The following is a 124,099-nucleotide window of genomic DNA, read 5'->3' as shown; positions in this document are numbered from 1 at the left end:
GAGGATTGCTCAGGGGAGAGTAAACGGTAGAACATTTTGTTAATTAATGGATGAGTCTGGTGGAGATTTTGATTGCTCGTGGAGGGGCCAAAATTGCTGGGATTGTGGGATATGTCTGGTGATGGTCACGTGGTTCAAGATGGAGATGGAGTGGGGTATAGTGGGGGACAGATGGCTGGATGCTGAAAGTATGTGGGAAGGGAGCCGATAACAGTCAGGAATCCAGTGGCTGGCGGAGTCTGAGCACTAAAGATATCATAAAGGTGGAATGAAGCATTTATATATTAACTTCTCAGGTCAGAAGGAAACTTTTCTGCTCCGTCTGTCCAACAAGCAAAGCAGCAAAAACACATCTCTTGTGTTCACTTCATAGATGCCAGATTTCCCAGTGAAGGCAGTCATTAGAATATATAAATAATTTACACACAAATTAGCCGCCCTTTCCTCCACCCACCAAACGTGGGCAGGTTTGACACCAGATTTACTTCATGCTGCACCAGCTTGGGCAACTGAGAATGGCTCAAGACTACTTAGATTATCACTTATTCAGGGCAATTGCATTTCCTCAATTATATATTCTAGCATTTGTCCTGCAGGATCAAAGTTAGCCTGCTCTCTCCATTTCTCTTTCACGTTGGTGTCCAGTCTGCTGTGGATGAAACATCATCGATTTGTGGTGCTGCCACTGACACCCGTCAAATCCAGTTCTTTACTATATTGTAAGAGCACTCATTTTCTGTGAGTAGCCTGGTCTGTTATGGACAGGAAAGGAATGGAGGGTTATGGGCTGAGTGCAGGTCGGTGGGACTAGGTGAGAGTAAGAGTTCAGCACGGACTAGAAGGGCCGAGATGGCCTGTTTCCGTGCTGTAATTGTTATATGTTATATGTTATTGATTCACACACACATGATGGCTGACGGTCAGATTGAACACAGATTATCGGGTACTGCAGCAGTAGCAGAATGGCTTCATCGTTCTTGGAGGTATTCAGTCTGCAAAACAGCACACAAAGAGAGAAGCAGGCTAATGTTCCTAATTGCACAAGTATTAAGCAATTAAAATTTGCTTTAAATACCTTGGTTGCAAAAGCAGTTTCTGTTGTAAATATTTGTCTTTGATCTCAGATGTTAACATCCAGCAAGATGTTAACAGCATGACCTTGTGTCTAAGGCTTGGTGAATAACGACATAGTCAACAATTTATCATAAGTACACAAGGATCTAGACAGAATCTGTCCTTGATAGTATCATATCCCTTAAAGATTATACACATTAGCAGGCAGGCTCTCACACCCTCAGGGATCTCCATGTCTCTGCCAGCCAAACTGCTTTCACATCATTTTTATTCCACCATTAGGGTTTTTTCAAAGGATTTATTTTATGATCTTCCATGTTTTAAAGCTTTACTTTCTCCTTCAGCAATCAATTTTATCCTTAAATTTATTGTTCCAATAATGTGTATTTAATTGTTGAAAACAACTTCAACTTAGTTTGATTAAATTACCGGTTGTGGGACTGTAGACAACATTATTACCCTTCAGGAACTGTTATTACCCTTCAACCATCAGGCTGCTGAATTAGCATGGATAACTTGACTCACCTCAACACTGATCTGATTCTACGGCCTATGAACTCACTTTCAAAGACTCTACAACACTTGTTCTCGATGTTATGCATTACTTATTTTTTATCATTATTTAGTTTTTCTTTTTGTGTACTCGCACAATTTATCATCCTTTGCACATTTTTGTGCGTAGTTTTTCACTGATTCTATCGTGTTTCTTTGTATCTATGGTGAAAGGCCACAAGAAATGAATCCAAGTAGTATATGGTGACATATATGCACTTTTGACAATAAACTCACTTTGAGCTTTGAACTTTGCGTCATGGTTGCAGAAGAGCAGATGACAGTCAGGTGTCCAGTAGATTACTTTGCTCACGTATTGAATGGAAACAAGCAAAAATCTGACTTTTCTTTTTTGAGAAATAAAAATATCCAATAAAAGTAAAGAACTATAAACTAAATGATAAAAGCAGAATGAGCTTCCATGTTCTCTTTAGCAATAGTTGAAAAATATAAAGACATAGAATTTTTGCAAGTTTAACGTACACACTAATGTTAGGGTAAACTATCTATTAGATTGTGGAAGAGATTTACCTCTGGATACATCTCACCATCAGCGGCCAAACAATTTGCACCATATTACCCAAGAATGATAGATGCCTCATGGTGAATTCATGTTAAATGACTAAATATCAAAAAATAGATAAACAGAAAATCATAAGGTGGAAGGGTATTGGTGAATACTTTACAATGGCAGCAGAAGAAGTGATCTGATCCATCAACGTCAGAATCAGAATCAGAATCAGGTTTAGCATCATTGGCATATGCTGTGAAATTTCTTTTTTGTGGCAGTACGCTGCAATAAAGATTACAGTAAGAAGTATATATTAAAAAACTGAATTAAGTAGTGCAAAGCAAAAGGAAAATAAAATGCTGAGGTAGTGTACATGGGTCGATTGTCCATTCGGAGTTCTGATGGTGGAGGGGAAGAAGCTGTTCCTGAAGCGTTGAATGTTTATTTTACCTCCTCCTTGACGGTAACCATGAAAAGAGGTTATTCCCTGGGTAACGAGGGTTTTTAATGGTGGATGCCACCTTTTTTTGCATTATCGCCTTTTGAAGGTGTCTTCGATGCTGGGGAGGCTAGTGCCCATGATAGAGCTGACTGAGTTTACAACTTACTGCAGCTTTTACTGCTCCTGAACAGTGGCTCTCCTTCATACCAGCCATGCAAACTCCCCATCAATCAAGCCACTTCCTCGTTCCTCCCTTAATTATTTGCCTGCAAGTGGATGGAAGAACTCAATATTTGTACTCTTCCATTTTTCCAAAAACCCCAATGCGACTTCAAGGTGTTTCTTCCTCTATCAGAAGTCAGCTTTATAGCTCAAAATTAACAAGTTTAAATGAAACATCAGATTAACAGAATAAAATGGTAGCCTACAGCAGCCACGAAAGGATAGATTATTGTTTGGTACAACTTGGGGACTTGCTGTGATGCAGAACAGCACACCATGTGGAAACAATTATATAATCACATAAATAGCTAGAAGTTCAAGATCACTTAATCAGTTAAATAAATATTAATAGACTTGACAAAACTGTCCAAATCTAAAATGTAAATCTTTCTCTTTCTTAAATGTTGATTTTATAGTGTAAGCAGATTCACTGTGTAAATAAATCTATTTACATAAATACTAATGCAGATTTGCACTTTTTCTACACCATTTCTTTAATCAAATAGCTCAATAAGTCGTCTGTGATTGTAAGAAAATTCTTCCACATAAAATATGCAATAGAACATAAGGAAATGCAGAAAGAGTCTTCCATCCGTCCATCCCTGTGACCCTACACAGTTCTATTGGAAATAAGTGCCACAGGGCCACAGGAAAACAGAGATAATCCGTACCTGAAAGATAATTAATTCCTTACTGCAGCCCCAAGAGTGTTAAGTTGTTTTGTTGCCCTTACTTGTTGAGTAAGCTGCTATTTCAATTTCCCTAAACCTCATCAGCCGGCAATTTATTTGTACAATTGTGTATATTTGCATATTTAATGTATATTTATATATTCATGGGAAGTGTTTACAGTTAAATTAGAGAGTGAACCTGCTCTTGCTAACCTTCTAGGTCCTTAGATTCTCTCTAAGAACAGGGAGATGAAGCTGATGTCTTACTGCTTTTAGATATTAAGGTCCACGCACTTCCTGGATTAAATGTGTTGACACGTCCCCTTTCCACCCAATTAAGAAGGATCTCCCATTTTGATCATCTTTATCTCACTCGGTTTGTAGGACCCTACTCTGTTTGAATTGACTAGCATAACTATATCAATTGCAACAGCAGTCACACAGCTTTTATATAGTTCATGAATGGAATGACTCAGAGACAATGTGGTTTGTACTTTCAGATGGTAAAGAGCAGTGGTGTGCACACTGGCAAGTGGTTTATGCACAAAATTGGGTACAACGTTCTGTACAAAAGCAGATAGCTTGGCCCAGCAGAATTCTGCTGGGTTTATTGTCCATATGAGTCCCACCCCACTGCCCTTCTCCTAAGAGTGACTTCCCATATCCTGTTTTTTCACTTGTAAGTTTACCATTCTTTCCCTTAAGTACATTCATTATAATCATCTCAATTATTCCTTCTGGTTCTCAGCAGCGCATTCCAGTCATTCTCTGTTTAAAGAATTTCCTCCTGAAATCTCAACCAGATGATTAGATAAGATAATCGTTTTTTTTAAAGAAATGGATGAGTTGAGGAGGCCATACATAAATTATCCAAGGGCAGATACAAATTGGTTATAATGTTGCCCTTCTGGTAAGCAGAGGTGGTGTGGAAAAAGTTGCCACTCTGGGCAGACAGAGCTGATTCACCATATGCCTTTAAACAGAACTTTGTTATTGGTCTGCTGTATTATTTCCATCTTATTTCTACATCTCTAGTTATTTAATCTAGAATTTCACACTCTCTATCCAGGGAAACTCTTTAAACAAATTACATAAACCACTATTATTTCCTTACGCTTTTTTGCACATTCCTGGGAAAATTGTAGAAGCAGACAGTTTCTCACATGCAATTTTGATACATTCTGGGAGCATAACATCATTTTCTAGAAAGTTGGATAAGCAACAGTGTTCACTTTTTGTAAATAAAATATTACAAAATTACAGTACGTAACAAAGGAGATAGAGTCTTTGGACAGCTGCCAAATAATCCCTCCCTTTCGCAATGGGTGTGAGCTACCGAGTAGTGTTATTCCTCTGTCATTGGCTTTCAGTCTACTTTTAAACTCAAGTGGTATATCTCAGAAAGTTTGTTAGGACAAAGATAAAGTCTGTGATGCCTGCGACCTACTCTACCAACATGCGTTCGAAGTTTCCTATCCTGGCAATATTGCTGGAAGTTGTGATCATTATTCTATATGCAGTTTTTGTTAGATATGATGAAGAAGCTGATTCTAGATTTTCTAATAGCACCAGCGGACTAGACCAATTCCACAATCTATATCCAAGTGAGTATGTCTAAAGTGAACAGAAGATGGTTATGCTTGTTCAGTTATTTATTGTCATGCAAAGCAATTATTTAGCATTTTTTGCTTTTCAATTACATAATGTCTATACTATATCTTTAAAACCTGACGAGACTCTATTCTTTTCTGCAGTGCTTTTTTAAATATAGCTTTTGCATTTGTTCATATTTTGTTTTCCTTTTTAAAATATAAAGTTGCTTTAAAGAAATAAAGATCACTTTCTCTGCAGAAACACTTAGATCCAAAGTCAGTTAATTAGATATTAAATACTTAGCTCATCTGGATAAATTTAGTGACTTGTATGTTTCAAATGTTCGCATTTACATTATATTTATTTACGGGGTACACTTATGAAAAAGAATGGAATATCACGTATTAATGTTGAATTGAAAGTTCTACCAAGATATTCATCATATGGAAGTATAAGGTTTTATAATACTGCCATTGTTTAATGCATTTGTTTACTTAGACTTCCTTACAATTTTGACTAAATTTAATGCATCATTACTTGTAACTACATAAGTTGATAGTTGAGTAATTACGTTCCACTCAAAAAACCTAGTGTAGCTTCATATTACAGAGAATCCGCCACAATAATCTGAATCCTAATTCAATTAATTTGTAAGTCATTTACAATTTGTTTTTATTTTAGGTATGACTGGACTTCAATTTGGAGATGAGCATTAGTATCGCTATATACCAAAACTTTAAAATTAGAACAGTGAATACTTAAAATAGTCAAACAGCTGTCAACATTTAAAAAGATAGGCACATTGGAAATGTTACTTCCTTTTTCCTGTTTGATGGTTTCTTCGTGTATTTCAACCAAGTTTTAGTTTTATTGGAAAGTGTTCGGTTTCAGAATGCTGAACTCAAACATTTCCTCCAAGTAGATGTTTCAGTTCTAATTGAGCAGTTCCAGATCAGTTCAACAAAAAGGGTTAATGCTGTTTGTAGAAACCATGGACATTTTATTCTATTGAATTCAATGGAAGAAAAATTGAGTCTATTCTACAACAAACAGGCAAGTGAAAAGTTAAAAATGATCCTGCTTTCAGTATCTGTGATACACTTGACTTTTGTGTGGAAAGTACCAAATATTCTGGAATGTGTTAGTGTCAATAAGACATTAACATTCTATACAAACAAGTAAAACACTGAAAGTGAAGTAAAAATGATTTATCAATTGTATCTAAAACTTTCAAATTGACACTCAAATCCTCTCTGATTCTTGCAGCTAAAGTTTGCAATAGATCTTTTATATAATACCTCTCATTCTGGAAGACTGTGCCAGAACATCAGATATCAGTTCAATTGCATAGCATAATTTAAATTACCATAAGATATATATTATTTCATGCTTGTGGTGTGGAGCCATGCTCTACTGTTTTTTTTGTATCTTTAAATGTTAAAGTTGAACAAAGGAAGTTTTAGCACAATACATTGGCTATTTTCTTAAGCAGCATAGTGAATATGCTTGGAGCTAACGGGATATGTAGCAAAGCCCTGTTGATCTGACATCCAATTACTCAGGAATCCTGATCCAGCATGTTCATTAGTGTAGAATACTAGCCAGGGGTGTGAAGTGTAAGCACGGGTGCAGAGCACAGCAAGATTAGGGTCATGCAGCCAGTGGCACGGTCCAGTGGGCTAGTGTACATTCTGCTCTCTCTAAACCCACTGGATTCCCTGAAAATATTATAACACTACTATGTGAAACAAATGTGTCTTACAATATTAATAATATCCAGCAGTCTGGGAAATCTGCTAATCTAGCACTACCAGTGTCACGGTGGTGGTGGATTCTGAGTGTTAATCTGTAGATTCACTCATCAAAGTATTTAGATTTTGTTTTCACTACTTTTTCATACTAGCCAGACATATTTTACAAAGAATAATCATTCTAATGACTGGGAAATTAGCAGAAACTCAACATAAGGACTTTGACGTAGAAGTGATTAAAGGGCAGGATATTATGCCAGTACTCAAAATTAACCCACCAGGGTTCCTTTACTACATTGTAAACTAGTGTACATGCAATTCTTTGCAAACTTGTAAATGCTGTTGGTATTAAATTAAAGAGAACTGAACTTTCTTAAACAGATTTTCAGATTGGTAGCTGTTTGCCTGCATTTGGCATTTTCCCAATTTATTGATTGGCTCATAGGGTAGCAGGAACAAGGATTTCCAGATCAAAATACAGTGGCAGGTTCTACCATGAAACAAGAGCTGTAAGGTAAGTCATCACAACTGCCCCCAAACTGGATAAGGAGGACATTATTTGCAGGTTGAGCATATTTACCTGAAGGTAACTAAATTCCAGACAGGGGTTAACTAGTGAACAGTCAAGTTAGGCAGATGAGCTCTAAATGCCACAGAGTACATTGTGTAAAACAATGGGTTAAAATTCAAACCCAAGATGATACCCACCAATCAAATTCCTTCTGTACAAATTGAGCATCTAAATTAGCACATTGTGAAATTATAACCCATGTTTAGTTACCAGATAAGGTTCAGTCTTGGAGAAATATGCAATGGAATCCTTAAATATCACAATCTTTGTTAATATATTGTTAGCGATAATAGAGATAGGAGGATTGCGGAGGACAGGAGGCTCTACAGCGGATAACTACCTTCCATTAAGGACATATATACAGAAAGGTGACAGATAAAGGCCTGAAATATCACGAATGATCCCACTGCCATCAGGAAAAAGGCTATATAGTGTCCACACCAGGGTCACAGGACTCAAAAACAGATGCTTCCCCCAAGCCGTTAGGCTGATCAACACCTCCTCCCATTGACCCATCCCACCATCTCCACCAGCAGTACAGACAAATCAGCCACTAGGCACCCTTTATCCCTCATGTACTGCTATTGTACATTTACACTCCACACCTCATACCTACATTGACACAGTCACTACCCTACTGCGTTTTCATATGCCCTGTTGCTCCCTAGAAGAGCTCCTCATGCCAAGAGGCACTTTGTCACTTTATCATTTCCTGACAGTGTCACCCTATTTCAGATACTCCGGCACCTGGTGTCACTTTATGTACATATAACCAGTCTATGCCTGTTTTATGTATATACGGCCACACTCAGTTACTTGTACATTGTGCTTACAGGATTGTCTTTATATTTATATTTATTGTGTTTTGTTTATTTGTTCTTTACGCTTATTGTGTTTCTATGCTGCATCAGATCCAAAGTAACAACCATTTCATTCTCCTTTACACTCGTGTACTGAAGAACAATAAACAATCGTGAATCTATATTGGTAGAGATAAGGTAGTGTGGTGGTTAGCATAATGTAACCAATTTCCTCCGGGATCAATAAAGTATGACTATGACTACTATAATGCCTTATAGCACCAGTGATCATAAGGTTGAGGGTTCAATTCCGGCTGCTGCCTGTAAGAAGTTTGAAAATCTCCCTGTGGCCATGTGAGTGTCCTTTGGGGGCTCCAGTTTCCTCCCACATTCCAAAATAGACATATAGGTTAGTATGTTTATTTATTTATTTATCAGAATCAGGTTTACTACCACCGGCATGTGACGTAAAATTTGTTAACTCAGCAGCAGCAGTTCAATGCAATACATAATATAGAAAAGAAAAATAAATAAATAATGATAAATAAGTAAGTAAATCAATTACAGTATACATATATTGAATAGATGAAAAAAGTGCAAAAAACACTTTTTTAAAAGCTATTAAAAAACGTGAGGTAATTTATTGAGATACAGCCTGCAATAGGCCCTTCTGCCTCTTCAAGCTGCACTGCCCCTTCAATCCCCCAGTTTAATCCTAGCCTAATCACCGGACAATTTACAATGCCCAAATAACCTGCCAGCGGTAGGTCTTTGGACTGTGGGAGGAAAACCGGAGCACCTGGAGGAAATGCACGTGACCATGGGGACAACGTACAAACTCCGAACAGACAAGGGCGGGAATTGAACCCGGATCTCCTGTACTATAAAACGTTCTGCTAACCATGCCACTCCACCTTGTGGCATGCTATAATACGCTGGAAACATGGCAAAACTTGCAGCCTGCTCCCAACATAATTTTTGACTGTGCTGGTCATTGATGCAAATGGCACAATTCGCTGTATGTTTTGATGTTTCAGTACACATGTAACAAATGAAGATTATCTTAAATCTTTAGATATAACTACAGTAAAAAATAATTGTCATGATATCTGGTAGAGGTAATGGTGAATGACATTTGTAAACTCTGTCACACTTAAAGAAAACTATTATGTTAAAGTGGTATTATTTTAGAAAACAATTCTATTTGCCAAATTTATGTCAAGGCATAACAGATAAATCATATTTTCATAGAAGATGCTGCAAAGATTGTGCCACATTGCCCCCTTGTGGGCTTCTTTGTATAAAGCAGACTCTTTTCATTTTATCCTGGATGTGGCCATTTCTAGTATTGTCAGAATTTGCTGCCCATTCCTACTGAAGCAGTTCTTCAGAAGAGATGATGGGTCAGTTTCTTGTAGAGAGCATGTCATGAAGATGTTATGCTCTCACATCTTCCACCTTGATTCAGTTGTTTAGGATTTTAGCCCAGTACCAAAATGGTTGTGTGCATGTGGGTGTGTGTGGGGGCGTGTATGTGTAAATCAAATTAAGGGGATGGTTTATTCTTATTAACTGATTTTTAGAAAGGTTTGAAAATTTTTTTAAAAATTACAAATGGAAACTGGAAATAATTCAGAAACTCTAGAAACTCTGCCGGTATCTGTGGAAAGAGAAACCGAGTTAACTTGTTAGAGCAGGGACTCTTTCACCAGAATGTTTCCAGCATTTTCAGTTTCTAAGAATGGTTTCCTCAGTTTCAGACAAACTTCACTTCTCCAAACTGAAGCATCTGCAGAGCTGAAGGATTAATTCTCAGAAAAGAGCTTGGTGCCACCTGGAGGCACCTCTGTGACAGTAGGCTGAAAGTTAAGAGTTCGATAGTAGGCAGTTTCCTGGAGCTGAGTCAGTATACTGAAATTTATGTACATAGCTCCTATCCATCATAAAGGCAAGGGAAGTCAGGAAAATTGTGCCCCCCCCCCACACACAAACACACACCTTATTCAATAATGCTTAGGATAATCAAGTAATAGTAAAAACGTGTTCCTTATTCAGGTTTCCAAGATGTGCACGTCATGATCTTTGTGGGATTTGGCTTTCTTATGACTTTTTTGAAGAAATATGGATTCAGCAGTGTGGGATACAACTTGCTCATTGCTGCCTTTGGTCTTCAATGGGGCACACTGATGCAAGGCTGGTTGCACCATATGCATAACAGACAAATCCACGTCAACATTCTCAGGTATGTTTACTCTCTTTATTCATTAGTTGCTAACTGAATGTTTGTAATAAAGTCTAAATAGGTTTTGGTGCTGTCAGAGTCTATCAGAGTACTACAAGAGTGATTGGATAGCCCCACCACATTGCATTAAATGCATTTAAATCAATGGATGAAATATCCTGATCATCTGGGCATCTAAATATGAGAAATCAGTTGCGAAGACAGATCATAAAATCCCCCATATTATATTAGTTTAGTTTTAGTCTCTAATATGGCTCTTTGATGATAACTCTAAAAGCTAAGGGTATTGATATGTAACAGTGAAGTCTCCTACCTCTGTGCCACTAAGCACAAACCTTTGATACATTCAGTATTAAAAACTCTGCCTCTGCCTTGAACATAATCACGAGTTGAACCTTCCCTGACCTCTTGGGAGAAAATTCCAATGCTTAGGATGAAGAAATATCTTCTCATCTTTGTCCCTAACAGCCAGTCCTTTTGAGACTATGACTTTGGTTCTAGACTTCCCTCCCCCCCACCAAAAAATACATCTAATTCCACATCTAACCTGCCAAGCTCCTCTTTAAGAGTTTCATAAATTTCATTCTGATCACTTTCTATTCTTCTGAACTCAAGACCATAAGACCATAAGACGTAGGAATAGAATTAGGCCATTTGGCACATCGAGTCTGTTCCACCACTTAATCATGGCTGATCCTTTTTTTCCCCTCCTCAGCCCCACTCCCTGGCCTTCTTCCCATAAACTTTGATGCTATATCCAATCAAGAACCTATCAAGCTCTGCCTTAAATACATCCAATGACCTGGCATCCACAGCTGCCTGTAGTAATAAATTCCACAAATCCACTACCCTCTGGCTGAAGATATTTCTCTGCATCCCTGTTTTAAATGGATGCCTCTCTATTCTGAAGCTGTACTCTCTCGTCATAGACTCCCCCCCCCCACCCCCCATGGGAAACATCCTTTCCACATCTACAGGCACACATCCATCCTGTTTTTCACTCCTCATTACTCAAACACATGATCTCCAGATTTATTCTGGTGAACATTTGCTATCATTCTTCTTTTGCAAGATTATCATTCCTTAGGTCATGAGACCAGACCTGTCAACAATATTCTAAATGCATTCTCTGTAGTACTCTACATCATCGAAATAAACGGGAATGGACAATGGAATGCCTGAAATATTGGTAGCCCAGAAAAAAAAATCCCTGAATAATGTACCAACCTTTCTCATGGTTTTGCCAAGTGTCTTGGGCCCATTTATTTCCAGTGTCGGAATGATTGACAAATCCATTAACCACATTTAACAGAACAATCGGTGATATAGTAACCATCAGCCATTGTCTCACTGCATCACAAATCAGAAGAACGTTTGGTACACCACTCCCTAAGAAGACTAACAATTTCCTATTCTCAAAGTGTCTGTGGAATTGTAGAAAAGTCAACAAGAATCATTCTCCAATTAACAGATGAGTGCTTGATGATCTTGTTCAATAGGAATACTGGTGGGCAATCGGTCATTTGGGTTGGGAGTTTGGAGGGAGTCAGAATCAGGTTTAATATCGGCAGCGTATGTCATGAAATTTGTTAACTTTATGACAGCAGTACAATGCAATACATGATAAATATAGGAAAAAACTGAATACACTCCTGGAAGATGTCTTGGATACTATGAAGGCCAGTACCCATGATGGAGCTGACTAATTTTACAACTTTCTGCAACTTACTTCACTCTTGTGCAATTTCCCCCTTCCCCATACCAGACACTGATGCAGCTAGTTAGAATGCTCTCCATAGTACATTTGTAGAAGTTTTCGAGGGTATTAGGTGATAAATCATATCTCCTCAAACTCCTAATGAAATATAGCCGCCTCATCTAAGTATTGGGTCCAGGTTAGATCCTCAGGAACTTGAGATTGCCCACTCTCTCCACCTCTGATGCCTCTATGAGGACTGGTTTGTATTCCCTTGTCTTAACCTTCCTGAAATCCACAATCAGCTCTTTGGTCTTGCTAACGTTGTTATGACACAACTCAACTAGCTGGTATATTTCACTCCAGTACGCCCTCTTGTCACCATCTGAGATTCTGCCAGCAATGGTTGTGTCATCAGCAAATGTATAGATGGGGTGGATCTGTTGCATTACATACTGATTGAAGTTGATTCCTAACATTTCCAGTGTTAGGAAGATTTAAGCAGTACACACTACAAAAGTCCACATGGATATATTGAAACCAACTCAGCCGGGGTCCCAGAAAATATCAGGAGCCACGCTGCTGAATCTTGACTCCAGTGAAAATCATAAGTAATCAATATCATGTACTATTTGTTCAAGTTAACTCAGAACAACAAAACTTATAACAAACATTGTTCTTCAGCTTAATCAACGCAGACTTCAGCACAGCAACGGTCCTGATTTCATTTGGAGCAATCTTGGGGAAGACAAATCCGGTCCAGCTTCTGATCATGACTTTGTTGGAGATAACAATATTTGCTGTCAATGAGCACCTGGTTACTGGCATCCTGAAGGTAGGTACACTTCAAGATTTGAGAGACTATGTGCACAATGCAACAGTGTAGAAGGTAACGTAGGGTGAAAGAAAGGAACATCTGGTGTATAGGGAGAGGGTGATCAAGTGATGTAGGTCTAGATTTAAGTTTGGATTCTGGAAAAAGGGAAGGTTTCAGAAGATATATCCAGATCATTTTTAAGGTGAATGTACAAGTTGAGAAAGCTAAAAAGCACATGGGATCTTTGACTTTATGATGGGGTAGAAATGCAAACACATTCTGTATCATTGATCAAGCTATACAGTCGTGGCCGCTTTATTAGGTATAAGAGGTACCTAATAAAGTAGCACTGGGTGTAGAATTAATTGGATTGCTGAGCCACAGTGAATCAAATGGCTTTCTTCTGTGGTGTATCATTCTCTGATTCTATGAAAAGTATTAATTAATGATACTGCACTGTATTAATGTTTTGTGTGCAAATCAAATTCGAATATTCTTAAAAGCCCCTGATAGGATTGTGGAGTTTTTCACATAGTAAAGGTAATTTGGAGATCTGTACACGTTAAGCAATCCAGATAAATATGCAGATATTACTTGGATCTTTCACAGGTCAAAGACGTTGGTGCATCAATGACGATTCATGCGTTTGGCGCATACTTTGGCCTGATGGTTTCTCGAGTTCTGCACAGACCAGCTTTACAAGATCCCCATGAAAATGAAGGATCTCTATATCATTCAGATTTATTTGCAATGATTGGTACGTAAAAGTATATCAATCAGGTCGGCGTAGAATTCAGATTATGGGTTCCGGAGTGTTTAAGGTGCCTTAAAATGTATGATCTTCATCTTACATTGCTCGGTTTCCATGCAGATTTCCCAGAAGTAATAAATTCTGAATTTCACTCAGCTCTTGTCCTTTGTGCCCAATATTTTACCCCACCCCAAACAACTACACATGTCATATACTGTATGGTATATGGTCTTATGTCACATTTGGCCAGTGGTGTGCTGGCATTCACACCAGACTTCGAGGCGCGTGGTCCTGGGTTTGAACCTGGCCAGCTCTTTGCACACTTTCCATCTGTACAAGGTTGATCTTTGAAATAGCAACTCAGCCACATAAAAAACAGACAAACGCTAAAGAAATGGCAAGGGCTGCCATCCAATGATGCTGAGAGGAACTCAACAACAATAAACATGTTGTTATTAGTCAACAAAGCACTTCCAGTGTCTCCTTTTAAGTGTGATCCAGAAATCATGCTAGCTGTAGCTCACAAGCCTGGCACTTACATGTTTGTATTGGATACTTGCCCTTGGTCTAACTTACACCAAAATACATCAGCAGTTCAACATGGTAGTGCCAACATTTCCCCACCAAGCTCGGGCCTGATAAGAGGGGGAAATCCTTCAGCCCAGGGCCAGGCATTTCTTACAAACTCATCTGTAGTCATCTCAAAGCTGCTTTAAGCCAGCAGCAACATCTTTTGCTATGTTGATGCATGCTGGGTAATTTGTAAGCTATGCATATGCAAGCACAACAACCCCATTGTAATCAATTGTAAGAATCTCAAGGATTTTCAGTTTTAATTGCAGTCACAGCCTTGACAGCTAGCGAGACATGGACAGTACTTCCCCCGAGGAGATTTGAAAACCAAGTCTCTACCGATCAATAATGAATTTAAGACCATAAGACATAGGAGTAGAATTAGGCCATTTGGCCTATAGCGTCTGCTCCACCATTTCATCATGGCTTACTATCATCCTTGTCAATCCCTTACTCCTGCCTTCTCCCTGTAACCTTTGACACCTTTACAAATCAAGAATCTATCAACCTCCGCTTTATACCCAATGACTTTGCCTCCACAGCCATCTGTGGCAATGAATTCCGCAGATTCAGCACCCTCTGGCTAAAGAAATTTCTCCCCATCTCTGTTCTAAAAGGGCATCCTTCTATTCTGAAGCTGTGCCCTTTGGTCCAATTCCACTCTATCTATTTTATAGGCATCCGTTAGGCTCTTGAGACCATGGATTTGCACCTTAGAAGGTTTCCAGGGCGCAGGCCTGGGCAAGATTGTATGGAAGACCGGCAGTTGCCCATGTTGCAAGCCCCTCTCCTTGCCACTGATGTTGTCCAAGGGAAGGGCACTAGGGCCGATACAGCTTGGCACCGGTGTTGTCGCAGAGCAATGTGTGGTTAAGTGCCTTGCTCAAGGACACAACACGCTGCCTCAGCTCAGGCTCGAACTGGCGACCTTCAGATCACTAAACCGACGCCTTAACCACTTGGCCATGCGCCAACACTCTATTTAGGTCTGCTAATATTCAATAGGCTTCAATGAGGTCCCCGTCCCCCCCCCCCCGCCACATACAACATCGGTATACATTTTCATTCACAGTGCCGAGACACTCATTATGTAATGCTGAGTTTAAAATGTTGTTTTAAATCTTTAGCATAACTAGAGATTGTTCTGCATATTTTTTTCAGGTACGCTCTTCTTATGGATGTTTTGGCCAAGCTTTAACTCTGCCATTGTAGAATCTCCGGATGGGCAGTACAGGGCTGTCATCAACACCTACTACTCTCTGGCTGCCTGCGTGCTCACAGCCTATGCTCTCTCCATTTTGGTTGATAAGAAAGGAAAGTTGGACATGGTGAGATTTAATACTTCTGTCTTTATTCACTTCATTGTATTTATCGCCTCTAACTGTTGGGTATCACATTCTTCAATCAGGATGTCTTGTGTTGTATGTTCCCTTCCATAACTAATTTATTGACCTTACACATCTAAAGCTTGTTATAGCTTGAAGCTGTAGTGAGGATAAGCTCTCACTACCTATTAGATTATGAAGACACACAGTCCTCTTTTATTGTCATTTAGTAATGCATGCGATAAGAAATGATACAATATTTCCTCCGGTGTGATATCACAAAACACAGGACAGACCAAGGCGGAAAAAACTAACACAATCACATAATTATGACATATAGTTACAACAATGCAACAATACCATAACTTGATGAAGAACAGGCCATGGCACAGTCAAAAGTTCAAAGTCTCTCAAAAGTCCCACATCTCACGCAGACGGGAGAAGGAAGAAAAACTCTCCCTGCCACGCCCGACCAGAGTCCGACTCTGAGTCGTCCAAAAACTTCGAGCCTCTGATCAGCTCGCCGACACCGAAGTTTTTGGACGAAATGCTCACAATGGTGTGCTACTCAAACAGTATCAGTGCTCAATCTTCTAACTTATGGAGTAAATCCACATGAACATAAAGGTTACTAGTGATAATGAATATTTAATAAACTCATTCCATACTTGTAGTTTGAACGTGTTTATAAAGCTTTATTGTAGGGAAGGTGAGAGCCTTCAATTGGTTTTACATTTTGTAACTAGATCTTTGCTGACCTATCAGTGAACTTTATTAAGAGATCAGAGTGAGGTCATCAGAAGATGGTTTGTCCAAGGATATGTGCTCTTGCAGTAAGTGGATTAATTGTGTAGTGGTAGGGCTGATATGGGGTTTATGTTGTCAGGGCGCATTGTGGGTGAGGGGTGGTATAGGGATATAAAAGGACTTGGGCAGCTGGAATTTGGCAAAGATGAGTACAGAGGACAGATAAGTACTTGCCTAAAACAACGTTTTAGAGAGGCGGGCATAAAATCAAGACAGCTTGAGGTAAAGATGATAGAAACATAGAAAACCTACAGCACTATACAGGCCCTTTGGCCCACAAAGTTTTGCCGAACATGTCCCTACCTTAGAAATTACTAGGGTTACCCATAGCCCTCTATTTTTCTAAGCTCCATGTACCTATCCAAAAGTCTCTTAAAAGACCCTAACATATTCACCTCCACCACCATTGCTGGCAGCCCATTCCACGCACTCACCACTCTCTGCATAAAAGACATCTCCTCTGTACCTACTCCCAAGCACATTAAACCTGTGCCCTCTTGTGGCAGCCATTTCAGCCCTGGGAAAAAGCTTCTGACTATCCACATAATCAATGCCTCTCATCATTTTAATCACCTCTAATCCTCTGTCGCTCCACGGAGAAAAGGCCGAGTTCACTCTGCCTATTCTCATAAGGCATGCTCCCCAATCCAGGCAACGTCCTTGTAAATCTCCTCTGCACCCTTTCTATGGTTACGATGAGGCAGGAGAGACTGAGAGTGACCAGAATGGGTAGGAAGGTCTATGTGTGTGTGATTATGGTTGGTGGGGGTTGGTGAGTGAATCAGGCGGGTATGTGGAAGAAAGCGAATCCTGAATCCTTCTGTCTTGATTTCAATCAGAATGTGAAATTACAGTGTTATTTTTCGAATGAAGCTTTGCATTTACATTTTCTTGTGCAGGTTCATATACAGAATGCTACCCTGGCAGGAGGCGTAGCTGCTGGAACCTCTGCTGACATGATGATCTTTCCTTATGGAGGTCTGCTGATTGGATTTATTGCTGGAATAGTCTCGACAGTTGGATTTAAATTTCTAATGGTAGGTTGTTTCTATTGTATTATTGAACTTCTATGTTTGGGAAAATGTTTGTTACCAGTTGTTCAAGTGGGAGATTTCTCCTTGTATAAATTTGAGGCAGGAAAAGAGTGAAACCTCATATTCATAAATACATTATAATTCCATTCCCAACACAACATCTCACTAAAACTACAATTTTTTCATATATTAACATCCAGTGATGTTACATTTGCATTGCTTTAGAAAAATAAATTGTAATTATAACAGCTACTCATAAGATACTTCTAACTTAATTTCAAACCCACAAAATTATAAATTAAAGAAATTAATAGCTATCAATTTTATGATTTGTTCTTGTATTCTCTAACCAATATTGATACAGAATCTGCCAGCTCAATCTAACTACTGCCAACGTGCATCAAGATTGCAGGCATATGTGGTGTGGGAGCTGAATGTTATAAGACCATAAGACAAAGGAGATGAACTAGGCCATTTAAGTCTGGTCCGTCATTCCATAATGGCTCCTCTTAACCCTTTTCTCCTGCCTTCTCCCCATAACCCTTGAATCCATTATTAATCAGGAATCTATCAACCTCCATTTTAAATATACCCAATAACTTGGCCTCCACAGCCATTTATGGCAATGATTTACCATCCTCTGGTGAAAGAAATTCCTCCTCATCTCTGCTTTGAAGGTATATCCTTGTACTCTGAGGCTATATCTTCTGTCCCAAGACTCCCCTACTATAGAAAAGATCCTTTTCAAGTCTACTCTATTTAGTCATTTTGATATTCATTAGATTTCAATGAGATCCCCCCTCATTCTTCTAAACTCCAGTGAGTACAGTCCCAGATCCGTTAACATTCCTCGTACATTAACCCTTTGATTGCTGGGATCATTCTCGTGGACCACCTTTGGACCCTCTCCAATGCCAGCACACCTTTTCTTACATAAGGGGCACAAAACTGCTCACAACACTCAAGTGTGGTTTGAACAATGCCTTATAAAGCCTCAGCTTTAATATTCTAGTCCTCCTAAAATGAATGTTAATATTACAGTTGCCTTCCTCACCACCTACTTAACCTGCAAATTAACTTTTAGGGAATCAGGCACAAGGATTCTCAAGTCCCTTTGTACCTCTGATTTCTGAATATGCTCCCCATTTAGAAAGTAGTCTACCCCTTTTATTGCTTCTACCAAAGTGCATGACCATACACTTCCCTACACTGCATTGCATCTGCCACTTCTTTGCCCATTTGCCTAATTCTCATTCCTCTGAGTGGAATAGGTTACCCCTAAAGGTTCTTCAAATCAAAATATTTTTCTTATTCTAATCATTACCATGAAAATCCTTTCAGCCTTTCCACTTTTATCTCATATCCTTTGACCCACTTCAGTTCTTTTCCTTATCAAAGGGTATGGGGAGAAGGCCAGGGAGTGGGGATGACTGGAAGAATTGGATCAGCCCGTTACTGAATGGCAGAGTAGGCTCAATGGGCTGAATGGACTACTTCTGCTCCTATATCTTATGGTCTCAGGGTCTTGTCTGATTTTATTCTTACTCATTGTACTTGTTTTCCTGTAATTTATTCTTTCTTTCTTGACTACTAAGGTTTACTGATCAAGGACACCTTATCATGTGTGAGGCTGAGTTGTCTTTTTACAGTTATTGTGGGATTCTTGGGTTGCATTTTCTGACTTTAAAAAGCAATTATACATTACCTGAAAGTTGAAGATTACAAGTCACTCACTATAAAATGTCCTAACCAGGTAGTTTCTGTCTTATTGCCTAAATATTAAATTATTTTGGACATTTAGAGTTCTCGGTTGATTTGGAATGTATTTGCTAATATATGTCATGGTTCTTAATAGACCGACTATAGTCTAACCCATACAGATAGAGGTTTATTGAATCAGATCTATACTTGCCTGATTTTGCTTTACACAGACTTTCAAAATTCTTTAAAAAAAACAGTATTCTTTTACCATAAGGACTTGTGGTGGAAACATTATTTATTATCTGTAAATATGTTTTTCCCCACATGTCTGGCAAACCAATAATAAGAGACATTGAATAACTGAAGAAATTCTTAATATTGTCTCTGATTAATAGTAGATAGATAGTTAGATAGATACTGTATTGATCCCAAAGGAAATTACAATGCCACCATAGCATTACAAGTGCACAGATATACAAATATGCAAATATTAAAAGAGAAGTAAGAAAGAATAGAATATAAGTTACCTCAAACAGTCTAAGAGGAGAGGGCATCACTTCACCAGCTATGTATTGATTTATTATAGAGCCTAATGGCCAAGGGTAGGAAATGACCTCATATTGCGTGCTCTTTGGAGCAGCGCTGTTGTCTTAGACTATTACTAAAAGTGTTCCTCTGTTCAGCCAAGGTGGCATGCAGAGGATAAGAAACATTTTCTAGAATTGCCAGGATTTTCCGTAGCATCCTTTGTTCTACAACAGTCTGCAGTGTGTCCGGTTTGATTCCTATATAATTACATTAAAGCTACTGTATTGATATAGTAAGTCTATTAAGCCAGCCTTTCTAATCCCATGCTTTCTTCTGAAAATGTAAATCTGTTCAGTAAAAGGGGGAGAGTTCAATGGTTTGGATAGGATTTCTCATATTGAGAGCAGGAACAGAGGCTCTTAATAATAGATTTATGAAATACTGTACCGATAACGGAGATAAATAATTGGACAGATTGTACACATCTGGCTTGCATCCCATTATCACTTCTGTTGTCTGGAGACATTCAGAAAGAGTTGTAAAAAAATAGAAATCAGCAAAAATATTGAATTTATTTATAAATGTACTAAACTGCAGCATTAATTCATTAAAACGTAAATATTCATTGAAAAACATAAAAAAAAACCTATAACTTGCCTTTAAATTAAGTTCAATGTTTCAAGTGAATGGGGCTGCTCTAGATGCCTTAGTTATACCTGGCATAAATCTGGTGAGGCAGATACAATTTGTATTCAGTTCTTTCCTTCAGCACCTACAGTACAATCTGAACTCAGTGATGAATCCAAGAGAAGAGCAAGAGGTCAGTACTTTCACCCACAGTGCACAGACACGGAAATCCTGAACCCAGAATACGCTTACAATGGTCAGCAGTTCTCCAAGGAACCATTTGTTGACATCCAGCGTGTCCCAGACAAATTTCTTTGTTAATTCCTACTTGCAATCTGGGCATTACCGGCAAAGACAGCATTTATTGCCCATAAGAATATAGTGGTGAATGACAACAGACTCCCCCACCCTCGGTGAAAGTACTCATGCAGCACTGTTAGGGAGTTCGAGGAGTTAGATCGAGTGCCAATGAATATTTCAGAGGATGTGCAACTTTAAGGTGAACTTGGAGGTTGTATTCCTGTGCACCAGTTGCCCTTGCCCTTCTTGGTAGTAAAGGTTTCCAGTTTGGGAGATACTGTTGGAGGATCCTGGAGGAGAAATTGCAGCACATTTTACTGATGGCATAAACTACAGCCTCTGTGAACTATCTTCAGCCACACCTAATAGGATCCAAGATGAGAAATCAAAATACAAGACAGGTTTAACAGAATAAGAAATATTACCAATCTGGGGAAAAAGTCAAAACATTCATTAAGCAAGGCTTTATAAAAAATAAAGACAATCAATAGATTATGGTGGGAAAAATATGTTGGAGAATGAAGGAAGTGGACATCTGAAATGCAGACACTGTAAATCAAAAATAAAAACAGAAAAATGCTGGGGCACTCAAAAAGCCAGGCAATATCTATAGTGAGAGTAAAAGAGTTACATTTTCTGGTTACATTCATATTAAAAAGATGAAATAAGGGAAGGGAGATAATCGCAATCTTTGTTTCCTGTGAGATAATATTGCTAATAGATACACAACCATCATAGAATTCTTCCTATTTTGAACAAACAGTTTCATGGTTTTAGTTAAAAATCAAGCATTCAGCAGAATTATTACTGCGCAGATTCCATTGACTAGCCTACCAACATTTTTAATCTCTTTTTAAGTCTTCATTTGATCACGACTTTTCTCAATTTACAATTAGATATTCTAATATAAATGTGGATGCTTTGTTTTAAGTTATGAAGTCATCAAATCTTGCCGCCATTTAGAACTACTCTCCATTACCTATTTAAATGGAATCAAGACCAGGATCTCTGCACATGCATTATCCCTCACTTACTGAGAGAATAAAAAATATGGAATCTTTCAGTTTGATCTGTTACTGAATCTTGGCACGGAATCTAGAAGCCCATTTTTCAATGACTATTGTTAGTTTGGAAATATAAAGCAAAAAGGAAGATAAATTCTCTTCAATTATTTCAGTTGTTTAATTTATTTTATTGTTAATGTACTTTTAATTACTTTTAGTTAAAAGATACTTAATTTTAAAACTATTAAATTATTAACTTCATTTTGATTGCCTTTGAATGTTAGACAGATCTATTAAGAGATGCTCAAAGCTTTACAATTGGCACAGTAAGGGGCATGGCTCTGCTGAATATCAAAACTTTCAGGAACACTTTAGAGCAATGCTTCCTCAGTGTACCATTTAAAATTCTCTGCTGCCAAGTCAAATGCCAGATTTGGTAAGTACATGTGCGGGGAGACCACAAAACTGCAATAAGATTAAACCCAATATGTTAATAGATTCTCAAATGAAACACATAAGAAAATAAAATTACTTACTGCAATAATTGCTTTCTTTTTTTATCCTAGCCGATTTTAGCATCTAAATTAAAAATACATGATACCTGTGGTGTACATAATCTTCATGGATTACCCGGACTAATTGGAGGTCTGGCTGGTATAATCGGAGCAGCAATGGCCAGCAAGGAGTTATACGGGGAAGGGTGAGTTTTGCCAAAGAAAGCAAGCTCTTATTTATTATTTGCATTAACTCTAGAAATGGAATTGGAATTGGTTTACTATTGTTACATTTACTGAGGTGCATTAAAATGCTTATCCAGCATACCGTTCATAGAGATCAAAGGATTATGTGGTATATCAAGGAAGTACAAGGTAAAACAACAACAGAATGCAGAATAAAGTGCAACAGTTACGAGAAAGTGCTGTGCAGGTAGAAAATAAGGTGCAAGATCATAATGAGGTAGATAGTGAGGTCAAGTGATCATTCTAATGTTGCAGTGAGTCATTCAATAGTGTATAGTTGTTATTGATCTGCCAGTACCTGGTCTTAGGCTTTAGTATTCTCTGCACGATGAGAGGAGAAGAGAGAATATCCACTGTGGGTGCAGTCTTTGATTATGCTGGCCGCTTTACTGATACAGCGAAAAGGACAGACAGAGTATGCGGAGAAAAGACTGGTCTCCATGAAGTGTTGAGCTGTGTCCATAACTCTACAGTTTCTTGTGGTCACGGGCAAAGCAGTTACCTTACCAAGCTGTGATGCATCATATGCCGGATAGAGTGCTTTCTATAGTTCACCGATTGACAGGAGCTCGCTAAATGTCTTCACTCTCTTGAAAAAGAAGAGCTTTCTTGGTCCTGACATCTCCAGGCTATTGGTGATGATATAAACTCCCAGGAATCTGAAGATCACAGGCCTCTCAACCTCAGTACTGCTAATGTTGACAGGAGCATGTGTACACCCCCACCCCACCTCCAGCTACTTTCCTCAGGGCAACTACCAGCTCTTTTGTTTTGCTTGACCGAATGTAACAGTCTGTTGGGGCCAACCAAAGGTGCACTTTATTTTTTAAAATGCGCTTCTTATGATCATAAAACTATACAGGACTTCAAGAGCAATGGGTACTGCAGGTCTACTGCATCAGTGACTGTCTGTTGTTTGAAGCTGCTGGCCGGTGTGTCGAGGGAGCCAAAGGACAAGTCAGAGAAGGAGAAGCCGGTGCTCGGGTTAGAGAAGGAGAAACCAGCAGTCGGGCCCGAGAAGCCGGCATTTGGGTCAGAGAAGGAGAAGTTGGTGCTTGGGTCAGAGAAGGAGAAGCTGGTGCTTGGGTTAGAGAAGGAGAAGCTGGCAGATGGGCCAGATAGGGCTTGGAGGAGCTGACCTGGGTGTAGACGGTGTTGCTGTGCAAAATCAGCGTGCACTGTAACTGTGAGTGACTGTCTTGGATAGTTCTCTTGTGATCACAAGACCCTGCTGGACACTAATAATGCAAGATGCGGCACACCAGTTTCCCTTGTTTGGTGGTGAGACAGGCAACAAGGCAGCAGCGTGGCCTTGGCTGTAGCGAGGACTAGCCCTCAAGCCGCGGGCTTGCCTGCTGCTGCAGTCCGGGTGAGAAGATGCTGGAGGCAGTGTAGCGTGGAGTCCATGCTCGGTTGGGAACTGGGCTCTCCCATTGGTGCTGCCCTCCAGTGTTTGATTGGTGGAATGACAGGCTGGATAGCCGGGATTTGTACTGTAATTTGCATGTTGCTGAGGGACTCGGACTATACATGTGTTTTCCTGAATAACAATGTGTGTATATTTTTCTCTCTTGCTAGTTTCAATGTATGCTATGCACCTTGGCCCCCAAAGGAAATGCTGTCTCATTCGACTGTATCCATGTATGGTTTGAATGAAAATTAAACTTGATTTGATTTTGATTTGCTGACAAGAAGGAAAAGGTTGTTGCAGTGACACAATGTTGCTAAGCTCTTTACTTCTTTCCTGTACGTTAGCTCATTATTATTTGAAATACGGCCCACTACAGTGGCAGCATCTGCAAATTTGCATATGGAGTTAGCGCAGAATCTGGCCTCACAGTCGTGAGTGTACAATTGAGGATGCAGAGCAGGGGGAACAGTGAACAACTTACAAGTAAAAAATTGAAAATGAGATGATAAAACTATAAGAAGGGACAAATGAAATACATTGTTGTTTTGGAGACGGAAACTGAATAATAAATGATGTGCAATGCTAATGGATAAAGTACTCCAGCATTAGCTTAAAGTTAGGAAGTAAACTCTATAATATAGATCATTGTAAAGCAGTAAAACTAGAAGAGGAAACCATATAATAAAACGAACAAAATCTTTCTCAGTTATTCAGCACAGGAAAACTATCAACTAAACACTGAAACTGGTCGTTGTAACCTTTTAATAATGTAATAAGAATAATATAAGAATTCTAACATTTAACATTATCTTTTTAAGATTGGCGTCAACCTTCCCTGATTTTAAAACAAGATCTGCCATGCAACAGGCTGGATACCAAGCTGCTGGGCTGGGCATATCTGTTGCTGTGGCCCTCGTTGGAGGACTTATTACAGGTCAGAAAATAAAACTCGGCCAATATTATTTTGGCAAGCCGTAAAAACGAATTTCAGTACCATAAGCTCATAAGAGTCAGTCTATCAACTTTATTATTTGAAGTTTAGTCATAACTAGAACTTGATTGTGATATCAGCTAAATACTCATTTGATACGCATTCCATAATATTCACATAATATTTAAAACTGGGTTTCCTACTTAAAGTTGAACAAGTTATTGAAGCTAACGTTAAAGATCAAAAAAATCTGCTGATTAAATGGCCAGCTTACAAGTTCATAAACAATGTTGAACATCAACTTGTGACTGAATTGATTACATACTGTGGTAATACATTATAAACATTACATGATTAAAAGTAAATTGATTAATTGTGGGCCAAACTTTTCCTGTAAACTCCAAAGCTTCATCTGTAATTTACTTCATTTGAAAGATTTTTTTCATGCTTTTGATTCTCTTTCTTTTTCAATCTTTTTATTAATTTCATAGAATGAAAACATAACAAAGCAAAAATACAAGTAGTAGGAGATACATTGTTACATTTAAAATGAGTAATTGTAAAACCAAATAGTAAAAATTGACGAAGCTCCCAATCGTGTAGAATAACAATGAATAACACAAAGCAAAAAAAAATGAAGAAGAATCATGAAAAAGAAAAAAAACAAACCCCATCCCAAAAAAAAACTAAACTAAACAGAATTAGTCAACTAAACTAAAGACTTGGGCAATACTAACAACTTGAAAATGGGAAAGAAGAAAACCTTAGTGTCGACGACTCCATTCCTCTCAACCAACAGTACAGAGAAATAAAACAAGTTTGGAAATGGTCAAATTACATCAAATGAAAATGCTGAATGGATGGCCTCCAAGTTTTTTCAAATCTAATGGAAGGGTCATAAACCGCACTTCTAATTTTTTCCAAATTCAAACATACCATAGTTTGTGAAAACCAATGAAATACAGTAGGAGGGTTAATCTCTTTCCAATTCAGCAAAATGGATCTTCTGGCCATTAGAGTGAGAAATGCAATCATCCTGCATGCTGAAGAGGTTAGATAATTTGAATCTATCATTGGTAATCCAAAGATAGCAGAAATTGGATGAGGTTGTAAGTCTATATTCAAATCCATTGAAATAATGTCAAAAATGTCTCTCCAATATTTTTCCAACAAAGGACATGACCAAAAGATGTGAGTTAAAGAAGCTATCTCGGAATGACATCTATCACATATTGGATTAATATAAGAATAATAACGAGATAGTTTATCTTTGGACATGTGAGCCCTGTGCACTACTTTAAACTGTATCAACACATGTTTAGCATATACAGAGGATAAATTCACCAATTGAAGAATTTTTTCCCATTTTTCAATCGGTATAATAATGTTAAGTTCACTTTCCCAGTCAGCTTTAATTTTATTGGAAACATCAGGACATAAATTCATAATTATATTATATATAATTGCTACAACACTTTTCTGAGAGAGATTTAAATCTAAAACTTTCTCCAAAGTGTCCATTGGATATGGGTGTGGAAAATTAGGAGAAACAGTAATTAAAAAGTTTCTAATCTGTAGATATCTAAAAAAGTGAGATCTGGGTAAGTTATATTTATTAGAAAGTTGATCAAAAGACATGAAACAATTATCCAGAAATAAATCACGAAAACGTATTATACCTTTGGTTTTCCAATCAAAGTAAGCTTGATCCATCGTGGAAGGTTGAAAAAGGAAATTAGATATAATAGGACTTGCTAAAATAAATTGATTAAACCCAAAAAATCTTCAAAATTGAAACCATATACATAAAGTATGCTTAACTATTGGATTATTCATTTGTTTATACAATTTGGAAGAAGTAAAAGGAAGCGAAGTTCCTAAAACCGAACCCAAGGAAAACCCTTGTAATGAATTACATTCATGATTTACCCACTGTGGATTTAAAGATACATCCAAATCTCGTAACCAAAATTTTAAATATCGAATATTAATTGCCCAATAATAGAATCTGAAATTCGGGAGTGCTATGCTTTTGATTCTCATGTAAACTTAAAAGCATTCTAAGTGCTTATCTGTTTCAAAAGACAGCAATTTTGGGGGTATGGATTTCCTGACATCAGCAGCTTAATGACCAGAGCATGTGATACAAATGCATCATGTGAGGCCCAGAATCATTATGTTGTTCGAGAAGAATAAATTATGATTAATTTCATGGCTCCATTTTACCAGAATATGTACAGTGGCCTGGATTTGATGGACTGGAGCACCTCACCTGTACCTGTGCTTGCTCATATCCCCTATTTCCCAGGCTTATCTGTTTGCTTCAGGCCACTCTTGTCCTTAGAGTTCCAAACCAGATGAGTGGGAAATCCAGGCAGCATGCTCTGATCATTAAAATCCGGACCACTGTGAATATTGTGGTAAATTGGAACAATTAACATAATGTTCAACTTCAGGTTGCAAGAGTAACATCTGTTAGTTTAGGTTTCTCTTCAGTTTTCAACCTTGTGAATTAATCTGTGCTCTTGAAACAGCTTCATTTTAACAGACAGATTGATAATCAATCACCACATTATTGATTGGAGACGATAAGAGTGTGTTCCTATTGAAGTAGCAACTATCCATAATGAAAATATTCTTGCAGGTTTTCAAAAAGAACATAGATGAATTTAAAAACTTTTATTTCTTTCTTACTATTCACTTAAAATTCAAAAAATCGTGATGACAGAAAGCCAGTACATAACTGTCAAAGTATAACTGTCCAGAACAATGTGCATGGCCATATAAAAGGGTAAGAATGAGGTGATTTTATGACAGGGTTTTCCCTCTCACTACATACCGAGTAAATACTCTAGTGATAAAGCCAACCATTATTTAAAGATCTATGGACCCTAATGAACCGATGTATTCTCTTTTCACAGGTTTCATTCTTCGCATTCCAATTTGGGGACAGCCACCAGATCAAAATTGTTTTGATGATCATATCTATTGGGAGGTATGAACTTATACTATTTTCCCGTAAGTTTTAAAATAGTGGAATATCCTTTTTCATTACGGCCTCAAATTGTCCAACAACTAATACGACGTGTATAGAAAACTCCAAAGATTCATAACTTATGAATAAAAACATCTTCTCATCACAATGAATGCTCAGCATGATTCTATGACCTCTGGTGACTCACTAACCAATGGAAGCAGCCTCGCATTGTCTACCCTCTCAAGCCTTTCTGTATTTTGTTTGTTTCAATGAGGTCATATCACAAGCAAAGGTCTCCTGTATAATCTCTCCTGAGAGGACAAGCTCCTCATCACAAGAATAAATCAAGTAACATACATCAAAGTTGCTGGTGAACGCAGCAGGCCAAGCAGCATCTATAGGAAGAGGCGCAGTCGACGTTTCAGGCCGAGACCCTTCGTCAATTTGCTTTACATTGCCAAAGCAAATAAATTCTTACCTTGTTTCAAAGATCAAAGCTATATGGCTTTTCCAAAGCTCTGTATAATTGCAATAAGTCTCCTGCAGCACAAGGCCAGTGTATCACTTGCTTTTTTAGATGCTTGTTTGTGTGGTAATATTTTGTGTCTAGGGCATAATAACAATTCGATTCCACTGAGAATCAATACTTACTAATTTTCCACCATTTAGAAAATATTCTATTTTATGTTCTTCCCATCAAACTGAACTAATTCACGTTTTTCCGTATTACTCTGCTATTATTAGTCCATCCTTCTGCAAATTCTTTACATCCAGCACAGAGCTTGCTCTCCAGCTAGATTTGATTCGTTTGTACCTGGACATATGACACTTTATCATTTCATCTCAGTCACTAATAGAAATAAATAGCTGAAGCCTCTATTCATCTACAAAACTTTCTGTCCATGGATCCGAAAATGACATATTTATTATTCCTTCTCTGATTCTTGTCCTTTCGTTAATTCTCTGTCCATGCTGATGTACTTCATTATCCCTTATTTTGTGTTATAACCTCTAAAGTGGGGCTCCATCCAAAGAGAGATTACAATGTATCCAATGATTTGCTATCATTGCTCTTCATGTTGACTCCACCAAATCATATTAAAGATTTCAATGTGCCCTGCTACTTTAAACTTTGTACTCCCACTTCATATTACTTTCCCAATAATTAATCATAGGTTAACTGGAATGTAGTGCCCTGATTTCTTGGTATCCTAGTATCATGGAAGTTATGTCAACTACCACAACAGATACTCCAAAGGACAAATGTGATTCAACTTTTTTATTCTTTTTTTTCTTCTGTTTATTCTTAGGTGCCAGGAAGTGAAGATGAGCACAATGAACTGCTTTCATCAGAACATGGAAAACATAAAACTAATGCTGAAGCATGATCAAACACGATTTTGCAGGAACATTGTGAGCAATACTCAATATTGAATTCAACATATTTCATCTGAATTTGTAAATGAATAACACAAAACACAAATAGCTTCAGAATTTTAAATTACAATCTTTTATGCATTTCAGAAAAAGTTTTAATATTTTTATTCAATTAGCAACCTTTTATAAATCTCTTTGGCCTCGTCTTTCTTAAACTGCTGGGGCATCATTTGTTTTGCTTATACATTCAGAATTCTCCTTGTTGGGTTGGAGTTGCAATGATACAAGTCTGTAAATGATTGCAGCTTGAAGCACCACTACGTCTTAAGAATATAATCATCAAATACTATTGAGTTGTTGTAGGCATTGTCTAGCAGCAAGGAGGAAATAAAAATCTCTAAAGTTACGTTGTAAGGGAATACTCTTAGTTTCCAGACTGAATTTATATTGCAATTGATACCATTAACATAGAGCCAATGGTTACTCACCTCATGAATGTTTGAGAAACTAGCTCAACATAAAGTGACGGCCTTACATAATAAATAGTAAGCGCAAAAAATCAATTGTATCTCAAATATTTAAGATTTTTGAGCATATGAATTTCAAATGTTCTCATATTACATATTTCTCATTAGAAATACTAGAATTAATTAGTGAGGAGAAAAGAAATTTCATCAGTGTCCAAAGATCATTCTGTAAGGATAGAAATGGATGTGGTTATATTTGATCACAGTAAAACTATTTGATAAAACTTACTCACTAGATTCACATATAAAGAATGATCTCTTTAACATGGTTTTGAAGACCTGATGGTATCTAAAAACTTCCCTTCATGAATCAGTAATTTCAAAATAAAACTCAAGAAAACTATATTTTAACTATGACAGGGAATCTAAAATATCTATTTGGTGAGAAAAATCAGATCAAATATTTTCCCCATGAGGATTAAGATTCAAGTATGCAGGTTGCAAGAAAATTGTTCACCGTGTGTTAAATTCTTATCTTCCAATTTTCTTTACTTAGTTGTCAGCTGCCAGTTTTCTTTGGCTTGCGCTTTTCATGCCTTTAGTGCATTTGTATTTCCCACTATTAGAGTGTTGAAGTCAAATATGCAGTTTCCTCAAGAGTGGTTATAGCTGAAAGAGCAGGGATGCATAGGGTCACGAAGAGGACAAGGATTTGTGATGTAGTTTAGAATGACGGTAAGTGATAAAGTGTGAAATTGTTAGGTGGTTATGGGATTGTCCAGGTCACAGTTAGGTATATTCTCGCGTGAAAGTAAAAGTGTGGTGTGTGTGTGTGTGTGTGTGTGTGTGTGTCTGTCTGTTAGTTTGTTACGAAGCATGAATGCAAGATGGGGAAGGGGAGACATTGCTAAATTTTAACTGCATGGAGTAGCAAAGGTCATTGTGCATTGTGTTAACAGAAACACTTTTCACAGAACTAAACTTACAAGAGTAAAATATGTTTATATAGCATATTTAACATAGTAAATTTTCCCTTGATAGTTCAAAAGTGTGTAAGTACCAAAAGTTGAAACCAAGCCTGAAGGAAATATCAAATGGTTAGAATTAAATCTTGGTTAAAGAGCTAGAGGAGGTAAACATTAATGACTACCTTCAAAAGGAGCATAAATGTAAAGAGAGACTGGCTTGGGGAAGGCATTCCAGAGTTTAGTACCAGGATGTTCCTTAAACTATCCATCAATAGGAATGTGTTCTCTGAGGACTTAGATCCAGAAATTTACAGAGAAAGGTTGGGGCAAGATTATGAAGGCACATGAATGGATGTATGATAATTGTACATTATAAGACTATCACTAGACATAATCTTTTACTTTTGCAAAAAAAATTATTTCTATTGTAACTGTATTTTGCATTTTTATGCAGTGTCATTTCTTTCATGTAAAACAAAACACTTTCAAATCAACTTTTCTGTCAATATTCAGAGATGAAGATTTAGAAGCTACAAAATACTATTCTTGAAAGTGCAGCATATTGTACAACATTATCTTCATGACTAATAACTAAAATTCAGATATTAAAGCTACAAATGGAGATTTAAATATAGAAAATAATTTTGTGTAAAGTTTTATAAGACTTCTACACTATGAAATCTGTATTTAATATTCTTCCCTATTAAAAAATACAGATTTTAACTGATGCACAAATTAAAAAGATTTTCTTATCAAATTGTTATATAAACTTATAAATGTTTAACATTGAGCCCATGATAAGCCACTTACATTTTAAAAAAGATGTACGTTGAATGTATTCCATAACTTGAGAAAATACTTTAATGTAATCTGTATTTTACTATATGTTTAATAAAAGTTTGCAAAAAAACTAATAATTGTAAGTGTAACAATATGAGTTACTGTATTGTTATGTATTCTCTTTCTCTAGATGAGTTTCTACTTGCTTATTCAAAGTTGAAAGTATATTATGATAGCGTGTGTGTATATACCTTGAGATTCATTTTTGCAGGCATTCACAGTAGAACAAAGTAAATTGAATTAATGAAGAGCTACACACAAACACTGACAAGCAATGTGCAAAAGAAGACAAACCATGTGAATATAAAAAGAAGTAAATAAATAATACTGAGAATGGTCAACTCTTTGGTTTTGCTGATGTTGAATGAGAAGTTGTTGTGATACCATTCGGTAAGATTTTCAGCCTTCCTTCTATATGCTGATTCGTCACCATCTTTGATTTGGCCAACAACAGTGGCATCATCAGCAACTTGCGGTAGCCTTCTGGAGGTTGGATTTGGAAATTCCTGTTGGTCTCTGGATTGCCAGACCTGAAAGCCGCAGGTTCAGCTTTCAGTAGACTATGAAGCCTGAGGAAATTCTTGGAGCTGGAGTCCGTAAGGCAGAACTACGCTGAGTTCAACCCTGATTGGCAACACTTGTAATGCCACCTATGCCAAGTTATATGGGTTTCTGCTGTTCCTTTGGATTCATGCTCCAGCCATGGGGAGCCTGCTGCATGGGCAACAGCTTGCTCTCCATATTGTACTGACCTGGCTTGCGTACTGGTTCGAGTATCGACTCACCTTGCAGAGTCGACAGTACTCAGGAGAGGACACTCCTGCTTCACCTCATGGCGTTGACAGGACACGGGAAGCAGCAGTTATCAGTTATAAGCCACTGTGCTCAATTGACATGGAGCGTGGTGCCAGGGGTTGCTTCCAAAGGTGGGAGAGATTGTTGGATCTTAATGGACAGCTGCAGCCTGCCTTAAGCAAGGTAGCCCCCAGTCAAAAGGTGCTGTCCTGCCATGGCCTGCCTTCCTCAGTGCATAGGGATTAGGAATGTGGGAAACGTAACCAGTGGAAATTCAATGGACCACAGGACACAGTGAGAATCTCAGAGCTGGGGGGGCTTTGGGGTTCTAACATTTAACTGTCATTCATTTTTCTTTGGGGCACTCCTCTGTTTTCGTGGATGGTTGCGAAGAAAAAGAATTTCAGTATGTATATTGCATACATTTCTCTGACATTAATCATATCTTTGAAACCTTTGAATCAAGAGAGTGAAGGGGTGCACAGGAACCAGGGAGTGAAAGAGGGCATGGGAATCACCTCTAGCTGCGTCATTTGCTGGACCATTGGGAATTCCAGATAATCAAAGGTGGAGTTTACCTTTCCCCTTCATCCTATCAGAATCAGAATTAAATTACAATAAGATGTGTGTGTGTGTGTGTGTGTGTGTGTGTGTGTGTGTGTGTTGTGTGTGTGAAAAAGCTGTTCCTAAAATGTGGAGTGTGTGTCTTCAGTCTCCTGTATCTCCTCCCTGATGGAGGTAGTAGTAAGAGTAATAAGAAAAGGACATGTCCTGGGCAGTAAAGTCCTTAATGATGGATACTGTCTTTTTGAGGCATCACCTTTTGAAGATGCCCTTGATGCTGGTGAGGCTAGTGCCCACAATGGAACTAGCTCAGTTTACAACCCTCTGCTGCTTTTTATAATCTTGTGCATCAGAGGGTAACACAACTAGTTAGAATGTTCTCCATAATACATCTGTAGAAATTTGCTAGTCCTCATAACAAATCTTCTCAAACTCCTACTAAAATATTTTCACTGGTGTGCCTTCTTTGTAATTGCATCAATATGTTGGGCCCAATATAGATCTTCAGAAATGTGACTTCCGATCCACATTGACTGTGGTCCTCCAATGAGGAATCCGAGATCCAGATCCAGAGATAGGTACGCAGGCCCAGGTTTTGAAGCTTATTGATTAGTACTAAGGGGGTGATGGTGTTGAATGTTGAACTGACATAAGTATTGCTGTTGTCCAGGTAGTCCAAGGCCGAGTGGGGAGTCAGTGAGATTGCATCCGCTGTAGACCTATTCTGGAATTAGGCAAATTGTACCAGGTCTAAGTCCTTGCATAGGCAAGAAATAACTCAAGCCATGATCAAAATCCCAAAGCACTTCATTACAGACGATGTGAGTGCAACGAGTGATAGTCATAGGGGCAGCTCACCCTGCCTTTGGACCCCATTGATGTCCTTTTGATGCAAATGAGAACCTCTGACTGCAGCAGTGCGATTGAAGGTGTCCTTGAACACGCCAGCTAGTTGGTTGGCACAGATTTTCAGTGCCCTACCAGGTACACCATCAGAGCCTTTTGCAGCAGGGATTCGCACAGGTAGAGTTTTATTCTTCCTTTCAAAGCATGAATAAAGTGCAGTGAGCTCATTGGGGAGCGAAGCATCACAACCATTTAGGATGTTAGGTTTCACCTTGTAGGAAGTCCTCCAAGAGGACCACAGTCTTGTCTAGGTGTGGAGGCTTGTGAGTCTCAATGTCATGGAGAGCTATGCTGGATGGAGGCAATGATTACTGCTTTGGCTCTCAGTCGGGTCACCCATGGCAAACAGTTCAAAGGACTGAGGACAGACCAAGGTCCTCCAGATTTAATGATTCAGTTCAGGGCTAACAACCCTGACTGATAAAACAAAATTGTTGCAGAAACAGCAATGAAGAATTCTTCTATGTCAGAGTGTGATGGTATTCATGAGTCTCCACACAACTGACATGATGAAGGAAGCACTGAACACCAGCAGAAATAGAGGACCTTCATTGCTGCCCTCAAAGCCAGTGGTGTAACGAGCAATAAGTGTCATGAACCCTGCGGTCGGTGCAGCGAGCCATACAGCATTGGGGTCTAAGGTTTTCAGAGCACCGGTTTTTGTTAATTGTTGTCTTAACTAGAGTTATTAATCCCTAGTGTTTACTGTTTAATCTTGTCAAATTTATTTTGACTGGCACAGGTTTTGTGCATACTGTGATTATTTAAAGCAGACCCCTGATTAACACCTACCATGGGGTCCTTGTTTTGAGAATGTTTCATCTTGCGGTGTCATTCAGTCAAGCCACCAATATTCCATTGGTACTCATATGTATAAACTCTTCTCTACATGCCAGTCTGTCGTTCTTCTGCACCTGGGTTCAGTCGCTGCCAGCACACACCATGACAGTGTAGAACCCCGTTATCAATAGATCTAGCAGAGGTTCAACAGCAGCTTGGACATCGATTGGCTGGAGACAAGGGTGTTTTCTCTTCTCAATGCATTTCCCAAGTCTATATTCCGAGTGTACATTCAGAGATACTCCAGTTTACATTCAAAGTTTCATCCTAGGTTCTCTAGGTCAACAAGGCTGTGTCTCCCATGTTATTCAATGTTTCTGGTTATATACAATGTTCCTGAGTTTACCAGTCCAATCTTAAGTGTATCAGGTCTGTCTCGAGTTTACCAGCCCTGTCACGAGAGCATTAGGTCTGTCTTGAGTTTACCAGCCCTGTCACGAGAGCAGTAGTTCTGTCTCAAGTTTACCAGCCCTGTCTCAACAGCATCAGGTCTGGCTTGAGTTTATCAACTTTGCCTTGATTTCCCTGGGACTCCCCAGGCCATTTGGTGCTAGCCTTATGGAGGGTGGAAGTGTCATGAGCCCTGTATGCCTGTGCAGCGAGCCTTAGAGCATGGGGCATGACGTTTCTAAAGCACCGGTACTTGTTAATTGTTGTCTTAACAGTTGTTAAGCCCTCGTGCTTTCTGTTTAATCTGTCAAATTTATTTTGACTGGCACGGGTTTTCTGCATGCTGTGATTATTTAAAGCAGACTCCTGATTAACACTTATCATTAGGTCTTTGTTTTGAGAATGATTTGTCCCATGGTGTTGCTCAGTTGAGCCACCAATGTTCTCTTGATACTCCTAGGTATAAACTCTTGTTTTCTTCTCAACATGGGAGTCTGTCGTTCTCCGCACCTGGGTTCAGTTGTTACCAGAACACACTGGAATAATAAGTATCCCATTGGAAGTAATGGCTGTCATAAATTCTTGAGCATCTGATTCGGTCTTTAACTTTACTCAGAATTTCTTTTTTGCTCCTATGGTAACCTTCCACAGATTGTACCTGGATTTTTTGTAGAATTCTGGATCAGCAATCTTGAATGTCACAGTCTTGAGTGCTCAGCAGATTATGAATCTTCTGATTCATCCATGTCTTCTTGCTTGGATATGTCCAGAATGTTCTCGAAGGCACACGCTCATCCTCGCAGGTCTTGAAGTCAGTGACAACTGTGGCATATTCATTCAGTTCTGACAATGAATCCCCAGTCCACCGAATCAAAGAGTAGTCCTGTGGGGGCTCCTCCCCCCATCTCGAGCTCACTACTGGTGCTGCAATCCCCTGCTGCCTCAGCAATTTAAAACCACCGTAGAGCATTACAGAAAGAGTGCTGGAGGAACTCAATGATCAGAGAGCATTCATGGAGAGAAATGGACAGCGGTGAAGGGTTTTGCAGCCCAGCTAACAGAAATCGTAACTGCTATGTTTTGTAACTCCAAAAATAAAACAAATTGAAAAAAAGAACACAGAGCTGGGAGATGCATCGGCTTGGTTTTGTTTTTATTTTTAGTGAGGTGTACACGCATGATGTGGTAGCTTGAGGACATGTGCTATCCACAAACATTTACATATAACCCATAATGAGTGAGGAATGCTTAATCAAACAATATAATTACAATATTACTGAAATATTAAACATACAACATTAGCAGACCGCTTTAAGATCTCTCTGCAGCAGCCCACTGTCCCTGCAGGCTTCAAGGCAACTGCCATCAAGACAGAACTGATGCTCTTGAGACAGGGCTGGTAAACTCAGAACGCTCTTAAGAAACTGCTGGTAAACGCAGGAACATTGCATATGACTTGGGACCATTGACTGAGTAATAGGCTCTTCCCTCATGCTATGACCCTACCACCACCAAGGTTTCATCACTGGGACGGTGAGCTGTTTGCTGTTTACTGTTTGCTGAACACTTCAAATGCACTTGAATTATATTAACTTATTTCAGGTAATATTTTGTTTATGTGCTGTGCGTGATATATGTATTGTGGGTGTACCATGGTCTGGAGGAATGTTGTTGCATTTGGTGGTATATATGTACAGGTAGATGACACGTGGCCGAGTGGTTAAGGCATTGGACTAGCGACCTGAAGGTTGTGAATTCGAGCCCCAGCCGAGGCGACATGTGTTGTGTCCTTGAGCAAGGCACTTAATCACACATTGCTCTGCGACGACACTGGTGCCAAGCTGTATGGGTCCTAATGCCCTTCCCTTGGACAACACTGGTGTCGTGGAGAGGGGAGACTTGCAGCATGGGCAACTGCTGGTCTTCCATACAAACTTGCCCAGGCCTGTGCCCTGGAGAATGAAGACTTTCCAGGCACAGATCCATGGTCTCGCAAGACTAATGGATGCCTTTATTTAGATGACAGTAAACTTGAACTTGCCAGTTGATGTTTCAGCTCAAGACCCTTCATCGTTCATGGAGTCCTGATGAAAGGTCGACTGTCCATTTCTCTCCATAAATACTGCCTGATCTGCTGAGGTTCTCCAGCATTCTGTGTGTGGCCCAGATTTCCAGCAATTCAGTCTTTCTTGTGTCTTAAAACTAACTTGTTTCTCACTCTTCCAGTTTTGACGGATGAAAAGTTTCCTCCCTCACATGCTGCCTGGTCTGTTGAGTGTTTCTAGCAGTTTATGTTTTAACGACAAAAAGTGCGCGAATCTGAAGGCAACACTGAAGATCAATTTGTCGCGTTTGCAAATAGCTTAAGAATGCTGTACACAGTTTGTCTGCAATAAGCAATGGCTTACTTACAATACTGTAGAGGAGGCAAAGTAAGCAAGCAGTAGTCACTGGTTTCCCCACTCCAATATCAAAGACACCTTGACATTCTAAGAGCCCGCCCACACAGCGATCATTGGCTATTGACAAGACCATTTCGATGACGAGCCAAAGGCAGAAGCTCAGATTGCTCCGTGCCGCTGTCACTAGGGGCCTGGGGCTGCGGGAGACTCGTCCGGCCGCTCTGTGGAGCTGAGGCTCCAGCTTGGTGCCGACGAAATGTTGCGGGCACAGCCACATCTCCTCCGTAACTGTCTGAGGCTGCGGCCCAAGGCCGGGGCACCCACTGCGGAAGTGCTGCGTCGGGGCCGCCATTCCCTGCACCCGGAGTGGGTCGCTTTAGCCGAGAAACAACTGAAGGGGAAGAAAGCCGAAGATCTGATATGGAATACGCCGGAAGGCATCGCCATCAAGCCAGTTTATTCCAAGCGGGACACGGCGGAGCTGCCCGAGGAAGTGCCCGGCGTGTGGCCTTACACCCGGGGTCCATATCCGACCATGTACACCTACAGGCCTTGGACCATCCGGCAGTACGCTGGCTTCAGCACGGTTGAGGAGAGCAACAGGTTTTACCGCAACAACATTAAAGGTCAGCTCGGGCCGGTAGCACTGTCCGCCACAGGCCATGGGTAGAGATACCGCCCGCCCGCCGGTGAACAGCGGGGGAGTCGAGCAAGGCTGGGCATCCGAGGCCATAAGACCTTCCCCTCCTGCCGATCTCTTCCCCGCCCCAGTGCCCAGCTTGGGAGTGGGATTGGTGACATTGCCGGCCGGTACCCACCCAGGAGCCCGGGGGCTGGTGAAACCACCTTCTCCCGACGGTGCCCAGCCCACATCCCGGAGTTGATGAGATCACTCCCTCTTCCACTGGTGCCTTGCCAAGAGCTTTGGCTGATGAGACTACCCCGTCTCCCGCCGGTGCCCAGCTATATTTCCGTGTAGTCTTTTTGTGATCAACAATATCTTCATGGTGGTTAGTGCTGTCAAAACCATAGTCCACAGCCACTTTCAGTAATTGTGCAACATGAACAATTTCTCCCATGCCTGCCCCTTTCCCTTTTCTACTTAAATACAAATAGAATTCAACAATCTGGAGAAAATCCTCATTGCATTTTTGACTTTCCTCGAGTGATTGACATTAAGTGGTCAGAGTGGGGATTTGCTGTATGGTACAATAACTGTCAAAGATCTGCATAAGAGCATATTATTAATATTTCCCCAAATTGAAAATATTGCCTGCACTAATTTTGAAGATGTACACAAGGAGTTTCATCAGAAAAACGTCCTTGCATAGCATCTAGTTTAAAATAATTAAGAATTTTGACCATATGTTCTTAAATTGATCTTAAGTGGCTTTGCCAAATTTCTGTTCCTTTCACCAGCCTTTTAAGATGTAAAAGGCTGTATTTTAACCTTGTTGCAACAGAGCAAATATATTTCATTCATTTTTTTTTCAATTGAGCTGAAGAAATTGAAGAGGTCAAGAAACAAGAAGTGCAATTTATGTGTTTTCTGCCTGCCTGTTTGTTCCTGTCACAGTCAGGGGGGTGGATTGGGGATAAGCTCCAACTATCTATTAAATGCTCCCAATAACATGCGTCTCAAATAGCCCCTGATAATCAAGTCCAACGGCAATGGTGGATTACTGGTGCCTCAAAATCAGTCGCTTCAGACAGATGGGGCTTATCAGCTGTGGTTGGCAGCTCATAGAGGGGAAGGAAAACACTGATCTCAGACATCCACTGCTTTGTGGCTATACAGACTCTTAGGGAAGGCCTCAGGAGTAATCCCCAACGAAAAATCTGGACGAGGAGCCCCTCAGGCAGTCCAATGTTGAGTTCAACGCTGACTGGCAACTTTTGCAATGCCACTGGTGCCAAACTCTGCCGTTCTTTTGGACTTATCGGCTGCGTGGAAAGCAGGAGCCTGCTGCATGGACAAAAGCTTACTCTTTGTATCGTATTGTCTTGGCTTGCATACCAGCTTGGGTATTACCTAGGCAGCTAGGGTGCAATATCCATGATTGACCCCAACCAATGGAGGGCATCATAGCCTGTAATTTTAAAAACTTATATCTATTTTGCCAATGTAAACATTTTTTAGTCAATGTCAATCAACTTTTCTACCTCAAAGAGAGTAGGATAAACTACTCAAACTTCTGTTTGTAAATAAGAAAGCAGGGTTTTAACAAGTCGATTTTTTAAATGATTCTGTTTTTATTCCCCTTTTTCTTTTGATACGTTTTTCTCGTTCTCTAGTCTTTTCCTGCCTTTGCACTTAATTGGACAAATTCATCCTCTTTTATTTCTCCTCTTTCTCTTAGCCTTCATTATTTAGAAGGTAGTTCCCCCTCAGAAAAGTAATTTGACTTAATCGATTTATCCAAGTGTTATCTCCAAGAGCCACTGTGAACCACCTTCAATTCCTTTCTCTCTCAGGTCCTTAGGACAGTCGATTTATCTGTGATAATCACTTCAATTATATCTTTTGGTAGAGAATTTTGCATTCTTACTACTCTCCAGGTCTCCATCTCCTTAGTATCCTATGGCAATTATTTATGATCTACTATTTATGGAATGCACACAAAACACTGGAGGAACTCAGCAGGCCAGGCAGCATCTATGGAAAAGGGTGACCAGTCAAAGGTGTCCTGCTGAAGTGTCTCAGCCTGAAATCTCGACTGTCCTTTAGCATTTTGTGTTGCTTGGATTTCCAGCATCTATAGATTTTCTCTTGTTTCTAATTTTTTTTGGACTTGATTCTGGTTTTTCCTGCATTTTTATCTATCTTTTATGATTCCAAAGCTCCTGTCAGGTCATGGCTGAGTATTTTCTCTCGAAAAGAACTCTTTGAATACTTATGATGCATGTTACCTTATTATAAATGTTCAATATATCTTCAATACATTTTCAAAAAAGAAAGCAGTGATTTTGTCTTTGTTTTTAAATGTGGGTAATTGACTTCCTGCTTTCAGTAATTTATCATATCTATCTCCAGCTCTCTTTCAATCCCAATAAAATCAATTATACTTATGCATTGATATTGTAAATATATTTTGTAATGTAATAATTATTCAAAAATGAATGATTTTTTCTGGCCTAGAAGGGGAATAGTTCAAATTAATTATTTTGTGTTGCTTAAACTGAGTATTTTAAAGCCGAATTTAAATGTTTCTCTCTTTTTAGTCTCGCGTTGTTCCTTTATCCATTCTTCTTTCCTTTTGTAAGAATTGCGACTTTGTTCTTATAAAAGTGGACCAGCATCACTTATCTATATTGAAATTAATTTCTTAGTCATTCAACCATTTGCCAAATGAGTGAATGTCTGCTATTTCTTGCAATCACCTTCTATGATAACCACAGTCTCCAATTAGTTAGGAATCATACAACGTAGAAACAGCCCATTTGTCCCAACTCATCCATGCAGACCATTATCACCCTTCCATATTGACCACATTGCCCAGCAGATTGTAACCATTAATGTAACTGTTAAAGAGCAGTGCTCCTTGTGGAATATTGTTTCTTGCCACTTAGCCATCTGAGTACTTACTTCTAAACTACTTCTGCTTGCTAACCACTATACAACTTGATCCCTAACTCAAATGTTCTGACATGAATCATAAGTCTACTGTGCTATTGCAATTTGAAAATTCATTGTTATGGAAATGTGCTAGTTCGTTAATGTCCTCCTGCTCTTGTTGTGTTTTTATTAGCTCATGGTTCTACGAAGTTATGAACAAATTGTATTTGATTTGATGAGTACAGGAAAATATTCAGTTAATTGCATGTTCTGCGTGGTGCCCCATTGCAGCCAGAACTGGCCTAAAATGTCACCTGTTATATCAGCACAATATTATTTTCATAAATTTTCTTACATGTTAAATAATTGAATGTATGTATGTCTCAATGCAAACAATCCTGTCTGATAATTTTAATTCACTTATTCTCTTAAAGCTGGTCAACAAGGACTTTCTGTGGCTTTTGATCTTCCCACTCACAGGGGATATGATTCAGACAATCCTCGTGTCATTGGAGATGTTGGAATGGCAGGGGTTGCAATAGACAGTGTGGAAGATATGAAGCTGCTATTCGATGAAATTCCTTTGGAAAAGATGTCTGTTTCCATGACAATGAATGGTGCAGTTCTGCCAATCCTGGCTATGTTCATTGTGACGGGCCAAGAGCAAGGTGTTCCTCAAGAAAAGCTAACTGGCACAATCCAGAATGACATATTGAAAGAATTCATGGTCCGGAATACCTTCATTTTTCCACCTGAGCCTTCCATGAGGATTATAGCTGATATATTCCAGTATACTGCTAAAGTTAGTATGTTTTGGTTGGTATGGCATAAATATTCAAATAATGTTACATGAGTTGAAGTTCATAATCCACAGTAATGAACATTTGGGTAGATCACACACAAATTAAAAATTTAAAAAGCTGCAAATGTTAGAAATCTAAAAATAAAGCAGAAAATGCTGGACCAGCAGGTCAGACCTCATCTGTGGAAAGAAAAACAATGTTGATATTTTAGGCTATTCGACTTTAAACTTTAACTCTGTTTTTCCTCCCACAGATGCAAACTGAACTATTATATTTCTAAAATTGTCTGCCTTATTTTGGATAGATCACAACTAATCTATTATCTTAATTTACTGCCTTGATTCCATAGACTTTATTGTCTTAGCTCACAAAATTCGCCATTAAAATTTTCATTTGATTCAACCTCAACATTTTGGGAAATGCACTTCAGATTTTTTGAATTGGTTGTCACATGTTCTGCAATACAGTTTTAAAAGATTTTGTTCTCATGACAAGCAGACAGATGTAGTTTCAGTAAGATGGTACCAAAGGAAAACAATAACAATGTAGTGGAAGCAGGTTATCATGGACTGAACTGCATTCACAACTTGTTGCAGTCTTGGGCAGAGCAGTTGCTGTAATGCAGCTGAAAAGGATGCTTCATGTAGTACAGCTGAAAAATTGGTGAGGTTCAATGGGAATTTCTACTGCCTGCTGTGTGAGTTGTATCCTGATGCCGCAGCTGAGCTATGTAATCATGATTTTAAGATTAAGGTCTTCAACACTGTTGAGATGGTATTTGTCTGCATTTTGATCATATAAATGCAGTACTTAACTACCTGCTATATGGCTGGCATTTTGGGCAGCAATGAAGATCCTCCATCTCTGTCCATACAGTTGCACACAGATACAGAAGGATTCTTCATTGCTGTTTCTGTAGCTTTTTTTTAACCTGACGAGGTTGTTTTCCCTGAGCTGAACCCCAGAACCAGGAGGACCAGTGGACCTCTCTTAGTCTGCCCTCTACCCTTTAACCTGTTTGACCCTACCAGGAGCCAAAGCACAAGCCTTGACTCCAGCCAACATAGCTCTCTAGGTCATTGAGGCACACAAACCTTCAAACCCTAGAAGATCGTGGTATCTTGGAGAACATAAGTAAAGGTTGCTCTAAATCTTCAGTGCCTAAAGGAAAATTAACATAGTTCTACAACATGTGTGTATAAACTAACATTCATCCCCCCCCCCACCCAACAAATCAATCCATTGTCATTGTTTCATTCCTTCAAGGCAAAACCCTGATCTGACTTGAGTGGGGCTGGTACAGTACAGTGCAGGTCTCCAGTGTGTAATGCACATTTCCAAAAATCATTGATTTTGTTATGCAGCAGGTCATGAAGATGAGAATATCCTTTTCCAAGAAATTGCTAGGCAATGTAATGACATAAGCTAAATACAGGTCTGCTGACACCTGAATTGAAGAGAAGATCATTTAAAGTATTGCTCAGAAGCCATTTCATACAGGTACTTAAATATGGGTTAGGGTGAAATACTTAGTAAGCTGGCTTTTACTTTGAAGACCGCTTGAATTTCAGTGACTGGTAGATAGATTGAGTAAGACTCTAGATAGCAGAGAAAACTTGCAGCTGGGGTAGAAGTTAACCAGAAATGAACAAATTCTTTAAAAATCCTTTATACAGTTTGTACTTCATCTTAGTAAATAAACTGTGATGGGATAATATTAATTCTTGGAACAGGGAAAAATACGGATTATAAAGCCTCAAGCCCGATTGTGGACTTTATCTTGAATGATGCAGGTTTAAAAATCAGTGGTTGATTGCGTGAAGGAAGAACCCCATGTATGATCGTGATAGACTTGAGTTCAATTATCCTACTGCACCAGGGCTAAAATTTTATCTTAAGTTGTTTTTTTTCCTTCTACAGTATATGCCCCGATTTAACTCCATTTCCATCAGTGGGTATCACATCCAAGAAGCTGGTGCTGGTGCTGTTTTGGAATTGGCTTATACCATAGCAAATGGTCTAGAATACTGCAGGACTGGTATCCAAGTGGGGCTTAACATTGATGAATTTGCACCACGGTAATATTTAATAAATCACATTTATTTAAAATCAAATGAAAAGAGGTTGTCATTTTAAAAATTAAGGCTATCTGAACATCAAATCTTTTGTAAAAAATGCATTCTTCTAAGTTCAGTTTAAGATATTTCAGTTAACCCTTTTGATTTCAGAAGTGTATGTTCAGAATGAGAAAGATAACAATCAGTGGGATTATGAGCCGTTATAATTGATGACGTAGAAAGTTGTACGTATGTTAAATTCTATAAATATTCAGTGTTTGAGATTCTTATTGCATTTTCTGATGTGGCACTACATTAACCTAATTGTTAATGTTAATACATGTTAATGCAGCAATTAGCATTTTGTAAACACAAGTGAATGCTGGATATCCAGAACAACCGCTGGAGGAACTCAGCAGGTCAGGCAGCAATGAATAAACAGCCCAAGATTTTCCTTCAGGACTGGAAAGAAAAGGGGATGTTGCCAGAATAAAACGGTGGGGCGAGGGGAAGGAAGATAACTGGAAGATGATAGATGAAGCCAGGTAGGTGAGAAAGGTAAAAGACTGGAGAAGAAGGAATCTGATAGGAGAGGAAGGTGGACCATAGGAGAAAGGAAAGAAGGAGGGGTGCGGGTGGAGGTGATAGGCAGGTGAGGAGAAGAGGTAAGAAGTCAGAATGGGGAACAGAAGAAGAGGGAAAAGGGGGGCAGTTTTTGTACTGGAAGGAAAAATCGATGTTCATTCCTCGGGTTGGAGACTACCCAGGCGGAATATGAGGTGTTGCTCCTCCATGCTGAGAGTGGCTTCATCGTGGTAATTAGCATTTTAATGTTATTCTTGAACAGACTTTTTTTGGTTGATCACACAGAATGAAAGATGGCTTGCAGGTTTTTGAAATGGTTAAAGAGGCCAGGACAACAGATAGTCGACAGGATTGGTGAATGGGTAGCTAGTGAAGTTGTACTCTCCTTCTCTTTATATGCTCCCATTGCATGGACTTGAGGTTGACAACGCCACCTCAAATGTTGTCACCGCATGTGTTGCATTTCTTTTCAAGAAGGCTTTGAATCTTTTTCTCTGTTTACCAAGCAATCTCTTCTCATTACAAGTGCTTGGAATAGTGTTCTCATATAGGAATCAAGTGTTGAGTATGAAACTGTCCTGGCCTGCCCAAAAGAGCAAAATGAGTGTTATTAAGGCCTTATTGCTGGGGATGTAAGCTTGGGAGAGGATGCTGGCACTGGGTTGCTTGTACTTATGGGGATTTGGAAACTTTAATGTAAAATACTTTAAATTTTGACATGTATACCATAAGATATAGGAGCAGAATAAGCCATCCAGCTCAGAGTCTGGCCTGGCCCACCATTTGATCATGGCTGATTTATTTTCTGTCTCATCCGTATTCATTTGCCTCCTCCACATTACCCAGACATCCCACCTCTCCCAGAAGTTCCGGGAGTCTCCCGCATATCAATAGTGGCTCCCTGACGCCTGGAAATTATATACAATATCCCGGAAATAGATTTTTTTGAGAGGGAGAGCGAGCATCCTGATTGGTCTCTATTCGTGCTAAGAGTGGTCCCCAACCACCTGGCCGCGAGAAAACAGTATGATTTGGCGATATGAGTCAGCTGCACCTTTCCTCATTCCCTGTCACACACTGTTGAATTAACGCACGTGAGGTCATCAGTGACCCAAGACGTGCAAAGGAATGGGTCCATGACCCATTTGTGAATGTCCCCAGTGAATCATCCATGTCAGCGCTGGAAAAAGATCAACTCCTCGAGCTTGCAAATGACGGCAGGCTGAAAAGTATGTTTAACATAACATCTCTGCCGGCATTCTGGATCAAAGTCAAGGTTGAATATCCTGAGATAGCCACGAAAGCACTGAAAACATTGCTTCCTTTTCCAACATATTTCTGCGAAGCAGAGTTTTCTGCAAAGAATGCAACGAAAACTAAATTGCAGAATAGATTGGACATAAGGAAGTATCGCTGTCTCCCATCACCCCTCAATAGGACCGTGTTGTTGCAGGAAAACAAGCCCAGGGCTCCCACTGATTCAGCGATATTGGTGTGTTGCAATGATTTTACATGTTCATATGAGGAAAATATGCGCTGTGTGTTCAATATCCAAACGTTACTCAAAATGTTATGATGCTATTGACTTATAAGTGACTTATAATCCAGTGGACCCCAACCTCCGGGCCGCAAAGAATACAGCGGTGGCCGGAACACACCCAGTTTATCTTTAAGAAAAAAGCCGAAATAAACAAGCTAATTAATTAGGTTGCATAATTGCCGATTGCATCGTCTCTGATCTGGGCCGACATTTACGTGACGGGGGGCACCTAATCAATTAGCTTGTTTATTTCGGCTTTTTTCTTAAAGATGTGCTGGGTGTGTTCCGGCCACCGCTGTACCGCTGCATTCTTCGCGGCCCGGAGGTTTGGGACCACTGTTATAATTGGCTCATCACTACATTCATGCGAGGAAAATATGCGCTGTGTGTTTAATATTAAATTTGTTAGATAGACAATAGACGATAGGTGCTGGAGTAGGCCATTCGGCCCTTTGAGCCAGCACCGCCATTCACTGTGATCATGGCTGATCATCTACAATCAGTATCCAGTTCCTGCCTTATCCCCATAACCTTTGATTCTGCTATCTTTAAGAGCTCTATCCATCTCTTTCTTGAAAGCATCCAGAGACTTGGCCTCCACAGCCTTCTGGGGCAGAGTATTCAATATATCCACCACTCTCTGGGTGAAAAAGATTTTCCTCAACTCCGTTCTAAATGGCCTACCCCTTATTCTTAAACTGTGGCCTCTGGTTCTGGACTCACCCATCAGTGGGAACATGCTTCCTGCCCCCAGCGTGTCCAATCTCTTAATAATCTTATAGGTTTCAATAAGATCCCCTCTCAGCCTTCTAAATTCCAGAGTATACAAGCCCAGTCACTCCAATCTTTCAACATATGACAGTCCCGCCATCCTGGGAATTAACCTTGTAAACCCCTTTAGAAACGAAATTGAGTGTATTAGCCACTTACAAGTGACTTACAGTTGACTTATCACCTATATTCTGGTCACATTTAACACCCCCTCCCCCCGGGTCAGCAAGAATATTGTGAATATTAAACCGGTCCAGGGTGCAAAAAAGGTTGGGGACCCCTGATTTAAATTAGCTGGCTAGCTGCCAAGTAGTTATGCTATTGATGCCCTACGTGATGAGGCCAAACTCCCTGTAGACTTAAAGTTTTAATAGAATAAACATGATAATATAAGTACATATTTTAATGTCACATTTGCTGCATATACCCAACTTAGTTTACAGATTAGACAAAATCACTAAACAAAGTATTACATACACCCTTGGAGGTCGACTGGGGGGGTGGGGGTGGAAGGAGAATATGGGGTTGGGGGGGTGGGGGTGCTACTTTTTGCAGGGTGGGATGTCTGTATTACCTATGATGCCCTAATTAAGTATATTAAGTATCTATTAACCTCTGCTTTAAATAGACCTAATGACATCCTCCACAGCCGTCTGTAGCAATGAATTCCACAGATTCACTGCCCTCCTGCTAAAGAAATTTCTACATCTGTCATCTTAAGGGATAGCTTTCTGTTATTCTAACTTTCTACTTTGAAGATATTGTTGCTACTGGTCCTTAATTTAGCAAATTATTTGGATTATTGATAGAGTTCTTAATCTGTTCAAATTATACTAGTATGTTCATTGAAAAATGGTAACTTTGGAAAGTAATTGTAAGGGAACATTTCAAAATATAGAGTTATTTGAGAAATTAAATCTCACTTTTCTTTTCCAGGCTTTCTTTCTTTTGGGGAATTGGTATGAATTTTTACATGGAAATAGCAAAGCTGAGAGCAGCTAGACGGCTTTGGGCGTACTTAATTAAAGAAAAATTTAATGCTAAGAATTCTAAGTCTTTACTGCTGAGAGCTCATTGTCAGACATCTGGTTGGTCCCTTACTGAGCAGGTAAGTACACGTCCTACAAAGTTGGTATTGCAGATGCCAAACAATATGTTGACTATAAGTACTTGTATGTATATTCTTGAAATAAGGTAAAACACAAAATACATGGCAGGTCAGAGAGAATCCATGCCGAAAGAAATATTTACTGTTTTAGCCCAATGATCTTTCCTCAGATTCACATTTAAGATTCTAAGGTTAAATTTTTTCAAATTCTAAATTGCATATTGAAGGACAGAATTAAATTGAAAAAAAAATCAGTTGTTAGAGAGATTTATTCTGAAATACTGTATCCTAAACTTATTAAATTAACAGTTTTTAACTAGGTGGCGTAGATGTTGATATCATATATTTACCAGATAGGGATTTGATCTGATTGTTCTGAACACAATACAGGCCCAATGGCCCCTGATATTGTACAGAACTTTTCACCTTCTCTAGGACAATTCTATTCCTTCCCTCCCACATAGCTCTCCATTTTTCTTTCATCTGTGTGCCTACCTAAGAGCCTCTTAAAAGTCCCTATTTTCCTCTACCACCATCCCCAGCAGTGCGTTCCACATGCTTAACATTCTCTGTCTAATTAACCTATGTCTGACATCCCTCTCACCTATACTTTCCTCCAATCACCTTAAAACTATGTCCTCTCATATTAGCTATTACCACCTTGGGGAAAAAGGGCACTAGCTGTCCACTCTATTTATATCTCTTTTTATCTGATGTACCTCTATCAAGTCACCTCTCATCCTCCTTCATTCTAAAGAGGAAAGCTATAAGCTCGCACGACCTTTCCTCATAAGACATGTTCTCTAGTCTAGACAGCATTCTGAGATCTCCTCTGCACCGTCACCAAAGCCTCCACATCCTTCCTATAATGAGGTGACCAGAACTGAACACAATACTTGGAATGTGGTCCACCAGTTTTGTAGAGCTGCAGCCTCCCAGCTCTTGAACTCTATGGTTTACTATGGGGAACCCTGTTGAATGCCTTAGTAAAATCTACTGCTCTTCCCTATTCCATTTGTTTTGTCACTTCCTCAAAGAAGTCAAAACCTGTCACTCACAAAGCTGACTATCCCTACTCAGAATATGCTTCTCCGAATGCTCATATAATCTCTCTTTAAGAATCCTCTCCAATAGTTTGCCCACCACTGTTGTAAATTACTGGTTATAATTTCCAGGATTATCCCTACTACCTTTTTTTGAACAAAGGAATAACATTTGAAATCTTCCAGTGTTCTGGTACTACTCCTGTAGCCCGTGAGTACACGAAGATCATCACCACTGGTGCAGCAATCTTTTCTCTTGCTTCCCATAGTAACCTGAGGTATATCCCATCCAACCGTAGGGACTTGTCTATCCTAATGATTTTTTCCAGCACTGTCTCTTTCTTAACCTCGGCATGTTCAGCACATTAGCCTGTACTAGGCTGACCTCACATTTATCAAGGTCCTTCTCACTGGTTAATACCATATTTAAGCAAAGTGTTTATAAAGAACCTCCCCTACTTCATTCAGGTACATTTCATCTTTTTCCCTGATATGCCCTACACTCATTCTACTCATCCTCCTGTTCTTCACATGTAAATAGAACACCTTGGAGTTTCCCTAATCCTACTTCTCATGTTCCCTTCTAGCTTTCCTAAGTCCATCCTTACACCCTTGCTTGGTTGCCTTATACATCTCAATAGCCCTATCTGATCCTTGCCTCCTAAACTGTAAGTACACTTCTTTCTTCTTCTTGTCTAAATTTTCCACTTCGCTTGTCAACTATGGTTCATTCACCCTACCATCCTTTCCCTTCCTCAGTAGGATAAATCTATCCAGATCCCCAAGCAAGTGCTCACTAAACAACCTCCACATTTTGATTGTACATTTCTGAGAACATCTGTCCCTACTTTACACTCCCAATATCATCATAATTCCCCCTTCCCTATACCATCTGCTCTTGTCCCTGTCCAAAGCTATGCTAAAGGTCAGGGAGTTGTGATCAATCTTTTTATAATAGGAAAGAATTGATTTTTATTGTTGGGCCAGATTCTTAGAAGTTCTTGCTGATGTGGAATCGTATCTAGAGAGATTCTCTTTCTTATGCGTGGCTGGAGCATTAAGGAATCAAAGGCAAAGTCCCTGAATTTCAAATGTCTCTATGAGCAGCTTGAAACAGGACATGAGTTATCTTGCTACCAAACACGTGAGTGGCAAATCTGTGAATGTGGTTAACTCGAGTGAAACAGTGATATAAGACCATCACTTACTGCCTTCAACAGAATAGCAGCACCAATATCCCTGATGGGTTTACCCCATCTTCAAGAAAGCTATGCTGTAACTTATAAACCTCGTTTATTTTAAGCATTGTATTAGGAATATGAAAGTATAGCTATTTCCAAGCTCATTCTCAAAAGTCTCCAAGTAATTTTTGTACCTAGAGTATATTCGTCCAAAATTAACGATAGGAGCTATTCTTTTGTACTTTTGTCATTTAGTTAAAATTGTTGTGCCTTTTCTTGTGCCTTGTGGCGCATTGGGGGGCATTTTTTGCCATTTCCTTGTCCGTTTTTTATGAGGCCAAGTTGCTAGCTTGATGCTCAACCAGCACAGATGGAAAGCGTGCAAGGGGGTGGCTGAATTCAAACCCGAGACCGTTGGTCGTGAAGTCTGGTGCTGATGTCACTACACCAATGGCCGGCTATTTAGTTAAAGTGACAATGTTTTAAATGTTTATTTGTTCATAACTTGCATTTCAATTTCAGGATCCACACAACAACATTATTCGCACAGTTATTGAGGCAATGGCAGCGGTGTTTGGAGGAACTCAGTCACTGCATACTAATTCTTTCGATGAGGCATTAGGTTTACCCACAGTACAAAGCGCCCGGATCGCCAGAAATACTCAGATCATCATCCAGGAGGAATCTGGCATTCCAAAAGTAGCAGATCCTTGGGCAGGTTCATTTATGATGGAGACTCTAACTAATGAGATACACGATGCTGCTTTAGAGGTCAGTTTATCTAAGAACTGTATGTCAGCAAACACATCAGTAAATTAAATGCTGCACATCTATGACTGATGTTAAATTGTATTTTGAAATATATTATTAAATTGTATTTTTGGGAGAAAAATTGGAGCCATGGAACACTGAAGGAACATATAATGTCCTATTAGGAACTTTCAGAAGTATTTTTCATAGATGACAGAAGTAGTGATCAATGGGACTTGTTCTGGCTGGAAGTCAGTGACTTCTGGTATTCCATGACTATCTGAACTGGGACCACTGCTGTGATATATAAATGACCTGGATGAAACATGGATGGGTTAGTAAGGTTGCAGACATTACAAAAATTGCTAGTGGTGTGGATATGTAGAAGACAGTCAGAGGATAGCAGGATTTAGATGAGTTGCAGATATGGGCAGAGGGATGACAGATGGAGTTTAACCTGGCTGAATGTGTTGCATTTTTGGGACATCAAATCTAAAAGGACAGTACACTATTAAGTGTTTTCAGTACACTGTTAATGGCAAGACCCTTAACAGTGTTGATGTGCAGTGGGATCTTGGTGCAAGTTCATGGCTCCCCGAAAGTGGCTCCACAGAGTGATAGTGTGGTAAAGAAGGCATGTTGCATGCTTGTCTTTATTTGTCAAGGAATGATGTTCAGGAGTCAGGAAGTGACATTACAGCTTTATAAAACATGAGGTGCATCTGGAGTATTGCATTCTAGTCAGCTCATTATAGGAAGGATTTTAAGGCTTTGAAGAGGGTGCAGAAGTGGTTTACCAGGATGCTGTTTGAATTAGAAGGCATGTACCAGGTTGGACAAACCTGGGTTTGTTTTGTCTGGAGCAGTGGAGACTGAGAGGAAGTATGATAAAGGATTATAAGATTATGAAAGGAATAGCTAGACAGCCAGTGTCTTTTCCTAGAGTTGAAAGATGCATTTAAGGTGAGAGGGGATAAGTTCAGAGTAGATCTGTGGGACATTTATTTTATGGAGTAGCGGGTGCCTAGAATGCACTGCCGGGGATGGAAAAGGGCCAAATACAACAGAGCCGTTCAGGAGGCACTTAGGCACATGAATGTGCAAGAAATAGAGGAATATTGACATTGTGTAGCCAGAAGAAATTATATTTTATTGGGCTTCTAATTACTAATTTAGTTGGGCATAACACCATGAGGCAACTGGATATCCTTGTGTACATGCAGACAATGATCCAATTTTAATTAATCGTGATGTGCTTTTTAAGAATGTAGGTTGAAGGTTGCTGATTAACACATAGCTTTTCTAAGTGTCTAAAATTGATTAAAAGTTCATCCACAACCAGAGAGGACTTACTGCAGATAGTTTCTTGATATGGGTGCATTTTTTTCACAACCCCATGCCCTCCTTCCTCTCCACTCCCAACTCACCGTAGCCCTTAAAATGCAAATTTAGCTTCACAAAAGGATTTTGAATATACACGGTTGATGTTCCTGTTATCACTTGGATCAATGTTTTTTAAATTTACAAAAAAGCTCGAGTTTTCATAAAAGCCTGCTTTCTAGTAGGAAAGTACATATTTGTTCCTTTAGTCGTCTGAGTTAATTATCATCTTGTTGATCTGTTGCTTGGTATGACTATGTTCCCAGCCCATTCAAAATTGACCAAGTAGCAGTTTGGAATTTCTAGCCAAGACTCATTTATTTACATAAAAAATAGACCCAAGTGTCCTTATTTTGAAATTGTTTTCCTTCTTTCTGATTGCTTTCTTATTCCTTTATAGAAATGAATCAAGCGCTACTGTACTATTGAATGAAAGTATTATTTACTGGCATCTTGTCTAACAGTGCAGTTGTGTTTAATTGCAGCTTATTAATGAGATTGAAGAAATGGGAGGTATGGCTAAAGCAGTAGCTGATGGCATACCAAAACTTCGTATTGAAGAATGTGCAGCCAGAAAACAAGCAAGGATTGACTCTGGTAAGCGAAGTAAAATCTGCTAATCCTTTATTTGGTGCTGAAAGAAAAATAGTGGATCAAGGGAGGGGAAAAGTAGATTTTTTAAAAATTTAATTGTTATTCGAAGAAGTAGTATTTTAACTTGTCAGTGACAACTTAGTCAACAGTCAGTGAATGTTCTAGAAGGGTTAATTTTCTAATACAATGCATCTTGTCAATTAAATTGCATTTAATGCTATTTTTGATTGGAATCTTAGTGTTGGTAATACGAATTATTCGTGCTGTACTTAAACATGTACTCAGCTAGCACATTAATAGGGCCTGGATCCATTAAATGTGCGTTTTTAACAAAGTGGAATTTCATGAAGAGTAAACATGTATCACCACTTTGTTCTCTTTTTACTGCATGTATAAGTAACTTTGGTATTATAGTTGGATAACAGTAAGAAAATATTAGATGATATGCTAATACAGTTTGTGATAATGCCAATTATTTACATTTAAAGGCTCAACATATAATTGTGAACTCTGAAGCTGTAACTCTTACACATGAGAGATGAGAAAAGCTCTTGGGTTCATTCAGTCTGAGTTTGCTAATCAGCCAGGCCAATTAAGGGATACAGGTATCCCCCGCTTTTCGAACGTTCGTTTTACGAAACCTCACTGTTACGAAAGACCTACATTAGTTCCCTGTTTTCGCTAACAGAAGGTGTTTTCACTGTTACGAAAAAAGGCAGCGCGCGAAAAAAGCCAGCACGCGCCCCGAGCAGCTGCTCCTGCCCTGGATTTGGAGCTGCATTCTCGCCGGCATTGCTTAAACACGTGCTTGTGAGCAGCCGTTAGCAAGATGAGTTCTAAGGTATCGGAAAAGCCTAAAAGAGCTCGTAAGGGTGTTACACTTAGTGTAAAACTAGACATAATTAAGCGTTTCAGTCGTGGTGAACGAAGCAAGGACAAAGTGAGTTTGGCTTGTGGAAGATGAAGGTAATGTTGAAGAGGTTTTGGCATCCCATAACCAAGAACTGATAGATGAAGAGCTGATGCAATTGGAAGATGAAAGGATAACAATCGAAACCGAATGCAGTAGCGAACGGACCGAAAGTGAAGTCATCCAGGAACTGAACGTGAAGCAACTGCGTGAGATTTTCGCTGCAATGATAAAGTACGACTTTAATTTTGAAAGGGTACATCGGTTTAGGGCATATTTGCAAGATGGTTTGAGTCCTTACGAAGAACTGAATGATAGAAAAATGTGCGAGGCTAGCAGTCAAGCAAGCCTTCCACATCAGCCACAACAGACGACAAACCTCGACCTTCGACATGGAGGCAGGCAGAGATAGAAGAAGATGACCTGACTGCCCTGATCGACAATGAGATGACACCCCAGTGTCCCACCCACCCCAGCCCCCGGGCTGCGGACAGATACTGATTCGCAGAGAATGCAGCGGTAGCCAGGATGCACCCAGCACATCTTTAAGAAAAAAGCCGAAATAAACAAGCTAATTAATTAGGTGCCGCCTGGTATGTAAATGTCGGTCCAGATCAGAGGCAATTGCCGATTGCGTCGCCTCTGATCTGGGCCGACATTTACGTGCCGGGTGGCACCTAATTAATTAGCTTGTTTATTTCAGCTTTTTTCTTAAAGATGTGCTGGGTGCGTCCCGGCTACCGCTGCATTCTTTGCGGATTGGTATCGGTTGGCGGCCTGGAGGGTGGGGGCCACTGCACCACCCCGACCTCCAACAACTCAGCCTAACACACTATCATCAGTGTGCTCGAAGTCTTCAAGATTCCCGTAAGTGATACTACACTGTACATACATTACTTCTACTTTATATAGGCTGTGTGTTTTTAGGTGTTATTTGGTATGATTTGGCAGCTTCATAGCTTAAAGGTTACTGGAGAGCGCTTGCATGAGATTTTCGCTATGGAGAACAGTGCAGGCAATGATTGTAAAGAAGTATTTCTACTTTATATAGGCTGTGTATTTATCATATTATTCCTGCTTTTACTATATGTTACTGTTATTTTAGGTTTTATGTGTTATTTGGCATGATTTGGTAGGTTATTTTTGGGTCTGCGAACGCTCACAAAATTTTCCCATATAAATAAATGGTAGTTTCTTCACTTTATGACCTTCCGGCTTACGAACCGTTTCGTAGGAACGCTTGACCTTCGGATGGCGGGGGAAATCTGTAGTAGAGTCAGATCTTTAGTTTGCTCAATTTATCAGTTTAGATAATGGGGTGATGTTGGCGTGTACTTATTATAAGTTGTTTTATACCAATACTGTTTTCAACCATTCGAATATCTGGCAATGTTAGAAAGGAGGAGGAATAGAAAAGTTTGGAGTCAATTTGTCTTTTCTACTGTACAGTTAAGGGATATGCTGCTTCAGTCTTGGAGAAGGGAAATCGTTTTTGTTTGGATATCTGTCTGATTTTATTTGAAGCATTATTATGCATCCCCTTAGCAAGATATTTCTTAAAATTATTGTTCTGACTTTAATTGTATCATTTCTTAATGCATGCATCACTAAATGACAATAAAAGAGGACTGAATCTAAAAATCTAAATTGCCAATGAATATAAATGTATAACAGCATTAATTCTTTTATCTACAAATAGAGATTGAGATACATAGTTTCCTTATTATTCATGCATCTCTTCCCATTTCCTGTACTCTTTCCTGGACACTGTCTAATGGATTCATGTGTGTGCATTTCTGTGTTATAATCCCTCGATTTCCATTTCTTGCCTAGTGCATATTGCATGTCTTAAAATATCGATCCTTGACATTACAACTTCAGCAATCTGGAGTGAAAGTTTGCTCTCACTCTAAGCATCCGCTTCCTCTTTTCTCAAAGCCAACTTACCAAACAACTGGCAGTTACAGTGGTGCTAGAAAGCTTGTGAACTCTGTAGAATTGTCTCTATTTCTGCATAAATATGGCCTAAATGTGATTGGATCTTCATGCAAGTCCTAAAACTAGATAAAGTGAACCCAATTAAATAAATAACACAAAAGCATTATACTTGTTTGTTTGTTTATTTATTTATTGAGAAAAATGATCCAATATTACATATATTTATTGGAAAAAGTATGTGAACCTTTGTTTTTAGTAATTGTACAACAATAACTTCAACCAAACATTTCTAGTAACTCACATCAAAGTTGCTGGTGAACGCAGCAGGCCAAGCAGCATCTATAGGAAGAGGCGCAGTGGACGTTTCAGGCCGAGACCCTTCGTCAGGACATTTCTAGTAACTATTGATCAGTCCTGCACGTCAGCTTAGAGGAATTTTAGGCCATTCCTCCTTACAAAACTGCTTCAAGTCTAGGATGTTAGTGGGCTTCCTTACATGAACTGCTTGCTTCAGGTCCTTCCACAACCTTTCTATAGGATTAAGGTCAGGACTTTGACTCAGCCATTCCAAAACACAAATTTTCTTCTTTTTAAACCATTCTGTTGATTTACTCTTATCTTTCGGATTATTGTCTTGTTCCATTATCTAATTTAAGCTTCAGGTGACGGACTGCTACCCTGACATTCTCCTGTAAAATTTCTTTATACAATTTTTGAATTCACTCTTCATTCAACAATTGCAAGCTGTCCCAGCCCCAAGCCATGATGCTCCTTTCACAGTTGGAATGAGGTTTGGGAGTTGGAGTGCAGTGCCCTTTTTCTTGCAAACATAGCAATGTGCATTTCTGCTAGAAAGTTCAATTTTTGTCTCATCTGTCCACAGAGCATCATGGAACATCCAGGTGGTCTTTTGCAAACTTGAGACATGCAGCAATGTTTTTCTTTTTTGGAGAGCGATGGACTCCTGTGGTGTCCTTCCATGAACACCATTCTTGTTCAGTGTCTTTTTTTTTTACAGTGGACACATGAATGGAGACTTGTAGTAGGTTCTAGAGAGTTCTGCAGATCTTTTGCTTTTACTCTTGGGTTCTTTTTCACCTCCTTCAGCATTGCTCGTTGTGCTGTTGGTGTGATTTTGCAGGATGCCCATTCCTAGGGAGAGTAGCAATAATACTTAGTTTCCTCCATTTGTAGACAATTTCTCTTACTATGGACTGATGAATACGCTGGTCTCTAGAAATGCACTTGTATCCTTTTCCAGCTTCATGCGTCTCTACAATTCTTCTTCTAAGGTTCTCTGAAAGTTATTGTGATTGAGGCATGGCGCACATAAACAGATCTTCCTTGAGAAGAGCAGGCTCTGTCAGTACCTAGACTTTGTGTCTTTTTAATAGGGGTAGGGCACCTCCGCAACCCACACCTCCAATCTCATCTTACTGATTGGAACACCTGACACCAAATAACTTTTGTAGAAGGCATTACCCAGAGGTTCACATACTTTTTCCAACAAATACATGTAATACTGGATCCTCTTTTCAGATACCACCATGAGAGAGTCCAGTTCCATCCCCACAACATCACTGGCCTTACGAATGAGTTTGTTGATTCTGTTGGTGTCTGCTACCCTCAGCCTGCTGCCCCTGCACACAACAGCAAAGATGATAGCACTGGCCACCACAGACTTGTAGAACATCCTCAGCATCGTCCGGCAGATGTTAAAGGACCTCAGTCACCTCAGGAAATAGAGACGGCTCTGACCCTTCTTGTAGACAGCCTCAGTGTTCTTTGACCAGGCCAGTTTATTGTCAATTTGTATCCCCAGGTATTTGTAATCCTCCACCATGTCCACACTGACCCCCTGGATGGAAACAGGGGTCACCGGTACCTTAGCTCTCCTCAGGTCTACCACCAGCTCCTTAGTCTTTTTCACATTAAGCTGCAGATAATTCTGCTCACACCATGTGACAAAGTTTCCTACCGTAGCCCTGTACTCAGCCTCATCTCCCTTGCTGATGCATCCAACTATGGCAGAGTCATCCGAAAACTTCTGAAGATGACAAGACTACCGCCCTACCCTCATCAATTTTATTTGTTACCTCTTCAAAAAAACTCAATTAGGCTCGTGAGGCATGACCTTCCCTTCACAGAGCCAAGTTGACTATCCTTGAGTAGACTGTAACTTCTCCAGTTGCTCGTAGATCCTATCCTTAAGGATCCTTTCCAATAGTTTGCAGACCACCGACGTAAGACTCACCGGTCTATAGTTCCCAGGATTCTCCCTATTACCTTTTTTAAACAAGGGAACTACATTTGCCATTCTCCAATCCTCCGGCACTTCCCCTGCAGCCAAAGAGGATTCAAAGATCATAGCTACTGCTCCAGCAATCTCTTCTCTCACTTCCCACAGCAACCTGGGGTATATCACGTCCGGCCCTGGGGACTTATCAATCTTGACGTTTTTAAGAAGATCCAACACTTCTTCCTTAATCTCCACATTGTCCAGCACACAGGCCTGTTCTATTTCAACCCTCCCCAACCTCCTCTGCCTCCAGGCACATGTTGCCACCTTTATCCTTTAGCGGCCCCACCTTCATTCTTGTCATCCTTCTGTTCTTCACATACGCATAGAATGCCTTGGGGTTCTCCTTAATCCTACATGCCAAGGCCTTCTCATGCCCCCTTTGAGCTCTCCTAAGTCTTTTCTTAAGCTGCTTCCTGGCTACCCTATATTTCTCATGAGCCCCTCCTGCTTCGTATGTCTAACATATGCTTCCTTCTTCCTCTTGACGAGTTACCTCACGTGTTTCGTCAGCCACGGTTCCCTTTTCCTACCATTTTTTCCTTGTCTCAGTGGGACAAACCTATCCTGAACCCTGCACAAGTGGTCCCTAAACTTCCTCCACATTATTTCTGTGCTTTCACCCTTGAACATCTGTTTCCAATTTACTCTTGCTAGTTCCTGCCTCATCCCTTCATAGTTAGCCCTTCCCCAGTTAAGCACGTTCCCATTTTGTCTGTTTTAATCCTTTGTACAGGAGATGGGATGTTATGTTGAACCTGTATAAGATGTTGGTGAGGCTTAATTTGGGAGTATAGTGTGTAGTTTTGGTCATCTACCTACGGGAAAGATATAGATAAGGTTGAAAGAGTACTGAGAAAATTTAGAAGGATGATGTCAGAACTGGAAGACCTGAGTTACAAGGAAAGATTGATTAGGCTGGTTCTTTATTACTTGGAATAAAGATTGAGGGGAAATGTGCTGCAGTTATGCAAAATTATGATGGGAATATATAGGGTAAATGCAAGCAGACTTTTTTCCCACTGAACCAGAGGTCATGGGTTAAGGGTGAAAGATGAAAAGTTTAAGGAAAACTTCTTTACTTGGAGGGTCATGAGAGTGTGGAATGAGCTGCCAGTGCAAGTGGTACATGTGAGCTCGATTTAAACATTTAGGATAAGTTTGGTTAGGTACATGAATGGGGATGGTAGGGGTATGGAGGGCTATGGTCCTGGTGCAGGCTGGGATGTACTGCAGGGAGTAGGCAGTTTAATGGTTTGGCATTGACTATATGGCTGAAGGGCTTGTTTCTACACTGTAGTTTTCTATGACTCTAGTGATGCTATGTAGCACTATCTTCAGTTTTGTTTCAGCAAAGTACCTGTGAAGTGCCTTGGAGAATTGTACTTTGTTAAAGATGCTACTTAAATGCAAATTGTTGTAAAATACTTTGAAGACTAGTGACCCATGAAAAAATAGGGTCACTGACGTCTATTAATTATGTCAACTAGTTCATTAAGTCATCACAGAGGAAATCCAGAGGGATGGTATTTGCTGTTGATTATTTTGATGTGATAAATAAAGCCTTTGAATTTTTAAGCCCTTTGTTTGGCATGCTGTCTACTTATGGGTATTGATTGTTATTTTATACAAAAACAGTGCAAAGAGTCAGAATGAAGGTCAGTGAAAATAAATTTCTTTGGAAGGTATTGTAAACTTAGTTTCAAAGCCTGTTGTAATACAAATAAATTTGAGGCTGAGATTTGAACACTAAAACCTGTCGTTTTCATATAAAATTAAGAATGTTATGCTGTTTTGAGAAGTAACTTGAATCTTGCCTCTTACTGTTTCCTAGGTGCTGAAGTAATTGTAGGAGTAAACAAGTACCGTCTGGAGAAAGAGGAGCCTGTGGAAGTGCTAGTTATAGACAACACTGCGGTGCGGAACCAACAGATTGCAAAGTTAGGAAAGGTAACAGTCCAGTGTTGCTGCAATTTGTCGAGCTATTGCATAATCCTGAGAAATAGTTGTTTGCTATTCATCATGCGTAATAGTTGCAAGTTCAAGCCATGAAATTCTACCAGCACATGCTAAGATTTGATCATTTACAAAAGGTTGAAACTTGATTGCTACATGCTGTGGTACCAAACAAATTAATTCTCATTGTGCTGGCCTTGCTCTGAAAATTCATGTGTTGATGTAGAGAGCAGGTTGTTTCATACTGATCTTTTGAGTCTAAGGGTGCACAGTTTGCCTCATTTGCTCTGTTTAAAGATAGTACTATAACTTAATGGCAATGATGAAAATCTCATCTAAGAATTGTTTAAACATTGTTAATGCATTTCAAATATATAGCAGTTTCAACTTTTTTACATTATAGCTGAAAGAAAACTCCATTCCATTTTAGTCTTTGAATTTGTTTGGATCACAGAAGATTAAATTTTTTTTTAATGTTTAAATATTTGGCTTTGAAATGAAGCATCATCTCAAGTGTCTCGTGATCAATTCATTTTTAAAAGTTACTATTGAATATGCTTCCACCAGTATCTTGGACAGTGGGGAAAAAAATTGACTTCATTAAAATAAATGCCTTCATCTCAATCCTATTCTCTTTGCCAGTTTACCTAAATTTGATTACTAACTCACTCTATCAAAATTGGTGTTATTTCTAAATAAGTATATATAGCCTTAACCTGTGAGAGAACAACTATGATTTCTCTGCAGAACAGGTGCAAGGCAGTGGCCACAAACTAGATTAGGTGCAGTTGTTGAAACTTCCAATCTAACTCCTGCTGCTCCATGACTGGATGATGCCACCTCCAAATATTAACTTCTGTTGGATCATGGTCATTTGAATAATGAATTATGAGCCTCTTGTAAGGCAAGTATGTTTTGCTTCAGACTTTGCTCCAAAAGAACCTGAATTTTCACCTCCTTAAGATGAAATGCCTCTGACACTATGCTTTAATGCAGAAAATACAAGTCCATGTTGTTCAAATGTTAAATTGATTGCTGGTGGGTTTAAAACTGTCAATAATCTTCTCCCCTCACACCCTAAAGATCTGTTACACTTGCAAAATCACCTAACTGTAAAACAAATATGTACATTTTCCATGGAAGAAGGTTAAGGATGATCTAATCCTGACTGTGTCTTAAGAGCAAGAGGTTTTTTTTTACTCTGCAAAGGTATCGGCGGGTTCTTCAGCTTTTGTAGAAATTCTACCTCTATTCCCATTAATTAGCTTGACATATATTAGATTTGGAAAAGTGCATTCATTGTGAGAAGAAAGCTTATAAACTAAAGAGTATTTAGCTTATAATTATTTGTTTGAAATGGAAAATTGATCTGGGTTAGGAAGCCGTACACATGATTCAAATGGTACTTTTCTTCAACTTAGTTAAGAGCATCCAGAAATCAAGCAACAGTTGAAAAGTGCTTGAGTGCCATTACTGAATGTTCACGCTCAGGACAAGGAAATCTACTGGCGTTGGCAGTGGAAGCAGCTAGTGAAAGGTAAGGCACAGCTTTCTCATTTGAAAATGAACAAATTGTCTGACGGTTTACTCTATGGAATTTAAATGCATCTTTGTCTTGCAATCTTAATAATTTTTTGTGTTCTGATGTCCTTCGTTGCCCATCTAGCTGAGAAACATTCTCAAATATTGAATCTCACCCTTCCACCCTTGAGCCCTTTTCGTCATGCTGAGTAGGGCATGACAGGCATCATTTAGTTTGTATTTTTCTTTGGAAAAGTGATAGGTCTCACTGAAAAGAGAGTGGACATGTTTTTCCCTAGGACAACTTATTTTACGGGTTACCTTGAATTGCAGTTACTTTATATAAGTGTGGTTGCTCCCTCAGTTTTTAACCAAAATTGATGCCATACTAATAGAATATCCAGGTCACCCTGAACAAAACAATTGTGAAGAGGCCTGACCAATCATCTGCAAACTATATGATGGACACACTTCCATCCTGTAAAAAAGAAATGGGGGGGGGAACCGAAAATGGCTTTAACATTCAATTTTAGATTGGAAATATTTCATGCCACTAATAGAAAATGATGCAAAGAGGAGAGAAATTTCTTTTTGATGGTTATTGCTGAATGTTGCCCATGAGTTTTATTCATTTATACCCTTTTTGACTCTTTGAAATTAAATTCAGTTTAAAAGATGAGTTTCTCCATGCAGTCTTTCTGATAAGTTTTTAAAAGGTAAGATGAGAATTTGGACCATCTTCACTAAGGTTTATAATGTTTAATTTAAGCACAGAAGAAAAAAGTACACAATCTGTGAATGGTGATTCTGATGGTTTTATCTTCTAAGTTAGATTTGGACTTGATTCACTTTGATATAGAATTATTTTTATCTATTTTCTAACCTTGACTACTTTAACCGTTATATTGTGTGAGTTAAGTCTTAACATGTACTATCAATGTATTAACTTTTTTATTTAGATGTACTGTTGGAGAAATTACAGATGCAATGAAAGTAGTGTTTGGTGAACATCAACCTAGTAATCGCATGGTGAGCGGTGCATACCGACATGAATTTGGTGACAACGAAGAAATGTCTGTGGCAATGAGCAGGTGAGCCAGAAAATCTTAACTCTGCAAAAAAAAACTATTCTTTTTGGATATGGTTCTTAATATTTTTATTAAATTTGCTAAACCGTTAAACTTTTCAGTAAATGTAAATTTCTAAATTTTTGGTGTGTCAATAAATGTTAGACTTGCATTGTTCAATTCTGTTAGGAAGTTTGAGAAAGGGAATTGGTATCGGGATTAACAGTCTTAATCTAACTTAACCCATGTGCAAAAAAGCTGCTTTATCAATTCATTAATTCCTTTTGAAATTAGTTTGCATAAAGATTTAACTATTAGAATCTGAAAGTTCTGATAAATCTGCAGTGCACTCCATGAAAATCTAGTTTGCTGATCTACAAACTGTTTGTAATACAGACATGCAAATGAATACATAATCCCTTTTTAAATATTCACAAACTTGTCTAATATATTGTAATCATGATTGACTAACAAGATTGTTTGGTTGTTTTTATTATTTAGAATTGAGAAGTTTGCTAAAAATGAAGGTCGTCGACCTCGTCTGCTTGTTGCTAAAATGGGTCAAGATGGGCACGACCGAGGAGCAAAAGTTATTGCCACAGGATTTGCTGATCTGGGTTTTGATGTAGATATAGGACCCTTGTTTCAGGTAGTTTGATCAATACTAATAAAATTTTAACTCATAAATTGAAGCAGGGTGATACTATTAAATTTGGATTCACTTTTCCTGAGGGTGGAGGATTTGACAAACGTTTACTTAGATGAATGTAAGCTGCTCTGAGGCATATGCAGGTGAACAAATAGTTCTTTCAAATATGCAAGATTTCACGATTTCAGCCAGCTGACGAAGGTATTCGCATGGTACTAATTGATACCACAATGGTCTGTTTGTTCTGCTTCATTCTGTAATATTTAGTTATTTCTATTCTATTATCCCCAATTTACTTAAATTCTCACATAACCAGGAAGATATGTATTTAAAATATTTATCTAAACAAACTCACGCTGGGTAGTGATGGGTGTAATTGATGTTCGTCTTTTTATTTTATAAATTCCATACTAATTGTTTGTAAAGGTCAAGACCAGTAAGATTGGCAAGAAAAATTAATTGTCAAGGCTATAGGCATGGAAAGAGGGGAGATCACAAATACATAAAGTCCATTTTCAGATCTCATACTTTGGCTGAAACGGATGTGTAGAAATATTATAAGTTTTTAAGTAGTTTATCTGTAAACAAATTTTTGACAAAAAAAAGAAAAAAGCATTACTTTCGCAGCTAACTGTGGGACAAGCTATAGTATCAGAGTAAAATGAAGTACGAAGAAAATCAAAACTTGGATTTTGTTGAGAGGAATTAATTATACATTCATATTCTCAAAAGTTGTGCAGATTAGTTTCAATTTGAAAAAATAATGTAGCATTTATTTTCAAAGATAGTATTAATCAAATACCAATAGAATTTGGACAACAAATTCAATCTTACTGGTTCAGCTTTTGGCTCACTACGTGACACTTACTGTGTGCGCACCTGACTTGTAGGATCCAGTCCCTAATCTCACTTTAACATAATGTTCAGTGGAAAATTTAATATGATATGTTGGCATTACTAGAATTAACATCCAAGAGCTCAGTAAATCTGCTATTTCAACACAAGACCTGAGCACACCAAATTATTGGAGTTTCCCTGTAATAGTGAGGAATAAGCGAGATTTTCTGAAGGCCTCTACTAAAGGCAACACGCTAACCATTCCAGAGCAATGTTGGATTTTTGTTAAGACCAGAATTCATACCAACAATCTCCTTGATTCCACTGTAGGTATCAGAATGCAGTCAGTGATAATCACTAGTAAGATTATCTTACAATCTTGGTTATAAAAATGAAAATATGATCTGTGTACAATTCATTTCAAATGTTAATTCAAAGACAATCTCATTTCAACCTTACAAGCTATCGTTGCTTTATTTCTAGACTCCTCGGGAGGTAGCACAGCAGGCAGTGGATGCAGATGTGCATTGCGTTGGTGTCAGTTCTTTGGCAGCTGGCCATCGAACTCTAGTGCCAGAATTGATAAAAGAGCTTTGTGATCTTCAGCGCCCTGATATTTTGGTCATCTGTGGTGGTGTGATTCCTCCTCAGGTACAACATTTATGATATAATTTCAGGTTTTCTTTTACTGTAGTTATCATTATTGAATCATATTTACTGATAGCAAGATTCCATTAACCAGTGGGAACAAAATTAGGCAGTGTTCAAACTAGTAAAATTATTCTATTTGGTTTTATTTGTGTCCATTTAGTAATAACTAAATAACAGTAACATTTTCCTGTTTCTATCTATTATGTGGAAATGTGGGTTTTCTGATAGTTGTACTTCAAGGGAAGGCCTTATGGACTAGAAGAGAAGATTTAATACAGATTTTTTTACTAGAATGTGTGTCACAAACCTATGTGGGAATCTTGTGTCTATTTTAATACATGTATTAGGTGATTATCAGGAAGTTGGGTTGTAATATAAGAAAGATTTAACAATCAAATAGCACCCTGCCAATCCTAAATCTGCAACAATTGTTTGATTAAAATTATAACATTTTTGTATCATTTAGAACTTCAGTCTCTCTTTAAACCAGTTTTTTTTTTAATTGAACTTCCAAGAGGCTAATTGTCCTTCAGTACCAGCCAGGTCATAGAACATAGAACATAGAATAGTACAGCACAATACAGGCCCTTCGGCCCACAATATTGTGCCGACCCTCAAACCCTGTCTCCCATATAAGCTCCCACCTTAAATTCCTCCATATACCTGTCTAGTATTCTCTTAAACTTCACTAGTGTATCTGCCTCCAGCACTGACTCAGGCAGTGCATTCCATGCACCAACCACTCTGAGTAAAAAACCTTCCTCTAATATCCCCCTTGAACTTCCCACCCCTTACCTTAAAGCCATGTTCTCTTGTATTGAGCAGTGGTGCCCTGGGGAAGAGGCGCTGGCTATCCACTCCATCTGTTCCTCTTATTATCTTGTACACCTCTATCATGTCTCCTCTCATCCTCCTTCTCTCCAAAGAGTAAAGCCCTAGCTCCCTCAATAGTTTGATTTTTCTTAAGTCACCCTGAATTATTGCAATCTTCAGATTGTCAAATCAGCTTTTTGTAATCTTTTAATTTTCTTTTGCTTTTGATGATTATCTCCTACTGTGTTTGAGTCCACTAACACAGTGTCACATGAAGGGCATATTTAGCTTTAATTGTTTAGAAAATAAATCAGAAGCAATATTAGAAAATAATAAATGTTATTTATCCTGTTGGTCAAATAGGAGAAAGTGTAGATAACAATGTGAAACAGTGCTTCTAATCTGGCATAACCAATGATTAGGCCTATTTGGAAATCCTAAGGCACAATTCCCAGTTGCTAGGAGTAGCACACAAAAGTATGAAGTCTTAGCAAATTTAACTAAACGACTCGTGCCCCGCAAGAAGAATCTGTCCTAATGCTTGCATAGCCTTACATTATCGGGGGGGGGGGGGGTCTGTATTTCCAAAACACATTCTATGCTATAAAACACATGGATATTGAAATCTGAAGCTCAGTAAAATTTGGGTGCACCATCATTGATGTTTAGTTAGGATTACAAGAATCATTGGTTGCCTTGGTCAGCAAGTACGGTACATTGTAATCGTGGAACTAGTTTATGATTAGTGTTTCTTTTTAAGTATTTTAGGTGTTTGATAAGCCTTTCCATACAACACTAGGTAGAGGAACACCACTCATACAAAAGTAAAGTGCTCGAATGCTGGCATATATTTTCAAAGCTAAGTCAATTTTGTATAACTTGTATTTATTTAATACTATCTATTCTTTAAATCCTCCAGGATTATGATGACTTGTTCAAGGCAGGTGTTTCCAGCATCTTTGGCCCAGGTACTAGAATTCCTGTTGCTGCTATACAGGTCCTTGGTAATATTGAGAGTAATTTAGTCAAGAGGCAGCAATCATTGTGAACATCATTGGGCATGGTAATGATTTTGTTCACTTGAAGCTTGTTTTTCTGTAATGTCAGTCAAAACTTTTGCCTACAGTACTTTCTGGGAAAGTTTGTATTTCATCCATTTTCTGTAATTGTTAGTTTACTTAATGGACTTGGATTCGCTAGTGTCTCCACTTATTGGAGCAAGCTGTGATCACATTGCAAAACTGAAGATAATTATGTACAATTGAACTGTATACAAATAAAATTAAAATGAGAATTTGTATTTTACTTTGTGTACATTATTTCCTTCCTGAAGACATTGATTGTTTCTCCAAAATGCTTTTTCAGTAATAAAGACACAATATTTAGCGGGTCAGGCAGCGGCTTGGAAAGCCAAAATATTTCGGGCTGATGATCCATGGGAAAATAGGTTTTTTTTAAAAAAAGGTCTCTAGCTGTAGGTAATGGAATAGGGGTGTGCAGAAAAAGGGAAAAAAAGTTCTTGATAGGTGACGGGAGTAAAAGCACAACTAAAGAGTGCTTTAGAACCAAGGTATGTCCAGGGAAGGTGAAAATAGGAGATGAGGAATACGATTGTAGATTATCAATGAAACTAAAAAGCTGAATGCAGTTAAATTGAGATACCAGGCAGGATGGTTGAGTATCCACAGCCTCTCCAACCTCTCCATGAACTGTTCTGGACTCTGGTTACTATCCCCCTGCAACTCTAGTTTAAACTACACAGTGGGGAACTAGGGTGCCAGAACAGTTAGTGGAGAGGTTCTGGAGGCAGATGGGTATGACCTCAAAGTCAGGAATCAAAATGTTGAGCATGGTGACTAGTGTCCTGAGCTGCATAAATTTCAATGCAAGAAGTATTGGTATGGAAGGTGGATGGTGGTACTAAAGATGAGGTAGATGGTTCACAAGCAGAGGCAATATGTAGTGAAGAGAGGCTGTTGATAGGGCAAAATTGCAGTCAACAGGATGAGTTGCAATGTAAAAGGTAGACAAAATCAAAGGGTGAATGCAGGACTGAAGGTGTTATATTTGAATGTGTGCATTAAGGTAGATAAGAAATAAGGTAGAAAACTTGTAGCACAGTTGCAGATTGGCAGGTGTGACTTTGTAGACATCACTGAATTATGGCTGAAAGAAAATTATAGCTGGGAGCTTAATGTCCAAGGATGTACATTGTATTGAAAGAACAGGCAGGAAGGCAGAGGATGCACCATTGCAGTTGGTCCAAACAAAAGTGAAATCAAATCATTAGAAAGTGGGTCAGAAGGTATTGAATTATTGTGGATAGAACCCGGGAACTGCAAGGGTAAAAAGGTCCTGATAGGAGTTGTATACAGACCCCTAAACTGTAGTAAGGATGTGGCGTACAAATTATAATAGGAGATAGAAAATACAAGGCCTAAAAGGACAATGTTACAAGTCACGGGGGATTTCAATATGCAAGTAGATTGGGAAAAATCTGGTTGGTGCCGAATTACAGGAGGTGGAATTTCTAAAGTACATATGAGATAGCTTTTTAGAGCAGCTTGTGGTTGGACGAGTTAGAGGATCAGCCATTCTGGATTGGGTGTTGTGCAATGAACCAGAATTAATTAGAGAGCTTAAGGTAAAAGAACACATCAAAATATCTGATCATAATATGATTGAATGCACCCTGTAATATGAGGGAGAAGCTAAAGTCAGATATATCAGTACTACAGTGGAGGAAAGGGAATTACAGAGGCACATGTGAGGAGCTGGCTAGAATTGATTGGAAAAGAACACTAGCAGGGATGATGGCAGAGCAACAAGGCTGGAATTTCTAGAAGCAATTCAAAAAGCACGGATATTTGCATCTCAAAGTGGAAGTATTCGAAAGGAAAGATGACACAACTATTTCTAACGAGAAGTCAAAACCAACATAAAAACCAAAGGGAATGTAACTTCGTGTGAAGTTAGAGGATTGGGAAGCTTCTAAAAACCAACAGAAGGCAAGTAAAAAAAAATTATTAAGGTAAAGATGGAATATGTAAGTAAGCAAGCCAATAATATTAAGGAGGATACCTAAAGTTTCTAAAGCTACATAAAATGTAAAAGAGAGGCGAGGGTGGATATCGGACTGGTGGAAAATGATGCTGGAGAGGTAGTAATGGGGGACAAGGAAATGGCTACAGACTGAACAGGTATTTTGCATCAGCCTTCACTATGGAAGACACTAGCAATATGGTGTTAGGGGTCATGAAGTGTGTGAAGTTACCATTACTAGAGTGAAGGTTCTTAGGAAGTAGTGGTCTGAAGTTAGATAAGTCACCTGGAACAGATGGTGTACACCCCAGGGTTCTGAAAAGGTGGCTGAACAGGTTGTGGAGGTGTTGGTGATGATCTTTCAAGAAATCACTAGATTCTGGAATAGTTCTGGAAGCAGAAAAATTGCAAATGTCACCTCACCTTCATAACAAGGGGAATTGAGTATAGGTGCAAAGAGGTCCTTCTGCAGTTGTACAGGGCCCTGGTGAGACCACACCTGGAGTATTGTGTACAGTTTTGGTCTCTAAATTTGAGGAAGGACATTCTAGCTATTGAGGGAGTGCAGTGTAGGTTCACAAGGTTAATTCCAGGGATGGCGGGACTGTCATATGTTGAAAGATTGGAGCGACTGGGGTTGTATACACTGGAATTTAGAAGGGTGAGAGGGGATCTGATTGAAACATATAAGATTATTAAGGGATTGGACACGCTAGAGGCAGGAAACATGTTCCCAATGTTGGGAGAGTCCAGAACCAGAGGACACAGTTTAAGAATAAGAGGTAGACAATTTAGAACGGAGTTGAGGAAAAACTTTTTCACACAGAGGGTTGTGGTTCTGTGGAATGCTCTGCCTCAGAAGGCAGTGGAGGCTAATTCTCTGGATTCTTTCAAGAAAGAGTTAGATAGAGCTCTTAAGATAGTGGAGTGAAGGGATATGGGGAGAAGGCAGGAAAAGGGTACTGACTGTGGATGAACAGCCATGATCACAGTGAATGGTGGTGCTGGCTTGAAGGGCTGAATGGCCTACTCCTGCACCCATTGTCTATTGTCTCTCTTTTCAAGAAGGGAGAGATGCAGAAGAAAGGAAACTATAGGCCAGTTAGTCTGACCTCAGCAGTTGGAACGATGTTGGAGTCGACTATTAAGGGTGAGGTCTCAGGGTACTTGGAGGCACGTAATAAAATAGGCCATAGACAACATGGTTTCCTCAAGGGAAAATCTTGCCTGACAAATCAGTTGGCATTCTTTGAAGAAATAAAAAGCAGAATAGACAAAGGAGAATTGGTTGATGTGTGCTTGGATTTTCAGAAGGCCTTTGACAAGTTGCCACACATGAGGCTGCTTAATAAGCGGCAAGCCCATGGTACTATAAGAAAGATTCTAGCATAGATAAGCAATGGCTGATTAGCAGGAGGCAAAGACTGGAAATAAAGGGAGCCTTTTCTGGTTGGCTGACGGTGACTACTGGTGTTCCACAGTGGTCTGTGTTGGGACCAATTCTTTTTTTATTTTATATGTCAATGATTTGGTTGATGGAGTTGATGACTTTGTTGCAAAGTTTACCACTGATATGAAGAAAGATAGAGGAGCAGGTAGTTTTGAAGAAGTAGAGAGGCTACAGAAAGACTTGGAGAATGAGCAAAGAAATAGCAGATGAAATACAGTCTTGGGAAATTCATGGTCATGCACTTTGGTAGAAGAAATGGTTTGGTTTGATATTTTGGTTGACTATTTTCTAAATGGGGAGAAAATACAAAAAAACCGAGGTGCAAAGGGACTTGGGAGTCCTTGTGCAGGATTCCCTGAAGGTTAAGTTGCAAGCTGAGTCTGTGGTGAGGAAGGCAAATGCAATCGTAGCATTCATTGCAAGACGACTAGAATATAAAAGCAAGGATATCATTTTAGGACTATAAAGCACTGGTGAGGCCTCACTTGGAGTATTGTGAGCAGTTTTACCCCACCATCTTAGAAAGGATGTGCTGAAATTGGAGAGGGTTCAAAGGAGGTTCATGAAGATGATTCCAGGATTGAATGGCTTGTCATATGAAGAGTGTTCAAAGGGTCTGGGCTTGTATTCACTCAAGTTCAGAAGAATGAGACATCATTAAAACCTATTGAATAGTGAAAGGCCTTGATAGAATAGATATGGAGAGGATGTTTCCTATAGTGGGAAGAGTCTAAGACCAGAGGACACAGCCGCAGGATAGAGGGGAGTCCTTTTAGAACAGAGATGAGGAATTTCTTTAGCCACAGAGTGGTGAATCTATGGAATTCTTTGCCACAGGCAGCTGTGCAGATTGGGGCTGAGAGGAAAATAGTGAAATGGCAGAGCAGACTTGATGGGCCAAATGGCATAATTCTGCTCCTATATCTTATGGATTATAACGTACAAGTTAGAAAATGAGATATTTGAGCTTGCCCTTTCATTAGAATAGTTAAGATTAACAGAAACATTGGCTTGCCGTTCTCATAACTTACTGTGCTTTCAAATAATACCATCACTCTGTACTATAAAGTACATGGAGTGTTTTGAGATCATTCCTATTATGCAAACATAACACCAAATCTAGCTTACTTTAAAATCTTCAAGTACTCTATGCTGGTTAAAACTTCTAATTCTTCATTTTTGTCTCTAAATTTTTTGACAAGATGATGTGTATACGTTTAAAATCACTTGTAAAGGTTTTGTGATAATGTCGAACTACAAATTCTGGCAGCCTGAAGCAACTGGTTAGTAAACAACACACTTCATACATTTCATTGGCAGCAAGATACAGGTTGCAGGTTATTTAACTATTTATCAAGGATTAAATAGTTAATCGATGTGGACTATTATTACATTTAGAATATGATTGCAGGCTGTCTCTGATTTTACAGACATCCATAAGTCATTTTTGTTTTAAGTCAAAATACACAAAAATTACTTTATTGCAACTATACCTCAAGTATTGTAATGAAAGGCATCAAAAGCACAAGAACAATTACTAAGCAGAGAGAGGAAACTAATTCTGCTATTTGTAGGAATGAACATACATATGTACATACATCAGACTTTACAATATAATGTTTAAAATTTGTTCTTGTGCAAGTGGTGTCTATAAGTCAGGTGTTTGTAACCAGGAATGGCGTTCACAAGACTGATGATTATTTATAGCTTGATATCATTTAATTAGGTGCATTAAATAAATAACTCTTATACCCAAAATATTTAATGCAAAGTAATGAGATTATCTCCTATATCCAAACATTCCTATTAGTCAAAGATTAATACATAATATAAATATAACTTAGTATATTGAAATGCTACAGTCAAACCAGATTATAAAAAGCATATACTGTATATTCACAATTTTGATCTGCATTATACCACATCTAGAGAAAGGTAACTGATGGTCTGCTTAATCTTTATAAAATATTTAGATTATAGTGAATGGGATATGTACTTGGTAATTAAAGCAATGGGATAATTTTTGCTGTAAAGGAAATGCTCATAAGACAATAAAACAATATAAATCTATCAGATCAATACTGCTCTTTGACTATATTGTTTATTGTCCATTTCCAGTGATTTTCTTAGCCTTGCAAGAATAACTTGGGATATACTGACAAAATGTACTAAAATTCTGTTAGATGCAGCCAGTTCATCCAGTGTGTCTCCTTTATGCCATAGTTAATTATATCTCTGTCCATAATATTAGTCAAAAGCCAAACTAACTAGGTAACTGAACATTGAAGACAGAGGTACACTCATGAACATTAACAACAGTCACTGTTCCACTATATTCATTACACTGGAGAATACGATTAATACAGTCCATGGAGTGAGGAAGAATGGGGCCTGTGATCTCCAAGCTGTAAGAGTCAACAGAACCAAGACAGCCCTGGACTTTTCCACATGTATTGGCAACCTTTAGGAGGTAAAGGAAATAAGAATATGGTTATGCAGTTTAAGATCATATTGTAAACCAGGAAGAGTAAATATCCTGTAATCAATTAGAACAAAGAAAATCTACAGCACATTACCTCTTTTGGCGCAGGTGTGACCTGTACAAAAAGGACGGGTTACACTTAAATCCTAGGGGGACCAATAACCTGGCAGGGAGATTAGCGGGGGCTACTGAGGTGACTTTAAACTAGAATGGTTGGGGGGTGGGAATCAAATTAAAGCGGCTAGGTGTGAGGAGGTTAGTTCACAACAGAGGGATGGGAACCAGTGCAGAGAGACAGAGGGGTGTAAAGTGAGCGTAGAAGCAAAAAGTACAAAGGGGAAAAGTAAAAGTGGCAGGCCGACAAATCCAGGGCAAGCATTAAAAAGGGCTAAGAGAGTTGTAAAAGAGCGCCTGAAGGCTTTATGTGTCAATGCAAGGAGCATTCGTAATAAGGTGGATGAATTGAAAGTGCAGATTGTTATTAATGATTATGATATAGTTGGGATCACAGAGACATGGCTCCAGGGTGACCAGGGATGGGAGCTCAACGTTCAGGGATATTCAATATTCAGGAGGGATAGACATGAAGGAAGGGGAGGTGGGGTGGCGTTGCTGGTTAAAAAAGAGATTAACGCAATAGAAAGGAAGGACATAAGCCGGGAAGATGTGGAATCGTTATGGGTAGAGCTGCGTAACACTAAGGGGCAGAAGACGCTGGTGGGAGTTGTGTACAGGCCACCTAACAGTAGTAGTGAGGTCGGAGATGGTATTAAACAGGAAATTAGAAATGTGTGCAATAAAGGAACAGCAGTTATAATGGGTGACTTCAATCTACATGTAGACTGGGTGAACCAAATTGGTAAAGGTGCTGAGGAAGAGGATTTCTTGGAATGTATGCGGGATGGTTTTTTGAACCAACATGTCGAGGAACCGACTAGAGAGCAGGCTATTCTGGACTGGGTTTTGAGCAATGAGGAAGGGTTAATTAGCGATCTTGTTGTGAGAGGCCCCTTGGGTAAGAGTGACCATAATATGGTGGAATTCTTCATTAACATGGAGAGTGACGTAGTTAATTCAGAAACAAAGGTTCTGAACTTAAAGAGGGGTAACTTTGAAGGTATGAGACGTGAATTAGCTAAGATAGACTGGCAAATGACACTTCAAGGATTGACGGTGGATATGCAATGGCAGGCATTTAAAGGTTGCATGGATGAACTACAACAATTGTTCATCCCAGTTTGGCAAAAGAATAAATCAAGGAAGGTAGTGCACCCGTGGCTGACAAGAGAAATTAGGGATAGTATCAATTCCAAAGAAGTAGCATACAAATTAGCCAGAGAAAGTGGCTCACCTGAGGACTGGGAGAAATTCAGAGTTCAGCAGAGGAGGACAAAGGGCTTAATTAGGAAGGGGAAAAAAGATTATGAGAGAAAACTGGCAGAGAACATAAAAACGGACTGTAAAAGCTTTTATAGATATGTAAAAAGGAAAAGACTGATAAAGACAAATGTAGGTCCCCTGCAAACAGAAACAGGTGAATTGATTATGGGGAGCAAGGACATGGCAGACCAATTGAATAATTACTTTGGTTCTGTCTTCACTAAGGAGGACATAAATAATCTTCCAGAAATAGTAAGGGACAGAGGGTCCAGTGAGATGGAGGAACTGAGCGAAATACATGTTAGTAGGGAAGTGGTGTTAGGTAAATTGAAGGGATTGAAGGCAGATAAATCCCCAGGGCCAGATGGTCTGCATCCCAGAGTGCTTAAGGAAGTGGCCCAAGAAATAGTGGATGCATTAGTGATAATTTTTCAAAACTCGTTAGATTCTGGACTAGTTCCTGAGGATTGGAGGGTGGCTAATGTAACCCCACTTTTTAAAAAAGGAGGGAGAGAGAAACCGGGGAATTATAGGCCGGTTAGCCTAACGTCGGTGGTGGGGAAACTGCTGGAGTCAGTTATCAAGGATGTGATAACAGCACATTTGGAAAGCGGTGAAATGATCGGACAAAGTCAGCATGGATTTGTGAAAGGAAAATCATGTCTGACGAATCTCATAGAATTTTTTGAGGATGTAACTAGTAGAGTGGATAGGGGAGAACCAGTGGATGTGGTATATTTGGATTTTCAAAAGGCTTTTGACAAGGTCCCACACAGGAGATTAGTGTGCAAACTTAAAGCACACGGTATTGGGGGTAAGGTATTGGTGTGGGTGGAGAATTGGTTAGCAGACAGGAAGCAAAGAGTGGGAATAAACGGGACCTTTTCAGAATGGCAGGCGGTGACTAGTGGGGTACCGCAAGGCTCAGTGCTGGGACCCCAGTTGTTTACAATATATATTAATGACTTGGATGAGGGAATTAAATGCAGCATCTCCAAGTTTGCGGATGACACAAAGCTGGGTGGCAGTGTTAGCAGTGAGGAGGATGCTAAGAGGATGCAGGGTGACTTGGATAGGTTGGGTGAGTGGGCAAACTCATGGCAGATGCAATTTAATGTGGATAAATGTGAAGTTATCCACTTTGGTGGCAAAAATAGGAAAACAGATTATTATCTGAATGGTGGCCGATTAGGGAAAGGGGAGGTGCAACGAGACCTGGGTGTCATTATACACCAGTCATTGAAAGTGGGCATGCAGGTACAGCAGGCGGTGAAAAAGGCGAACGGTATGCTGGCATTTATAGCGAGAGGACTCGAGTACAGGAGCAGGGAGGTACTACTGCAGTTGTACAAGGCCTTGGTGAGACCACACCTGGAGTATTGTGTGCAGTTTTGGTCCCCTAATCTGAGGAAAGACATCTTTGCCATAGAGGGAGTACAAAGAAGGTTCACCAGATTGATTCCTGGGATGGCAGGTCTTTCATATGAAGAAAGACTGGATGAACTGGGCTTGTACTCGTTGGAATTTAGAAGATTGAGGGGGGATCTGATTGAAACGTATAAGATCCTAAAGGGATTGGACAGGCTAGATGCGGGAAGATTGTTCCCGATGTTGGGGAGGTCTAGAACGAGGGGTCACAGTTTGAGGATAGAGGGGAAGCCTTTTAGGACCGAGGTTAGGAAAAACTTCTTCACACAGAGAGTGGTGAATCTGTGGAATTCTCTGCCACAGCAAACTGTTGAGGCCAGTTCATTAGCTATGTTTAAAAGGAAGTTAGATATGGCCCTTGTGGCTACAGGGGTCAGGGGGTATGGAGGGAAGGCTGGGTTCTGAGTTGGATGATCAGCCATGATCATAATAAATGGCGGTGCAGGCTCGAAGGGCCGAATGGCCTACTCCTGCACCTATTTTCTATGTTTCTATGTTTCTATATTACAGGCCCTTTGGTCAACAATATTGCGCCAACCATGTAACCTACTCTAGAAACTGCCTAGAATCTTCCTACCGCATAGCCCTTTGTTTTCCTAAGCTCCATGTACCTATCCAAGAGTTTCCTAAAAGACCCTATTGTATCCACATCTATCACCTTCGCTGGCAGTGCATTTCACGCACCCACTACTGTGTGTGTAAAAAACATCCCCCTTGTACCTACTTCCAAGCACCTTAAAACTATGTCCCCTTATGTTAGCCATTTCAGCCCTGGGAAAAAGCATTGATTTACAATCAATGCCTCTCATCATCTTACACACTCTATCAGGTCTCCCCTCATCCTCCACCGCTCCAAGGAGCAAAAGCCAAGTTCACTCAACCTATTCTCATAAGGCATGCTCTCCAGTCCAGACAACATCCTTGTAAATCTCCTCTGCACTCTCACTATAACCATCCACATCCTTTCTGTAGTGAGGTGACCAGAACTGAACACAGTACTCCAAGTGGGGTCTAACCAAGGTCTTATATGGCTGTAATATTACCTTACAGCTCTTGAACTCAATCCCACGGTTGATGAAGGCTAACACACCACAGGCCTTCTTATGATGCCCATCACCTCCACTGTCCAATCTCAATGTTTCTCAGTGGCATTCCCAACTGACAGATACATCTGTGTCACCCTGAACTCCAACAAGCTACTTCTCCAACACCAATTTGGAAGAAATAGTACAGGTTCATCCCACAACTATGATTACTATGAAATTATATCTAATCCATATCTGGCATTAATGCAACATCTTTTGTTCACAATTTAACTTAGCACAACTTTTCTGTTACTTTTGTTAGTTTCAGCCATTTAATGTTAATACAAAAGAGACTTGCCTGTAGCAATTGTAAAGATGCTCCAGGGAAAGCCACAGGGCAAAGCAATGTTGGTGGCAGTCCTCTCTGTACACCCTCTTGTGCAACTGTATGTGGCGAGTTCATCAGAAAGGTGATCAAGGAAGCCGCAGAGGACCCTTCAACTACAACCAGAAACTTAAACTGCTTATCCTGATGTTCATTATGTCTGATTACAAAGATAAGGAAATAATCTTATTTACAACAAGTGTTGAATAACTATAGGATTGGGTTTTGTATACTGCATCATGTATTATTTAATTTTTGTCGTATATGACAAGAAACAAAGCAAGGACTTAGCGTAGTAATTTCACTTGTTATCAGTTGTTATGACTAAAAGCTTTGTTGACACATACAAGTTTTTAAAGAATAAAAGGGGAACAAGAGGGGAAGCTTGAGGGATGAAATACCCAATTCAGGAATGTAGGGCCTTTGAAGCTGAAAGAATAGCTGTAGTTGAATTTGAATATTCAGGTCTTGGCATTTCTTCAGTTCTGGTCTTTTATTAAGAGATCAAAAGCTAAAGAAATGCCAAAGCCTGAGTAATGGGGACCAGAGCAGTTTATGGAGGTGCAAATCTGTGGAGAGATTTTGAAACTTAATTGTAGGTCAGCAAGTAAAGCAGTGGTGATTGAACAGGTCTGCTTAGAGTTGCATCAAAGGCAGTAGAATTAAAATAATTTTAAGTTTAAACAAAGCCAGTCGGAAAAATATTAGAATACTTGAATTTAAAAGTAATAAATGTGCATAGAATTAATGTAACAACACATTGCATATTTCATTAACACATTAACTTAATCAAATTATACTGCTAATGAAGCACAAAATATCTGTAGCAAAGTAAGTGGACTAAATGAATTACATTATATTGCAACTATATACTGGTGAAATACAGGATTAGTGATTAGAACCAGAAAGGAACAAATTAGTGATGGATTTGGGAAATTGATAGATTTCAATTATATTTGAATGTATCTATTTAATAAAAAGGATCTAGTGCTTTTAATAGTTAGAAATTGGCCAGTACAATATTGTTGGCCTCAGGGTCGTGGCTGAAAGAAGATCACAGCCGAGGGCTAAGTCTCCAAGGATATACATGTTATCAAAAAGACATGCAGGCTGGCAAGCAGGTGGGGTGGCTCTTTTGGTAAAAAATGAAATCAAATCCTGGACAAGATGTGACATAGGATCAGAAGATGTACAGTACAATCTTGTGGGTAGAATTAAGAAATTGAAAAGGGAAGAGGACACTGATGGGAGTTGTACACAAACCTCAATAGTAGCCAGGTTATGGGTTAAAAATTACAACAGGAGACAGAAAAAGCATGTAAGAAAGGCAATGTTGGAGACTTCGCTAAGGAGATAGACTGGGAAAATCAGGTGGCACTGGATTCCAAAAGAAGAGCAGTTGTTGTTTTTATTTTAAAGAGCAGCTTGCTGTCACGTCCACTAAGGAAAATGCAATTCTGTATTTGGTACCATGTAATGAACCAGATTTGACTAGGTAACTTAAGGTATAAGAATCCTACAGAGGAAATGATCATTGTAGAATTCATCCTGCAGTTTGAGAGGGAGAAGCTACAATTGAATGTATTGGTATTACAGTTGATTATAGGGAACTACAGAGGCATGGGAGAGGAGCTGGCCAAAGTTGATTGGAAGGTGACCCTAGCAGGGATGACGGTAGAGCAGCAAAGGCAAGAGTTTCTGGAATGGTTTCAGAGTACTAGGAACTCAAATGTCACTTCACTCTTTGTAAAGGGCGGGGGACCAAATATAGGAAATTATAGGCTGATCGGTAACTTCAGAAGTTGTAAAAATTGAGAGTCCTTTATTAAGAATGAGGTTTCCGGGTACTTGGAAACAATGATAAAATAGGCCAAAGTTAGCCATGATTTCTTGAAGGGAAGATCTTGTCTGACATCTCTTGGTGGAAGTAACAAACAGGATAAGCAAAGGAGACCCAGAGGATATTTTTTACTTGGATTTTCAGAAGGCCTTTGACAAGGTGCCACAAATGAGGCCACTAAACAAGACAGAAGCCCATGATATTACAGGAAAGGTACTAGCATGTTTAGAAGGTTGGCTATCTAATCCGGCAGAAGATAAAAAGCAGAAATAAGGGGGCCTTTTCTGGTTGGCTGTCAGTGACTAGTGGTGTTCTGCAATGGTCAGTGTCGGGTATGCTCTTTTTCTTTATATGTTAATGATTTAGATTACAGAATTGATGGCTTTGTGGCCATGTTTACTGATGAAACAAAGACAGATGTAGGAGCAGGTAGTGTTGAAGAAGCAGGGACTCTACAGAAGGACTTGGACAGGTTGGGACAATGGGCAAAACAGCAGCAGATGAAATACAGCATAAGGAACAGTATGCCAATGTACTTGGTTAAAGGAGAAAAGGTGTGGACTATTTTCTAAACGGGGAGAGAATGCAAACATCAGAATTGCAAAGGGACTTGGAAGTCCTAGTTCAGGATTCTTGAAAGGTTCACTCGCAGGTTAAGTCAGTAGTAAGGAAAGCAAATGTAATGTTACTACTCACTTCAAGGGAACTAGAATATAAAAGCAAGGATGTAATGCTAACTTTTTATAAGGCACTGATCAGATCATATCTGAAATATTGAGAGTAGATTGGGACTCCGTATCTAAGGATGGATGTACTGCCAGAGTTTTTTAAAAAGAATGACCCCAAGAACGAAAGGGTCAACATACGGGAAGTGTTCGATGGCTCTGGGCTTGTACTTGCTGGTGTTTAGAAGAATAGGAAGCATCTCATTGAAATATGCTGAATATTGAAAGGTCTGGATAGAGTGAACTTGGAGAATCTACAACGAGAGTTGTATAAAACTGTTCTGTTAACTGGACTCATGAGTATTAGGAGCAGGATTTGTCTTCATTAGGCCTCACCTATGCAATACTCTCACCATCAAGGCAGAAATCTCTAAGTTTGGAGATTTGAGAAAAAGCATCTGGACTAATTCCCTTGGTGCAGAATTAAGAGAAGACTGTACTGATAAACATGTTTTTAAAGATATTAAATTCAAGAAGACATAAGATCCCCACGACAATTTTCAAGAACAAAAGAATTCTCCCTTATCCTAGCCAGATTTATACCTCAACCGGTATTATCTGTTGGTTATCACCGTACATAACAAGCTCCTGCACAGTCAATTCTGCCTCCACTTGATTCCCTGTTAAAAAAAAAATTGGGACATTCTGAATCAACCATGAAGAGTGCTAAATGAAAAGTGCTTAGCATATTAATCTCACTGTAAATGATTTAACATACTTGAGACATGCTTGAGTAAGATGTCTCCTTGCCATGTAGTAACTCTTCAGTTTTTTTTCTTTAAGAGCACAGCGATTGGTGGTAGGGTTCCAATTACTATCACAGTTAAATTAACTAATGAAGCCTGACTAAAGGATCTAATCTAGGGCCTTGACAACCTACACACAAGTACCACTGTGTGAAAAAGTGTGATTAGTTTGCTGAAAACTACATTACAGGCACTTATCTTAAATCTAATAAACAATTTATTCTATTTTACTTCAATTTCTATATCATTCTGGGGATTGAGCAATATTTGCGTGGAATTTGGCTTCTTCTCAAAGCCTGACATCAACATTATGTGCTGAGTTTATCAATTCTATTAACTTCACCATCAACTTCCACCTACCCTTATTCATTTAGTCCATCTCCAACATCTCACCACTCTTTCCTGATCTCTGTCTCCACCTCTGGAGACAGATTATCTACCAACTTCTTTAACAAACCCACTGACCTACATAGTCTCCTTGCTACACCTCTTCCATCACTGTCACTTGCAAGGATGTTATTCCTTTCTCTCAATTCCTCTGATTCCACCACATCTGTTCTCATAAATGAAGAAATACTCAAATGGTAAAATAGTACAACTATGGCTGACAAGGGAAGTCAAAGCTATTGTAGGAGCAAAAGAGAGGGCATGCAGCAAAGCAAAAATTAGTGGGAAAATAGAGGATTGGGAAGTTTTTATGATGCTGTACATAAATGATTTAGATGATGGAATAGATGGCTTTGTTGCCAAGTTTTCAGATGATACGAAGATTGGTGGAGGGGCAGGTAACGTTGAGGAAACAGGTAGGATGCAGAAGGACTTAGACACATTAGGAGAATGGGCAAGAAAGTGGCACGTGAAATACAATGTTGGAAAATGCATGGTCATGCACTTAGGTAATAGAAATAAATGTGTGGACTATTTTCTAAACGGGGAGAAAATCCAGGAATCTGAGATGCAGAGGGACTTGGGAGTCCTGTGCAGAACACCCTGAAGGTTAACTTGCAGGTTGAGTCAGTGGTGAGGAAGGCAAATGCCATGTTAACATTCATTTCAAGAGGTCTAGAATACAAGAGCAAGGATGTGATGCTGAGGCTTTATAAGGCACTGGTGAGGCCTCACCTTGAGTATTGTGAACAGTTTTAGGCCCCTCATCTTAGAAAAGATGTGTTGGCATTGGAGAGGGTCCAGAGGAGGTTCACAAGGATGATTCCAGGAATGAAAGGGTTATCATATGAGGAAAATTTGATGACTCTGGGTCTATACACGCTGGAATTCAGAAGGATTGGGGGGATCTCATTTAAACCTTTCAAATGTTGAAAGGCCTAGACAGAGTAGATGTGGAAAGGATGTTTCCCAGGTGGGAGAGCCTAGGACAAGAGGGCACAGCCTCAGGATAGAAGGGCGCCCTTTCAAAACAGTGATATGGAGAATTTATGGATTTTGTTGCCACATGAAGCTGTGGAGGCCAGGTCGTTGGGTGTATTTAAGGCAGAGATTGATAGGTTCTTGATTGGACATGGCATCAAAGGTTACGGGAAGAAGGCAGGGAGCTGGGGTTGAGGAGGAGATTTAAAAAAAAAAGAATCGGCCATGACCGAGTGGTGGAGCAGACTCGATGGGCCAGATGGCCTAATTCTGCTCCTATGTCTTATGGTCTTATATTAAGGTTTTCCATTCCAGGACATTCAAGATGTCATCTTTTCAGAAAATGGGGATCCCTCTCTGCTGCTATCAATGCAGTCCTTTCCTGAATCTCCTCCATATCCTGCACATCTTCCCTCCCAAACATAACAGGGATATAGGTTTCCTTTTGTCCTTATCTACCAACCTATGAGCATGCTTCTAGCATATAATTCTCTGCAACTTCTGTCATCTCCAATGGGATCCCACCGGATACATCTTCACCTCCCCTCCTCTCTCTGCTATCTGCAGGGATCCCTCTCTCCATGACTCCCTCCTCACTGATGGCCCTCTGGGCATTTATCCATGCAACCACCCCAAATATTACACCTGCCCCTGTTGCACCTCCCTCGCTACCATTCGAGGCCCTAATCAATCATTCCAGGTGAGGCAGACCTTCATAAATGACACTGGATTCACATATTGCATCTGGTGCAGCCCCCTCTACATTGGTGAGACCCAATGTAGACTGAGGGACTGCTTCATCAAATACGTTCGCTCTATCTGCTGTAATAGCTAAAATGTCGTGGTGGCCAACCATTTTGATTCCACTTCCCATTTACAAATTGACATCTCTGTCCATGACCTCGTCCATGGCCAAGTTAAGACTAGAAGCATATGAGGGGAACAACACCTGTTTTGATTGTCTTCAACCTGATAAATCAGCATCGATTTCTCCAACTCCCTTCCGTTCCCACCATGCTCCCTTTGTTGTCCATTATCCACCTGGCCCCATTACCCCTTCTCTTTCCTCCCCCACCCCACAACTTGCCCATTACCCACACCTTCTTCCATTTAATCTGTGATCCACCAGCCTCCTCTCTTGTCAGATTCCTTCTTCTTCAGCCCTTTGCCTCTTCCGCTTATCACCTCAAAGCTGCTCACATCATTCCAACTTCTCCTACCCCACCCACCTACCTTTCCTCTCTCCCTCAGCTATTACCCACCAGCTCGTGCTCCCCTTCACAATATCCCCACCCTTTTATTTTGCCTTCTGCCCTCTCTTTCTTTCTTGTCCTGGTAAAGGGTCTTGCCCCAAAACACAAATGTTCGTTTCCCTCCATTGCAGCTGCCTGACCTGCTGACTGCCTCCAGCTCTGTTTTGTGTCTTACTCTTGTGTGTACCTCCTTAAGGGTTGACTGCATTAGGTTTGCCTTGTTTTGCACACCAGGCTACTAAGCAAACAAAATATTGAAAAGGATACAGATAACATTCAGAGGAGTTTGATGGATGGAAATCTTCCTGACATTCTGTCACAGAGGTCTTCTCAGCCCACAGAGAATGCGTATCAGTCCCAGTTTGATTATCACTTCCTTCCTTATTTCTGTTAATGAGAAAATTAACATTTGCCATGCAGTCCATTTGACTAATAAAGAAAATTGCCAGTGAAGCAAGGCCGGTCAACTGTTATTATTAAATTTGAAACAATACTCTTTTTGCCTTTGGAATTGTATGAGTGCAATGGAGGAGAAAAAAATTGAAGCCGCATCTGTTGCTGAACTCCTAACTACTTCTCACAGTAAAATATCAAGTCACCTCTATTACCATTTAACTATATGCATTATATATAGAAACATAGAAACATAGAAAATAGGTGCAGGAGTAGGCCACTCGGCCCTTCGAGCCTGCACCGCCATTTATTATGATCATGGCTGATCATCCAACTCAGAACCCCGCCCCAGCCTTCCCTCCATACCCCCTGACCCCTGTAGCCACAAGGGCCATATCTAACTCCCTCTTAAACATAGCCAATGAACTGGCCTCAACAGTTTCCTGTGGCAGAGAATTCCACAGATTCACCACTCTCTGTGTGAAGAAGTTTTTCCTAATCTCGGTCCTAAAAGGCTTCCTCTTTATCCTCAAACTGTGACCCCTCGTTCTGGACTTCCCCAACATCGGGAACAATCTTCCTGCATCTAGCCTGTCCAATCTCTTTAGGATCTTATACGTTTCAATCAGATCCCCCCTCAATCTTCTAAATTCCAATGAGTACAAGCCCAGTTCATCCAGTCTTTCTTCATATGAAAGTCCTGCCATCCCAGGAATCAATCTGGTGAACCTTCTTTGTACTCCCTCTATGGCAAAGATGTCTTTCCTCAGGTTAGGGGACCAAAACTGCACACAATACTCCAGGTGTGGTCTCACCAAGGCCTTGTACAACTGCAGTAGTACCTCCCTGCTCCTGTACTCGAATCCTCTCGCTATAAATGCCAGCATACCATTCGCCTTTTTCACCGCCTGCTGTACCTGCACGCCCACTTTCAATGACTGGTGTATAATGACACCCAGGTCTCGTTGCACCTCCCCTTTTCCTAATCGGCAACCATTCAGATAATAATCTGTTTTCCTATTTTTGCCACCAAAGTGGATAACTTCACATTTATCCACATTAAATTGCATCTGCCATGAGTTTGCCCACTCACCCAACCTATCCAAGTCACCCTGCATCCTCTCAGCATCCTCCTCACTGCTAACACTGCCACCCAGCTTCGTGTCATCCGCAAACTTGGAGATGCTGCATTTAATTCCCTCATCCAAGTCATTAATATATATTGTAAACAACTGGGGTCCCAGCACTGAGCCTTGCGGTACCCCACTAGTCACCGCCTGCCATTCTGAAAAGGTCCCGTTTATTCCCACTCTTTGCTTCCTGTCTGCTAACCAATTCTCCACCCACACCAATACCTTACCCCCAATACCGTGTGCTTTAAGTTTGCACACTAATCTCCTGTGTGGGACCTTGTCAAAAGCCTTTTGAAAATCCAAATATACCACATCCACTGGTTCTCCCCTATCCACTATACTAGTTACATCCTCAAAAAATTCTATGAGATTCGTCAGACATGATTTTCCTTTCACAAATCCTTGCTGACTTTGTCCGATCATTTCACCGCTTTCCAAATGTGCTGTTATCACATCCTTGATAACTGACTCCAGCAGTTTCCCCACCACCGACGTTAGGCTAACCGGTCTATAATTCCCCAGTTTCTCTCTCCCTCCTTTTTTTAAAAAGTGGGGTTACATTAGCCACCCTCCAATCCTCAGGAACTAGTCCAGAATCTAACGAGTTTTGAAAAATTATCACTAATGCATCCACTATTTCTTGGGCTACTTCCTTAAGCACTCTAGGATGCAGACCATCTGGCCCTGGGGATTTATCTGCCTTCAATCCCTTCAATTTACCTAACACCACTTCCCTACTAACATGTATTTCGCTCAGTTCCTCCATCTCACTGGACCCTCTGTCCCTTACTATTTCTGGAAGATTATTTATGTCCTCCTTAGTGAAGACAGAACCAAAGTAATTATTCAATTGGTCTGCCATGTCCTTGCTCCCCATAATCAATTCACGTGTTTCTGTCTGCATATAACATATAACAATATAATGTATGTAGAAACAAGACAACATTTCTCTGAACCAGCATGTAAATCACAGTAGTACACATAACACAAGAAAACTTATGAAAATATATAAAATGAATAACAAATTAAAGCACATATATTAAACATTGTAAGGTACGTAACAGATTAACCAGTGACAATCTGAATACGATGCAGCCGAGAGTTCAGAAGCCTAATGGCCTGAGGGAAGAAACTGATTCCCATCCTGACCGTTCTTGTTTTTATGCCACAGCGTCCCCCTGAAGGTAGAAAGTCAAAGAGAATACTGAATGGATAAGTGGGATCCTTAATAATACGGATGGCCTTCGTACACAGTGCTCCCAATGAATGCCCCCGATGGACAGTAGGGAGACCCCCATGATCCTTTTGGCTGTTTGCACAGTTCTTTGTAGAGACTTCCAGCCCAGCACTTGGCTACTCCCATACCAGATGGAGATGTAACTTGTCAGGACACTCTCAAAGGTGCTGCAAAACGCAGTTTAGAAGGGGGAGCGAGTGGTCTTGCTTGCCTCAATCTTCATCTTCATGGCTTCTAGAATGATTACAGGCTGCAAAGTGTTGCTGATGTTAAATTGCAACATCAGAGTTCAAAGTAATTCTTTTATCAAAGTATCTATACGCCACCATATACTACCTTGAGATTGGTAAGTATACAAATGCGTTCGTATACAAATTGTGATTTTAATTGTGCATTCTGTCTGTGTAGAATATGCAATCTGTTCTGCAATGAAGTCAATCATTCAGTTTTGTCACCATGGGCCTAGATTCACCGTCTCATCATCGCAAGATAAAAAAACCAATTGCTTGAAATACCAAGTCATACAAGGTTTATTCTTAGGTAATGATACCAAACAAGAAACAGTAAAAACTTGCCATATGAAATAAATACAAAAGGTACAGGATTGTTATAAAATATACATAGGGATAAGATAATGTCTCAAGATTGTTTAATGCCATTTCCAATACACAAGTGTAAAAGACAAAATAATTCTCTGGATCCGATGCAGTGCAAAAAAAAACACACACAAAAATAAACTGTTGAAAGACCATGACAGACATATTAGTGAAAAAAAATATTTGTACTGCATTACCTGCTTTAAAGTTATCTGATCCTGAATTTCAATATTGCCAATATCTTCCAACTTAACAACATTGTTTATTCTGCAGTGTGAGAGTTTTCCCACAGAGCACAATCTGAACAATTTTCCAATAACAGCTAACATTATTTGTCAATAAAAATTGGAAAGTTTTCTCGTTAGATTCCCTGTTTCTGTTTTAACCTGGTTCCTTTGGTCAGCCTATTTGACGACCAGCAGCCAGAATCAGCCTTCAACAATCTCAAATCAATTTCCAAGTCTCATGACTGCTACTGTCCCATTTAAATTTAAATTTCATGTCCCCTCTCAATTTAAGGCTATGCCTACTGGCTTTGGACTGTTTTACCCAGGGGAAAAGACTGGCTGTTCAATTCATCTGTACACCTCATGATTTTATAAATCGCTGTAAGGTCATCCTTCACCACGCTATGAAGGAACATCCTAGCCGACCTAGCTTCTCCCAACTCAAACCCACCAGTCCCAGTAACATCCTCGTAACTCTTTGCTGCACCCTTTCCAATTTAATTTCATCTTTGCTTCAGCAAGGTCAGAATTGTACGCAGTACTCCTAATCTGGCCTTATCAACATATTATACAGCTGCAATGTGACTTCCCAATTCCTTACCCAGTATCCTGGATTGATGAAGCCCAGAGTGCCAAATGCCTTCTTCACCACCACGTCAACTTGTGGGGCTACTCTCAAAGAACTGTACCTGGACCCCTAGGTCTCTCTGTTCTACAACAGCCGCCAGGACCCTACAATTTACCAAGCAAACCATACAATGGTTTGCCTTACCTAAATGTAACACCCCACATTTCACCAAATTAAACACCATCTGCCCATTCCTTGGCCCACTGGACCAATTGATTAAGATCCCATTGTGATCTTAGATAACCTTCTTCTCTGTCCACTATACCACCAAATTAAGTATTTTCCACAAACTTACTAACCATACCATCTGCATTCTCATCCAAATTGTTTATAAAAATGACAAACAACAATGGATCCAGCATGAATCCATGCAGTACACTGCTGGACAGGAAAACAACCTTCTACCAACACCCTGTCTCCTACTGTCACGCCAAATTTGATGTGATACCTTTGTTTTGTCTTTTTGGTCAAGGTATAAGTGGCAGGCAAATCACAGCAAGACCATGCACTTTCATTGGACACCATGAAGAGTGCAGCAATACAGCAAACTGCCAGATTTGGCTCTCTGCTCAACTAGCTTCTGCCAGAAAAATCAAGTAAGATCAAGTACAAGGATATTACCAGGCCAATGGCAACCAAGGTGTCAAATATGAAGTCAGAATCAATCCGCAATCATCCCTCATATATTTCATTGCCTGATTCAATCACTGGACATGATTATCTTTTTTTTTTGTTTCATTTCATGGGAATGGAAAAGAGACACCATCTACAATCTCATCTCAGGAGAAAGGGATTAAGATAAACATTCTATGCAGTTGGACAATATTGGGCAATTGTAATGGAAAACAAAAATAAATCAATGTATATTGAAAATTTGAAAGACAGTAGCAAAATATAGAGATAGTTTTCAACAAGGCATAACTTTATACTGTGTTACTTACATGAAAGCTGGTTTAAGATGGACTAATCCATGTCCATCTTGAGAGGAGAGGCTCATGTGACCACTCTCCTGGGAGTGGTCCACCAAGTAAGTCGAAAAGGCAACTTCTACAAAATACAAATGAACAGAGAAAGCACGTTTAATGATTATTCCACCAGAAATCAAACCTGAGCTAATGAATTTTTAAAATATTTTTTATACAGTGAATTATTATACATGTTCCAAAAATGCACCACTCAGGAATTAGTAGTTTTGGTCATCGGCAACCATGAAAAGGAAAGTTAAATTGCAAAGACCATGGAATTTTTAGCAAGCTCATATGATCAACATTCATATGTAAAGGCATTATTAAAAATTTAGCATTTCAAACTTTATTGCTATTTATACAACTCTACAGTCCTGCTTATTTCATTGTTACACAACTTCTTTAAAAATGGATCATGCAAAAGAGTCCTCACCTGACAATCTCATTTCTTCCAAAACTTCCACACTTGCTGGGTACAACAAGGCAGTAATTGGTTCTTTCCTAGATTCCCAAGCTGCCCTGAAGAGCACTGTGAATTGGTATGTACAGATGTAAAAGAAAGGACAATGTCCAGTCTGAAGAAGTTCAAACAGTGAGCTTGAGGTCGACAACCTAAAATAGAATGTGTTACAGATGTTAATGTATGAAAACCTAAAACAAGTTTACAATAAGGTAATATTATGTATTCCTTTGATAAAAAGCAGTATCATTAATAGATTTAAAGAAATATCCACTGCTAAAACATCCCATATTCACAGACCGTTATTCAATATGTGCCGTGTCGTATGACGTAGGCAATCATGGTCTCTAAATGGTCATCATTGTTATTGGTAAAATTTCTATAGAAGTGGCTTGCCATTGCCTTCTTCTGGGCAGTGCCTTTACAAAACGGGTGACCCCAGCCATTATCGATATTCTTCAGAGACTGTCTGCCTGGTGTGAGTGACCGCATTACCAGGACTTGTGATATACGCCAGCTGCTCATACGACCATCCACTACCTGCTGTCCCATGGATTCATGTGACCATGATTGGGGGTGGGGGGGTGGGGGTGGGGGGCTAAGCTGGTACTACACCTCGCCCAAGGGAGACCTGCAGGCTAGCAGAGGGAAGGAGCATTTTACACCTCCTTCGGTAGAGATGCATCTCCACTCTGCCACCCAATTCACAGATCGAATTCTGTTCAAAACGTCAATCATTATTCTCATGCTCTCATAATTACTTAAGACAAGTATAATCTAATCTATGGACTCACTTTTAAGGACTTCACAGCTCATGTTCTCAGATTTTCAAAAAATAATCAACTTATTTATTTATTATATTTGCACAGCTTTTGCACATTATTTTCACATTGGTTGTTTGTCAGTCTTTGCGTATAGTTTTTCACTGATTCTGTTGTATTTCTCAGTTCCACTGTGAATGCCCTCAAGAAAATGAATCTCAGGGTTGCATATGTTGAAATATATGGACTTTGATAATAAATTTACTTTGAACTAGAGTTATAAGTGACACAAGATTGTGGCTATACAGAACCAGTTGGATGAACCACTCTGTTACTGCAAGCCCCTCACTTTTCTATCTTCTGTTACAGGCGCATTAGTCTGAAGGCCTGTCCTACTTGTATTCCTATCCAGACACTATTTCATGAGAGTAGGCCATAATGACTTTGAGATCTTATCAAGATTTGACACCACTGCTAATTTCAGTAAGAATTGCCAATTGATTAAAAAAATGCACCAAACACCAAGGCTGGAACTATATTCACCGACAAATTACATCTAATGAAGCTGATCTCCTCTTATTAAATTTGGATTCATTAAAGTCAATTGAGCTAAATTATTATAAAAGGAATATTTCCAGTTGCTACCATATTGTGTATTTGGCACATGCAAAGTATGAATTTCTACTGGTCAGATATATGGAAGTCAGAAGACATATAACCATTTTAATTTAATTTTCATTAAAATTGTTTCATTATTCCAGAAGAACAAGCATTTCTAAAATCAAACATGACAACATCAAATGACGAGTTCTTTAATTGTTTTCTCACAATGAATATTAGGGTCGTTTATGTCTTTCTTTGCATGTTTTTTTTTGACTGGCTGTTATTGACTTACCAGTCTTTCATGAGAATATTCTGTATCTTGTAATCTGGATTCCACTGTAAAGCATCATCAACTGATACACTGTTAACTCCTATTCTTGGAAAAAGATGCAGCCAGGGCAGCCTTGGGTACATCCAGTATCCCATGCTCTGCTGGAAGATGCATGTTATATTTGGACTATCGTCAGGTTCCTGAATTAGTAAGCAAACAAGTTAAAAGATAAAACTAATAGGCTAAGGTTAAATTGGGGTTGTAGGGTGTCATGGCTTGAAGGTCTGGATGGGTCTACTCCACAGCTAAATAAAGAAATAACAGAGATTAGCTATGGATAACAATAGACCAGTCTAAAATAAATATGCTAGGGCAGTCTCCTTTCATTGTACTAAATTTGTAACATGACAAAACACAACTAAAAATGACCATTTCATCAAACTTTACATGATGTTGCAATGCAGTGAGCAAGTAAGGCAATTTCCCTCTTTCTCAAGAAATCCATCATTTATATATTGGCTTGCTGCAAGGATACAGGATATTTTCCATTACTGTGCAAATTGAATTAACATTAATATTTGTTTCTCCAGAAGCAGGAAACAAAAAGCTGAAAGTCATTCACATTTTTATAAAATATTGTCAGATGTACTGATTTTCATTTTGCATGCAATTTTCATTTAACACTATACAAGTGAGATCTAACAAAATGTCGAACACGTAGGCTTCATTTCAATTTTGCTGGTCAGAAAAGAAGATACGAGATCTCTGTGGGTTATATCCATTGAGGTTTAGAAATTTTCCTTCAGTGTGACACTTTCAACTGAAACCATCATTGTCTAATTCAAAGTAATTCACATGGAGCAAAAAAAATCTACGTTCTGACTTTAGTTAAAAAGAAAAAACAACACATGGTAGGTGAGAGATCTAATTGTCCTGAATTCACAAATTTAGATGAATTCAGTATTGTTTTATTGCAATGAATAAAAGAAATCAGATATTTGGATGTATGACCCAAAATAGTGAAGAATGTCCTGTGCGGGCTTGCCACAGTACAAAATACTGTAGCTATTGAAGAACTTCATTAAAGGAAAGAGAGGCAAGGAGCATTAGATATTGAAATGTAATTATGTATTCTTTTATATCCTGATTTTAAATAAAAGAAATTAAATGGAATTATTTTAGAAATCAGAAAGTAACACTTTAGAACATGGTAAGCCTATCAATCTTTTTCAGAGCAAGTAATTTTTATGCTTTTAATTGGCCAGCAAGGGCACAATTCTTTCTTTGCAATGTAAAGATTTTTATAATTTTTTTTTATCTTCCTGGAGACCACCACCCACAGACTGACTTTAGTGCCAAGGATAATGCTTCCCATTTTGGCCATTCAGGTTTCTGACAAGGCCTTGGAGTAAATTACCCCAGGGGTCGCTCTACAAGGATGTCAACTGCACAACTCTCACTTGGAGTTGAAATTAGATTGCTTCATTGATCTCCTTCAGCAATGAGATAAAACAAGGCTTTCAGAAGCTTGATTGAGGAACCGTACAGCAAACCTGTTCCTGATCTTTCAGCAGGCTATACTAGCTAAATCATAGATAAGGAAATCTTGCCTTCCTTTCACAAATGGATAGGAAAATGGACTGGTGGCTGATCATCTCCTCTCTGTAGACTGAGTCAAATAATTTCAGTCAAATAAAACAATATCACAAGGACCCACTCTCCTAACCTGTGGTTTTTGAAACTATCAGTGCAATTTTCCAGATGAATGATGTTACTTTAACAAAAAGCAGGCAATGAGTTTTGCTAGTTCAATCTGAAATGGCATTTGATCAGCAATAGTCTATTTAGGTTTATGCTTAATGTGCATTCCTTGTGACCTGGACAAGGAAATATTTTGATATAAATCATAAAAATCCTTCCCATGGAAAAACAATAAATCATTTATAGACGAGGTAACTGCAGGAATAAAAACCCTTGATACCTGAAATTTAGTGACGAACGTGACAAAAAGGAAAGACTCAATTTTATTATAAACTCAAGGAACCAATCAATAACCTTTCCCTAGAGTTTCGGTTTAAGTATCTTTCTTTTCTGATCTTTCATAGTCCAATGTCTGATTGATAGCATCACATTGCTGAATTCCAAATGAGGCCATTTCTCATCCCAAGTCAACTCAAATCAAAGCTGGCATTAATTTGCAAAAGTTTCTATGAGCCATACCAAAAAAAAGTCATAAATTCTGCTCTTTTTTTTACACTGGGAAAAGCATTCAAAATTTGATGCAACACTGCTGGCTAAGAGGTCTGTCACTTTCAGAGCAATCAAAGTGATAAATGGAAACCTTCACAATGAAGCAGACTAGTAGACTTAAAATGACACCCATTGCTCAGAATATTAATTCTTCTTTCAATAAGTGGAATCGAGTCTCACTCCAGTGACTTGAGCACAAGATCCACGCTGATATTCTAATGCAGTGCAGTCTGATCTGCAGAAGTGCTTTAGAGGAACGTGGAGTTTCCTTGAAAATATTTCTATCCCCTAATCAATCTCACACAAAAATTTCCCATAGATGGAACACCAAATATGTCATCACGTCTCCCCATCTCAAACAGAGGATGCAATTTAATTAACAAAGCGCTATGAGATATTGGAGCATTGAAAGGCATTAGAGAAACGTAAGTCTTCCTTTAAAGGCCAATCAACTCCAGGCAATGTTTTTAAAAGTATATTCCTATCAGCATACAAAATAGAGCTAGTAATATTATATCTCAATTACATTTCAGAAGGGTATTTGTATTTCTAAAGATGAAAGAAACTTGAACATTAATCACAAAATCTTGCAGTATAGTTACTTCCATGCCAACTATCAAGTAACCCACCTGTCCAATTACATTTTTGCCTTTATACCTTCACCACTCCACCATCACCCCTTCATTCCAATTAACCTATTAACCAGAAACCAAAAGCAACCAGGGAAACCCCAAAGAGAGACAGGGAGAATGTGAAAACTCCCCAGACTGACCCCAAGGCCAGGATCAAAACGCTGGCCTCTTTAGCTTAAGGGTAGCAGTGGTAACTGCTACATCACTGCAAACAGAACAATTTCCTTTCAGAATACAATAGGTTAATTTTATTGAATAGAATTAGAACAAAGTTAATAACTCTACCTGCACAACCTCCACCACCACTCCTCAGACACTTAGTCACAGTTCTAAAATGTGATCCTGGTGGTCCAAATGACTTACAGTTGGTAGATTCTGAATGACCGATTGATTCAAAAGGTTTCCTGATTAAAAGGCATTTCAAATTCAAGAGCTCACAACAAAATGTACTTCTTATTCTTTGTAGTGCTCTTTCCTTATCTTAGTTTCAGGTTATTTATTTATTTATTTAGCAGTGTAGAGTGGAGTAGCCCCCTCTGGTCCTTCAAGCCACACTGCCCCAGCAATCCCACACCCCTGATCAACTCTAACCTAATCACAGGACAATTTACAATGACCAATTAACCTACCTGGTACATCTTTGGACTGCGGGTGCAAACTGGAGCAGTTGGGGATAACCCACGCATTCCACGGGAAGGACGTACAGAGACTCCTTACAGAACGCTGCCAGAATTGAACTTCGAACTCCGCAACGCCCTGGCCTGTAATAGCATTGCACTAATCGCTATGCTACCATGGAAACCATAACATGCATACGTTTTCCTTATAATGTATATTTTCCTAGTAATAGGATTAAGCATTTGTTGGTTAGGTTATTCTAAACAACGAACTTCCTTTTTGGAATGCAATTTTTATGCAAATATGTACTCATTAAATAATACTCATACAAACACAATTATTGATACAGGTTGACCACCTCGAATCCAGTAATCGGTAATCCGGTTCCAACGCTGGTTTGGACATTATTTTCACCAGTGTGATTTGAAATTTCCTGTGTTGCCGTGCTGACCCATCGCCACTGTTTTGGTGGCGCCATTAGCAGAATCAGCTGTCGGCACAGTCTTTAAAAGAAGCAAGTCATTCCTCTGTGTTATTCTGCATTAATTTTTACAACCTGTTCTTTTCTAGCCCCAGTCACATCTTCGTTGAATAAAGGAAGAGCTTCTCGTGGTATAAAGTGCAAACACCATACATTATCTCCACAGTGGTATGTCTGTGAAAAGTATATGTGACTCGTAGAACATTGGCTCTTCCACAGTTAATGAAAGAAAGAAACAAAAAGAAAAGTTGCTCAGGCTCTTTGCTGACAGCGAATCAAAAAAGATGTGTACAAGGAAAGCAATGAAAGATGGAAGATGTTCACAACTAGATGAAATTCTAATGTGGAAAGACATTAATATATACTGTACATTTGAGGGAGTAGACAATTCAACAGACAGGAATAGAAAGGATTTTGCTCATTGCTACTATTGGCAAAATGCCTTATTGCAATACTTAATAACTAAATAGCTTGGAAACGACGTGAGCAGATTATTTCAATTCAGCCCATAATGAATAATCCATTTTTATTTATAAATCATCTCACCTGTTTAATGTGAACTTTATCAGGTTTTATTGCAGTTTCATTAATGGATCCCACATTTGGTAACAATTGGTTGCATACTTTTGCCCAGGATATAGGAGTAGGTGAGGTAATGAGGATCCTCGTCTTTATACTCCAGTCAGTGTAGCAGTCTGAGTAAACAATGGGCTGCTCTTCACTACATTCACCAGACGCCTAAGAGAGTAACGTTTTAAAAATTAATCCAATCAACAAGTATGGACATTTAGTACAAATAGTACAGACACTTAATGCACTACCAACTTATTCCTGGGAATGTTTTACTTGCAGTTTCTGATGACAGGCAGTTGTATATTTGCATAGAACTATATTTTTATGTCTATTCAAATGATTCTGAAAATAATGCCCTGAACATTTCCAGTAATGAGTAAAAGGATCAATAGGTTGATAGCTATCACTTTTATTTATTTTACTTTTATTTATTGAACGAGTATTTTGCATCAGTCATCACTGAGGAAGACATCAGCAGTATACCGGACACTCAAGGGTGGCAGGGAAGAGAAGTGTGCGCAGTCACAATTACGACAGAGAAAGTACTCAGGAAGCTGTCTATATGTAGATAAGTCCCCTGGACCAGATGGAATACACCCTCGTGTTCTGAAGGAAGTAGCTGTGGAGATTGCGGAGGCATTAGCAATGATCTTTCAAAAGTCAATAGATTCTGGCATGGTTCCGGAGGACTGGAAGATTGCAAATGTCACTCCGCTATTTAAGAAGGGGGCAAGGAAGCAAAAAGGAAATTATAGACCTGTTAGCTTGACATCGGTGGTTGGGAAGTTGTTGGGAGTCGATTGTCAAGGATGAGGTTACGGAGTACCTGGAGGCACATGACAAGATAGGCAGAACTCAGCATGGATTCCTTAAAGGAAAATCCTGCCTGACAAACCAATTACAATTTTTTGAGGAAATTACAAGCAGGCTAGACAAGGGAGATGCAGTGGATGTTGTATATTTGGATTTTCAGAAGGCCTTTGACAAGATGCCACACATGAGGCTACTTAACAAGATAAGAGCCCATGGAATTACGGGAAAGTTACATACGTGGATAGGGCATTGGCTGATTGGCAGGAAACAGAGAGTGGGAATAAAGGGATCCTATTCTGGTTGGCTGCTGGTTACCAGTAGTGTTCCACAGGGGTCCGTGTTGGGGCCACTTCTTTTTACGTTGTACATGAACCATTTGGATTATGGAATAGATGGCTTTGTGGCTAAGTTTGCTGATGATACGAAGATAGATGGAGGGGCCGGTAGTGCTGAGGAAACAGAGAGTCTGCAGAGAGACTTGGATAGATTGGAAGAATAGGCAAAGAAGTGGCAAATGAAATACAATGTTGGAAAGTATATGGTTATGCACTTTGGCAGAAGAAATAAAGAGGCAAACTATTATTTAAATGGGGAAAGAATTCAAAGTTCTGAGATGCAACGGGACTTGGGAGTCCTCATACAGGATACCCTTAAAGTTAACCTCCAGGTTGAGTCAGTAGTGAAGAAGGTGAATGCAATGTTGGCATTCATTTCTAGAGGAATAGAGTATAGGAGCAGGGATGTGATGTTGAGGCTCTATAAGGCGCTGGTGAGACCTCACTTGGAGTACTGTGGGCAGTTTTGGTCTCCTTATTTAAGATAGGATGTGCTGACATTGGAGAGGGTTCAAAGAAGATTCACTAGAATGATTCCAGGAATGAGAGGGTTAATGTATGAGGAACGTTTGTCCACTCTTGGACTGTATTCCTTGGAGTTTAGAAGAATGAGGGGAGACCTCATAGAAACATTTCGAATGTTGAAAGGCATGGACAGAGTGGATGTGGCAAAGTTGTTTCCCATAATGGGGGAGTCTAGTATGAGAGGGCATGACTTAAGGATTGAAGGGTGCCCATTCAGAACAGAGATGTGAAGAAATTTTTTTAGCCAGAGGGTGGTGAATCTGTGGAATTTGTTGCCACGGGCGGCAGTGGAGGCCAAGGCATTGGGTGCATTTAAGGCAGAGATTGACAGGTATCTGAGTAGCCAGGGCATCAAAGATTATGGTGAGAAGGCGGGGGAGTGGGACTAAATGGGAGAATGGATCAGCTCATGATAAAATGGCAGAGCAGACTCGATGGGCCAAATAGCCAACTTCTGCTCCTTTGTCTTATGGTCTTATATGCCTTGGACTCGGCTCTTCCAGCCCTTCGAGCCGTGCCGCCAAGCAATCACTGATTTAACCCTAGCCTAATCACGGGACAATTTACAATGACCAATTAACCTCCCAATCAGTCGGTCTTTGGACTGTGGGAGGAAACCAGAGCACCCGGAGGAAACTCACGCAGTCATGGGGAGACTGTACAAACCTTACGGACAATGGCTGGAATCTTCTGGTGTTAACATCAGCTAAACTTGTTGGATAGTCTCGAACAAATAAACACCAATAGAGAAATAATGAAGATCACCTAATAAGGTTAAAGGAAAACAACCAAGGAATCCTCACTTCCCATTTTTTGTGCTTATTCACGAATTCAGAGAGCATTCCATTGGCTTTCAGATATACTGACTTTCCCAAACACAGCAACATAAATGTTGTAGAAGATTCGGCTGGAACTTACTGTGCCTGGTTGGCTGACTCCCGCCCCACCACTGATGGACTCCAGGATTTCTAGAACTTTGGCACCTTAAAGACATTGTAGTCCCTTGGGTAATACAGCCTCTTTTGAAGTCTGCCAAAAGCCTCTTTATATCCTATCACTGGAACTGAGCAGTAAAGGGTGCTCAAGTACTGTACTCACCCAGCTCCAAACCTTCACTCACAGTGCAAGACGTATCAAGGATGCTGAGCAGGCAAGAGAACTCCCCTCTGAGACTTCAGCTGAGCCAACAAAGGCAGCTACCAGGATACTATTTTATCCCCCCAGAATCACAGGCCTGTGAATCTTTTGGATCGCGGTCTACCATAAAAATATCTGGGTATCAAAATGTTATCTCCTTATCAGGCAATTCACACAGACTATAAAGATGAGCGCGTATCAGATAATAGATGTCCCAGTATCACAGTGGGATGTAAAATCTTCTCATTTATTTTATACGCTGCTCTTCACACTCTCATACATCCCTGGTGTTTGGCATTGTACTTTATAACCTGCAATATTCAGCAGTGTTTTCATGTACCATTGCCATGGAGTGAAATTATCTTCTTTTCTCTGGTGGCCACCAAAAGCAGCCATCAGTAATACCAATCTCAGTATCTCATGCTGACTTTATAGATTATAGTAACTTTCAATTCTCTCTCTTAATGCAGCAAGCCTCAATACAGTGATAAATATTATTAAATTAAGCAGGGAATACAAAGAAGTAAAGTTAATTCCAACAATTTTCAGTCCCTATCAAGAGATCAGCCCCAGTGAATTCTTCAGGCAAATAGGGATTCACATTTACTGGCTGGAGCTGAGGTTCGGATTCCACTGTTGAACAGCACCATACCTTTAACAAGGGCAGCCAGGTGAATGAAACAGAATTCCATCCCACCCTCTCCTCATATAGTCAATTTTGAAAAGGTAATGGTCAGGCCTGAAGACCGAATTATGTAAATTTCATTAGAATTAAGCACAATTCCATAATGATAGCCACATACAGACAGTACACCTACTATACACACTACTCGTGCACGTGTAGGAGGGACCCTTTGATATGATAACTCAATAACATCAAGCTTCTGCACCTACGTATATATCAAAGTGTTTCACTCTGATTACATTTTCCACATAATTTGGATTTATATGGCACCTTTAACACAAAAAGTGTTCCAAGGTGCATCAGAAAAACCAAAAGAATCTCATTGCCATCTCGCTTCAGAGAAGAACGGCCATCAGCAAGTTACTCAGCCTCCTATGCTCTCTGCATCTCTTCTTTCCATTCTGAGTTTTCTGTTAGAATGGGGACTGCAAGCATTTGTAAAATGTGTTTCTTTTCCCCCATGACGAATGAAACAGTTTTCAATCCAGGAAATCCTTAAATTAGCTGTGAATTAGCTCCTGTTATCTTCTGATCATTCTCACAGAACCAGTCTCAACTCTTCTTGAAAGAGAAGCCAAATGTCTCTTCGCAGGAACTAGTTTTGGCAGAACTCAAGGCAGCCTAAAGCTATGGACACTTTGTGGCACTTGTAGGCTAGAAGTTGACACGTTGTCTGTGAGGCACTGGCTGAGAGGAGCTACTTCTGTAGTAAGGTCCTTGAAAACTTTGGCACCATCTTCTTGCAGCTTTCGTTCTGTATTGTCCAGGGGCCAGATTGATGAAGTGGATTTCACACCACAAGGAATATAGAAATAATACCAGGAATGCTACTCAGCAAAACCTTCCAAATTCAGAAACAGATTCTGGTTTATTATCACCAGCATGTGACGTGAAATTTGTTAACTTAGCAGCAGCAGCAGTTCAATGTGTTGTGTACGTGGCCTGGTTACACAACAATGCTATTAATAAAAATGCTGGAGACAGGAGCTAAGGTTCATGGTTCTTTACTGGCAGAAACCGAACTCGGCACACACGTACAGATCAATACGCGCCTAATAGCACATGCTCAATACGTGCCTAATAGCGCATGCAACGACGTGTCCCTACAACATAAAGTAGTCCCTTATTATACTGTAGGCCATACAGTACACTCCTCCCCTTTTATTTTAGTAGTGTATCAACTGTTTCTTTTTTACTGGGTCACTATAGTAAACAAATATGTCTACCCTTAACATACCAATGCCTATCATTTGTTTACTTAGTAACTTAATAATATCAAATCATAACAAAGTAACATAATAATATCAAATTATAACAAAGTAATGTAATAATATCAAATTATAACAAGCATTTTTTTTCAAAAAACTTTTGGTGTAAGACCCATTTATGACTCAAGTCTTGGGGGGGTGGGGGGTAGTCTTCTCTGCCTCTCCGGGTAACGTCTGTCAATAAACTTGTTTGTTTTAATACAGATTTCCATATAAAAGTCATGAAAAGTTGACCTCTGAGCATAGGGAGTTAAGAAGATGTGTGCCTCCAACTTGCTAAGAGTTCTAGGCAGCAGATCGCCTCCGTATAATGAAGACTCCATTGTGCAGCTGTCCTAGATATATACGCATCTTTCTATTATCACTTGTCTTCCTTACCCATATCTCATTTGTTCCATTTGAGCTAATTACACAGCCAATCTTCGTATTCTCCTTAGATTCCAAATAGATAGCCTGAACTTTATGATTCCATCTCTTATGATAACATGACTTCCCATCTTCTATTCATGCATCATATTTTTGTGCTGGTGATTCAGCAGGAGTGCTGGCAAGATGCTCAGGAGAAGACGGAGATGCTGATCTTTTCAGAGATTTAAGCTTATTCAGAGTTCGCAGATCTTCCATTATCTGTTCATCTGGTTACAAGTAATTTAACTGCGAAGGTGCAGGTTTTCGTCTTTTGTCTGTAATTGGAACAGGGTCATTAGGTCTCCTCCTTAGTTTCCTAGTCATTATTGGCTTTACCTCCATAGAATCTCCTGTGAGTTCCATTGTTAGCCTCTCATTCTCAATCATCTTTTTCTTTTCTTCCAACTCAATCATTTTATCTTTAAATTCCTTCACTGCAGCTTTCTTCTCTCTAATATAATTCCTTTCCACTTGTTCTGTCTCCAGTTGCAGAAAAAGCTCTGCATTTCATATGCTTTCCTTGTATTGTTGATATAGTTTCTTCATCCTTTTCTGATACTCCTGCGAAGTGCCGTTCTGTAACTGTTGTAGCTGTCTTTTGAGAGTTGTCAATTTCTTCTGGTACATCTGCTCTTTTACTTCCAGGTAGTCTTCATCATCCTGCTTATTGGCAATATCTGTCCCTTGCATCCTCCGTATCTTCATCCAAGTCACAGCCATGGATACTGCGTTCATCCTCATCGTCGACGCTGTCTAGCTCCTCCTCCTTGTTGTAATAGTTGACAATGGGTGAGAGGAGAGCTGCGGACATCTTCCCTGCTGAGCTGCCCTCCTTCATTGACACATCTAGTGCCTTGATGGTGTGCCAATCCGACTGGATTTTCCTGAGCCATTCACGTCCCAGCAACAGTGGTCCTCCATTTTTCAGTACATAGAGGTTCAGTTGCTGTATTTTATCTCTGTAGGTCACTGTCACTTTAATTTTGCCTTCGGGACACACTTTCTGTCCTGTATAAATTTTTAGTAGAAGTTTCGTTCATTTCAGAGGTATGTGCGAAAACAGTTATTTGTAGTCGTGTACAGAGATCACTGTTAAAGCTGACCCTGTGCCCAAATCCATTTTCAGTCTCACGCCTGCCACTTGTGGAATGATCCATATTACTCTTCGATCATCTGTCTCTTTCATGCTGTGAGGTTGCCGACAAGACAATTCACTTTCATTGGAGTTGTTTTCATCAGAACTGCCTTCTTTCATTTTGTGTACCTTGGTGTATTTTCCTTTCTATGATTTCTTGTTTCTCTGTATTTTGCCCTTTTTCTGCTATTAACTAGCTTTGCATACTCTGCCAATGTGGCCCTGTTTGCCACAGTTTCTGCATTCTTTGTCTTTAAACCAAGTCATCTGGGTCATGTGACCTGATCCCACAACGGTAACGTTTCTTTTCTTCATTCCTGTTCAGTGACATTTTATTTGTGGCATATTCCAGAGATTTTTGTTGCATCTCGGAAGCACCCCGTGCTGCTGTTTCCGTTGATATTCCAATGTTTAGCGTTTTCTCGAATGTAAGGTCTCTTTCACACAGAAGCTTCTTCCGTGTGGTTTCACAGTGCATGCCACACACTAACCTGTCTCTCAATGCGTCCGATAGACCAGCTCCAAACTGACAATGTTCTGATAAATTGCGCAATTCAGAACAACATTCAGAAATGCTTTCGTTTTTGCTCTGATTCCGATTGTGAAACTTAAATCTTTCAGCAGTGACCAGTGGTTTGGGGTTTAAATGCTGTTGGAGATTGTCTACCATTTTCCTGAACATTTTGTCAGCTGGCTTTTCAGGTGTTAACAAGCTCCGTAGCAGGCCGTATGTTTTTGCTCCCATAATACTGAGTAAGACGCTGGCTTTCTTTTCATCCTTAACACCGTTAGCCTCACAATATAACTCCACTCTTTCAATGTAAGTTGCCCAGTCTTCAATGCTGTAATGGTTCCAATCATCGCCATCTTTGTTATGTTAATTTTGCCCCATTTTCCCCTTGTTTTCTTTTTCTTTGACTCGCGTGTCCTTTTTGCTAGCACCACGAGTGCACTCCGTCTAGATGTGTGTGTGTCGCTCCTTTTTATCTCCCTTTTTCGGCAGGCAGACCTGGGGGTCTGACACAAGACCCGAATTATAAGGAAATATTGAATAGGTTAGAACTTTATTCCTTGGAACCTAGAAGATTGAGGGGAGATTTGATAGAGGTATTCAAAATCCTGAGGGGTACAGATAGGATAAACATAAGCAGGCTTTTTCCACTGAGGTTGGGTGGGACTACAACTAGAGGTCGTGGGTTAAGGGCGAAAGGAGCAAAGTTTAAGGGGAACCAGAGGGGAAACTTCTTCTTTAGTCAGAGGGTCGTAAGAGTGTGGAATGAGCTACCAGCACAAGTGGTGCACGCAAACTCAATTTCAAGGTTTAAGAGAAGTTCGGATAGGTATATGGATGGGAAGGGTATGGAGGGCTATGGTCCTGGTGTAGGTCAATGGGAGTTGCAATGGACTAGATGGACCGAAGAGCTTGTTTCGTACTTTTCTATGACTCCAGAACTCTATAAAATAAAGGCTACACATGTTCAATATACAAAACTTGCAATTATTAGGACATCATATTGAACCATTTGCATCAGAAAAAAAATTAAACACCAAATTCATGTCTAAATGTAGCAAGATAATAAGAAATATATTATACTAAAGCAAACATATAATTCACTTCACAACGCCAACTATATTTGTAAATTCCAAGCTTACTTTAATCTGGAGCCATGGAGATGTAGAACAAAGTGGAATCTGAGTGCAACATTTGGGTTCGCTTTCTTTAAATCTCTTCAACTCGCCGCTAATCTGATTATATTCTTCCTGTAGATAACGATGTTCATCTTTTAAATCAGCAATCTCGGTATTCAGCTTTTCATTGATTTGCTGCAATGCCTCACACACGGAGGTCATTTGAACATCTTCACAGCCAGAATTAACTTTGAAGATATCCAATAGAGTCTGTGCAGCTTCAAAACGTGCTTTTTCATCTTCACCCTCCTGATGATTCAATGATAAAGACGCTACAACTGATCCTTCCTTCTGGACCGTAGGAACAGCAAAAGGTACTTTGATTCTTTTTGGAAGATCCTTGTGTTGTGTCTGGCCATACTTTTGCTTTGCCTTCTTGTGAAATGCCAAGACGTTCTGGGAGTAATGAAAGTGGTTCCCACCATTTATAGGCCGACCTAAACAAAAATAAGAAAAATTGTTGATTTTAAAGGGAATTTAAGGGGCAAGTTTTTCCACACTGAGGATTTTGGCTCTATGGAACGAGAACCTAGAACAGGTGGTAGAGATTATAACATTTAAAAGACATTTGGACAGGTATATAGATTGGATACGGTTAGAGAAATGGACCAAATGGATGCAAGTGGGATTTTATAGTTTTCGCTTGCTCGAGGTTGTGAAACTATTTAACATCATAATGATGGGAAAAGAAGAAATGGTAGTATGACCAGGATATATTAAAATATTTTATCCGTCCCTGAAAATATTTTGATACTTTGCATTCCTTTGTTCAATCTGATCAACATTCCTACTATGATCTGTACTCCTGGAAGATGAAGTTGATTTCCACAGAGCAACATGTACTTTCTTCCAAGGACTTCAACCAGCACACATTTCACCCATACATTCAAACAGCAGTCAAAGTTGTAATTACACCCAAGACGTAATAGACACTATTGCAGGGCCTTAGACAATAGGCAAACATGAAGCATCATTAAATTAATGTCAAAAAGGACAATATGGTATTTAGTTAATGTATATTGTAATTAAATTCCATATCTAATCTACAAGAATACAAGTGCATTGACAGTGTCAACTATCTATAATCTGAATTTGCTGTGGAAATAAACAGATATTTCAATTCATATTCAGATGAGCCCAGTTACTTATTGCTGTCTCCATAATTTATCACAAGAGAAGATCCCCTCAGTAATAATGGCACAAACCTATTCTGTGGAGTAACTGGATAAATAAATGGAAAGCAAATTATTAACTCATTTGTGGCTATGCAGTGATGATAACTGCTTCACCAAATATTGGAAATTATAGAATCTAACACATATTTATTCATAGGCAAACATATAAAACACTGATTTTTGTGACATTAGTTTCAAGAGCAATTCAAAATGATTATACAGCAGCAAATACAACAGAAATGCATTTTTATTAAATAACAGTCTAGACTTTCATCCACACAAACTAGCTAGTTGTCCGCAATCTAAGTTAATGGCACCATCCTAACTGTTATTGCTGATTATTGTAGTGGGCATTCCTATTTACCTCAAGGTCTAATGAATTGTATCAAAATCTTTTTGCTATCTTTGGCTCAAATTTATGCTTCTGTCTAAAACTAAAAGTGCTGTAAGCTCTATTGTAATAGCAACCCCAGTTGAGGACTAGACCATAAAGATTTCAGTGTGATCCAGCATTATTCATGAAATACCAAAAGTTAGTGAGCAGGTACACCATGAGTAACTTATGCCGAGGGAAATGGTAACCAAAATATCAGCCTCTGAATACATATGGAACAGACAGCATGCGATCTGGTGATACGTGGAGCACAAAATTACTATCCTATTCTTGTCAAATTTTTTTTCAATACTTTTTTTTTTCATGGCAATAAAGAGTAAAAGAAAAGCCCAATATGGGGCAAGAACTAGCATACATGATCTGTCCTTACACTTAAAGAGTTAGTCCATATTACAGTATAGGGTGTTAGCACAAAGATTGGTTGCTGATTTAAAACATTCGGAGATCGTGAGTTTCAGCATTGATCATAGGAGTGGAACACAGTCTCAGAGGGACAGTTACATTTAAATTCTGAAAATACAGTATTTGGGTGCCACAGAATATCCTGAAATAAGAGTTCGCCATATCTTAAGAAATGCAGCATTAAACAGAAAAGGACAAAAGGATGTCATTAACAACACAACTACAACATATGATGGGAAGATGTTAACATCTGATTATACTATTTTGCTTTCTGCTTCTTATTCTTACCCTCTTCCTTTCCAATCCTGATGAAGGGTCTCAGGCACAAACATTGACTGTTTATTCCCATCTGTAGATGCTACCTAACTTCCTGAGTAGTTGTATGTTTTGCTCAAGGTTGAGTATCTGTGGAATCTCTTGTGATTATGATTTTCATACACTTTATATTTGGTTATATTTGATGCAAAAGAATTTTTGAAGGATTCTAGAGACCTTTGCCCTAATTCATAAGAAATAGAAGTGGCCCTTCAAGCTTGCTGTCATTGAATAAACCTGTGACTGATATGATTTTGGCTTTAATTCTGCTCTCTTCCCCAATCCTCATAACTCTCAATTCCTCAATAGAGCAAAAAATGCTGCCCTCAACTTTAAAAATATTCAGTGATTTTGCCTCCACATCTTGTTTTGTGAGAAATCCCAACAATTCACAACTTCTCATCTTAAGTGGGAAACCTCATCCTAAAATCAAGCCTCCAAGTTTAAGACCTCCCACAAGTGGAGATATCTTCTCAACAGCCACATGTAAAACCCCCTCAGAATCTTGTACAGAAATTGGTAAATTGGTTTATTATTGCCGCAAAATACCGCCAGAGTCTGTGATCTTCAGCTGCACTCAAACTGCAGTTCTTTGCAGCGGTGGGTTCCGGTTCTCAGACCTTGCTGAGCGGCCTAACGTTTTCGATATCTTCAGGAACGACCTAGAAGACGTGTGCCTTCAGAGTGCAGCCCTGCAGATGACCCGACTCCTTGCTGAGGTCGCCGACTGAAACACTGTGGGAGACTGAAACATCAAGACAGCAGAGTGTTCTGCTGTCAAAATAAGCGACATTGCAGATTGTAACATCAAAACAGCAAGTTGTTGGCCTCCCCTCTCTCTGTGGTGGAAGCAATACCGCTCTCTCACTTGTTAGTGAGAGTGAGAGAGCCCGTGAGATGTCAAAATGTTAGGATGGACAGTGGTTTTTGTTGATGGCCTCTAGATTTTTATCTCTTTGGGGGCTTTGCTTTTGCTTGCTCGGTGGGTTGGGGGGGGGCCGATGCTTTTGCTGAGGCAGGTGGGAGGATGGGGAGGGGGAGGATTGATGCTTGCTGCTCCTTCTGCATGGGAAGAGGGAACGCGAGCTTTCAGGTTCTAGTGTTTTTCTGTCATTCGTTCTTTGGGGGTTCTTTCCTGTTTCGTGGACATCTGCGGAGAGTAAGAATTTAAGGTAGTGTACTGTATATATTATCTGATATTAAATTGAGCCATGTATATATTCAGTACATTAACACAGAGGTAGTACGAGGGGAAATAATAGTAATATATCGTTTATTCAGTATATTACAACAAAATCACTGTTTTTCTGGACACCAATCAGCATAGGATCAACCTGGCCAACAACTTATCTTAAGGCAATCACTGTATTCCAGTATTGAACATAGTGAAATTTCTCAGCACTCACACCAATGCAAATTTACCCTAGCATTTGGACTGCACAGTTACAGCAGCCTACGTTCAATTCTGACCTATGACTCTGTCCAAGTGAAGTCTGCAAGTTCTACACGTGCCAGTGAGGCTTCCTTCCACATGCCAAAGCCTTGCAAGTTGGTAGATTAACTGGTCACAGTAAATTGCCCCTGGTGTGTGGGTGAGCAGGCAGAACGGAGGCGAGTTAATGGGAATGTATGCAGGTAACTGATGGTCAGCATATACCAGATGGGCCGAAGGGCCTGTTTCCCTGCTGCATTTCTCTGTGACTCTCAATAAGAAAACCCAAACTGTACATAGTTCTCATTATCCCTGTCCAGCTATAGAAAGGTTCTCTTACCCTTTCCACTCCATTCTCCCTGAAAGAAAGACCGTAAGCCATAGGAGCAGATTTAGGCCATTCAGCCCATCGAGTCTGCTCTGCCATTCATCATGGCTGATCCCAGACCCCACTCAACCCCACACACCTGCCTTCTCGCCATATCCTTTGATGCCCTGAGCAATCGGGAAACTATCAACTTCCGTTTTAAATCTCCCCATGGACTTGTCCTCCACCGCAGTCTGTGGCAGAGCATTCCACAGATTCACTACTCCCTGGGTAAAAGAAAAATTCCTCCTTAACTCTGTTCTAAATGGTCGCCCCTCAATTTTGAGGCTTTGCCCTCGAGTTCTGGATACCCCCACCATGGGTGTCACATACCAGCAGCAATAGATCACAAATTGAGTCAGGGTTTAATGTTAAAACCACTATCTTTATTAGTATCTACTCAAAAAAAAATAAAAGATTAAACAAAATAAACAGAAGTTAACAGTGTTATGTGTGTGTGTTGCTCCCAAACTGTCAAGCTTAGGAACAGTTCTTAAAGTCTTAAGATGGCAAACTAGAAAGGTCCAGTAATCCACGGAATAAATGAAGGGAGAGATTTGTAAATCCACGTTAAAATGTAGAGAGAAGGCGATTACGAAGAATTCCACAGGTTCCACGCTGAGAAAACGAAGTAACAGTTGCCGAAGATCTTATCCGTCAAGTCATTTTGAAATCCACGTAGAAATATCCCAAGGTGACAGTCACAGGATATCCCTTCGCACAAGTGGTTACCACAGAGCACACCCGAATCCAGGGAAGGGTTAACGAAAGTGGTTTCCACAGGATACTCCAACAAAAATCCACGCAAGGATTATAGGAAGTGACAGTCACAAATCCAATGTGCACTGTGTGCAGTTACTCAACCCAGTCCTTTGGGCATGGGAACGTATCAGACTTTACCCATATCGTAGCGAGCTGAAGTCCTGACAGCCCTCTCTTCCTCCCTCTCTCTCCCCACTGAAAGTCCCAGCGGTCCATGGTAGCTTATTATACTGATGTCATAGTCCCGCCTCATACAGGCGTTTCAAAGTGACACTCACAGTAAATGAAACCGTGGTCACGTAACACGGGAAACATCCTCTCCACATCCACCTTATCTAGTCCTTTCAACTTTCAGTAGGTTTCAATGAGATTCCTGCAGGGAAACATCCTCTCCACATCCACCTTATCTAGTCCTTTCAACTTTCAGTAGGTTTCAATGAGATTCCCGCCCCCCACCAACATTCTGCTTGCCTGCATACTTGCTATACCTGTATGCCAACTTGCTGTATATAGGTCATGCTTTTCAGTACATTCACTAGCCTTCCTCCCTCCACTAAAACAATATTCTTAATATTCCATATTATGACAGTTAATTACTTAAGAGTGATGTATTGTTAAGGCGACTATTTTCTTAAAGCCAGGAAGAAAGCAAGGCTGTGGTCTGGATGCTATTAAACCTGCTCTGGCACCATTTTCTCAGGGACTGCAAATAACTAGCAATTTGTAGCTGCTTCACAAATCGATAAAAGGTCATAACCATTATGTTAGAAGATTTTAAAAGTGCCAACAGTCAAAACGAAATGAGTCTGCATTAAAACAGCACATAGCACCTTTTAGAAAAGGCTTGTTGAAGAGACAGTCGGTGGAAAAGAGGCACTTGCTTCATTGAACAAAAAATTGAACACAGGAAAGTTCAAATTGAATATTATATGCTCATAATATAAAATATACATTTTAGCAATTGAAAACTGAATATTATCCTTGCAACAGAAATTGTTAGAAATGTCACAAGATAGTTGTACGAGATGGGTTATATGATAAAAATACAGAATAGTTCACAGCAATGCCCGGATATTTACCTCTACAGGTTTTCTATCCAAATATGAAAATCAGGCCTCCAAGATTATTCAGATACAAATCTGGAGTCCCACAAAGATCCAGTAATTTCTTGGGTGTGAATTTGTCATCTCTAAAAAACTGTTAAGTGGCGAATTTAAGGAATTGCTGGTATCCAGCAACAATCATGCTATCAAATAGTGAAAGCAACTAATAACATGAAAAAAAATCTCAGAAACAAGAGCTGTAAAAAGCACAATTCATTTTGGAATAAATTATTAAACAATTCCTATAGCACATGAGAAAAAGTTTGGAGATCGTGCACAAGATTATATCGGAAATATCATGCAAAGACTTAAATAAATATTTATTTTTTAGCATTGTGAAACTTTGAAATGTTTGCCAATAATATTCTGTGCATGTAAAATTAGAGCTCTCATGCCAAGAGGTGTTTAAACTAATTATGCTACATTAAAATCATCACTTGAAACTCATGCAAAGCAGGACTTCCATCAGAATATCTTTATACATTTAAAAATGTCAATGCTTTGTTCTCATCACTTCCCGATTTCTACATATTATGCTACAGAAACATCACTCCCAGTGGAAGAAAAGCGAACTGCTTCTGGATTACTGCATTTAATTGCCAATGTGTACTTCAGAAACTGCTGCCAGATTTCTTCCGGGACTCGTAATTTCAGGACAGAGATAAAGAGAATTATATTCACCCAGCGGGTACTGAATCGTTGGAACTTTCTACCCAAGAGTGCTATGAACACTCAATCACTAAATATGTTCAAGACTGATAGATTTTGGGATATTAAATGAATGAAGGAATATTTGATTAGCGCAGGAAAGCAAAGATAAAGATTAATCATGCTTACTGAATGCCAGAGGTTGTAAAATGGGCTGAATAGTCATTTTTACTTTAATTTCTTATGTTACATTAAGTGCATACAAAATTATAAAGACAAACTGTACGCTCTTTGTAACTGCTACGGTATATTCAGCGATGTGTTTCCTTTCACTACCTCAATCTATGGCATGATCTATCTGAATGACACTTAAACAAAAAGCCTTTCCACCATATTTCATATATGTAACAATAATAAGCCAATGCGAATTAAAATACATGGAAATAGGCCTCTTAACTGGCTCCACTATTTAATGATCATGACTCATCTAACCTTAACTCTGCACTACTGTCTCCTGACGCTTACTTTTCTTCCTTTTCCTCATCAAGTACCTAGCTATCTTAAAAAAAAATTCAAATACTCTGCTTCCACCAACATTTGAGGACGAGGGTTCCAAGATTCTGCAAAAGGTTTATGCCACAGTCACAGGGCACAAATCAAAGAGCTGCCAACTCCAATAATCCTATTTTTGTTATCCTTACGTGTGGCGTAGCCACTAAGCACAGCAAAACACTTTCTACTGACAGGAGAAGGGACAAAGGTGAGTTACTGGTGCCTTAAAACCAGTTGCTAAGGGCAGATATGGCTCATCAGCCGTGGTTGGCAGCTTATCTATGAAGAGGAAAACTCTGATCTCAAACATCTGCTGCCTTGCATCTGTACCCACTCATGGGCAAGGCTTCAGGAATAAACCCCCAGGAAACATCCAGAGCTGGAGGTCCAAAGGCAGTCCTACGTTGAGTTCAAAGCTGACTGGCAACTCTGGCACACTGCTGGTGCCAAACTATATTGCTGTAAGCTCTTCCTTTGGCTTCATCAGCTGTGTGCAGAAGGGGAGCCTGCTACACGGGCAACAGCTTGCTCTCCATCTCATACTGCCCTGGCTTAGATATCACACAGACAGCTAAGAACCAACGGAGGGCCTCACGTTCCCATCAACTCCCCCTCACCTACACACCAGGGGCAATTTACTGTGGGCAATTAACTAGCAAGTCTTTGGTATCTATAAAACCCACATGGTCACAGCAAGAATATTCAAACACCACACAGACTGCTCAAGGTCAAGACTGCAACTAGGTCACTGGAGCTATGAGACAGCAGCTGTACTAGCTCTGCCAATATGTCACCCATTTATCCGTTTACTTTGAAATATTGACTCCTAATTTTTCCATTCCACATTCACCCTGTCAAAGGGCCTCAAAAGGATCTTCTACATTTATATTTTTTCACATCAAGTCACTTCTCAATCTTCCAAACACCAGTTGTTGCAAGCCTAACCTACCAAACAAGAGAAAAAACAAAACACCAGGCAGGGTATATAACCATATACCAATTACAGCACGGAAACAGGCCATCTCGGCCCTTCTAGTCCGTGCCGAACTCTTACTCTCACCTAGTCCCACCAATAGTATAAACCTAATAACTTTTTTTGTTGCTTTTGATTTCCAGATAGATTAAAATTTGTTCTATAAAACAAAATTCACATTGTGTTCATTCGGAAGAGCACTATTTCGGTTACATTGAAAATAACCGACATGTCCTCACAAGACTGTGCACTCATTCAGGTATTAATATGCTGCTAATAATATCACAGACATTTTTCTCCACAAATGCCAGGTAAATATTACTTTATAATAAAGGAGGCTATTTATTCTTATGGTATCAAGTTGAATTATTGTCATGTGCACAGGCATGTTGAGTTTAACCGCGGAATGATTGTTGGTGCCAGATGGGGTGGCCTGAGTATCTAAGAATCTGCTGATCTCCTGGGACGTTCACACACAACAGTCTCTAGAGTTCAGAGAAAAACAAAATATATACAGTGAACGGCAGTTCTGTGGTTGGGAACGCCTTGTTAATGAGAGGTTAGGGGAGAATGGCCAGGCCAGTTCAAGCTGACAGGAAGGCGACGGTAATTCAAATAACCATGCATTACAACAGTGGTGTGCTGAAGAGCATCTCTAACTGTGCAACATGTTGAACCTCGATGTGGATGACCTCGAGCAGCAGAAGAGCGTGAACATACACTCAGTTGCCACTTTAAGTACAAAATGTACCTAATAAAGTAGCCACTGAGTGTAGATATAGACAGTGGGAAGAGTTTTAAAAAAATCTCACTGACTACTCTCTCCATTTAAAGAGCCTAAAAAAAAATCACGAGCACATTAGTCTTATTACCAGCCCATCAAGTCCAGGCCACCTCACTGCAGAGTAACTCCATCAGATCTAATTGCATTTCCTTTCCCCTGTAGCTGCAGTTTTTCTCTCCCACATTCTCAAGCACCCTTTTTGCCACTAATTTGCATCGCTGGGTTCAGTAGCCAATTGTCAGTGCAGCATTGGGACTTGGAAGGGAAGTGGAGTTCCCGACATAAACCATCATGGTTACAGCGGGAACATAGAAATCACACACATGCACAGCAGCTTGGGTCAGAACTGAACGCGGTCCCTGGAGCTCGGAGGCAGCAGTGCGAACTGCTGCAGTACTGTGCCAGCCAGCATGCTATGATATCACAGGTTATGAAATTATACTACAAATGTAAGGTAGTCTTCACCTCCCACAATGGACTGCTTAAGAAAGTTAACTGAAGTAGTACACGCTTGAAAGTCAACACCTATTGGCAAATCACAATCTTAAACCTCTTATGTTTCTTCCAATAATTTTGGAAAATCAGTATTTCTGTTTTAAATAGGTGTATATTTTCCAGTTCAGACATAATGTTGGGCCAAATTCACAGTGTATCTCTCTAAGAACACACAAATTTGCTTACAGTAGCGCTTTATCACATTAACATGGTTTTTCTCATTCCATCCTCTATGGAGTTATAAGGAATGGAAACAGGCCTTTTGGCCCAATTTTTCCATGCTGACCAAAATGCCTCATCCAAGCTAGTCCCACTTACCAACATTTCGCCCACAACCTTCTAAACCTTCCAGTCCATGTACTTGACCAACTGTTTTTTGAAAGTTGTTATTCTGCCTGCCTCAGCCACTTCCTTGTGCAGCTCATTCCACATTACCCCTCAAGTTCCTATTAAATCTTTCCTCATTCATCTTAAACCTGTGCCCTATAGTCTTTGATTCCATAACTGTGTGCATTCAACCTAACTATGCCCCACGTGATCTTATACACCTCTATGAGATCACCTCTTAGTCTGCCACACTCCAAGGCATAAGATCATAGCCACTCCAAACTCTCTATAACTCAGTACTTCAACACCTGGCACATTCGTGTAAATCTTTACTGCACGAGAGTTTAATAACTTCTTTCCTATATGCAGGGTGACCAAAACTGACCACAATATCCGAGTCGAATCATGTACAACCACACCATGATCTCCCCACTTTTGTACTCAATGCTTGATGTATGAAGGCAAGCAGACCAAAAGCCTTCTTCATCACCTTGTCTACGTCTGACTCCACCTGCAGGGAGCCTAGTACTTCTACTGTTCTGCCAAACTCCCAAGGGCTTTGTTATTCACTGTGAAGACCATACCTGGATTTGACTTCTCAAAATGCAGCATCTCAAACTCACCCAAATAAAACTCCATTTGCCATTTCTCAGCCCATTTACTCAACGTAACAAGATCCTTATAGATTTGATAGCCTTCTTCATTATCCACCAAACTATTTTAGTGTCATAGTCCGAGTACAACACTAAGTAACAGTGATATAAGGAACACCATCGGAAGTGTAATATTAATTTATCCATTTTTAATTTCACCTCAATCTTCATTAAAATGACTAGATCACCGCATTTCAATGCACTGTGCGTTAGGCAGAATATGCAAATATAGCAAAGTCTCATTGGGAGCCTTTATTCCCAGAATGTACCATGGAGGGAGGGACAGCAAAAATTTGCTAAATCTCTTATCAACTCGCTTCTGACATTTTATGCCTGAATTCTAGAAGGTGCGGAAAAATAGAAGATAAAGAAACAAGGGCAGCAGTCACATTCTAACAAATTCTATCAAAAAAGCAGTTTTTATTTTAAATTAAGAGACTATGATGGACGAAACTAAAGCAGAAGCAGCTATATATCGAAACTATTTCGAAAACGGGTCATTAAAACCACAGCACCAACACAAACATACACAACAAAAACCAATCTCGTGACACGTTTACACTACTGAGGAGCTCAGTTTGGACTGCAAACAGACTGCAGCTTAGAAGGCACATTCGAAATCTCCCCGTCTGCGCCAGTAATCCATTTGAGGGCGGATTATATGCAAGACCAACAGATAACACTAATGTCTACATACATAGAAACATGTCAGAAATTTCCATTTTTGAGACACATACAGAACCAAGGATTAAACTTTTGCCTCTGCCGTTTGCAGCTAGGCTGGTATAGGGTGTTGTACCTGATGGCGGGGGCTGGCTGGCCTGCTCCTTCCTGCGGGATCTCTCGGCCTTCACCGGGAAGACTATGGGCACATTGTTCATGTAGGTCTTCTTGCCTCCTGCGAAGTGCGCGTCGCAGACTTTGTGATGGGCTTTGGGCTGCCACACACTGAATTTCCTCTCGTCCAGGCGCGACAGGTTGCGGATCCAGACACCTCGCAATGTCTCGTCTTTGGGGAAGACGTGGAAGGAGAGCTCCTTGTTCTTGAGTGTGTTGTTAAAGCAGCCCGGGACGCAGCAGTAAGTGCCCACCATGGTCGCCGAGGCCGGAGCTGGGGAACTCACATCCCAGCCTACACCGCATCGCCAGCCTGCGTATCACCTCCCCAAGTATCATGGGAGTTGTAGTTCAATATCGACAGAGGCACAAGAGGAGGCCATACAGTCCTTTGAGCCTGTTCCACCATTCATTAACATCAATCTTATTCAGCGCCATCTTCTCGCATATCCTGGTATCTCTTATTTTACTAAATGCCGAGATCTCTGTTTTGAATCATCACAGAAATCTGAGCACGATGCCTGATCCTTACCAGTCTCCTGGGGTCAAGAATTCCAAAGATTCCCCAGCTCAGCTCAGTTAGAAAGGACCTAAAACTCGTGTGTTCTGAACCCTGTACTCCTCAGTCAGGAGAAACATCCTCTCTGCATATAGATTGCTGGAATCATTAATAAATTCGTAGAGTTATAACATACAGAAACAAGCCCTTCAGCCCAACTTGATCATGCTTATCTACACTAATCCCACTTACATGCATTTGGCCCATTCCTCCAAACTTTTCATGTCTATATACCCGTCCAAGTGTCTTTTAAATGTTATAACCGTACCAGCCTCTACCAGCTCTTCTAGGCTCTCATTCCATATACTGTGTGGAATAACTTAACCTTAAATTCCCTTTAAAACTTTTCTTTATCATCTTAAACATATGCCCTGTGGTTTTAGACACCCCTCCCAGATAAAAGACAGTGACTATATAGCCTACCTGTGTTGCTCATGCTCATGACCTCTATGGTCACTCCTCAGTCTCCTTCGCTCCAAGAAAAACAGTCCTACCTTTTTCAATATCTCTTTCTAACTCAAGTCCTCTAAGTCCATGCAACATTCCTGTGTACCTTTTCTGTACACTTTCTAGCTTAAACACATCCTTCCTAAAGTATGGTGACCAGAACTGCATAAAATACTCCAAATATGACTTAGTGCTTTGTACAATGTAACACATCATCCCAACTCCTATTCTCAATGCCTCAGCCGAAGAAGGCAAATAATTTTGTATACCTTAATGTGGGCTTCTTTCATACTCACAATCTATTCAATTTCTCCTCATCCAGCAAATTTGATGTCCCTGGCACTAATGTTGTGACTTATTATTCCACTTCCCTCAGGGCAAGTATATACTTTGGCCACGAGACCAAGACTATCCACTACAGTCCAGATGCAGTTACACCAATTGTGATATTCATACCCTTTCATAATGGAGATGACCCCAGTGTTACAGCCATTTGGCCTTGCAGAATCACCCCTACAAAATTCACAAGTTACTGTTCAATAATTTGAGATATGGAATAAAATTTGTTCTTACAGAACTCATGAGAAAATAAAGTACGTAAATAAAGACATTTTTTTCAACTCATGTTTCTTGACACATGCACAAATGATGCAGCTTTGCGTTACAAGAAATTGTGATATGGACTGTTTTCTAGGAATGCTACACCCACCCTACTCCCACTGTCCATAACTTGGGACATCTATAAAGGCTAACTTACAATTTGTTTTCTTAATTGCTTGTTATGTCTGCATTTTGGTCTTCAGTGAGTTGTGTAGATGCACACCAAGGTCAATTCAAATATCGACATGACCCAATTAGTTACCATTTAATTTTTTCTTTGCATTTTCTGTTGTGTTTACCAAAGTGAATGGTCTCTCATTTTCTATATTATAAACCATATGCCATATATTCAACCTTACACTCACATTCCCCGTACACCTCAAAATCTTTTTGTATCCTTTTTTATACTTACAATCTCACTTGGGTTAGTGAGTCAAACAACTTGAGAATATGATAAATGCTGCAACTAGCCACAATATTGATGTAGATTATGAAATATTAGGGCTTATGCGTTGATATTGCTTGGTATCATAGTGATCACAGCCCGCCAACCTGAGAACAATCTGTTTATTTTTACTGATTTCTGTCTGATAACCAATTGCAGTTCCACATCAATATACTACCCCTAATTCACTTCAAAGTCAAAGTTGAATTTATTGTCATCTGCGTAAGTATATGTATATACAGGTGCAATGAAAATCTTACTTGCTACATTACATAGCATAAGAGACACAACATACTCAGGAAAAAATTATGCAAAATTATACAAGAAAATGCACAAATAAATCAAAGAAAGTCCATTGTGGTGCAAAGTTCGAGTACCTTCTGAAAAAACAAATAAAATCACAGCTAACGGTACGAGCTAACGGTTTAAAAAGTTTGTCTGTTTGGCGAGGTAAGTGGGTGAGTAGACATATTTTTCCTGTTTCATTCCTGTAGAATTAGATAGCATGCCTGCAGGGTTAGTGCTTTGTTCAGGGTGTCAGATGTGGGAATCCTGGGAGTCCTCCAGCCTCCCTGATTGCCACATCTGCGCCAGGTGCACCGAGATGCAGCTCCTCAGAGACTGTGTTAGGGATCTGGAGCTGCAGCTTGATGACCTACTGCTTATTAGGGAAAGTGAAGAGGTGATAGACAGGAGCTACAGGGAGGTAGTCATCCCTAGGCTACAGGGGTCAGAAAGCTGGGTCACTGTCAAGAGAGGGAAGGAAAATGCCCGGATAGTGGAGAGCACACCTGTGGCTGTCCCCCTCAGCAACAAATATCTTGTTCTGGATGCTGTTGAGGGGGATGACCTGACGGGGGACGCCCACGGTGACCAGGTCTCTGGCACTAAGCCTGGCGCTGTTGTGCAGGAGAGAAGGAGGGAGAAGAGGAATGCAGTAGCCGTAGGGGATTCCATAGTCAGGGGAATGGACAGGAAATTCTGTGAGCCTGATAGAGATACCCGCATGGTGTGTTGCCTCCCAGGTGCCAGGGTACGGGATGTCTTGGATCGGGTCCTGAATATTCTAAAGGGGGAGGGTGAGCAGCCAGTTGTCTTGGTACATGTTGGTACCAATGACATAGATAGGACAAAGGAGGAGGTCCTGAAGAGAGATTTCCAGAAGTTAGGAAGGAAGCTGAGAAGCAGGACCTCCAGGGTAGTAATCTCCGGATTGTTACCTGTGCCACGAGCTAGCGAGGTCAAGAATAGTAGGATCAGGCAGATGAATGCGTGGCTGAGAGACTGGTGTAGGGGGCAGGGCTTCAGATTCTTGGATAATTCAGGGAAGTATGACCTGTTCAAAAAGGACAGGTTACACCTGAACCCGAAGGGGACCAATATCCTGGCGGGAAAGTTTAATAGAGCAGTTAGGGAGGGTTTAAACTAATTTGGCAGGAGGATGGGAACCGGAATGACAGAGTGGAGGAAGGGGAAAACAGAAATAAATCTAAGATAGTGAGAGGTAAAGATGTCAGGAAAGACAGGCAGGTGATGGGGCAAAGTTGTAGCCATTGGGATGAGCTGCAGTGCAATAAAGTTGCAGTGAAATCAAAACGAAAAGTATCAAATACTGGTCTTAAGGTGTTGTACTTAAACGCACGCAGCATAAGGAACAAGGTGGATGATCTTGTCGTACAGCTACAGATTGGCAGGTATGATATTGTGGCCATCACTGAGACCTGGCTAAATGATGCATGTCTCTGGGAGCTGAACGTCCAAGGATACACGATCTATCGGAAGGATAGGAAGGTAGGCACGGGGGAGGCGTGGCTTTATTGGTAAGAAATGATATTAAATCACTAGAAAGAGGTGATATAGGATCAGAAGGTGCAGAATCTTTATGGGTTGAGCTAAGAAATAACAGGGGTAAAAGGACCCTGATGGCAGTTATTTATAGGCCTCCAAACAGCTGCAGGAATTTTGACTACAAATCACAACAGGAAATAGAAAAGGCTTGTCAGAAGGGCAGTGTTATGATAATTGTGGGGGATTTTAACATGCGAGTAGATTGGGAAAATCAGGTCGGCACTGGATCTCAAGAGAGAGAATTTGTAGAATGTCTGCGAGATGGCTTTTTAGAACAGCTTGCTGTTGAGCCCACTAGGGGATCGGCTGTGCTGGATTGGGTATTGTATAATGAACCAGAGGTGATTAGAGAGATTGAGGTGAAGGAACCCTTAGGAGGCAGTGATCATAACATGATTGAGTTCACTGTGAAATTAGAAAAAGAGAAGCCGAATCTGATGTGTCAGTATTTCAGTGGAGTAAAGGAAATTACAGTGGCATGAGAGAGAAACTGGCCAAAGTTGACTGGAAAGGGACACTGGCGGGAAAGACAGCAGAGCAGCAGTGGATGGAGTTTATGCGAGAAGTGAGGAAGGTGCCAAAAAAGAAGAAATTTTTGAGTGGAAAAAGGATGCAACCATGGTTGACAAGAGAAGTCAAAGCCAAAGTTAAAGCAAAGCAGAGGGCATACAAGGAAGCAAAAATTAGTGGGAAGACAGAGGATTGGGAAGCTTTTAAAACCTTACAAAAGGAAACCAAGAAGGTCATTAAGAGGAAAAAGATTAACTATGAAAGGAAGCTAGCAAATAATATCAAAGAGGATACTAAAAGCTTTTTCAAGTATATAAAGAGTAAAAGACAGGTGAGAGTAGATTTAGGACCGATAGAAAATGATGCTGGAGAAATTGTAATGGGAGATAAGGAGATGGCAGAGGAACTGAATGAGTATTTTGCATCAGTCTTCACTGAGGAAGACATCAGCAGTATACCAGACACTCAAGGGTGGCAGGGAAGAGAAGTGTGCGCAGACACAATTACGACAGAGAAAGTACTCAGGAAGCTGAATAGTCTAAAGGTCGATAAATCTCCTGGACCAGATGGAATGCACCCTTGTGTTCTGAAAGAAGTAGCTGTGGAGATTGCAGAGGCATTAGCGATGATCTTTCAAAAGTCGATAGATTCTGGCATGATTCTGGAAGACTGGAAGATTGCAAATGTCACTCCACTATTTAAGAAGGGGGCAAGGAAGCAAAAAGGAAATTATAGACCTGTTAGCTTGACATTGGTGGTTGGGAAGTTGATGGAGTTGATTGTCAAGGATGAGGTTACAGAGTACCTGCAGGCATATGACAAGATAGGCAGAACTCAGCATGGATTCCTTAAAGGAAAATCCTGCCTGACAAACCTATTACAACTTTTTGAGGAAATTACCAGTAGGCTAGACAAGGTGGATGCAGTGGATGTTGTATATTTGGATTTTCAGAAGGCCTTTGACAAGGTGCCACACATGAGGCTACTTAACAAGATAAGAGCCCATGCAATTATGGGAAAGTTACATATGTGGATAGAGCGTTGGCTGATTGGCAGGAAACAGAGAGTGGGAATAAAGGGATCCTATTCTGGTTGGCTGCCAGTTACCAGTAGTGTTTCACAGGGGTCCGTGTTGGGGTCGCTTCTTCTTACATTGTACATCAAAGATTTGGATTATGGAATAGATGGCTTTGTGGCTAAGTTTGCTGACGATACGAGATAGGTGGAGGGGCCGGTAGTGCTGAGGAAACGGAGAGTCTGTAGAGAGACTTGGATAGATTGGAAGAATGGGCAGAGAAGTGCCAAATGAAGTACAATGTTGGAAAGTGTATGGTTATGCAATTTGGCAGAAAAAATAAACAGGCAGACTATTATTTAAATGGGGAAAGAATTCAAAGTTCTGAGATGCAACGGGACTTGGGAGTCCTCATACAGGATTCCCTTAAAGTTAACCTCCAGGTTGAGTCAGTAGTGAAGAAGGCGAATGCAATGTTGGCATTCATTTCTAGAGGAATAGAGTATAGGAGCAGGGATGTGATGTTGAGGCTCTATAAGGCGCTGGTGAGACCTCACTTGGAGTACTGTGGGCAGTTTTGGTTTCCTTATTTAAGAAAGGATGTGCTGACGTTGGAGAGGGTACAGAGAAGATTCACTGGAATGATTCTGGGAATGAGAGGGTTAACATATGAGGAACGTTTGTCCGTTCTTGGACTGTATTCCTTGGAGTTTAGAAGAATGAGGGGAGACCTCATAGAAACATTTCGAATATTGAAAGGCATGGACAGAGTGGATGTGGCAAAGTTGTTTCCCATGATGGGGGAGTCTAGTATGAGAGGGCATGACTTAAGGATTGAAGGGTGCCCATTCAGAACAGAAATGCGAAGAAATGTTTTTAGTCAGAGGATGGTGAATCTATGGAATTTGTTGCCACGAGCAGCAGTGGAGGCCAAGTCATTGGGTGTATTTAAGGCAGAGATTGATAGGTATCTGAGTAGCCAGGGCATCAAAGCTTATGGTGAGAAGGCGGGGGAGTGGGACTAAATGGGAGAATGGATCAGCTCATGATAAAATTGCGGAGCAGACTTGATGGGCCAAATGGCCGACTTCTGCTCCTTTGTCTTCTGGTCTTATGGTCTACATTCCTTGGCTTCACCTCCAAGCATTGGAGTTCCAACAGTACAAGACAAGAAGTGATGGAATTCCGATATAGAAGAGAATGGCATCGCACAGAGATGGTACCACATAAAGAGAAATAGATGGAAACAAATGGCCAATCAAAAAAAAATCAAGGAGAGAATAATCTCAGAAGTCCCTCACAACAAACAATGAGAATACTAAGGAGATAAATTCATACTTTCCATGACAAATTGGACAGAAGAAATAAAAGAGGCTAATGTAATGTTGAGGGTAAATAGAACAGTACGCCATACTGGAAGAAATGGGAAAAGATAAAAATGGTTCATAGATGCTTTTTATTGTCAAAGTATGCATATAGAATACAACACTGATATTCGTCTTCTCCAGATAGCCATGAAATACAAAAAGACCATGGGGTTTGTTGAAAGAAAGGACATCAGCTAACCCCTTGCATGAAAAAGGAAAATATACAAAACACGCAACCCAAAATCCACCACCCCTCCCCTCAGAAAAAAGAACAATGACAATAACAATCTCCAACCCCCTCACTCACAGAAAAATAACAATGACAATAGCAACAAATCCCCAACCCCTCTCGGCAGTGTAAAGAACTGTAACAATAACAATCCCCGACCCGCTCCCCTGCAGATAAAAACAGCAACAGTAGCATCAAAACCCCCAACCCCACGCTCACGCACAAAAATCTTAACAGATCACCCACCCGCCACTGGCCACAAGAAAGAAAACATTGAAAAACTGAAGGAGACCAATTTAAAATACAGTCCGATAATAACATAAATCTCAGGATATTGAAAACACCTTTCCATCAGCATATGAGGAGAGCAGCCGGACAAACTCAGTCCTTCCATGGAGAGTGACCACCATGCCGGGCCTAAACGCTGCCGACCTGGCTGCTGGCCTCCGTTGGGAGCAATCGCTGACCTCCTCTGATGCTTCGATCTTCCTTGCTGCTTGGAGATGGAGCCCATACCCCACCTCTGGTCTTTTCCATGAGTCAGCTTGTGTTCTCGGTCCTTTTCAGGTCCCCGTCTCCGACCTCCACAAGGCAGCTCTCCAGACACAGTGTAGTGCTAGATCATTTGATCAAGTTCCAAGCCATACGTCACAGGCTCCAGCAGTTTCTGTAACACAAACAAGGCAAAAAGAACTAGCTGAAGGCGTAGAAGAAGTGAAATGATTGAAGAGGTTGACTATCTGGAAGACGTCATCCGAGGAATCGTTGTTCGCTGGTGCCATCTTGACCGGACATAGGTGATGATGAGGGCAAAAATGTATTAACAAAATTTCAAAGTATATTTAATATCTGAGTATGTATACAGCACACACCCTGAAATTCCCCCTCTTTACAGGTGTTCATGAAACAAAGAAACCACATAGGATGATAGAAACATTGAAGCCCAGAAGCCCCCCACCTTTCGCACATGCAGCAGCAAAAGCTTCGACATCTCCCACCACCCCACCAGACGAAGCACTGAGCACCAACCCCACTCCCTCACTGTTGAAACACCAACATGAACACCAAAGATAAATCAGCAAGATCCACCTTAAACCAAAAATAGTCAATGACTTCATTACAAATGTGATGGCACTTCTAGCAAGATTAAACAGTATCAAAGTAAGTCTCCAGGTTTGCCAGAATAATGAGGGAGACAAAGAGAAAGAGTGTTTAGGTAAGGAGATTGAAGGTCCATGGATAGATGTCTTGTTTATATCCACTTTCTGGAGAAAAATAAAACACGTATATTGGAAAAATAAATAAAACTGCAGATGCTGGAATCTAAAACAAAGTTGTTCACACTAAGAGTGGTGGGTATTTGGAACAATCTGCTCAAGGAAGTGGTAGGCGCAAGTACAAATTACAATATTTAAACGACATTTGGGTAGGTACATGGATTGGAGTGAGACATGTTTGGGCCGAATGCAGGCAAAACCTTAAAGTTTTAGGTAGGGAGTAGAGGAAGCATATAGCATTCATGTTTTCATCTGTCAGGGTTTTGAGTATAAAAGTTGGTAAGTCATACTGCATTGGTTAGGCCATGGCTGGAGTGTTATGTGCAGCTCTGGATGCTGCAGCATAGGAAGTATATGGAGGCTCTGGAGAGGATCCAGGAGACGTTTACCAGAATATTGCCTGAATTAGAGTGTATTAGCTGTTGGGCACGTGGCCGAGTGGTTAAGGCGTTCGTCTAGTTATCTCAAGGTCACTAGTTTGAGCCTCAGCTGTGGCAGTGTGTTTGTGCCCTTGAGCAAGGCATTTAACCACACATTGCTCTAGTGTCTGTGCGAGGAGTGGTGCCCCACACAGACTTCCAATCTGCACCTTGTAAGGCATGAAAATGCCCGACACAGGCCTCTCATGGTCGGAGTCGACGTTCAGCTATAAGCAGAGGTTATACAAAACTGGACTGTTTTCTCTGAGTGTTGGAGGCTGCTGAGTGATCTGATGGTAGAAAATAAAGTTATGAGGCATTTGTATGATAGGTAATCAGAGAGTTTTTCCCAGGGTGGAAATGTCAAATACTAGAGAGTATAGCTTTAATGTGAGGGGGGAATTTTAATAGAGGCAAGTATTATTTTGATTTACACAGCTAGTGGTAGGTGCCCGTAACTTGTTGCCAATGGAGGTGGTGCAAGCAGATGGAATAGCAATGTTTAAAAGGCATTTAGAAGGGTACATGAACAGGCAGGGAATGGGAACAATATAGGCCATGTTCAGCCATGTGGGATTAGTTTAATTTGTCATCAGGTTCATTAGAAGTACAATGGGCCAAAGGGCCAATTCCTGTGCTGTACTGCTCTATGTTCTACGAATGGGACTAGCTTAGACATGCATCTTAGCCAGCATGGACAAGTTGGCCTGTTTCTGTTCAATATGACTCTAACAAAAATGAAATCCTGGAAGGATTCAAATATCAAGCAGTATCTGTGGAAATAAGCATAACAGTCAATGTTTTGGGATGTTCTGAAACAGTAACAGGCTTGTCTTCCTGCAGCTGCCTCGAGGCTTGCTGAGTTATAGAGTCATAGAGCAATACAGCACGGATACAAGTCTATGCCATCCACTGTGCCCATCCAGCCAATCCCAATTTCCTGTGTTTGGCCTATATCCTTCCAATGAACCTATCCAAGTGCTTCTTTAATGGTACTTTCGTACCTACTTCAACCACTTTCTCTGATAGCTCAATCCATATACATCCTACCCTCTGTTTGTGAAAAAGTTGCCCCCCCCCCCCGAGTCCCTTTTGAATTGTTCCTCTCTCACTTTAAACCTATGCTGTCTCGTTCTGGACTTTCCTACCCTAGGAAAAGACTGTTACCATCCACTTTCTATATCCTCTCTCATAATTATAAATTGTCCTATAAGGTTGCCCCTCATTCTCCTATGCTTCAAGGAATAAAGACTTAGCTTAGCCAACCTCTTCCTTTTACTCAGGCCTCCTAGTCCTGACAACATCCTTGTAAATCTTTTCTGCACTCTTTCCAGTTTAACCATGTCCTTTCTATAAAAGGGCAACCCAAACTATACACAGTATTCCAAGTGCAGCCTCACCAATGACTTACACAACTGCAATGTAATGTCCCAACTGCTAAAACTCAGTTCCCTGACTGATAAAGGTCAGTGGGTTTAGCACCCTTTTCACCACTGTCTACCTGTGATCCCTCTTTCAATGAATTGCATTCCCACGGGTCTCCCACACTCCCTCCTGCCCTACCATTCATAGTATAAGTCCTACATTGATCTGCCTTTACAAAATGAACATCTCTCATTTATCCGTATTGAAACCCACTTGTCATTCCTTGATACTGATCAGTATCCCCCTATACTTTCTTCACCTCCTCAACACCACCTCTAAATTTCTTCCAGCATTCTTTCCACGTTGTAGAGTACTTCCCGTATTTCTGTTTTCATGCCACACAAAATAATGGAACTCGTCTTGAGTGTAAATGTTAGTGTTACTTGTTCAATACTAATCCCTTAATATCCTCGATGAATAACAGAATAAATCTACATGACAATGTTCTTGTGTAATTTCTGTACGAGTTTTTTTTCCCCAGATCTTCAGCACTTGCTTTTTTTTAAGTGTCGGTTAGTGCCCCAGGATATGATGTATCTCAAAACTGGAAAATACATGGAAAAGGACATTTTAAGACCCGTAC

General features: G+C 39.8%; 3 protein-coding genes and 1 pseudogene across 5 annotated transcripts; 2 read left to right on the top strand and 2 right to left on the bottom strand.

Annotated features, from left to right (window-relative positions):
- Positions 1–4,836: 4,836 nt before the first annotated feature.
- LOC134339049 (ammonium transporter Rh type A-like) lies at positions 4,837–30,362 on the top strand. Its single transcript, XM_063035326.1, has 10 exons — positions 4,837–5,076; positions 10,243–10,429; positions 12,810–12,960; positions 13,552–13,699; positions 15,428–15,594; positions 17,298–17,435; positions 22,159–22,292; positions 24,562–24,677; positions 27,596–27,669; positions 28,962–30,362. Exons 1-10 carry the CDS (start codon positions 4,905–4,907, stop codon positions 29,037–29,039), a joined length of 1,365 nt encoding a protein of 454 aa, XP_062891396.1. The 5' UTR covers positions 4,837–4,904; the 3' UTR covers positions 29,040–30,362.
- Positions 30,363–37,331: 6,969 nt separating this feature from the next.
- mmut (methylmalonyl CoA mutase) lies at positions 37,332–66,524 on the top strand. Its single transcript, XM_063035314.1, has 12 exons — positions 37,332–37,826; positions 41,191–41,558; positions 43,480–43,637; positions 47,449–47,620; positions 50,367–50,615; positions 52,460–52,571; positions 59,550–59,665; positions 61,093–61,208; positions 62,152–62,283; positions 62,761–62,908; positions 64,229–64,396; positions 66,129–66,524. The coding sequence occupies exons 1-12, from the start codon at positions 37,457–37,459 to the stop codon at positions 66,255–66,257; spliced, it is 2,238 nt and encodes a 745-aa protein (XP_062891384.1). The 5' UTR covers positions 37,332–37,456; the 3' UTR covers positions 66,258–66,524.
- A 2,445-nt stretch (positions 66,525–68,969) lies between these two features.
- Positions 68,970–113,675, bottom strand: LOC134358506 (protein downstream neighbor of Son-like). Of its 3 annotated transcripts, none has more exons than XM_063070803.1 (9): positions 113,338–113,675; positions 102,121–102,593; positions 94,135–94,326; positions 89,629–89,807; positions 87,946–88,124; positions 87,489–87,594; positions 82,601–82,720; positions 76,375–76,561; positions 68,970–72,162 (listed from the first exon to the last, which is right to left on the bottom strand). In XM_063070803.1, the coding sequence occupies exons 1-9, from the start codon at positions 113,630–113,632 to the stop codon at positions 71,965–71,967; spliced, it is 1,929 nt and encodes a 642-aa protein (XP_062926873.1). In that variant the 5' UTR covers positions 113,633–113,675; the 3' UTR covers positions 68,970–71,964. The 3 variants fall into 3 exon arrangements, with proteins under 3 accessions (XP_062926873.1, XP_062926883.1, XP_062926890.1); XM_063070813.1 differs by having other exon boundaries at positions 89,629–89,768; XM_063070820.1 differs by having other exon boundaries at positions 89,629–89,765.
- Positions 97,848–100,143, bottom strand: LOC134337710 (sin3 histone deacetylase corepressor complex component SDS3-like; annotated as a pseudogene).
- Positions 113,676–124,099: the final 10,424 nt, after the last annotated feature.

This window comes from Mobula hypostoma, chromosome 2 (genome assembly GCF_963921235.1).
Source record: "Mobula hypostoma chromosome 2, sMobHyp1.1, whole genome shotgun sequence".
Classification (NCBI taxonomy): domain Eukaryota; kingdom Metazoa; phylum Chordata; class Chondrichthyes; order Myliobatiformes; family Myliobatidae; genus Mobula; species Mobula hypostoma.
The sequence above is the reverse complement of the archived record's forward strand: the minus strand, read 5'-3'. Positions and strand labels throughout refer to the sequence as shown.

Bases quoted from the DNA above. Each gene is read 5' to 3' on its own strand.
- LOC134358506 (XM_063070803.1), bottom strand. From the start codon at position 113,632: ATGGTGGGCACTTACTGCTGCGTCCCGGGCTGCTTTAACAACACACTC. The intron at 94,327-102,120 runs GTAAGCTTGGAA...TTACTCTCTTAG, and splicing joins CTCCATGGCTCCAGATTAAA to GCGTCTGGTGAATGTAGTGA. The intron at 87,595-87,945 runs GTGAGGACTCTT...TGTATTTTGTAG, and splicing joins GGAAGAAATGAGATTGTCAG to AAGTTGCCTTTTCGACTTAC.
- LOC134339049 (XM_063035326.1), top strand. From the start codon at position 4,905: ATGCCTGCGACCTACTCTACCAACATGCGTTCGAAGTTTCCTATCCTG. The intron at 12,961-13,551 runs GTAGGTACACTT...GATCTTTCACAG, and splicing joins TGGTTACTGGCATCCTGAAG to GTCAAAGACGTTGGTGCATC. The intron at 15,595-17,297 runs GTGAGATTTAAT...TTTCTTGTGCAG, and splicing joins AGAAAGGAAAGTTGGACATG to GTTCATATACAGAATGCTAC.
- mmut (XM_063035314.1), top strand. From the start codon at position 37,457: ATGTTGCGGGCACAGCCACATCTCCTCCGTAACTGTCTGAGGCTGCGG. The intron at 47,621-50,366 runs GTAAGTACACGT...TTTCAATTTCAG, and splicing joins GTTGGTCCCTTACTGAGCAG to GATCCACACAACAACATTAT. The intron at 59,666-61,092 runs GTAACAGTCCAG...TCTTCAACTTAG, and splicing joins AGATTGCAAAGTTAGGAAAG to TTAAGAGCATCCAGAAATCA.